General features: G+C 41.5%; 3 protein-coding genes across 5 annotated transcripts; 1 reads left to right on the top strand and 2 right to left on the bottom strand.

Annotated features, from left to right (window-relative positions):
* Positions 1–4,024: 4,024 nt before the first annotated feature.
* pigr (polymeric immunoglobulin receptor) lies at positions 4,025–10,375 on the top strand. The gene is made up of 8 exons (XM_062403954.1): positions 4,025–4,150; positions 4,768–5,112; positions 5,238–5,319; positions 5,892–6,118; positions 7,493–7,586; positions 8,603–8,694; positions 8,844–8,893; positions 9,008–10,375. Exons 1-8 carry the CDS (start codon positions 4,102–4,104, stop codon positions 9,089–9,091), a joined length of 1,023 nt encoding a protein of 340 aa, XP_062259938.1. The 5' UTR covers positions 4,025–4,101; the 3' UTR covers positions 9,092–10,375.
* Positions 10,376–24,577: 14,202 nt separating this feature from the next.
* lrrc24 (leucine rich repeat containing 24) lies at positions 24,578–29,056 on the bottom strand. The gene is made up of 4 exons (XM_062404780.1): positions 28,870–29,056; positions 27,754–28,032; positions 26,885–27,053; positions 24,578–26,571 (listed from the first exon to the last, which is right to left on the bottom strand). The coding sequence occupies exons 1-4, from the start codon at positions 29,029–29,031 to the stop codon at positions 25,325–25,327; spliced, it is 1,857 nt and encodes a 618-aa protein (XP_062260764.1). The 5' UTR covers positions 29,032–29,056; the 3' UTR covers positions 24,578–25,324.
* A 25,288-nt stretch (positions 29,057–54,344) lies between these two features.
* On the bottom strand, positions 54,345–113,834 carry slc6a9 (solute carrier family 6 member 9). Of its 3 annotated transcripts, none has more exons than XM_062404182.1 (14): positions 113,674–113,834; positions 112,128–112,424; positions 77,592–77,748; positions 73,979–74,110; positions 73,418–73,694; positions 69,987–70,119; positions 69,135–69,269; positions 68,931–69,034; positions 65,493–65,730; positions 64,688–64,822; positions 64,510–64,609; positions 62,360–62,460; positions 61,298–61,468; positions 54,345–59,840 (listed from the first exon to the last, which is right to left on the bottom strand). In XM_062404182.1, exons 2-14 carry the CDS (start codon positions 112,155–112,157, stop codon positions 59,580–59,582), a joined length of 1,974 nt encoding a protein of 657 aa, XP_062260166.1. In that variant the 5' UTR covers positions 112,158–112,424; positions 113,674–113,834; the 3' UTR covers positions 54,345–59,579. The 3 variants fall into 3 exon arrangements, with proteins under 3 accessions (XP_062260166.1, XP_062260167.1, XP_062260165.1); XM_062404183.1 differs by having other exon boundaries at positions 112,128–112,419; XM_062404181.1 differs by lacking the exons at positions 112,128–112,424; positions 113,674–113,834 and adding an exon at positions 96,532–96,849.
* Positions 113,835–122,313: the final 8,479 nt, after the last annotated feature.

The following is a 122,313-nucleotide window of genomic DNA, read 5'->3' as shown; positions in this document are numbered from 1 at the left end:
CCTTTGTTATGCTCTGTTGTTATATTACAGCCTCATTTATACAACAGCTTTGTCCTATCACTGTTGGGGAAGCTAGGAGTTTACATGAAGATCTGCTTATTGCAAACAACTAAATATGAAACATCAACCTGTCTACAAAAAATTGTAAATGGACTCGACCCAGTAGCTAGACAAGTACAATTTTGTAAGTAGTTTATTAGAATTGTATGCATGTGTGTCATAACATATTTTGTGCCTTTATGAAATAAAAACCATATAGTGACCCGAGAACACTAATAACAAATGGTAAGAGACTGTATTATACTGACCACTCAGTGCTTCACAGTACAAGTCAAATTCACACATTTATACAGCACTGAGTCAAACTATTCACACACCCACTTGTCCATGAAGATAAGAAGAGCTGGGGATCAAACCTTTCTACCCCCAAATTGAGTGAATGTTATTGTCAATTCAAGAGGACTATTGGGCCTTGGCAGAGTTTTATTTTCTGTTGGGTAGGTTGACCTTTAACAAAGCGCTACATTTTATTTGTTGACAATATATTTTGTAACCTTTTTTTTATCCAGCACTGTTAATCACTAAATCTTTCAAATAAATATAACATGGTTTAAACATGTAAACAAGCTGAAATACAAACTAGCATAAAAGATCAGGGGTGTCAAAAGACAGGGGAAATTCAGTGTAACTAACTTTAGGGCCCCTTCAGGGGGGGGGGGGAGGGGGGTTGTTTCAGTAGTTTTGTCTGTGTAACCCTTCTGACTAACAGACAAACAAACAGACAAAAAAAACCTTACAGAAGGGCTACATCTGAACTAGCTACTAAGTTAAATTGCTGCTTGCAAGTTAATGTATCAATGGCATGATCCACTAATATAAGAAAATAGGCTGATCTCTACACGATTATCTTAATATTTGATGCACCATATCTAATACATAACTGTCTGTTTTACGGTTCTATTTCCTGTGTCACTTTCTATACCTTGGAGAACTCTTTCTGAACTTACAGACTGCACTGTTTCTTATGCTGAAGATGACAGTTCAATGCTTCGTCAAAATATTGGGAGCAGACACCTTCCAATTGCGCAGCACGCCCAAAAGAACATTACCTTGCAGAGGAATGAGAGGATCCGCCTCTCAGATGGACTCAAACACATTACTGCTCAATTGCTTTAAAACTAAAGGCGTTACCATCGCTCGCTTACATTTGTCACTGAATGCTCTGACCCGGGGGTTCGTTTTAGCGAGTTTGCTCTGACGGATCTGAGGACCAGTTTCAACTGGATATGAAACCGTTTCGCATGCGGAGATGAAAAATAGTCCGAATCGAGCTGGCGGCCCACGTTTCTGCTGGAAAGGTCAGAGCTAAAATCTCTTCCTCTGCTGATTTATTAGCAGTTAAAGAGGTGGTCTATCTACCAGGCTCTACACACATTAAAGAGATGACATTAGCCCCAGTCCTTTTGAAAAAGGATAGCTTAAAGTTGTAGGACAGCTGATTCTGGGATTCTGTGAGTCGTATAAGACTTAAAAGAATCTTAAAGATTTTCAAAGAGAAGTTTGAGCTCTCTACAAAGAATTCAATAACATTTTGAACATTTATGCGACTCATTAATGTCTTGTGAGTGGTTATTATATTGCTATACATTTTGAATATTGTATTATATTTTATCTTGTGGTTGGCTAAGGTGCTGCACAGTCAAGCTCATTTAAAGAACTCTTCGCTAGGGCCTGTTCTAAACCTGCTGGTTTGGAAAGGGCTGTTTGCTAAACCTATGTAAATGCCAGTTGCAGGTTTCTTTCTGAAACTGTAAAAGTAATTGACCTGCTTCAAATAAAGACAGGACTGCTGGACTCAATCCGCAGAACCCTGAAGCTGCAGCACTACTTCTGTACAAAAAGCTGTTCTCCGGTTTAGTTAAAGTTCAGTGGAGCTCGGCTCAGTGCACAGAAATGGAAATTGTTTGGAAAAATTGGGAACGTGCCTGTTGTCACGATCAGAAACATTATTTACGTTGATGAGTCCCAGTCTCCACAATGAAAGACCACTTTAGTCATTCTGGTGTCCAAATCCCACCAGATTCAACACTACACTTCCCTGGGCCCTTAACAACTGTGTCAAGTGTGAAGCTGATAAGATGAACGGTTCCTAAGACATTTGTTCCACAATGAGAAAGTAACTGAATCCATCACGTAATGGCAGTGTAAAAGAAACTATAACATTGTGATTTGAAAGGTTTGTGTGCATACAAGTATTGAGTACCATAAAATTAGAAATACAGTAGTACATGAGTAAATGTAGTTTCTTTCACTGCTCACAATTAGATTGTGATGTTTTTTTCTAGCTCTCGTCTACTGGAAGGAAAATGTCTTTAACTAACATTAATTCTGAGTAATGGCAGATTAGGAAAAATACAGGTATTAATTTCCACCAAACTGTCGATAGAGAGTCATTTCTTTCTTGTCTACGCTTGTTTCCTCTGTGAGACAAGGGGGAAAATGTGACTGTCTATTTATTATCTTTGTTATTATGATCCCTCAATTGACCGAAAATGAAATCTATCCATACACATGTGTCAACTTGTCTTTCACAAAACTGGAATGTGTTGTGAAAGTTGAGTTTCGTTTCTGAGATCAGCCTGAACCGTCACGTAAGTTCAGTTTCATTTCTGGGTTGTGCCCACATTTTTCCAGGAAACTGACGACCACAAAACGGCTTTGTAGACCCATTAAAAAGCAAGGGACTTCTGGGACATCCTTGACATCCTTCACAGAGCAAATTGAGAGGCTTGGAATAATTGTTTGTTAATTCGCTGGCTGTGGGGGCTGTGTGTAGAAGCTTAATCCAACAAATGAAGACTGGACCAAATCCAATATGTTCAGGCATCAAAATCAAATAACCTCATTGTAGCCTGCCAAATGAATTATCTGCGTCCATGGGGGGAAGGCGCTCAGGATTTGGTTCCTCGGGAGAATATAGGCTAGGAAAAAGATGGCAAGCACTAAGATCATAAAAACAGAAGTTATAAATGATGTTTAACCTTGGAGGAATTGTCTGACATTTTGGGGAAGGACTCCTTATGTGCTGCTTCTATGAGAGTCAGACAGGAAGATGGTGAAAATTGCTTTACAGAAGATGCTTGAAAGCAATTAGTTTAGCATAGCATTTGTATACTTTACATCTTGTTTCTTTAGTATTTACAAAAACCTATATGAGACATAGACTATATGTAAAAATGGACGACAAGTCTCCATTTCCTCCCACTATCCAGACATGAAGACAAAATATCCTGGATACAAATGCTGCCACCTTGTGCCGATAGGTCCTAATCGAAGCTGTGCGATAGCGATCAGGAGACGGAAACATGAACACTTGAACAAACAGCAGGGTGATATGAACCACTGTAAAGGACCGAAACCATCTTTGAGTACAATTTATCACATGTATATTTGACATTTTAGGATTAATGAGGCAGGTTTTATGACCTCTACTGCAGCCAGCCACCAGGGGGCAATAAAGACGCTTTGGCTTCACTTTGAGGAGGCACTCACATCTGTGATGAGAAGTGGTTTTCGCCCATAAACGTGTCAGGTGTTGATCTATAGTGGTGCTGGTGGGTTACCCTTGGAAAGAGCCCGGCTAACTGTTTCCCCTTGACTCCAGCCTTTATGCTAACCAGCTGCTGGCTGTAGCTTCATAGTTACTTAACAGATATGAGCAGTATCCATTCTCTGATAAGTTTTGCCAAGACAGCAAATATGTCCATTTTCAAATTGTGATAGAAGGTCAAATAAATCTGGAGTATCTGGAGGTTTGTGCATCTGAAAAAGTAAACAAATCCTGTTGGGATGTAGAAGAATATATAGGACATCAGCATATAGGTCAACATTTTTCATGCATTTTTGTTGCACTAAATTCAGTTTAATTATTATCCTGACAGCATCCCCGCCTTTTAAACCTAACTGGCAACTACATGGTTAATATCTAGACCATCTGGATCCAACTAACGCCCACGTGACCAATAGGAAGTTGTCAGTGCGGAGGCTGTGTTTACAAAAGGGGAGAACTGATTTGGGGAAACCTCACACTGTGTCTGAAACATGCTGCAACTCTTCACACTCACTGTCAGCCTATTACCATGGATCTCAGGTAATTACTATGACTGCTGTCATGATTCTAGTAGTGGCTCAATAATCATTTGCAGCTTATTTTTGTCTGCTGGTAACTGATGAAAAAGATTTTTAAAGGAGGATTAATGTCTATTCAGCCGCCACCTCACTTTATTTTGTGCTTTTGGCAAATCCTAGTCCGACAAGGCAACATATGTTTCCTAAGCTTCACTTCTCTTTAAAGTTGTATTCATCATCTTTATTTATCATTTGTTAGTGCCGAAGTAGAAGAGGTTTTAAAGTTGCTGTTTGCTGCAAGAGCCAGTTTTTTTTTCAATCTTCCGAGCTTCGGTTTTGTTTGCCCCAAAGCTAAACTATGTTTGATGTTTATTTTGTCGAGTCTTCAAAAGCCTCTTCTATTTGTCCCCAAAAATTCTGTATTAAAGAGGGATAATCCCATTTTGGAATAAGAAGTATGGTGAGGGAACTTGAAAGTAGGAAGTGATTTGTTCCATTGGAAAGTGAAACCGTAGATTCTGTACTAAACACTGCTCAAGGCCAATTTCACTGTTCCCCAGTCACAGATAAGAAACACTGAGCGACTGTTCCGATGTTCAAGCTTGTGGTCAGTGTTCAATCATCTCCACTCTCCTTCAGCCCTCCTCTGTGGGGTTACTACAGCAGAAGAGTTCGAAGTCCTGGAGGGTCGATCGCTCACAGTCCCGTGCCATTACGAGCCTCAGTATGCCAGCTACGTGAAATACTGGTGTAAGGGGAGCATGAGGGATTTCTGCACCAGCTTAGCTCGAACAGATGACCCCCGTGCCATCAACCCTGCTGTGGATAAAGTGAGCATTTTCGACGACCCGGTCCAGCTGGTGTTCACGGTGACCATGAACGACCTGAAGGAGCAGGACTCTGGGTGGTACATCTGCGGCGTGGAAATAGGTGGTATATGGAGCCGAGATGCTGCCACATACCCTTACATCAAGGTGGTTCATGGTGAGTGGTGGTGATATTCTGAACTCATAAATCAATATTTATCCCCGGGAAAAAAAACAACATGTACTTCAGATGGTTGGATTACAAATGCAGGCTATTGATGTGAGTTGATCTTTTTCTTGCAGGTATGTCAGTAGTGAACAACATTCTGACAGGAGAGGAAGGGAGCAGTGTTTCAGTTGAATGCCTCTACAGCGAGAGATACAGGTGTTTGATTTTCCCATTCATGTCAAGTTTAGTTTAGTTTAGTCAGATTTATGGATGTTTTGCCCATATATAATGATGTAAATATTAAATGAAACTACATTGAATAAATTTCAAAACTTAAGTTAAATTGCCTCCTAAAGTACAAGTTAACATGGCAACTTGAAAAGGCAAATTGTGTGAATTAAGTTTGTCATCTTAACTTGAAAATGTTTGTTGAGGGATTAAATGTTAGTGTTGTGTGTCAGAGAAAGCAAGGTTTCATGAATGGACGATGTAACATAGTTGTTTTAATTCAGAGTATGTAGTTCAAACAATGAATGATCATGAAACACGTTTATTTCTTCTGAATCAAATCAAAAATCATCCTTAAGTTGAGTCTACATGTGTTTTCAAGTCAGTAATTGAACATAGCTCTTTAGGTTGAACAACCTTGAGCCTTTTTACAGTGCATCTGCAAGGACAATTTACAATCGAAACTCATCAAACATGGTTATTTGTTAGAAATCTTCAATCCAAGTCAGACGCTGATGGACAGTCTGTCCCCCCTGTCTGCTGTGTCTGTTTGCCAACAGAGAGAGTGAGAAGAAGTGGTGTCGGAGTGGAGACTGGAGCTCCTGTCTGGGGACGGGTTCTGAAGGGAGCTACGAAGATACTTCAGTGGCCATCAGCGATGACAGAACTAGAGCTTTCACTGTTACCTTAAAGAATCTGCAGATGAGAGACATTGGCTGGTACTGGTGTTCATCAGGATACCAGAAGATAGCTGTGCAGGTGCTGGTAACACCACGACCCACGACAAGTAGGTTGACATGTTTCACATTAAATCTTTGCATTTGTTGGCAATCTAGACCAGTGTTTTTTCTTAACCATTAACAGTCGTGATCCAACAGTATAATCAGTATAATAACAGTTTCATTTTTCCCCCCATCGCTCAATTCAGAGGATGGGTTGGGTGTCTGGTGCCACTGCGCCGTGAGTGTGTAATGCAGCCCCTGCTAGATTCAATGGAGAAGCCGATACGTGTTTCTCCGTAGTCAGTCAATCAATTAATCTATCTATAAAATTGTGTTTCTACAGCCCAAATTCATGCATCACATTCAACAAGAGTGAAGAAAAACTACCCGAAAAACCTTTAAACAGCGAGAAAAATGGAGAGGCCGGCAGAGACAATTGAATGTTCAAAAAATGTCAAATCTAAAACATGTAATTTTATTTTGAAAATATTCTATTATTTTCTTCTTCACAACCATCTGGGAATTTTCTCGCGACCCCTCAAAGGGGATGGGACCCCCAGGTTGAGAATCAAGTTGCACAAGACAGGATTGTTATCAAAAGCATTTTATATATTTGACTGAATTCAAAAGTGAACTTCACTTTTGTCGAATTTTTCACCCATTTCTTTCTTATAATAATGGTAGTAGCCCTGCACAGTTTATTTGAGTGGAAGAATACATTATAGGCCTACAATGCTCAAGTAGAGTCTTCTTGGGGGGGCAGTGTCTTTTGAGAAGGAGACCATATAAAGAAATCAGTGACAGGCTGACATCAGCTTGTCACATCAAAGCAGTCTGACGCCTGAGCTTTTGTCTCACAGCGATTACATTTACACACATTCACCTCATTTTTTGAAATTTTTGCCACGTTTAATCTGAAATCGGACAGTTCACCATTATAACAGAAACTTATGAAACACATTGATCCTTGCTGCTTTAAAAACACTGTCTATCAAAGCCCAAATCTCACGATCAAAGCTGTCACTGTGATATTGCAGTGTGGGAAACATCTGCTGAGCCTATAGGGAATAGAAACCAGACAAATCAGCGAACTGTGAGTTATTTACGTTGGGATCTGACTCGCTTCTTGAAATTCCAAAATGTCCCTGAGCTCTTTTCAAACCAGGGCATTGTAGATAAGAAAGGAGGCACAATTGTCTGACTTATGGCCTTTTCCCTCCATGTCAATTTTCAAGCTGCTGAAATGACAAATAGCCACGCCCAGCGTTCACGATCAATATGTGTTTCTGACATACCACTGAGGCTCTCAGGTCTCTTGCTGTATTGATTATTACAAGTCACATATCAAGGATATTGATGGCAGAGCTCTGTGTGTACTGCTGCTACCTGTGACTGTACATCATTTTTCAGCTTTTTGTATAATATCTTTATCCCCGCAGCGACATCTGTAACACTCCCACAAACAGCGTGTCAGTCTGATGACCTCCTGCCTCCACCCAGATCCATCTCCAAGGACTCCTGGAACGGTCAAGGGTAAGAGTCAAGCACTTCTTTACGATTCCACTTCCCCCACATTGAATATTTACACACTGCATTTACACATAAATTGCCACTCCTTTACCATGCCTCCTGTATTTGATGGGACGCTGCTCACGCTGTTAACCATTATGGAAGGTTCTCCTTGCCAGCAGGATGGAGTTCACCCAAGTTCAGCTCCGCCAAGCACAGATAATGATCGTACTGCTCTTGCGGAGTAATCCGTCATCATCTCGGCCATAGTGGAACAATGTCAGGACGGTTAAAGTATCAACCGGAAATGCTCTTAGTGGACTGGCTGTAAAGATCACTACGGCTGTGTCCCAAATCACCCTCTCGCTCACCTTCCCCTACTCACTGTATGGACTTTTACAATGAGGACTGTAAAGTGACCTCAATGGCAAAATTATAAAATGCTTTCGGAAACTAACTGGCGCAATTTCTCTTCGCTGGTTGTCACAGGATTACACATCAGCCAGTGCAAAACCCCATAATACATTTTTTTATTTTTAATTAACACTTTGTGTTGACCATGTTTAAATGTAGAAATAAACTTATTAGCTGCAGTTTGTGCTGTCATGTGCTGCTCGGCTCTTATTAGATATTTTACCACCACAATCTTGTGCAGCTCATTAAAAAAACTATCTATTGTCATCAGAAATATTAGGGATCCTCATGTCTTTATCCGCATGATAGCTCTGATGTTTTTTGAAAAGAATAAAAAGGAGTAGAATCACGGGAGAGAGAGACGGTTCAGACGCGCTCCCTCCTCTCGTCTCTCTGGCTTTTTTTCCTCCTGTCAATGCTGTGAGCACAATGCATGAAAGTGAATATTGCTCGGTTGGTGACCATTGGTTGTGCACTTCTTTTCATGATGCATTGTGGGATACGATGAGTCCACATAGTGTCCTATAGAGGGTATAAATAAATGCACCTAACATGCAGACCACACTCCTAAATTGCAAATTCCCTATATAGTGATGAATGAGTGATTTCAGTTGTTTGTGTTTTAGTTTTGTCCTGAAGTCTTTGCTGGTTTGTTCCTGTCTGATGGTGCTTGTGGTGGGTTTGCCCCTATTGGCAAGAAAGATGTGGAAACTTCACAGTAAGGCAACTTCTCATTTCTTTGCATATTATAAATCGAGGCGGAATCCTTTTTTGGGCTATAAAATATTGTTAATGCATTAAATATACCTGAGTAAGTATATTTGCATCGTTATTTGTGGCTTAAAGATGCTCACTGTGTGTTTCCAGAGCAGGATCCTGTGCTGAGACAAGCTAAAGGGATGAAAGCGAGGCATAATGTAAGCCTCCATTAGAAGATCTGTCATCACTCTATTTCACACGGTTTGAAAACGCTATTATCAAGGATCTGCTCTGGTGATTATAGCGCTCATTTTTCTTTTCTTCTCCCACAGGAGTATTCAAGGGATGTAGGTGACCTGCTTGATACTTCTGTCATTTACCATAACAAGGATTCCCAGGAGGTTTTTATGCACTGAGCTTGTCTGTACTCATGGAGTCTGTGAAGTGTATATTCTTTCTCTGGTAACTGAATGTAATTTGTTATTTCACTGCAGGAACACATGCTTTATTTGTATATTACCTAAAGCAGCATATTGAAAGACAATTCTGACGTTTTCTACAAACTACTTTCTTTACACAATTGGTATAGTGTGGACATCTTAGCATATATACATATTTTTTTTTCAGACCTACACTAAAATGTAGATAATATCCTGAAACGCTGGAAAAGGCCGGATGAGCTCATTTGCAAACAGAGCAGAAGAAGTTTCTAAAATGAAAAAAACAAAAAACAAAAAGGAAACAAATATCTCAGGATTAAAAAGCGGTATCATACATAATGAAGACATCAACGAAGAAGTTAAAGGTGTATGATTTAGGTGAAAGGGATCTATTGGTAGACATTGGATATACGATAATGCCATTGACGTTTTTTCTTGTGTGTTTCAATTCTGCAAATGTTTTCCTTACCCTAAAATGAGCTTTATATATTTAAATACTTTATAGTTATATCGGCTGGAGGTCCTCTCGACGTAGGCAGATTTTTTTTACAGTAGCCCAGTGTAGACAAACTAAACACCTTTTGAGTTTTTATGTTATTTGAAGGCTACCACAGGTTCTCTTTCATGTTTGGAAGGGGAGGGTGAGGTGGAAGATATTCAGCTGCAACATGCAACTTCACCACTAGATGTCACTTAATTCTACACACTGAACCTTTAAGATTTTGGTGACAGCGGTGTTGATGTGCTGTAAACAAAAACATGTGATCTCTGCAGCAGAATTAGTATGCCCTGCCTCTACCTGCTGCAACCCCCCCCCCCCCCTCACCTGAATGCCTGTACTGATTTGCTGTTCATGTGTGAATGATAAACTCCAGAGAAGGTCTGGACTCAATTCTGCGGACATTCTCAGGAGTTAATGTCTGAAGATGGCTTATCTCTAATTTAACATCTATTTTCTATTGTATGGCTGTGTGGTCTCCACTTTAACTTTGGCCATAACTACCACTAAAGTCACTGATATTATTTTTGTTGTTGAGTTTGAGTAGTTTCGCAGCCAAGGGGGATTTCTCCACTATTAAATACTAACACTTCAATTTAAAGCTCTGTAATTTCCTATTATATTCAATGGAAAGAACTTGGTGCAAGTGGGAATTGTTCATGTTGTTACTTAATTTGAAGAAGAAATTCTTCTGGACAGATGTTTAATGAAAGAGGGTTGAATGTTGAATTGGTGTAAAGTGAATAAAATAATTAACGAGTCTAAGTTGTCTTTACTTGAATATATGAGTTTATTACAACAGAGAAGATTCTTGGTTCAACATGAATGTGAACAGTCAAACCAAAGACCTTGAAGTACCATAGAAACATTTCATATATATAAATATATATATATATATATATATATATATATATGAAATGTTATCTTCTTAAGAAAAGAGACTGACTCAAGGTTCATCTTGCAATGCCAGAGACAAGACGGCCACTCTTAGCAGAAAACATAAAGAACCCTATTGCATTCCTGCCTCTAGACATCTGTTTCAGGCATGCTATTAGTCATCCATTATATTAAAAAGGTATTAAAACATGTATTTAGGCCTTTACAAGTGAGCAACTTTTATAGTTTCGGATCAAGGTAGATTTTTCCGAAGTATCACTTCAGACACGTACATATCTAAGCAATCAGAATATGTATTGTTGACAATGCCACATTTCACCACACTAGAATTAGTAGAGGAAGAACAATGGCCTCCTCTGTGTAGTCATATTTGAAGTTTATTTGTTGATATATTTAATGTATCAACAAATACTTTTAAAGTTATTTTTGTCTTTAAAAGCATGTGATGTAGTCGACTTGAGGCTAGCGTCAAGAGATAGGTGAAAAAAACATCCTGATACGTGCCTGTGACACAGTTCAAGCTCCTGAACGAAGTTCTCCTCTCTTTATACAAATTGTGTGTACCAAGGTACTTCATCTTATTTTGTTTTTATTGAGTTAAAAGACCAGAACATTATTGCTTCATGTAAATTTCCTTTCCAGAGGCCAAACTTTCTTCTGTCCCAATTTATTTGCTAAATCGCATCTCATTTGATGTGAATAGTCTGGTATGTCACAGTTTGCCACCAACATATTTGCAATTTCATGCGTCAAGGTTTTTTCTCTCCACATTAGCAAAAGTGCTTTCTCTCGTAGGAACAGTTTTGTTTTTCTATAATTTTAGGGTCTCAACCTGAAAACTTGCAAAGTGCCTTGAAATATGCATCTTTTAAAGTGGCACTGTACAAATATAACTAAATTGAATTGATGGCAAAGGCCTTAGTCACAAATTACCTAACAGCCTGGTGTAAAAAGTGTTTTGCTTGAAATGTTGGTCACCTGAGGGCAACAAAAAACAACGACATAGTATCACCTTTTAGTTTCACAGTAATTGTAAGATAACCACCTATACAGCAGATGTGAAGCAACATTAGCATATTCAATAGCGGTGATGACTGGACTACAGGGTAATAGAGCCTGACTTGAGAAAAACTAAATCTGGAGGTGCTTTTTTTATTATTCGCACATGAAAAATAAAGTACAAATCTTGAGAATAGATAGAAATTTCCAGATAAAGTAAAGCTTTCAAGATCCATAGACAATCACTAGCAAATGTGTCTATGACTTATGTAGATTCACTTTTAGTAGCAAGGACATGCTTCCTGTTTTAGCACTTAAAAACAGTTTGGTCCTTGATCAGTATTAGGACGTAGAAGAGGTTGTGGCTCCTCACAGTTTCTGTTCTAAAAGAGAAGCCATCTCACAAAGCTGTCAATCACTCCAACTCTAAGTGGAATAGACAGAGTTTATTTTACACTGGACATTTCAACTTTAAAGATATCTACCTCTCATTTAGTTTGTCTTTATTCTCAAGATTTCATCTTTATTCATGACAATTTTCAGTCTACATTTATCTGTTGAGGGAAATTTCTGTTGCTAAATGGTTGATTATGTTTTACGGGCTAGTTGCTAAATTGAATGTAGAGCTGGGGAAACATAAAAGCTCAGAGATAAGTAATTTCTCTTTCAGGGAACATTACTTGGAATATTTTACATTAAAATAATTGAATTTAAAGTCAAGTCCGCTGAAACTATAATTCATCAATAACCCTAATATGTGACATGATCACAAGACTTTCTGGCCTTTTTTGAGTGTTTACTCATCCAGGCTAAACTAAACTCCCGACCACAGCCCTGACAAGTTCACACATCTAAGAATTCTAGTTATTAATTACATCAGCGGTTAACACCAAGCATGATGATCAAGAAACAATGAAACCCTTACATTATTAGACAGCTTCTTCAAACTGTTGAAGAGAACTAAGTCCAGGGTGACTGAATAGTCGTCATGACCGTAAACAGTACATCATCAGTTTTTGTTTCCACAAATTACAGTTTATGTCCTGACAAAAATGAAATGGCTAATTAATGTTTCTGCTCGGATACAGTCTGCTTGACAGTAAAGTAGTTTGGGCGAATGCTGATGACATGAGCGCGGCGATGAGATCTTATTATGAGATTGAAACAGAAGTGAGCAAATAAATAAAGTGAATGCATTAGAAGAGGCTCACAAATTAACTGAAGGAAACAGCTTTACATTTCATGCTTGGACTGTCCGTTGTTGCATGGATCCTCAGAGGATGTGTAAGATTTGTAGACTGAACAGTAATGAGAATACCAAAGCAGCTGTTTAACCAACCAGAGCTTGGAATGCTTAGTCGTATCCGTGACTGAAATGAAAGAGCAGTTTGTTTTATTATGGGACAAAGAAGAATGCAAATTCAGAAGAAAATATCTTCAAATATTAATAGATCATTAATTGCTCAGTGTCTGTTGGCTGAGAACCATGTTTCAAGTATTTTTGTGGCTGTGAATTCTGGTATCTATAGTGTATATAAGACATGTTGAGCTTTTATTAAAGGGTTTCTCTCTATATAAGGCCATTAACATGATATTTAATGGGAAGAAGATGAGGTTATTGTGCAGTGGCTCAGATCTCCACAGAGTCACAAGCAGAAGTCACCAACAACCCTGAACTGCGCATCTGTGAGCCAAACCGACTGTGCTCAGTGAAAAAGGGGAACACAAAGAATTGTCCTCGCTTTTCAAGACCCTTTATCATCTGGTCAGTGCGGCTGCTGCTGCTGCTGCTGGCGTTAAGGAAATGACGAGTTCACCATTTTTTATTTGATATTGGCTTTGAATCACCACAATTGTTCTTTGAAACCACAGTAAGCTGTTCTGCATTGTCAGGTGCTTACTGCCAATGAAATGAACTATGCTATCTTTATAAATGTTTTCATAACTCTAATCTGGGCAGACTTCCTCTCTGTACAAATGAGAGACGGTGGTGGCTGTGGCTCGGTAGATAGAGTGGGTTGTCTGGAGTTCGATCCTCAGCTCCTCTGGTATGCATTCCAAGTGTCCTTGGGCAGGACCCTGAACTCTTGTGCAGTGTAGGAATGGTGTGTGATGAAAAAAAATGCTCTGTATAGTAGCGCTTGTTAACACATTATATTATATTATATTATACTGCATTACATTTCATATTGCAATCTGACACTGTTCACTGTTTTGCATTTCACTTTTTACATCTTATCTTTTATGTATTTTTATTTAGATATGTTTATGTCTAAATAAATGTTACTTTGTATAAATATTAGAAAAAGTGAGTTAATAAGAATTAAATAGTGAGTAAATATATACTGTTTTTTTTATTGCTTTTCTTATGTGTTTTGTATTTATTTTGTTTTTATGTTTCTGTGTTCATTGTATGCACCAATTACCAGAGCAAATTCCTGGTAGGTGTAAACCTACTTGGCAATAAATTCTTTCTGATTCTCTGATTCTGATTCTGATTCTCTGATTCTCTGTGTGAATGTTTCAGTTGTTGATAATACTAAATCGCTAGATAAACACAGTCCAAGACTGTTCTACTCTGTGCAGTTATCTAATCTGCAAAAGAAGTTTAACTTGAGAAATATATATCTAAAAGAAATGAAGACTGTTTTAAATGCCACCGTAAGTTGCTCCTTTGTATGTGTTCTTAACTTACATTAACCTTATTTTAGCACTGTAGCATCAGTCTTAAGTATTGTTTAATACTTAATTGTGTCTGCTGCTTTTCCCAGTGCAGTCTTACATATATAGTTATAGCTCTCTTTACAATTAAGTGAGGGCAATATGGGTTCCAGTCACACACTACATCATTCAGCACCTGCATATGAAGTCTTTCAAAATGTCCTATTGCATTCTTTCATCAATTCAATTTTATTTGTATTGCGCCCGATCACAATATATACATGATTTCTAAGCACTTTACGTATAAGGTCAAGATGTTAAATCATAGAGAAACCTAACAATGAGCAATCACCTTGGTGAATGTGCAGAGAAAAAAAATCATTTCAAGTAGAAGAACCAGACTCAACGTGGGCGGCCATCTGCCTCGAATGGTTGGGGTGAGCAGAGAAACATGGGGAGGAGAGGAAAGATGGGTGGAGAATAGGGGAGAGAGGAAGGATTGATTGGGAGAGGGGGAGGAGAGGGAAAGAGCGTTAACAGTAATTTTCTTCATTATCTTTTGTCACCTTAAAAATAGAAAACAAATGATAATTTATACATGTTTTATATTGGTAAATATATGTAGTTTTTACCAGTGTTTTATGGAGAAGGTTGAATAAAGGTGACATGACCAGATAATTTCAAGAAAGCCTATAAAAATTACTAGAAGGTTGCATACAAGGATTTGATTAAGAAAGTTTCCCCCCTAATTTCCCTTTTTAAAGAATATTTGGAATATATTTTATTCAGCTTTCCTCTCTTTGGCCCTCTGGTGTTAGTTGAGCTCCCCCATTGTCTTGTGTGTCACAGGTCGTTAATCCTAATGCGTTTCAAGCGGAATCAGTTTAGCCACTAGATGGAGGTCAACCCTATGTGAAATACGTCCTTTCCGTTATGTACTGCTGGTGTGTGCTTCACTTCATGCACAAAATATATATTCCTTCCATCCTGGTCAGACCATACAAATATTCTGTTTTTAAAAAAGTGAAAAAAAAGCAGGAGGCAGTTGCTAGTCACCACGGAGCTCCACAGAGACAAACGCAGAATTTAGACATCCCAGGATTGTTCGTCTATTTTCGCTCAGTTTGAAAAACATTCCAACTCCTGCTTCTACGTGCATTCACACAAACCCCGGAGTCTTGCCATTTATGGGCAGTGACAATCAATACATTTGTACTCACCTTGTACGCAGCTGCTGCAGATAATAAGGCATCACGGAGGCCTGGGCTGAAGGATGAGCGACTCCTCTATGCCCCAGGTCCATCGCTCTGAAGGCCAAGCCTGGCTCATGCAGAGACCCCATTAAATACTTCACTACTCTTGTTCCTCCAGACCTGATTTGACTGGAGCATCAGGATGCTGCTTAATGAAAACAACAATGTTACGGACCACAGGAAACAAGAGAGGCTGAGATCTGTTGCTATTCAGAGGATGGTGCAGTCTGTCCACAAACTAGTATAAAGCCTTTACCGTAGCAGTATTACTGAATTACCTGAAACAACAAACTGCATATTATAAACACTGGTGCACTGCCCGTTCTAAACATGCACGTGTACTTGGCCTGTGGTAATGTAGAGATACTTCAGAATTACTCCTCATCATTTGTGAGCCCACCTTAAACAGATTTACAGTATACTCACTTTTTAATGTTTGTACGTCGTGTGCAGAGCCTTTTAAATGTGTTCATACATTGCATGTTGGCCATTTCCGAAGTCTGCTAAGCAACCAACACAAAGTACAGCAGTTTTGAATGTGATGCCCATAAGATAAATATTGCTCGACATATGCTTTCGACGTCTGAGCTGCCTCGTTAATGAATTGTTATTTCTCCTAGTGATTCTCACTTCAAATCAAACCTACTATATTAACTGTACTTCTTCATATCCTTTCATTTTTAAATCTATGTACATGAACATTAAACATTCTTACATTGTAATATAATATTTGCCTTGAAATGTAAAGGCTTCCATGGAAGATGGACATGCATCATAGTTTTGTGTTCCCAGTGTTCAGACTTTCATACCGAATTAAAGGGTTATATCCATAATCATATCTATTTTTCTTACAGCTATGAGCAGACAGAAGAGAACCTTGAGACAGAGATAAGTGGCTTCATAGAGGACCAATAAAACTGAAGACACTGGCGACTGTCTGAAAAGGACAAGTACGTTGTTGATCCATGGCCAGAGGAGCGATGAATAAAAGCATCTTCTGATCTTAAGCTCCAATCTGCAGGAGGACATGGTTTCACAGGGCCTTTCAAATCTGTTTCAAATGGAATGATGAAGGCTTGGTTGAGGGTAAAGATGGTGGTTTTCATGAAAAAATCTGTTCTCATATAAGAATTGTGAGCTGCGTAGAAATTACTGCTTTGTTAAAATGATGAGACATTCAGCCTCGTGTTCAAAATGATAACCACTCTGTTAGCGTGTAGGAACAAACAACAGTGCTGATGTGGTTACAGTTCATTGACCCATCCTATCAAAACTGATTCTAGAGCACATAAACTTAAGAACAAGAGTTTTTACACAAAAGCACATGTTGGTGATTAAAGTCATTATTTTAGGTCCCATGTCATTTTAGAGGAGGGATATCAGAGTTGATGTGTGCTGGTAGACCCAAAATTCAAAAGCAAAATTATCAAAAAGGATCATTTAATTCAGGAAAGAGTCAAAAAACTAAATATTTTTTAGAAACACTTGGAAGTTCGAACAAGAAGACACTGGAAACATGACAGTGATGACTGAATGATAACGACAAGCACAGAGACTTATCCACACAGGGGAGGTTGATTGAACACAGGTGAAACAGCTGCAGACAATCACAAGGGAAGGAAACAGGACAAAGGCAGGAGCTAAAGCTACAGGCACACAATGGGCCAAATTTCAAAATAAAATAGGAAACACACAACGCAGTATGAACACAAATCTAAACACAAGGAAACACAGCAGGTAACGGTCCAACCAAAGACCTCCAAACTCTTTCTCAGAGCTCAGAGCTTGGAGTCATGATAAGACCTATTATCTCAGCCTCTTATCTGTGTTTAAATGAGGAATGTGGAGCATGTTGTTGAGTTTTACTTAAGTAAAAATACTAAATCTTTTAGCACGTCAGCTCCAAAAAACTCACAAGTATCAGGACTTTGAAAAGATTGAACGAGAAACTGAGTCTATTCCAAAGGATGAACCTCAAGAATTGGAGTAAATTGTCTCTTTTGTGGAAGAGGAAATTGAAATGGCTTGTTGTGTAAGACTACTATGATTTTATCTTCAAAGGGGTTTCGTAGTTTCTGGATATATATGTTATTTAGTCCTCATTAAATTGCTACTTTATTCTTATATATTACAATATCATTCTCTAACTCTTTTTTTATTTAGCCCTACTACTTTGTTTGGATGGAACGTAGAAAAAAACTGGCAGTTAAAGAGGACTTAAGATTAATCCCTGATGGATACCACAGAACACCCTGCAAATGCTAAACTTGTTAACAGGACATGACAAAAAAACACTTAAAGAGACTCAGTGGTAACACTCAGTGGTAATGTACAATCTTTTAGAAGGATGTCAAGATGTTCTCAGCCGCTCATGCCATTAAAAACAGAGAGTTTGCATTTTCAAATGAGGAAGTTTTAATGTCACTTTAATTGGAAATATTTCACTTTTGTCACTAGCATTGTTAGAGTAAAGGGTAACACTCAATATTTGTTCAGTCTTTAAATGTCATAACTATTTCTAAAATTCACAGACGTCTGATTATTGGAGGAGGGTTCATGTTAAAGCTACGATTGTATATATGTTATATATATAATTATAATAGACATTCAATTTAGGCTCTTCTGACATATACTTCAGTTTGAGCGGGATTTCTTTAATAGTAGCAGAATAATTGTCTCGCTATTGAAACAGTCATGGAAAATGCCAGAGGAAAACATACTCTTTTAAACATTTACTGATGGGGCCACGTCAGGGTTCAGCTCCTTCCACACTGAGGATTGTGATTTTAAATGTCACTGCAAGGAGCCGCATTCCTGCAATGTGGTCCAACTGGGTCAAGAAGCATTTCGGTCTCATCATCTGCAGAAAAGGTTCACTGATAACAATGGGCACTGAACATGAACAGAAGCCTGGTGCGTTTGTCACTACATATCTCTAGATTCTCAGAAAAGGAGAAAGCTTTAGGCGTATTTCTTTTTCTAGCAGACATACGATATACAAGTAGAAATGCAAATGTTTGGATAAAATGGAAAACATTTTCAAATGAGTTGTTGTCTCTCACAGTGTTTTTGGAAGACACCTTGAAATCTGAAAACTATAACACTAGTGCACAGCTGTCTTCCATATTCAGATACAGAAGTGTTTACCCTTGAAAGTATCCTTGAATGAGAGCAATCAATTATCTGTTAAGCCTATCATTGCACTTTATAAATATTAAAGATCGTAATTTTTTTCTCTAGGCCACAGAATATGACATTGACAATTTGATACAATTACCATCAAGGCCCTAACTGATCATTTTAGATTTCAATTTTTTTTTAAATTTACATTAATCCTTGATGTAAGTTATTGCATATAAAACAAATACTCCTGTCCTGCTAACATACAATATTTATAAAAATATACAATGTGAATTGTTATCTATTTTACAAACTTACCTTACAATATCATTACCTTACAACTCTTCAATAAATTAATATCTAGTTAACAATGACTTAATGGGACAATTCTTGTGCTTTTAAACTGTAGTTCTCTAAAAATCTAAGAGAATAAAGGTGGATTCTTGTAAGCTGCTCGGCTGTTTGTATGACTCCATCAACAACCCATGCAAGAGACCAAATGCTGAAAAAATAAGAATCGCACACAGGGATCAATATCTATTTCATGCTTCCATGGCACCATTGACACTGTGCAATTTAATGCTGTTTTTTTACCTACTCTGAGTGCATAAGGGAATATTCAGTTGAGTTTAGCAATTTAGAGGCTGATGATGCCTCCAAAGTATGGGTTTAATGTCACATTCAAAAGAAGAACAAAAACACAGAGTAATTTTAAGTGCTGACTTATCATGAGTCCAGCCCGGGCGCAGCAGGGGCCTAATGTTTTCTGGGTCAGTGCAATTTCTGTTCTGCTCCTATTTCCCTTTCTTGCTACAGCAATACAGTGAAGCACTCTGTTGTATCATTATAGAACATTCAATTGTACTACGTATATTATTTGAGGTTGATCTACCTCCTTCTGTTTTGCATTAGGGATAGGACAACATTTATAATCTTGTACTAACAAGACTGCAAGTCCATACTTTGGTGTAGCCTTTCTAGCTAAATAGCTAAACGCTAATGTCAGCGTGCTAACGTGCTTTGATGACCTTCAGATTTTTTGAGAGGATCCTAAGAGGCATTTCTCTTAGAACCAGCTGGTGCAAGAGGAAAAGTCAGGGTGTCACAGAAAATCGAACCAGATTGCCCTTCGTACGACACATGGGTTCTTTTGAATTTGTTGAGCCAAAAGATTTAGTATTTTAGTATGAACTGCACAGTAAGGTTGTCATTGTATCTGGGTTTGTCTCTATATGCATTACCACTTTACAGAACCCAGCACCAACCCTTACTGAAAATATTGTTGTTTTATGTCCGATTGTTGTTTTATATCCAATGCACCAACCACACCAAGGCAATTTCCTGTATATGTAAATATACTTGGCAATTAAAAGAATTCTGATTCTGATTCTGGTTCCAACACTGTTTTAAATCTTTAAAACATTTTACTCCCAAATTATTACGAGAGCCTACATATCAAATTAATTGTATGTAATTGGGTGGGCCATCTCAACAACTGGAATGGATGTACAATGGTTTATTACATGAAGACTTTTTTTATATGCAAGGCTTGCTGCTGCTGTCTTGTCCATTTTTTCTGATTTTAATGCAAATCCCTCTATTGAAGGATTACATGATACTTTGCAAAAAGGGACCATTCTTGTAGTCTTATCAAACTTTTTCAAATTACATTAGAAGCAGATGAACTCAGAAATGTCAGTGATCAATCATGAAGGCAAAATAGGCAATTCAAAATGAGTAGAGGAAGAGGAAATCAGCGGCACTGTTCAGTGTTCATCTGCTCTGTACTTAGCAGTGAAGTGCTGACGAGGTTTACAAAATCATGCAGACGCTGACATGTGACTTTCACCTGCTGAGGGACGATGGGGAGGAGCAGCCAGCGGGACGGTGAAGGATACAGGACACATGCTGCACATTACATCTATGTCTTAACAACACACACAGGTTTCACAAATACTATGTCAACAGTCTACTGATTATAATGCTGTCGGGTAGGAAACAATATAACTGCATCCAATTTCAGGCTTCAACCCCACATCCAATATTTGACATATACTGCGCAATTGTTACCAGGTTTTTTTCTTTCTGACAAACCAACACAGCCCCGTTAACTAAACTCATCCCGTTTATCATCACCACCTGTCAGGTCCTACGTGTTCATTTGAAATGATTGTGGCTTGATACCATCTTACAGTGCCAGAGACGGTGAATCAGGCAAATGGATAGTGACAATTCAGGATCCACATGGAAAGGTGAGCCAGCAGTTTACCCTCACCGCTGTGCAGAGTTTTGAAAAAGATTGATTGGGACTGCAGATGAGAAACCAGCAGCAACATTAAGGTGAGTGCATCGTCTACCATCAGCGGTGTAACGGCTGTGTATTCTCCACAAGGTAATTTCCCTGTCGAGTTGGAAGCTGAGCATCAATCAAAGTGAAGAAGGTCAGAAGGGCGAAGTTGACAAAGAAATGCTAATGCCTAAAAACTGCATTAATGGTTTCCAACAGTGTATACTGAGCAGTATTGTTGGGGTTAGCCAGTATTTGTTCTGGTTTTCCTGATGGCAACTCTCACCATGGTTGAGAGCTGGAAGGTTGAAAATCGCAGCAACTTAGTTAGCAAGCAACATGTCCAGTAAGAGTCATTTCCCAACGGACATTATTCACAATGTTTTTGGTTTCTTATTATTCGTCCTTTGTATGTATCACATATAACATTATTACAGACCTAAATACACAAGTTTGCTAGCACAGTTGAATTATTTTATTATTTTATTAGTAATGACTGGAAATGCTTGATAATGTTACCTTCTTTGTTTGTTTATATACACATTTAAGCTAAATCTCTTCTGTTCTGCATGTGGTTTCTTTAATGCTGTTTAATATTATAAGTTTTGTTTTGCTACAGCTTAGAAACAGTATCCGTATACTTCCACAACATATTTTCTCCGGATTCAACCAGTGAGGGTTGGCTCTTCTCACTCCTCCAAAATCGCCTGCTTCTCCTCTTACAGGTGGTACAATTGTGTTATTGAACACGCATTGCATTGTTAAATTCAGAAAAATATGTTTTTGCTCTCACTTCCAAACAATCTTTTCCTCAGGTGACCAATTACTTTGGAAGGACTCAGAGCCATTAGAAGAGAAAGCACAACCGAGGAGGATGGAAATGCTCTGCAGATGTCAGCAAGACACGCAGTTCAGCATGATTCATTGACGTCTTTTCTCTCTCTCCACGGGGCTCTGCCAGCCCTGTAGGCTTTCTGAGAGGGAGAAAAGAACAAGGTGCTCCTATCGGCTGTCTGTTTGACAGACTCATTGTTAGCTTAAAAAATATTTTTTTTTTGACTTGAAACGGCTTTTAGTCCTGTAATGCAGGGTGAGCAATTGCATGCCGATCATTCATGCCTTTGTGGATGAAACTCTACATTTAAGGGAAACTGTACATTTTAATGGGGATTATAATGACCCAGCTCCTTGAGAAACATATTATTACTGTGAGACTATACCACAAAAAGATGTTGATTGCTGTTTCCTTGTCTTTCTTTTTCTACACTTTCTGCAGCTGCACTTATTCCATTCATTTGCTTTCTGCCCTGGAATACATTTGATATTTATTACACTTTTTAATATGAATGGATACCTTGAAGAGCCTAATATGATTTCAACACCCCTCAGCATAGCATCATAGCTCCAAAAATAAAATGTCGAGGACCGGTCTTTGCACAAAGCAAGAGCCATTGAACATTAGACTGAATTTTGTACAAGCCTGTCTTTTATGAATAGCCAGTGAAGAGGCCAGGTAGAAATGCATGAATTATTCAGTCTCAGATATTTTATATTTGACCTCATACAAAAATTCATTCCCTTGTATCGAACCAAGTTCAAAGAGAGATGACAACAGATCCTGGAAAGAAAGAAGGTGAGTAGATACAGAGCACCATCAGTATGAAAACATCAGCTCTCATTCTTTGCTGCGTCCTCACATATTGATCGATGGGGCTACAGCCTGCCTTTGGGTTTAAAAATGGAAATCTGATAAAAAACACCTTGCAGTAAAAAACTCTACAGTGCTGCTGACTTTGTGTTACATTTCCTTGCTTCTTATTTCTTCTTATTCTTAGTTCACATTCTTATATTGACGACACTTCTTGCCTGTCACTGAATTGTTTTAAAACCCAAGAGCAAAAGAGTAATATCCCTGACAAGCCTTTAAAATCTATTCTGATTTCAGAAACAGCTCATGAAATGTGGTTTCCAGATTCTTTTTGCATCCTACAATGGTTGGATAATTGACAGTAAAGAACTCATAAAGAGCGTATTTTCGAAAAGGTTAGAATATGCTGCGTTTTATCTGCTATCATAAGTATTACTTTTGCATAATGGCTGGCAGTTTTGTAGGTCTCTAATCGACAGCTCATTCCCGAAGGTCTACTGGTGGAGATCTTGTGAAACTAATTTGTAGTGGAGAGGAGGTGCACACTTTGTAACCCAAACAATTTGTTCACACTAGGCATAGATTAAATGATATACGAGTTGGACAAAACACATCCATAAATGAGAGCCAAGCTTTCAGTCTCAACAAACCTTGTGCATTTGGAGTTACCATGTTTGGATCTACAGCAGGATTGTCGTACCATCCTCTCTGTCGTGTTTCTGTCTTTTTGTCTCCCTGCTGGGAGAGGAAGAAGCGACGTCTGCTTCACCAAAATCCAATGAGGATATGACAACAATTGTAAAAGCAGGGCTGCGCTGGACATGTAATGAGATAGCCTGAGAGTTCTGTCACAGTAGGCACAAAAGAAATCGATTGCCTCATGGGACAACTGGAATAAGAATGTTTCGCATTTCATTGTGTGAGAACGTCTGCATTTTCCATCTTCAGCTGTGATAAGGAGGTGTTGTGATGGGCTGCGAACAGTGCTGTGTGGTTTTTTTTTTCCTACTGTTTGTGAAAATGTTCTACTTTTGTCCCTGGTATTAGCTCAGCTGTCAGTGCAGAGGCTGCAGTTGTTGACTCTGCACACAATGTCATCTGAGATTTTCATAAAGTTTTCATAATCGCAAACAGAAAAACATCTCTCCAAATTGTCACTCCCCAGGAAGCGGGCTCAATTTGTATTCATGCTGTCTGTGTTGCTATGAATTGCAGGGGTATATATATGTTTAGATATTCAACCAAAATAGGGACAGTAAATATTCCATTCTTTTCTGGTGTACCACCAGGGGCGGATCAAGGCACAGGGCCAGGGGGTCACTGGCCCCCACTGAAATCTGATTACTTCAGGCAATAAATATGACATTTGTTAATTGTCTAACCATATTCAATTATGAGTTGCTTGCTCCAAGCTACAAAGCCAACATGAAACTGGTACTGATTTAAATGTGCACATTACTGAAGTTTTGCATGGATGTTGAACATCTAATTGGCCCCCCTGTGTAGATTTAGTGCCCTTGATGAGCTATAATTGAGAATTCTATTGGCGCCACTGTTTAACACAACTATCATACCAATTTACTGCAATAATTATGAATCAAATATTAAAACGTGATGGGGAACTGTTCCTCATTTCTAATCCTAATTAAATTGTACAATCAAACCACAATAAAACTGAAATAGGAGAAATTCAAGAAAGAATGTTGATTTGCTTTTGAGTAAGAATCAATACAGTTCTTGGTCTTGGTTTGAAGTGTAGATTATTTTATGTTTCAAAACTGATTTCAAAAGTACTCTCCTACCTTAGTCCACCAGGAGCTCTGAAAGCTCACCCGAGAGCACAATTGCACAGAAGCAGCAGAGAGTAACAATAAAGACTTTGTGAACCATGACCCTCTCAGAGACTGACTTCTAAGCATCGACTGAAACCCACTGCTACATCTCATGAGTTGAAGAGAAAGGAAAGAAAAAACTTTTAGAGCACAGTTTGATTAAGCTCAACGAAACAGCTCTGTGAAAGCAGCCATTTGACCTTGTAAGAAATCAAACGTTGAATCTTTTAAAATACATTTTTATTATGTAGAAACCAAAAGACCGATCCTGCAATAATTACACAAATGTAAATGGTCGTTACAAACTGATGCTAATGCAGTTCATTCCACCAGCGATTCCAGTTCAGACAATGGGCATGTTATTTCCTAGTGTTTGGACAAATAGGTAGAAAAAAAGATGAAACGTTAACATCAAGGAAAACAATGCTACGGTAAAAACAAAATGTTTAAAAAAGACCTGCAGCTGCATTCCAAATGAACCTCGTTAAACGAATCCACCCACCGTCGCCCGCTAACTCATATGAATAATGACTATGCAGTTTCAGTAAGATTCATTTAGGTCAAATTCTAATTGGCAACAGGGTCCACCAAACAACAACTGCACTTCACAGTGAAAATTTGCTCTATTATCATATTTACACAGAACACACACAGAACACACAAAGCCTAAAATAAATCATAAATACAAAATATGAAAGGCTGTTTTGAATCCGTAACCATTTCTGATAAGGTTAGCTACCTAAATGTATCTCTAAAGGGTTGATGTGGAGACAGAAAGGGATTATTCAGTTGTTATGTTTCCACAGTTCATCACTCTCATCTTAATTTTGTACAATCCGTGAGATGAGGATCTCTGAGAGGCTCATTGTGATCTAGTTTTCCCCAAGCAACCACTAACTGACCCTCTCCCCTCTGTTGAAGACCACATAGCAATTACTTCACAATATTTCCTTCATTGTCTTTAATTAAGTCCAACAACGTATTGTTTTGTGTAAGAACACAATCACAACCCCTTAGCAGTGAATCTCGTAGGCAACCTGTGATCCGAAGAGGAGACTCTGGCTGAGGAAGAGCTCCTCCGGGTCCGTTGTCAGGGGCCCCTCGCCTCCGTCTGCTGGGTGTCTGCGAAGCCCCATTCCTCCTGATCTGGTAAGTGTTTGCACCATTTCGTGATCCAGCAGCGCCTCCTTCATCCCTTTCTGCTGAACATACCCGCTCATCATGGGACACCTGGATGAAGTGGACCCCAAAACGGGCTTGGCTCGGTTGAGGACGTACATCTCATGGCCATGGTCATCGCGGTACTCCTCCAGCTGGGCAAAGGTTGTGGGTCCGTCAGAGTAGTCGTTCACGTAAAGGATGCTCTCCTCCTTACTCGTACAGTAGGAACCCCCTTCCTCTTTCTGAAACTGCTGGTGGCGAGTGTAGATCATAATCAGGAGGAGAACAGCAGTGAGTGCCAGCAGGGAGATGCCGATCGCAATGGCGGTTTGTGTGGCAGGGCCCAAAGCGCTAAAATCCATGCTGTCCTGCTCATACAGCGGCTCTTGACTCACATCCAGAACATCTGGTTGATAGAAGGAATTAGACGAAGAGGAAACAAAGGAGTGTGAGTTCAAACGAGGCCAGAACTGGGTGGAATATGAAGAAGAGGACATGTTGACAGCTAAGTGAAAGGTAACTCTGGCTACACCACCTGGGTTCCAGGCCTCACATTCATAGCGTCCAGCATGAGATACAGTCACATTGCTGAGAAACAACATGCCACTGCCCATGTCCGGGTCAAAGCTGTCCCTCTCTCCACCCTCCTCAGTTCCACGCACAAGTCCCTGGATCCCACCAACACCTCCCACCTTAATCCCTCCACCACTGGGAAGGGCAGTTACCACTCCTCCAGCTCCAGGCCTGAAGAGCTCACCGTTGGGTCCCAGCTCTTGAACCAGTCCTCGAGGGGATAACTGGGCCTTGCCATGGGACGCTTTCTTCCAGGTCACCTGAGGCTGAGGGTATCCTGAGGCCTGGCAGGAGACTCTGAGACTCTCCCCTAGTCGCACAGTCAGATGACTAGGTTCCAGCTGAACCACAGGGGGGATGCAAACCAGGCTGTTGGGAGCCACCTCCACCAGGCTGAGGTGGGAGAGGCGAGGTGGTTCCGAACACATGAGCTGACGCTGCTCAGCAGAGCTCAGCAGTCGCTGACCGTCTTCGCTGATCCACGTCCTTAGCCAACCAAGAGCGCAATCACAGCGCCAAGGATTCTCTGGAGGAGAAGAATGGAGTCAAACAAGGGAAGACAGTTTTTGCAATATAATCTTTAGAAATGTTTCAGAGGGGCTTTTCTTTCTCATTCAAGGACTACTTTTGGGTGAAAGTTATTGAAAAGTAAAAGAAAAGTGTGAGTGCAGGTAATTTTCCTGGAAATCAGTCTGTGTGCTGTGTGAGAAATTCAGTGCTCTGACAGTCTTGGGCACTGTCAGTTCTTCAGAATTGTGGTGTGGAAGCATTAAATTCAATCTTAGAGGATTATGCCATGTTACTATAAGACATAATGTGCTGCAGGAATTCCGTCCTACCTGTGACACGCAGCACCTGCAGGCTGACAAGCGGTTTGAGGGACGATGCTCCCAGGGTGCGGAGGTGATTTCTGCTGAGGTCCAGCAGAGCCAGAGATGACAAGCCAGACAGGGCTTGCTCTGCCAGCAGCTCAATGCTGTTTTCCTGCAGGTGGAGTTCCTGCAGACGCTGCAGATAGTAGCAAGATACAGCAGCAGAGGAGGGAAAATGTAAAAGATACAAGTTAAAGAGGAGAAATAGAAATGTCAAATATGAAGAGAGGAGTGACTCAATTCCTCCCAACTCAGTCCAGCGTTTTCATGACATTGCAGTGGCGATCGCAATTACACACTTCTGTAGACCACATTTAATTGGAAATGACAGATACAAGAAGTGGAGTCTCGTGGTGAGTTAGTACATCCAGCTGCTGCTGCAGCTCAAGGCCAGAGGAAGACAGAGGGTAAGAAGAGAAAGATACAGAAAGTTAGATGTAACCAGCTTTAAATTGATTTTTTTTACCTATTGATAACCGACCAACCGCAGGCTATTATTACCTCTCGAGATGGTCAGACTCGTGGGCGTACCACAGAATGTACTGTTGACACAATGTTGACCCCACCCCCCCTTTGGAAACACTGCAGTCTGTACTGTAGGGATTAGTCAGACATGCTGTCATGAATTGGATTTACAGTCGCAGACGTCATGCTATATAATCCACAAAAAGCCGTCCCATATTGGAATTGCTTTGGCTTTTCTCACAAAATCTAAGCTTTTTTTTCGCTTTACCAAAAGGATTAGGGTTAAGATGTTGAAATGCTTAACCCAAAAATGTGCATTAATTCTTGCCATCCGGTCCTCTGTCCCTTTATCTCAGTTCTCATGCACCAACCTGCAGTCCCCTGAAGGTTTGGTCCTGGACTCGAGTGATCTGGTTGCCTGCAAGGTAGAGGATCCGGAGGTGCTCCAGACCCCTGAACATGTCAGGGGTGACCAGGTGGATGAGGTTACCGTTGAGGGCCAGCTCCAGAAGCTGCCCCTGGCTAAGAAAGGCTCCGGGCTCAAGTGCTGAGATGCTGTTGTTCTGGAGGTACAGGTAATGGAGGCTGCCGAGACGAGTTAGGTCCTGAAGACGGATCTGCACTATCGCGTTGTCCTGGAGGAAGATGGTCTTCAGGGGAGGGATGGGGAATTAAATTAGAGGCGCAGTCACCAATTGAATGCATTAGGGAAACGGAGGAAAGGATGTGATGTTTGTTTTATGGAAGGAGGTGAACGTGGCTGTGTGGTTATCAGAGGTAGAAAAATGCATTAACTATCAGCAACATTAGCAGCAATAAACTCTGTGCATGTGCTGGGCTGATGGTGGTTATGATGGCACTGAAAAATGTATCTGTGCAGCATATTCCTCTTCTGTGGTTCTGTCATCTTGCCAAATCATGCAGAAACAGCCTGTCAACTTCTCCAAACCAAAATGTTTTATTTTTAAATTGGAGCTACCTAAGAATTGATTTCGGTCTTTTGTCCACAACGAAAAGCTGTGTCCTGATCACTAAAGTGCATTCACTGGTGATGTTTTCAAAGAAGCGCAAACTGGCCATCAGGTAAAGTATGATGGAAGAGATAGACCTACTGAATGAGGTTAATGGAGCAATTTATGCGGTACATGCTACCCATTAATATTCATAAGCTGCAGTAATGTTGGGGGGCCTGTACCCAAGAGGAAAAGACGGTGTGATGTTGAACATCTTCTCAACGGATGATCATAGGGATGTGCGAGAGTCATTTTCTGAGCAAGAATAAATAATTACACAGCCGACGGCACAGCTCCTCCCTCAGGCTTACATCAAAGAGGGTCACGGCGAATTGATTAAACACAAAAAATTTAGGCTAATAAGAGCAGATCAAAGAGGAAGTCAACTGATACAAAAATCACTGATGTGAAGGGAGCTGGGGGTCAGCTGCAGTGCACTGACAGCCAGTGCTCATTGTCGATCGGCCAACTGACCTCTGTGAACGAAGGGACGCCCTGCGGGATTTCTTTGATCCCCAGAGATCCACACTCCACTGTGAGGCTGTAGCAGCGACAGCCGGGGGGGCACGCCATACACGCTTGAGGGACGAGGGCGAGTACGAGCAGGATAAGTCTGGGGGACCACAGGGGGGCCATCGTGGCTTCGCGGCAGACCGCCACAGACCAAAACCTGAGGAGAGAAGGTAGAGGCGGAGATGAAAAGTGAGCATCAATGACTCATCACAGTTTCAACAACCGACCGTCTCTCTCTGTGGTAATATGTGTCATCATCAAAGCCGAGATTGACAGTTGCTGCAAATATGTTGTATATGCAGATGATTGTGGAATGGCATGGGAGGATTGACAAAAAAGAAAAAAGGAACGTAAGAGTAACTGCTCATCCCTGCCTGTTTTCCATTCAGCTGTGTCTATTCAGTGGAATTGCAGCAGCTTCTATTATGGGCTTCAATTAATTAAAGATGTGATAAAAGATGCGCAGGTTGCCTCAAGGAGCTCTCTCTTGTCTCGTTAATGCATGCAAAAACACACACACTCTATTTCTGTCTCTGTCTTTGTCTTACAAAGGCACACACACACACACACACACACACACACACACAGGGACACAAACACACACGGCAAAGAGACACAGACTCTGTTTTGACCCCCGTAATCTCAGAAACCACATTTACCTCCACAAATCTCAAGTGGTAACCCGCCCTAATCCTTCTGATACAAATGCATCAGCGTTGGCTGCTTGCTGCACCTCACAGCAATATAAAACCATCACCGAGCAACTCAGCCGTGAACTTTTTTTCTTCTTAATTGCCGGAAGGGATTTATTGTTCTGCTTGACTGTCTACATCAAAGCGATCACAGACCAACACACAGTCCAACACCTTCTAGCGGTGCAGTGTTCACAGTAGTTGAGGGGCAGCAGATCACATGAAGAAACCGCAGGGCTTGAGAAACAATCCATGTTGAAATGTCACTGGGAGCTTGTCATTCTGCATCAGTAACAGCAGGTAGATGCACTGCTCTCTGCTGAGCCCCCTGCCTCGTTTTAGAGAATCCTCATCCTGCAGAGAAGCAGGCGTCTCATCGATCCAATCAAGAGTCTCACATTGTTAAAAAACATTCATGCACACCCCAGCCATGTCTCCACGTCCCATTAAGGTTGTCTGACTGGTGAAATTTGTAGTTTGCTTAAGACTGAGGAATCACCCAGACAGATAATTGATAGCATTTACATCAGGCTCCGAATGATTCGGAGATCATCTAGTTTATTAATTATGAGAATGCACACGGATCTCATTACAGCTCTGTGATGAAAGGTTCCATGCCTGAAATAAACTGTGACTGATAAATATTCAGTTCGCAGGATGTTTGAACTGCTCTGTCAGATTAATATCAAGTGTGCCTCATTTGTAGTGCTGTAATCCGGGGACTGTATTCACAAACATTTTGCGAGTACTCTCAGAAAGCTCCCGATTTATAGCCTCAACATTTCTAGCAAGGAGTTTTAGTTTTGGAGAGATTTAGTTCTCGAAGAAATTATAGTGAGGAGGTGTGGTTGAAAATTGTTGATATGAAGTATATGATAATAACCATAGGGGTATGAAATAACTAGACTCCCTATAATGACAACGTGAAATAAATAGACAGTTTTATATGGTGGCCCAGAGAGCTCAATGTACCACAGCCTAACTTAACACATTCAAATAGACACAACACATTCAAATGCAGAAAGCAATGCAACAACACATGCACAACAAATAGAACATATGCTACAAATACAGCACAGCCAAATACGATCACGGCTGGAACAAGCTTGTTGTGGTTTGTGACTGATGAAGTTATTAGTTGAAGTTGGCGATCACTCAGTGTTGTTGGAAAATTAGGTAAATGCTTATTTTTACATTGTGATCACATGTTTCAGATATCTTTGCAATTGAGTTTAATCTCATGTTAATTCTTAGTCTGCCATTCAAGTAATCTGATAAAATTCACAAAATCTATAGCTAGCTTAGTTTTTTTCTGATTAACTGATTTCTGCTCTGTGCTTCCTATTATTCATCTGTTCACCTTGGTGGCCCGCCATCTTCTAATTTGTTGTGCCGCAGTCACAATGAAGCAAAATGTATTTTACCCTTCTCATATTATAAGAGATCTCTAGCTTCTGCTACTTGCTCGCTTGCACTGTTGCGCTAACACGAGCTAGCACATCTCATAGTCTAGCGGCAGTTTAGGCGTGCAATGAAGTTCTTTATCTTATGTGAGAAACTCATCATTCATTCCTTAGTCTGTGTACCTGTCACTCAGAATACTTGAATCTACGTGCACGCAGCCGTAGATTGAATTTAATCTATGGGAAACGCAGACCACAATAGAGACACAATGATCCTACCATGCCAGTAATTTTCAGTTCTTCATCTACATCATATTAACAGGGGAAAATGGCTCTGCTTCCTCAATTTCTGTGATTGCTGGCCAGTCTACACCACTAGCGGGCATTGGTCAGCATGTAAATCTACCATATAACCAGTTCACAAACAAACAGCGATGGGAGCAAGTGAAGCAATCAGAAAACCTGTGTGGGCGAACGAGGTATGTTCACTATTAGCTCAGAGGCAGACAAGGGGGAATAGGGCGCACTGTATAAACGCCCTACCCTCTGATTGTGTGCACCTAGGTCGTCTCTCTCTCCTCCCTCCACTCTCTCTCTCCCCCTTACTCTCCTTCCCGACCCGACCCGTGGAGGCATGTGGCCTGGACTGCTGAAGGTGTCTTTGTGTAGAAAGAGTTTTATTTCCCCTCCACTGTTGCCAGGTACTTGCTCACCACAATATTCACAGGTCTCTGTAAAATGTTTCGAGATAACATGTGTTGTGGTTTGGTGCTATACAACGGAAATTGAATTGCTCTGAATTGGATGTGTTGCAGTCTCAAAGCGTGGGGGGGGGGGGGGGGGGGGGGGGGCAGGACATACACTGGGTTCTCCACTTACAAGTAAGTGCCACACCACTTATCACAACTGCTTAAAAAGATAATCTGCTAAAGTAATCTAATAACAGCATTTTCTTTACTCCCAAACTGTTTTTCCACCCAAAGGGCTAGGAGGCTCGGCAAATAACTTTCATGCTCACCAGGATCGAGCCTTACTTAAAGTTTCGTCATCCGTATCAACTCTTTGTACTAAGAATCAAGTAGACCAGTAATTTAATGACTAACTGCAAAAGCACAAGGTCCAGTATTTCCGAGGTCGAGAAGTCATTCTGTGTGCATCCACAAGGCATTGAACTGGATTTTGATATAGGATAGTTCATTTAGAGCACATTTATGGGGATATATTCAGCTAGATTAATACAATGTGACCTACATGGGCCATTCAATTTTCTTCTCTTAGCAAAAAAAACCACAGAGACACTTATTAACAAGAGCGCTGCCAGTTCCGCTTTAGAGTTCTCCAAACAAGCGTGGACAGAAATTATGTATTTCTATTGTTGAAGAGAGAAAGCACATAAATTGAATTAGGAATAAGGCCTTGGTCTGTCATTGAGTTTTTGTCACTTCAACAGTGTGATGACTTTTAAATAGCTTTGGCTTACTTGAAACGTGTCGGGAGGGAAGCGGAGAGGAGCAGCACACAGGATGCATGGCCCGACGTTTGTTATTAGAATATAAGCTCGACATCAATGCAAATGAGGAAACAGCTTGCCACGCTTTCAGTGTGATAAGGCAGAGGCGAGGACAACCTATGGGGTTATAGGGTCCGCAAACAAATAAAGGACAAAAATGAAAAAATACAGCCGGGCGGAGGTTTCTTTAAAAAATGCTTTTGACTACAGCTCGTCTTACAGTGCACTGTATGGTCTACTGTTTCAGATCCAGTTTGATTCTCATCTTTAATCGTGCTGATGCAGGATTCCAGGGGTAAGGGGTCAATTTGTTCATTTCAGTCCCCGTAATCCTTTATGGAACATGCGTAATCTGCACAATCAGATGCTTGTTAGCTAAGCCGCTGTCGGAGCTGTCCACGTTTTCATGAAGGGGGGAGCTGCTTTGTTTGCCATTCAAAAACGAGGTCAGCTGTATATCTCTACCGACAGTTTGTGAAAATGTGTAAACAGGATGATTGGAGCCTAATGTTGTTTACATTATTTAACCGACGAGTGGTAAAGGAGAGCGGCTGCAGAGACCTGCTGGGGCAGATGTCACTCAGCACATGTCAAAGGAAATCTAATAAACTGCACATCACACACAACCTGTCCAGCATCGTTTACCCTCCATCTGCCTCTGCAAACATCACTCCAGACTCGCTTGGAGTCTGTTTATTTGCGCATTTTGTCAATTAGAATGGTCTCTTTATTGTTGACACCGTGCTTTGTTTTCACACCCTAAGCAAATCCTCCACTGCTGAGCAATCACAGCCTGGCTGGCCAAACATTCCCGGCGCAGAGCATCCACCGAATAGAGCTGCAGTGATTTTCTCTTATCGTTCCCGAGGAGGGTGAGTAGGTGCATCAGACAGCCAGGGTGCTGCGGGCGGAGGCAAAGTTCATGTCCCTGAGCTGCCATCGGTGCAGGTCAGCCCCTGTCGTTGTTATGGTAACACTAGTGATGAGGGAAGGTCTGATCGCGGGGCCCGAAGGCCAAGTTCAGATCCTGTGAGGCGGTGTTAGGCAAACAGCTCCACTGAAATAGAGGCTGTCATTTCCCAGGGAAAATTGCTCATAGGGACTTGAGCTATGTGATGGCCCAGAGGTAAATCATAAATTCTCCTTCAATCCAACTCTCCCTTTCTCCCGCTTGAACCTTTTCCTCTCCCCTCTTCTCTGTTTATTTTTACCCTCCTGCTCCTTTCACAGTTTCTCTGAAAGCTTCCATCATTTTCCCATTCCCCATCCCTGACCTCTTTCTTTTCTCATCTCTCGTCCTTCTGCTTTGACGGACAGGTGCTAAATCATTTGTTTAAGAGCATCCTTTTGTCCTGAGGCCAAGGCACTGAGAGAAGACCAGGGCAAGAACCCAAGAGCAACACACTGACTTTGAGCGATAGTCTCGGCCATGCTCACTAAAGCCCGCTCACACACTCGTAGACATGCAGCGCACGCCTACAGAGTAGAACTAGCCACCAAAAATCAGTAACACAACACTTTGACTGGCTGACGCACACACAAGAAAACACACATGTGCTTATGCTCCTGCACATCCTGCTTACAGCCGGCAGCCATCATCATTCATGGACACAGACCAAGTTAGATACGAGCGGGGAGCTACGTGCACACAAACACACACACACAAACACACGTACAGGCATTTTTGTGTCAGCAGCAAAGGAAGCGCTGCTCGCTTAACAAGCCACCATTGATTTCTTTATTTTTTCCACCACTATTGTGTCCAGCTGGGCTCCGCAGCCATTGATTTTCACTGTGAAAACAGATGTTCACGGGAGGGTGGGATTACATTTGTGAATGTCTGTGTTGAGGAGAAGTAAATGAGTACATGTTGCCTATTGCTGAGTTACTTTGTGTGTCTGTATGTGTTGGTGTGTGCGTGTAGAAGAGCTAGAACAGAATCAGGCTTGGAGCAGCAGCAGCAGCAGCAGACTGCCACTTCTCCCCGCTGAGCTTTTACACTAAAACCCTCAGACGATCGCCCCGTACGTGGACAAACTGGATAAATCTTTGCCTTTTAATAGTTTAAATCACAAACTGCTGTGACGGCTCTGCCTGCCATGTAAACTTTTGCTGGTAATCTAGGCTGGCCAGCGGGGAAAAGCTCAAACATGTTTTGGGTGTCGAGACGGGGATTCAAATCAACCCAGAACCCAGATTTCGTTTTGGTTCATGTGAAGCTCAGTCACACTGATTCCCCTGGGCACAGCGATCAGAAGCTCTTCTTTACATTCATTTATTGCCTGCCCTGCTTCAACAAGTTGTGCCAGTGTTGGAAATGGTGATACTCAATTTGAGCTGTCGCTGATAATTTGGAACTAAAAGCACAATGGCAGTTGTACGAATGTATAATCAATAACCATTTACAACGCCATATTTACTTTTATGTGCTAACTGTCGAGGATGGGTGATTCTAACGTCCCATAATCATCCCTCAGAGCTTTATAAGAGATTTTAAACCTCTTCTAACCTCTTGGTTTTCCTGTGCTTTCTGCATGACTAAACAGAAGTGTAAATAATGTATGACTTCAACACATCTTTATGCATTATGCAGAGGGAAAGCATTGATTTTAGAGATGGATATAATTATGTAATTATACAGATGAACTACATCTAAAACAAATCAGTCTTTGGAATAATTTGTTATCATGTGACCTTAATTAAAGGTGGCACAATTTATGAAATTGCTGCCAGTTTGTTTGGTAATGGCCTGATTACAATGAGGCCGTGTCAGAACAGTCTCAAGTAGTTTTTTGCCCCTGCTTTTTGTTGTTATAGCTTGTATAGCTCGTCGTGATGGATGTTGTGAGGAGCTGTTCATTTGGGTTCCACTTCTACAAGACACTTTATATGCTGTAATTAATACCTTTATAAATGTATAAATATATAGATCAGTTATAACCCATTACTAAAAAACAAGTTTTGGGCTGCTAGGGTTGTAAAAATGAATGATTTCTAATTTATTTATGTTTAACTGTACTAATACCAAATGGCTAGGATATATTTATACATGTATATATACAAAGAAAATAATAAACTGACAAAAGAGAATGTGCTTTTATATCTAATTATATCTTATCTCCATATCTGATCTCAAATGGATAATTAAATGATTCCTAAACTATTATTAAACAGCTCAAGCCCAACTATTACTGGACTTTTCAGGCTAATACCAATATCAATATTATCTTATTTTAGATAGTCATTCGCTGGCCAATTATTTCTAATTAATATTTTTGACAAAAACCCACAAATGCATTGTGACAAATGGTTCTGAGAGGGATGAAGAAACCTCTCAGCATCTGGCTAGACGGTCGATGCGATAGTGTCACTATCCTCTAAGATTTCTCTGCTGACATGACATTTTACTGTTTGCTGACAAGAGCACAATATCATTGAATGTCTGCAATAAAAAGATGTCTATATCAAATAACTACAACTAATAAACCTGTTTACATGTGCGTTATTAGAAACTAGAGGTCAAAATTGTAACCCAACATATTTGAGGATTGTTGAAGCCAAAAGCAGAACCAGTCATGCCTGTGGTCGCCTTCAGTCGTACTAAAGACCTGATTTATATATCAGCCATTGTATCTTTCTTCACACAACTTATAACATGAGTAAAACGTCTGATAAAACTCCCTTTATGTTGTTTTCTGTGACGAGTGCAAACATCCTGGGAAGGATCTTTTTCAGCTGAGATATAATGTTGACACTGCTCTCTGATATGAAATGCTGTCACTGTTTATTTGGTTATTTTGTATTCTTTCTAGTCATTCATCAGTTGACATATATATGTACACTAATACTGATATACAGTGTATTGGTTTATATATATATATTCAACTGTCTGGCTCCGTTTATAAGTAATCCTCTCTGCAGCATTAACAATCTGCAGTAACCCCAGCTATGAAAGAAATAATCTGACATTTTAGGAAATGTGGAGTAGAATTTAAAGTGGCTTTTATTGCCTTCATTACCTTAAGGCAGGTAATAAAAAGACATTCTGTCATATACGTACTAAGCTGCCCTAACAAGCTGCTGGCTGTATAGATTCATGCTTATTACACGGGTATGAGATCCCTGGGGTTTAATCAAATACATGTGTATTTTCCAAAATGTCAATCAAACCAATAACACCAACTGGGTCTGTCCTTATATCTGTCTGTGTCTTTATTAAATATGCCAGCGACACTTTCACATATTGTGTCGCCTTTTGAAACATAACTGCTCTTTTTCTGCTCTTCACATTTCAAATAAATGTGTGTCGACATCACCTTCCTGACTCTGACTCTGTATCCTTCCATCGCAATTTCTTTTGTTGCCTCTTTGCAAATGCCAATTTTCTTCAGTGTCTTCCCTTCACAGACACATGCACACTGCCCATTCTAATTGTCAAGGTTGGCTGACGTAATCGATCAGAGCAATTTTATTCACAGTAGCTTCTTCTGACAGGCTGCAGAATTTATGAGTCACGGGATAATGTCGGAGCAGAAAGGAGTGGTTTGATTTTTTTATATTTCTTTTGGGCCATTTTCATCAGCCTAGTGGCAACCCCCTTCTCTCTGCCCATGCTCATATGCCACTGACTGAGGGGAGGGGGAGACTGAAGTAATGAAGGAAGCAAAAAGGGACACACACACACAGACACACAAATATATACACACACCCAACATAACCTAACCTTACCCTAAACCTAAGTCTTTACCTTAAAATGCCTTAATTTTTAGGGACTGCTTTTGGTCCTCATAATGTGACTGTGTCAACATATTTGGGTCCCATCAACATCAATAATACCTGCACCACACACATGCACACACGCAGGGATTCACACACAGGTATCCTTATCGTGGCCTTTACATTGCCTTCAATTCATTGTGGACAGCCTAACAAAAACCGTATCCCTTATCATGACTCGATCATGCCTCACCCTAACCTTGACCAAACCCCAATTCACATCTTGACCAGTATCTGAGAAATTAAGTTTTGCCTCATAAGGACCAGGCTTTGGTCGAGTGTGCTGGTCCTGGCACGGTCAGTGCAGCTGGCCCTAAAGGTCCCCAAGAGCTAACTCAAAGCAGGACACACACACACACACACACACACACACACACACACACATCGATTTCCTGGCTGCATGCTCTGACCTTAAGAATATTTGACTGATTCTTCAATTTACAATTTCATAGTTTAAGTTGAATTGACTTGTATTTTTATCCCCAGTCCCCATAACGTCTGTGTATTAATATATTCAAATCCACATGACATGAGTAATAACTAGAACACATTCCAATCACATTTGACTGCTGCTCAGTACAGTTTTGTTTCCCAGTGCAGTGGATGGCTGAGCTCAGGCAGTTTGGATGATGGATGAAAAGGAATCACATCCTCCTCCATTGAGAAGCAGAACAGTCCGTTCCATTTCCGTGTTCTCCGCAGTTCTGTCAAAAAGTATATCCACATGAATGGGTTTTGTATTTGATTCTGTTTTGTTTTAAGCTGCTGCGTTCTTGTGTTTCCGCAAATGTTTCGGTTGAGTGAATCTGAATTGTAAATATGACTCCTTTTTATTGCCGCTCAGTGGAAAGTATTACTCAAGAAGCAATCACAATGTGTGGGAGCGTGTGTTTGTGTGTACGCCCCAAAAATGAAATGAAAACGATGCTTCGATAACGATTGCTTATCACGCCACAATATTGCATTCCAGTGATATTGGTTGTGCGCCAGTGTCTGCACTCAGAGTCACTGCATGTTCATAAATTATGCCATGGAAGTGACAGCATCTGCTGCCTGCAATTGACGGATGTCATGTGTATGTCAAATTGCACTCTGGCATGTAGCCTATATTGTTATCTGTGCAGTCTGGCATATAGACCGGAATTAATGGAACTAAAAGTCATCATCTTTTTTGTCTTCTCCCCCCCCCCCCCCCCCCCCCCATTCATTTCTTATTTCAGCCGATCTTTGCCATCTGCCTGTGTCGCTCTCAGGTCGGCTGGTATACAATTACAGCCAAGAGAGATTTCACCGTGTCTTGCAGACTCCGGCTAATGAAGAATTTAAAAGATCTCTGCAGGTGCAAGAAGTCAACTTGTCCGCATGGATGTGTCCACGGCAGACAGATAGACCCTGACCCTCGGAGCTAAACAATCAAGGTCCTATCCGGGGCCCCGCTGTTTGGCTGCACGCTGCAGCATGTGCTGAATAACAATTAACCTGAGGAACATGCATTAAATCTCATTAGCAAAGAGAGTGTGGTGCTCAGAAGTCAGAATGGGGAAACATGACGGTCCTGCTGCAGCAGCAGACAGTGTTTCCCTGTGAGCTCGCACTGACCTGAGCACACTACATTCTTCTTGGCATCTCCTCTAGTGTCACTGTAATGCTCCTGCCAGATTCCCTATGAGGCGTGTGCTGTGTCCAGCAGTAATCTTATTATCGGCCTATTTCATTTTTTCCCCCATCACAACAGCATCACTTTAATGTTCCCATGTGATTGGAATATACAGTGGCCCTGCGGAGAAATGGGTCTTATCAGATCACGATGGCTGTTTTGGTGCTGCAACATGATGGAACAAAATCCCAAGTCTTAAATCTCTGCTTTGACCTCTTTACTATTTGTTTTCTTTTAATCAATCACACTGTGAAATAAAGAAAACAATGACCATTTCATAATTCTCATTATAAATTTCCCACAGGATCCATAAAATATCTATCTATCTATCTATCTATCTATCTATCTATCTATCTATCTATCTATCTATCTATCTATCTATCTATCTATCTATCTATCTATCTATCTATCTATCTATCTAACTAAAGGAGATTCATATTCATTAGGAACACAGAGTCTGAAACAACATTTTTCACATCCAGCTTTTTGCTCAAGGTTTGTTGATTTAACATTATGGAGGCTGTTTCTGAATCACTGCTGAATTGCATATGTCACATATTAATCTTACTGACACTTTAGGGCTAGTGTTTTAGGTTCACTTAAAGCAGTCCAATACAACGGCCCCATCGTATCTATTGTACCAAAGCTGGTAATGTTCAGTTTTGAGTTACACTGTTAGTCTACATTTTATTATATGTATAATTTAGATAATCATTTATCAAAATGTTGTCATTACTATTTATGTACAAACAAAATAAAGTTGTATTATATTGTACATGTGTGCCTGATATATATATATATATATACACGTATATGTAGCTGTATAGACCAATAGTTTAAAAAAAAAAATCTCAGTCAGCAATCCCTTCCAAGCCAAAAAATAATCCATTGACCCCTCATATATATGTCCCTTGGGTTAATATCATATCATATCATATCATGATAAGTTTAATGGAGGGATCTGGACTTCACAGACTCCCTGGCAGTGTGCCCCCATTAGAGAACACACATGTATTGTATTCGCTATATTTTTACATTTGGGAGATTAGCTAATGAGTGATTTGCAATGTGATGTTTTATGAAGTTGAATTGCATTGTATTAGCTATAATTCCATGTTCCATCTATATTCATTAGGGGAAAATGATATATAACACAGTAATACTTTAAATGAGGTCTACTTACTGTTTTTACATATTTTGCTACGACATAATTTAACACGTAACAGCATCGAATACAACATTTAGATCTTCAATGTGGTGTCTGGTGTCTTTGGGTGTCAAAATAAAAGCATTTAATTGTACTTAAATCCAGAGATAATTCCATAAACAAAATATGATTTGTTTCACCCCCACTCTCCTGAGGTAGCCGCTGCACTGCAGACACATTTAGACAACAGACCATGAAACAGCAATATTACCCGTTTTCTTGAGGACTGAACATAAAATAATAACAAATATGATCCTTGATAATAAACAAACTCTGTTACTATCCCACACAGGCGCACACACACTGTCCCCCTCCACATCACACAGGCTGAGACCTACCGTTGGGCTTGATGTTGGCAGCAGTCTCCTCACTTGTGAGACAAAAAAAAAACAAAAAACAAGTCAATCAATAAAAGTGAAAAGATGCAGCCCACTTGAGAACAGTGCGGACAGCAGCCAGGTCATTGTTGTTCTCTGTGACTGACTCTACTGTCCACAGGCTCAGCTCGTCCATCGGAAAACTGCTCACATCTGCCGGAGCCACACGTCCGCAGCGGAGATGCTCGATTTATACTCTTCTGTTGATTTGGCTTTTTTTTCCTCCGTTGGTCTGATTTTATTTCTTTCCGTTATATTCCAACAGTGACACTCCTGCAATTATCCCTGCGAGAAGTGGCTCCCTCCCCCTTTGTGCCTCTCTCTGTGTCTGAAGAGCGAGAGAGCGAGAGAGACAGAGGGACAGAGAGGAGAGAGAGAGATAGAGGCAGAGAGTGAGAGAGAGAGTCAGCTCTCTTTCCTCCTGTTCTCTCACTTCCACATCAGGCACTGGGCGGTCTCAGTGTCATCGTTGCCTGGCACCGGTTCTCACACACTTCACTTTATAAAAGTGCGGGATCATTTCCCCCCGCGGCCAAAAAACGCACCGGGAGAAGCGAGTGTGACTTTTATTGTGAAACAGCACCATTCCCCGTGATGTCAGCACCACGGACAGCGGCCTTTTATTCTGAAAGACTAACGAGGGTAGGTGGAGGGAGGGAGGGAGGGAGAGCGGGGGTGAGGGTGGGGATTTGTGGGAGGGGGCATCTCTTCTCTTATTTACATTTTAAACTGTGCAAGCAGTGAAAGAGATTAACGTGCACATGGGATCACATGCATGTTCATATTCATATTGGCAGAAAATATAAAGAGAAAGACAATATGAAGGGAAATGTCCAACATAAAATAAGAAAAAGGTGAAAATGCTAAAAAAGTACATTTTATATTAGTTTATATTAATGGATAAACAAAATGTAAATAATATAGGTGCCAGAGAACAGGAAACAAAAAAAAAGACAATTGTTTTTGTTTAACTGGACCCAGAAGTACACACATGAGTGGAAAAAACAAGGGATGGTGATGGCTGAAGCAGGGGGCAGATGAGTGAAGGGTCAGAACGGGCGGACGAGTGAAGAGTCAGAACGGGCAGATGAGTGAAGGGTCAGAACAGGCAGACGACTGAAGAGTCAGAACGGGCAGATGAGTGAAGAGTCAGAACAGGCAGACGAGTGAAGAGTCAGAACGGGCAGATGAGTGAAGAGTCAGAACAGGCAGACGACTGAAGAGTCAGAACGGGCAGATGAGTGAAGAGTCACAACAGGCAGATGAGTGAAGAGTCAGAACAGGCAGACGAGTGAAGAGTCAGAACGCACCAAACTCTGCATTCCATTTCCCATAAACACTAAAAAATACTAAAGCCAAGTGTGAAATCGATTAGATGAATGATTTGCGAGATTAATGTTCCATGTAAACAGACAGACCCACTGACAATTGTGGAATTAGTGGGTAGATTTGTAACTGAGCAAGCAGTGAGATAAACACATACATTTGCAATCACACGTATACAAGTAAATCATTTACAGAAAATACAAAGAAAAATACTTGATCAGATTTATGAGAAAAAAGCTTTACCATCCTTTTTAAGGCAGCTAAATGTAATATCATAAAGTAAAAGGCAAAACTGTAGTTAACTATTAAAAAATGTAACTTCTTTCCACAATTGTAATGTAAATTAACAGTCTCAGAATTCAAGTCACAGAAAGAGAACCTACATCAATGTCACTCTTTAACTTATGTGAGAAAATTGACAGGGTAAAATCTATAGATCAACTTAAAAAATACTTCTTTCACTCTATCAGTTTTTTTTGTTATAGACTCAAAAAGATGCCATATGCAGAAAATTATGAGCTAATTTTTGAGTTAATGCATTCATAGAGGGAAACAAAGGGCATCTGCTCACTGTGCCTCTGACAGAGTGAAGCCTGCATGTTTCCTGCAGTCGGCAGGAATAAGACTCAGGGAAAAAAAAAAACAGCGGGAGGATCGAGTTGAAAAAGTGCCATTTGTGTCTGGCCAAGGGCAAGTGAATTGAAGCTGCAGCCGCGGCCTCTTCAATATCCTACAAAAAGCATATTGCTCATAGCAGGCGGCAACAATTCATTACTGGCTGTGGAGGAAAAAGGTTGAATTGAAGCCAAGGTTGTTTTTCAGCTCTAAAAGAGACTGTTATAATGTCATAAAGCTTCATTTTGGTTGGGTCTTAATTTCATTTGTCTGAGACAGTCGTCACTTATTATTCATACACTTCTCTACTTAACTAACATTCCAAGTCTTTTAAATGCTTTTAACTCCATCCGGTGATCCCAGCATTGATACAAAACCTCAATGTAAGTGGATGGTACATCTAAGAAAGTCTTAATACACGTCGTAGATCTATTCTCAAGAAGGCGTTTTAGGTTGTAGAGGAGGAGGAGTCAGCTAACCTCCAGGGAGCAATGTATCTTAATATACAGTCTATACTTTTAGCTTTTAGCTATTTTGACTGAATAGACCTCTGCTCACTCGCTAGTTCGCAACTGCAAGGGCACTGTTCAAAGTGTGGATCAATTTGTTGAGTTGCAATCACATGCCCTCCGTCAACCGCTGAGGGAAGGGACACCCTGTAGTTCAAGTAGCCCAAACCTACTGGTGCACAGTCGCCTGTGAGCATATGTAACCACTCTGAGGAAGACATGATCACTAATCAGACACCGCAGTGGTTCCAACTGCGCTGTGCCACATTCAGCTTGATTAAGGGCTGTGTGTGTGTGTGAGAGAGTAGATGCACGCTGATGCATATCTACGCGTTAGAAGGTTCCCATCCCTGCATGAGCAGCTACATTACTTTGTATCTTAATTGTGTCTTTGTGCGAGTTTAAGCCTGGATTGTAACGATCTCTTTCTACCCCCCCTGCCAGGCCAGAAAAAGCCTCCTTTGACCCACAACAGGAGAGTTAACACTCTTATGTTTCTTAGAGCATTTGGCTCCTTCCACCGTCTTTCCTCTCTTCCCTCTGCCCTCAACTCTCCCATCTCAGCTCACAGGAGAAGCAACAAATGTTAAATCACAAGACTAAGGCTATTTGTATGCATGCCTGGTCCAATCCACATTTTATTTGCACCTAAATTGGTCCATAAACTTAGCTAACAAGTTGTGTTTTCCAGCCATAAAAAACTAACCCCACCTTATTAAACAGCCGTCAAGCGGGACGGGTGGGTTTATAATGTCACGGTTGCCAGTTTAAATCCCGAGATCTGCAGGGAAATCAGTCCTCGACGCCCACTCACTCCCTACACTGTGCAACTGTCGAAGTGCACTTGGACTAGTCACAGTTTCATTAGCGCTGCTCTGTGACCAACGTTAGAAGTCTGAGGTTTACTGGGTTGCTTCCAGATTTGCGTGTGTGTGTGTGTGTGTGTGTGATCTTCATACCTTTGCAAATAGTCCCACAGGGATTGGTTGTAATTAGGGATGTTCTCTTTTTCGAGTTGCCTGGTAAATGAAAACACCTCTACATCAAAGAGGGAGCATGTCGGAGGCTGCCATGTTGAGGAGACTCTAATTTTAAAAATGATGAATCCTTGTTGCCACTTGGTCTCTTCGTTGCCCAGAATTTTTTCTCGTATGTTAAAGAGATGTAACGTGAACGTTGCAGATTTTCCACCTGTTTTTTATTGTTGCAATATCCACAGTGTAAGAAGATAAGCAATGTTTAGTTTGACGCCGTATAGTCTGGACAGAGATATATTAGATCTTTTGTTGCCAAACGTCGGCCATAATAGGATTTTCGCATCCCTTGTGCTTTTGCTAGCTCCTTGTTGTTGAGTTTTTTTTTTTTACCATCTTCACATATTACCAAATATGCCACTGTATATTATGTTTATTGTATATTACACTACGTCTGTACAGGAGAATAGTGCCTATTTCAGCAGTGGCAAGACATAAGGACAATGTGACAGCAATTCTAGTCATTCATAGATGTTCTGTTGGAATGGGTGACAGTAGAGGAAGATACACTGGGATGCTGTGGGATCTTCAGACTTTGGGGGGACAGTTGCTCACGCTACTGTGTTAGTGTTTGTATATTGTTTCACCTTGATGCATCAAAAACCTTCTGCATAAGACATCAGCTGCTGCCTGAGTTCTCCTTTCACCAGCTTCCAGGAAACTTCCATGATATCTGTCTTTGTGTTACTACAACATGAACTTCTGCATTATTTTCTTTGCAGTCGGATTTAGAAGAGGGCAAAATCAAAACACCCTGATTAGCTGCCATTAGACATCAATATACTTCACTAGAAACCGATGATAGGTCACTGATTTCATCTTTAGGTCACTGCACTTGAGAGGCGGTGGTCTAGTGGCAGAAACTTGGACTATGGGCAGAGAAGGTCTCTGGTTCGTCTCTGGTTCAACTCCACGGAGAGACAACAAAAGACAAACCTGGATTGATCTGTCTAAAAATCCAAGAGAATTATCCCTACCCTGTCTAGTGCCCCTGAGCAAGGCACCTTACTCCCCCAACATCTGCTCCCCGAGCGCCGTCCATGGTCGCTCACTGCTCTGTGTGTCCTGCACCAGATGGGTCAAAAGCAGAGGTTAAATGTCCCTACCTGCATGAGTGTGCCTTTGCATGTCTGTGTTTGGGATTTATAAATGCATCTTAATCTTAATCAATAAAAGGCTTGTGACTAAAACCTTGGGTTAACAAGCAGATGTTAACTACTAACTTCTTCTTACTCCTACGAGCGGGATATGGACCCCGTCTGTGCTGCTAGTATTTCTGCTGCCTTTTGGGGGGAAATTACTGTCCCTTTTTTATGTTCTCCCTGTCATTGCACCAAGTTTTATTCGTAGGCCATCCTCGCAGCAGTGAATTACTTTAGTTTAGGTGAAAAAGCAGAGGAGCAAGAAAAACTCCTTTCCATCGTGAGGAACATAACTGTGACTGAATCATCCGTCTCCTTGTTACATAAAATGACACGTTTGAGCCATTTTTTTAAATGGCCTGCAGAGATAAACTTTGACAACTTGATTCACACTGGGACACACAGATGGAGATGGAGCGATACAGAATCAACCCAATTACCAGCAGGGCATTATAATTCCCATTTACATATTTTACGGCGCAATATAAATGAGTGCGATTTCCATATAAATGTGAGGTGAAAAAAAAACAAAAAAGGTGAGGGAATCGCAGTTCTGTCTGTGATGTGGTCTACATGGGTTGGAATCAATAACAAAGGCAGATGCTGGGGGAGATAACAGCAATTCAAAGCAAAACCTAAGAACACACACAAACACACACACACACACACACACACACACACACACACACACAATGTAAGGAGATGATCTCCCAATGAAATGCATGCAGGACATCAAAGCTTTACAAATGGCCAGCAAAACAACAGTTGTTATGCGACAGGCAGACATTTGTTCCACTAATCACTGAGCGGATTGTCAAATACAGCTAAATGGAGGCTTATGGTATGAGGCCCTGTTACTGCTAACACACAAACACACACATAAATACCAACACAATATCCCTTGCCTTGGTCCTTACACCTTGACAGCTGTCAGTGATTTTGACATGTGAGATCTTTGAATAAAGGGATTAGCACTGATCTGAGGAGGAGGCGTGTTCCGAGCAGATATTTCAGAAGGCGTGCGTACACATCAAGTAAACAGCGAGTTATAAAAGAAGACTCGCACATAAAAGGGTTTGGTTCATTTCAATGATAAAAAGGATATATTTCGTCATTTAGTTGGGATCTAACCACTTGGATTTTTTTGTGTGCCAGTTGTGTTTGTTATGTTTGTGGCTGCTCACAGCAATGAAAGAGGATGCTTAAATAATTCAGCTACAACATGTCTTTGCAGACACGACGACCTGGTTGATTTAGATAATGCATTGACCTCATTGTCAACACTTTCCACTGGGACACGAGAGAAAGTGTGAACAGTGTTGACAGCATGTTCTATGATTCAGATGTGGATCCGCTGGAAAGAATTATTCTGGCGAACTTTGATACACTGCTCGATAATTGTACACCAACAAGAGAAAACATTTTTGTCTATAGACTGTTTAAGCAGTGTTTGTAATGAATCCACAGATGATCAATACTCGGTCATTCATATTCAGTAACACAATTCTTTCAAGTTCTTCTTTTTGTACAATGTGAAAATATATATTTCTTTATTTCTACTTTCTATATCCTTGGCAACTCCAGTGAAAGGTGATAACGGATCTTCTTCACGGCCACTGCAGGCAGCAGAAACAGCTTGAAAGCTCCACATTGACACATCATCACCTTTTAAACTGACTCTCGGTTTTTCTCTATTATTAGTCTCTACCAGCTCCTGGGAGAAATATCTGTCTTTTTCAGCCACTAAATACTCCACTGTATTCTCACCATGCAGCCAGCCGCTAACTGTCTCCTCCACTCATTACAACTGCCTGCCTGCTGAAGCTGAAAAGATCCTTTAAGAGCAGCGAGAGGGAACCAGCACTGTAGCGTTCCAGGTTAGACGGATAAACAATGAGCTGAAACTCTTCGTAAAGTTCAGCGAAGGTGAGCGGAGCTGTAGACTTAGGGGATAATTCTAACTTTTCTCTCTCTCTCTCTGGATGTACTGTATATGTTTGGGCAACTAAAATTAACTTGGTTTAGGTGAAAAAGATCATTACAGGAAATAAAAAAGGAAACATTGCAGCTATGACGACGAATTAGCCTCTGGGGGCAATGGACAAAATGTTGGGACCTCAGGTGTAGACAGCATTTATCTAATCTAAGACTCTTCGGTGTCTTCAGTTCACCGCACATTGTTTACAGTCTGACTCACTTCTGTTAACGACTGTTTCTCCACGCAAAACACAAAAAGTAGTTTAGGTCCAGACGACATGTTAGCCAATCTATATTAACAGCTATTTGCATATAACTGCAGATAAATTAAAAAGCCCATAGCCGATGCATTTCCTGCAGGCAACCAATGCCTGCTCCAGTGTGATTGGTCAATCAGAAGGATTCCAATCACAAAATCTTATCCCTCACCTACAGATTCTGTGTATTTAAAAATCTGTTTATAGAGATTAGTGGGAGACACGCTTCACTGTTCACTGAAATCAGTTGGCCTCCCTTAGGCCTACTTTTACGCCCTGTCTGCTTTATTAGCTTTATTAAATGTATAAATTATATGGAACATTTACCAGTGGCTGTGGCTCAGTTGGGAGAGCGATGCGTCCACTACACACACAGTCAGTGGTTTGATACCTGCTTCCCCCAGGCTGTATTGTGTCCTTGGGCAGGATACCGAACCCTACATCCCCTCTGATGGCTGTGTGAATAGTGTGTGTTTGTAAAAAAAGTGCTGCGTATAAAGGTGCTGCATGAACGTATGTGTGAAAAGGTGAATGTGACTCGTACAAGGAGCTTTGAGTGGTCGATAAGACTGGGAAAGCTTTAAAGAAACAGTCAGTTTGCCATCACAAAATCTCCAAATCTCGAAGTGACTCAGTGGGAGTGAAAACATGTTTTTATGATGTGTTGAACTGATCCTTTGATATTGCGTTTGTGCTTTTATTTATTCATCTGGACACGTTAGCGGAGCCCAAACACACACGGGGCACATAACAAGGTGCTAAGAATCAGGGCAGAGGTGTCTCCCTCCACCTGGTGATCCCCTGATGTCTTTTCATCAGTGATTTTTCTCAGGAAGTCCATTACTATTGCAGGCGGGCACCGCGCTCCTGCAACACAATCAATACTCTTCCATTAAGGTGATGAACGGTCGGTTTCCCCAACCTTCTGCAGTCAAGACAAATTCTCAGCATCCACTCATCCAAGTCAGTCAATGTGGGCATGACAGCAGTACACCCGGGGAACGTGAAGGGTAAAGAGAGTGACTGACCGCGAGGGTCCGAGCAACACCTCCGTCCCTACAAATGGTCCATCGCCATAGTAATGCATGCCGTCCTTCTCTTTACCCGCAATCTACTCAAGCACTGATGCTCATTTGTCAAATGTAGCCCGAGGGATGGGTTTTTATCCAACAGCTCTCCGAGGGTAAGTTCTTATCTTCTTATCTTCAAACCCTATTTGAAAAGATGAGTGTTTCCTTGAAAGGGACAACAGATATGATGAGTATGAGTATTTTTGTGAAGGAATCCGATAATAACACATATATAACTCTGTAAGAATCGATATGGGAAAAAATTAATGAAAAAAAACTTCAAACACAAGACTATTTATGTTGAAAAAAAAAGGTGTTTTGTGGACGGTGAAGACACAGTATTTTAGTTTTTGTTATGTTGGAGGGATTGTGGGATTATGGGAGATTTGCCTCAGGAGTCAGGCTTGGTAAGAAAAGGTACTTAAAGTTTTGTTATAGACTTTGTGACCTGATGGATATAAATTAGGATGAATGCAGAACAGTTTTATGATCAGAGTAGAGAGGTCATATTATTTGCTTGAGAATGTTATTGACAATTAAGTTAAAAATGATTATGTGTGGAATGAATAAAAAGTAGTAAAAATAAAGAAAGTCTGTTTTTTTGTACTCTCATATCTTCATATGAATCAATGTGATTCTGGTTCAGAGGTGGATTTCATCCTGTTCAGCACACTGATATCTGGGCACCTCTGGAAATCCTAGACTTACTGCAGCACCCACAAGAAACATAGTTCCGCCTCAATGTTCTCAGGAAACATTATGAGCTGACAAAAACACTGTTCATTCATTTACAGAGGAAGTGCAAAGTCACCCCTCGGGAAACAAGAATTAGTGTACTAATTTCTATGGAGATGGACATGTCGTGAAAACCCCGGCAAAGGGTGCGCCAGGTTAATTTAATAAAGCCTGCGTTGCTAGCCGGCTCCAGAGACTATTTTCCTCCAATTTAACCGCTGACACGTTCTGCTATCTTTTGTAAATCTGGAGAGAATAGCAGAGTGGCAGAGCAATTACCGGGTGAGTGACAGGCTTTCAGTTGAGCTAAGGCAACAAAGCCAAATCTGCATAATGATCAACAAGGTTCAAATCTGCCTGTGAAAGGGAAAGAATGATACAGGTAGTGGTGAGAGACGACACTGATATTTACATTATGTCAGTGAGCCAATCAAAGAGGTCTTATTACTTCACTTTACATTGTTGCTACCATTATATATTTGGGTTGGGCTCTGTTATAAAGTACATCACATTAAAAAGGGGACATTTATATCGAAACTCATTAACGCTTCCTCCGCAGGTCATGGAGAGAGTCGATAAACTGGTGGAAATGGATCTATGATGTCATTTGTAAAGTCTGAGAAAAAAAGCATCCGGTGACATCACTCGAGTCATCCTGGTTTGGGATTTCAGGCCCACGTTACAAACTGAGAATAGCGTCTTTGAAAGACGGGAGTGTTGACAATGCAGGGGAGGACGGTCTTGACAAACATGCTATGGGGTAGCATTATGGGATGTGCAGCACCCAGGGGTTTTACTTTTCAGGACTCAAGTTTGGGACTAAGGCCTGGTTCACAACTCTTAACCTATCTTAAAAAACATTGGTGACCACAGACATAGTGATGGATTTGAAATTATATAATGATCGTCAGAAAGCACACACTAGATGATTTGTGTGAAACGTTTTTCACGTTTCCTGTTTGATATTTACGTTTTGAGATCGGGAGCCTCTGACTCAATCGTAGCATTTACATTATTTTGTAAATCCCTCACACCCCTCCCCCCGTGATCGTTGGAAGAGGCCAATCGGGTCCAAAATCATCCAGATTTTCATCTAGAGTGCAGCAGCTCTAAAAGAGAGATGCAACATGTATTTCAATAACTGATCAATCACTCACGACTCTGTCAAGTTTAGCAGTTATCAAGTTAAGCACGAGAGTTCTTATATTTGCTCAGTTGAGAGTAGTGGGAGGCAGAACATTTTAAAATGTCAGTGGGATGTCAGGGGATTACCAATGTCATCAGGATTCCTCCTCTGGGCACCGCAGATGTCTGTTCAAAAATAACACATTTCAGGTTGATCCCGAGGATCAACGGCCTGATTGACTTTGCCACTGGCGAGGCTCAAAACGTCCATCTCATGTTTCCAGAGCCTAACCTTACCAGTTGAAATTACTTTGCCTTTTCTTTCAAAGACATATCATGTGTAATTATTCCACTTTATCTTATGGGATTCAGATGTGTATCTGGGGATTTGTGTTTTGCATAATATTGTTTGATTTTTATAATGTATTGCAATCATGGGTTATTTTCTTGTTTGTATGGGATGAAGTGTTTTGATCATGAGTCTCTTGTACAGTACTTTGGATGATATGCACTGTATAATATACATGAATTATTCATAGATACTATTTTACTCTACTGCAGGTTGCCTTGTGATAATTAGCTTATACAGCTAACTCTGGCTCATTTATTTGTCAGTTGACTAATGAGCGCTGTCCCTATCAAATAAGTGAACAAATGAAGAAGATGAAGAAGATACAAAAAAAAAAAATAAGAAGATCAAGAAGATAGAAGATACATTTGTTGGTCCCACACACACATGCACACACACACCACATGCAAAATGGGGGAAAATTTGTCCTCTGCCTTTGACCCATCTGGTGTAAACAGGAGGACACACAGAGCAGTGGGCATCCATGCACGGCGCCCGGGGAGCAGGTGTTGGGGGGGTATAGGGCCTTGCTCAGGGGCACTTAGACAGTGGTATGGGGTAGGCATTTAGAAAGTGGGGAACAGTTCCAGGTATTGTCCATCCAGGTATGTTTTTTTGTTGTTGTTGTCACTCCGTTGAGGCGAACCAGAGACCACCGTCGGATTTTCTGCCTAAAGTCCAACTTTCTGCCACTAGTCCACCGCCTATGAAACCGCCAAATGATATCCGCTCATTGTGTCAAGATGGCTGATTTTTTTTTACTGTAAATTTGTCTTGTGCATGTTTTACTCAGAGTTAATCAAAGAAGTGTCAGCACTTTAATGTCTCCTGAACGTGAGCCAGAGCCTGTGATGATAAACCTGCCCACTGTGTTAAATATTACATTGCGCTTATTGATACGGAACAAAACACGCTGATAAAAGATGAGCCGACATCAGGATGAAGGATCGCTCGGTAAATGCATTCATCTCTGGCCTGAGTCTGATGATCTGAATAACAATAACAAGCTACTCTCACTCTCTCACTAGCCCCACTAACTGTGATGCAGCGGAGGACCGGCAGCTTGCTGGCTGTGACCCTGAGTGGTGGCTGTGTTTCGGTTGAGGTGAGGACAAAGGGCAGCATCCCAGAAGTGGAGTCACCTTTCAAACAAAATGCAACAGTGGTCCCACAAGCAGAAAACTAGCTTTCTGCCAAAAAAGAAAAGAAGGGTGACTTCAATCTAGGAAATGTCCTTCAGCCACCCTGATCCACCGGCTGCACCACTCCACTGCACTGGGCACAGGGAAGTATGGGAAGGATACGAGGATTACAAACCACAGTTACAGCTCCACGAATATCATCTGTGTTATTGTCTGAAAAGTGATTCCTAATCCCTCGTTCTCAGGGTGATTCTCTGTGCAACTCCCCCGAACAGGATTGTCCGAGTGATAAAGCCGAACTGACTTATGTAACTCTACCAAACACACTAATGAGAATGACAAGTGCTTTGTACGTGGCATTAACACTTAACAAGCCATCGACATATACCTGTGTTCATTACAGAGCTTCATCCTGGAACGCCGGAGTACCCATGATGGATGTTGCGGCCTAGTAATAAAATGGCTTGGCTGGAGAAGAAGAGCCTGTGGAATAGACCGGTGGTGTTCATAGCCACAGTCGTCCTGCCCTCTTCTGATTCCTTCCCCTGATCTTTTCTGGTCGCTTCAACATCACATGAAACCTGCTGGGCAGAGTCACGCGTGAACAACTTAATTACATCTGACACATCTGGGGCTGGACTAATTTTCATTTTCAAAAAAGGTCCAACGAGACATATGTCACATAAGACTTTAGTGATAGAGCATGTAGGTAATTCAGGACCTCCAACACTTTTGTATTGTGAGCTGCAATGGGAGCAGTAAACTGTATTGGTATTAACACGCCTCTTACTATAGAGGGGAATTGGGAACAAGGTTCAATATCAACTATTGTCCACTGAGAACATAACGTGTGATGGAAAAACATTGCAAAGCAATCACTGGATATTTTTGTTTCCTTTTTGCTGCTACCTCCCATTGTACAGATGCCCTTCATATATAGTAGTGTTTATATTTACAGCCATGCTGCCCTCTGCTGACTCAACATGCTAATGTAATCATTGCATCAGCGCTCACAGACCTCATCTGAATCTTCATCATGCAGCCAGGACAGACACGAGGAGGCACCATCACAAAGCCTCTGGGTTGATCCTTTCTAGTTATATGTGGATTTGTGTTGTTTTGTATATAAAACTGTAACTTGTTGCCATTGTGATCATTCCAATGGATATATTGTTTAAAAAAAAAGATTGTTTGAATTTCTGAACACAAGTTTTTGGGAAATTTTTTCCAAGAAAGTTAAAAGAATTCATTGCTCAAAACAAAGGGATTACTTTTTTTGTTTTTTTGTTTTAAAATGAGCGACGTGATGGATTATTTTCATCTGTTGTAAAACAGATTGTTTAATCAGATATTGGAATAGTATTATGTATTTATGTACAACACGTTTTGCTCATATTACGTTCTCTACATTATTTGTAAAAACTGTTTGTTTTTATTTAAAAATAACTGTCTCTCTACCACCACCTTGTGGGGCTGAACAAAACTGCTGCTGCTCTGCTTAGTGTGGGTGGACTTTCACATCTGCAATGTGTTTATGTCCCCCACAGATTAAATCTATTCTAAACTGTTCAAAAACTATACCTTGAACTAAAAAGTAGATCAATTGCATTAAACTAATGGTGAACCAATCTAGCTGTTAGAGGCTGTAAAAAATCTGCATGAAATTCTAGGAAGTATAATCTACTAAAATCTCAAATAATGATGAATGAATTTATTCATTTATGCAACATTTATTTGGTCGTCTTCTATATTAGTAATGTCAGTTTTTCAGGAGTGTGTTTGTATTTAACTTGTATGTATCAACACCCTGACTGAAGACTTTCAGCCTGGATGTGCTCTTTAGAAGCATTTTGATATGTTAAAAGGCTTTTTATTAAACTTGGAGGAACAGGTTTTCCTTTCCAGAGACTGCTTCACTTTAAAGTGATAAGATGCAACTGTTGATGAACAGTGGAAGCCCGAGGCCAGGGGAGGAAATTACAGGTTAATGTCAACGTTCACTTCATTTCCGCAGACTCTCCTGTGTGAGTCGTGTAAGGACATAATCATTAGATTACCTTTCATTATGGCGAGTGAACAGAAACCACAAGTAGTAAACAAGGAATGCTTATTTACTGAATTACTTCAGCTTCTAATATGCAAGAAGAGGATTGAGTTTTTTCTTCTTTGTGACTTTTATCACATGAACCCCAATATCACAAAAAAACTAAAAGACAACACAGAGCCAGAAACTGTAAAATCAGTAATAATTGTCTTGCTCTAGAATGTACAATGGTTCATGCAATCCAACTAACTTGAAGAGGTTAAAATGATAATATATGTTTTCAATAGGTTATTAGGAAAAACACTGACAACACTGCGAACACTGAAATTTGTATAATGACATTTTTTTGTCATTGTTTCAGATGAACAGGGAAATATATAGTATGATATCATAAAGTAGGCACTCAAAGGGGAATCAAGGTATGAGATAAGGTATAAATCTAAAAGGTATAAAACAATCGTCTCACAACACAAGGAGGCTGCAGCAGGCTGATCTTTAAAATAGATTTTATTTACCATTTTGTAATTCAACAGTTTTACGATATACAGCTGACAGGACTAAGACATTTTCAATGGATTTTGGCCCTAAAGGTTGAAGAACAGGAAGAACAGACGTGGTTAGATAGATAGACAGATAGATATGATAGAAGGTACCAGAAGAGTTGTGTTCTCTTTTTCTCACTTGTGCTTTTCTTTCTCCTCTCCTCCCAGAAAAAATTACATTGGCATAGCAACAACACAGCATGTCCGTCCACTGACACTTTTACCTGGTTCTTTCACCCACACCACTGAAAGAAGACATGTATCATATACCTGCTTTTTTCAACAGAATGAAAATGTGAATAATTGTTGTAATTATACGTTTCTTTTCTTGTTGCTTAAAAAAAGAAAATACTTCCTTAAAGTGCTGAGATTATTATTATATGAGCAGTGGTAAGAACTTCAAGAGGTAACATTCTGTAATAGAAACAAGGTAAACTTTTTTAGTGCAGTGGAGAAGGTGTGCAAAGGTGGTGCAGACTTTCATGTTGGGTTATGTTGTTCGGTGATAGTGAGCGAATGGATCAAATTTTAACATCTTCAGGTGTGTAGTCTTTTCTTTTAAGGGGCCAAATGAGTCCGGTATTATTGTTTTGGTAGCTTGACACTATAATCAGTGGTTCACTTTCCCAATAGATCAATTTAAAATAGCAACACGACCCTCGTCTGATACACATAACTTGTTAAAATGTCTACATAAAACAATATCAAGCTCTGGTATTATGCATCAGAGCTGTACAAGAGTGACAACGTGACTTCATGGGTCCTGATACTGATTCAGTCTTGGTTGCAGAGTAATTTTGGTGTTTTGATTTTGCGCATTTTCCAACATTTTCTAACAACTACACAGAAATAAAAGCCAAACTGTTCATTTTAAGGGCCACAGGCTATGTAAAGGTAAGCAGCAATGTGCGACTGGTGGCACTGCACTGTGTAAAATAATTCATTTGAGTACATGTAACAGTGTTGTTGAAAAAAAAAAGAATAGAAGCATCGTTATGTAGCTGCAGCCGCCGTCTACACCAGAGCTCACAGTAAAAACAACCATTCTTCTGTAGTTCAAGTTTCGATCCAAAGCTTTTTGTTTGGCAATGCTTTGAGTATCAGCTGGCTTCATTTGAATTTTTTCTTCTACGAATACAACTTCAAAAACAAAACAAAAAAGTAGTGTCATCAAATATGGGTAAACAATGATTAAAATCCAAAGATAAAACATGTAGTTTCTTTCTCTTCTTTTAGTACAAAAATGTTTTTCTCTCTTTAAAGATAAGACTGTAGATTATTAGCAGAGTAGGACATGGCTAGTTCTGATAGATTAGAGGTACACCAACATCAATAGTGACACTACACGCCTGCTCTACGCGCAGGCTCAGCAGTAAGAGCTAATCCACTACACACAGATTTCACAATACACCTGACTTCGTCTACGTCACGCTACGAGAAAAATGACAAATCAAAAACGGAAAAAAATGAAACAGTGCCCACCCGCCCCCAGAAAAACACATATCCATCCCCCATAACAAAAGTAAAGGTAAGACACGCACACGAACACACAGTCCAATTATATGTTGTTTTTACATTACTGTACAAAGGGAGGGAGAGATGTGGGGGCCAGCAGAGATGGAGAGGGTCGGGATATATTGAGATGGTTAACACGGCTGCCTAGCCTCACTTACTACAGCATGACCACACGAAACAGGCACAAACAGGAAACGGACTGAACTACAGGCTGTCCCAGCAGGATGAGGAGTTCATGTTCACCTTTTTCCAGCTTCCAAGAGCCAACTTTGAATTTCTGATGCCGTCTTCAGAAGAAGCAACCCAATGTATTTAGATTAGCTGACGTTGGTATTATTGTCTTAAAGATAGGGTTGGTAATCCTGGAAAAGCTATATGCAACCCACCCCCTTCCATCAGCGCTCTTGTCAATGCTACACCCCCAAAGCACAGGAATGTACACTTACTCGCTGGACCTCGCTAACCATCGTCACTGGTTTAGCAGTGTACGTTTCTCTCTAGCCGCTCTGGTTTGTGATGGGTACACACAGGCAGGTACAGTACTACTCTATAGTGACAGGCCAGTACGCCAGTCAAGGATTTCCTTTAGTCGTGTTTATCACAGTCCTGCAAGGGCTGCAGACACCGGCGATCGGGACATGGAGGGGATTTCAACAAATATGATCAAAAGTTTCAGAAACAATTTACCAACCTGACCTTTAATAGAGCACCTGGTTTCACTGTATTTCTAATACAAAATAAACACTATTTCAACACACGTCAAGTGTGGTGTGAATACTTATTGGATGAGTCAGAACCTGACAGTTAAAACCGATGACGAACTATACAGACCAAGGCTACGATTCTCCATCTACTGGATTAGACACAATCTGAGAAACCTTCCTGAACAAAGGCCTGATGAAAACCTGGTAGAGGTTTGTGCTTGTTTTCAGAATGCCCACTGTGTTCGTCAGGCTTTGTGTTTATGTGCTTAACATCAACGTCTTCCTCTGCACAGGTTTTTTCTCTAATACTCTGAGACAATTGTCCCTTTTATGGACGTTTTGTGCTTGACTACGCCTTTGCTGGGACCAGTTGCCTGGCAACCAGCTGTATTTTCTTTTCGTGCGATTTAAAAAAAACATGAACTGAGGCCATCACTCACTATTTACTACATAGTCCACTGTATAGTGAGTTTGCCAATGTGTAGTTTATATTTATAATGATTTAAAACCTATATAATGCACTGATTGTACAATTGATATACCATAATGCATTGCACTCCCATTAACTGTAAAATAAACTTTTAACATGTATTAAAGGAATTTTCAATTTGCCATATTATTGTTTTTGATGCACGTCATAAGCCTGTGATATTGATATGAGTACAAGCAAAGAGAAAATGTGCAGAGTAGTGTATAGTCCTCTTCATAGAGGTGTCAGTGGGGGGTCGTGGATTTTGAACACAACCAAGACATATCATGTGCATGTGTTAGAGGTGCTTTGCCCGTTTCCAGTCTTCATGCTACGCTAAGCTAACCGGCTTTTGGCTCCAGCTATGCGAGTGGTATCGATCTCCTCATATTGCTCTCAGGAAGATGGCAAACAAGCGTAGACTGTTCGAAAACTCTTCCTTCAAGTCTCCCTACATATAAATATGCTGCATATTTAGTACTGATGCATTCCCAAGAACCCCAATCCCCCCTTGTCAAGCGAACTGCCCCTCACTACCACCTGAGCAGGTGTTCAACAGGTAAAATGAGGATGAAACATGTGGCACCAGATGCATATCACCAACAAGCTGTCCAGATGAGAAAGATATATTTACTCCACCTGATACCAACATAAACCTCGGTCATCCCACCACTATAACTTTCATCCAATCACCCCCTCCCTCCCCAACAAACACCACGACAAATCAATTCACAGATGAGGAATGGTAAACATGGTTAATTATGATTCTGTTGTTTCTTTCTTTTTTTGTACAAAATAAACATATGCTGTCTTTATAATTATTTACTAAGTTACTTTACAATAACGAGAGGTAAAAAGGAGAAGTCTACCGAGAGAACGATACTACATGAGCTAGATTTTAAACTACAATAATTTCAGCGATGATCTTTATTCTACGTTCTTCTGGAAACCAGCTGCGTCTCACTGCCTCCTCCATTAGTCGCAGCACAGCTTGGCTCAGAGCGTTTAAAAACAAGTGTCCGTAAAATACATTAAAGGTTCCACTGACGGTAAGAGGCTGACACCAGATCAGTCTCTGGGAACATATGTTACCAAAAACATGTGAATGGACTCAGGTAACATGTAGGTAATGTTTTTGGTAACATGCCTGAATGGGGGCAGATTGCTACGACCCACGGGAGACACACACTCCAACACACCTAGGATTCCTCTCACCGGCTACCTCGTCCAGCCCGAGTTCCTCCGTCACAGGCCACATCCCAAGATGCATTTCATCCAAAAAAGGAATGCCTGGAAGACTTCAAGATGAGATGGCACTTCTCGATTTAGAGTTGCATCCATCTATTTTGTGTATGTGTGTGTTGGGATTTTCAGACAGCGAGGTGTTTCTTAAAAGGCCACCTTAGTGGAGACATGGTTTCCAAAGGTGAGGAGCGACTACAAACCATTAAGTTTAACTTCGCGTGGACCCTGAGAAATGGCCATGGGATCCCTTCTGACAAAAAACTTGGAACAAATATGCTCCGTGTACGTTTGTGTGTGTCTGTGTGTGTGTGTGTATGTCTGTGTGTGTTGTGAGTCACAATACAGTTGAAGTTCACTGACGTTTCTCTGAGTTCTCAACCTTTAAGCAGCTTTAGTAAAAAGATAAAGTTAAAAATGGAGGAAATTTTCACGGACTAACAGCCCTAAGTGTCAGTCGCTAAGAAGGAGCAGCATAAAAAAAAAAGAGGCTTAGTCTCAAGCAGAGTTCAACTATGGCTGAGGTCACTGTGTGCTGTAAAATGTACAATAGTGTGAGAGTGTGTGAACGAGTGTTTCCGTCTCTTTGCTGGTCATGAAGTTGAGACTGCTTCCATCCCTCAGCATCATCACACTATAAATGGCCAGTGCAGGCACAGTTCACTCTCCTTCTCTACGTTACAGCACCACGACAAGGTCTCAAGCCGCCAAATCCCCGCCGCTCGAACGTCACGATCCCCGAAAAACAGACCTGACTAACTGAATAAAGGAGAACTGTGTGTGTCTCTATGTTGCTGCATGCACACGACAATCACATGCAGCGTCACAATCTACTGTAACTCCAATTGCATATGCAGGTGACATATACAAGGGAGAAAGGAGAAACAAACTGCATTATCAATTTTTGTCGGACAAATTAACACACAAACAAACGACGCACGCACACACACCCTAAACTCACACTTACACAAACACTAATCTTTTGGATGATGACCCAATTTTTTCTTCCTTTCATTTTTTTGTTCTTCGCTTATCTCGAGACGACACACAGATAGAGAAGAGGTTAGGATTGAAATAATAAGCCTTTACAATATGTAAAGGTCTCCAGCGAATCGGATCTCCCCCACAGAGGACTGTGGGAAAGTGGGGTGAGGTTGGAGGAGAAGGAAGGACAAATGGAGGAAGAGAAGGAGGAGATGGATGGGGCGCCGACAGAGTCGGGGGAGGGGGGAGAAGGGGGGGAGAAGGCCGTCTATACACTGGGGTTCGGGTTGTTCTGTGTGTTGGTGGAGCCGTTGCTCCCCTGAATGGTGAGACTGATGTCATCTCTCCTCTCCGTCTCCTCCTCCTTCTCCTTCAACTCCTCTTTCTGCTCCTCCTTCAGCTCTTCCTTCTCCTTGAGGGGACAGGAATCCACGGCGTCTTCAGAGGCCATGGGAGCGTAGTGGCCTGTCCGGTGCTTCTGCAGGGCGGGGCCCCAAGATGGATCACATCGGCACGCGAACTTCAACCGCTGAGACAGAGAGACGAAGAGGAACATGTCATTTGGAGAAGCTTGAAGAGAAACTTTGGGGAGTCATTAAGAAGTACAGTGTTCAGGATATAACATCAGATAACACCAAAAACAGTCGACAATGTCAATAGATGCGTTCATTAACTGACATTTCATCGGCTTTATCTTTCACTCCTCATGCTACAGTAGTTTGTCTTATTTCAGCCTTTGGGTTTGTCAACAGGACTTTTAACCCGAGACCATTTTTTCGATTGCTTTCAACAACTAGAGTGTCACCTTGCCTTGCATAGTCCCGTGGGAAATCTTAATTGGGCATGGGACACAAGCTAAGGCTTGATCACCTTTTAGCTGGCCACCTTTGATGAGAGTGTTTAGTGATTTAGGGCCGAAACACCCACTGATTCGAAGGCACACTACTGAGGATGTGTCCCAAAATTGACATCTTAACCCAGTCTAAGAAATACACCTCCCATGCCACTCTGTCAACATCACGGCAAATCATGTGAGAGCATACCATCTATTGGCACAATGGACAGTTTTAACATCTCGTCCCGTGTTTTATGATTCTGATTCACCATGTAGCACATACTTCCTCCAAGACCCAATAGTCCCTCATTGATATCTGTTCCATAAATATGCCAGATTTTTATTCATCAACACCCCCCCCTCTCCAAGCTGTTTCAGGATTTTTTGGTGTGCAATCCTGCCAAGGGACAAATTAAGAAAACCTTGGTGGAGGTAACACCACTCCAAATTGTTCCTCACACTCATACGTCTTTTACACCAAAATTAGCAGGTGGGGCTCTACACGTATTTACAAAATGTCGGTATACCGGATAGAAAAGAGGCGTTTGACGGAGGTTCGTTTAGATGGTGAATAACACCAGAGTCCTGAAGGTGATTGTAGGATAAAAAGAGCTGGATAGAAACCAGAGGATCTGTGACCTTTGTGATAACAACTCTCTGGGAGATGAATATCAGATTTAGTTTGAATGAAAGCATTATCAATTACAGAGAAAAGTGTCTGCCAGAGTTTGATCCAAACCACCCGCGTATGTTTAAAAGAGTTCAAATCACACAAACCAAAGGTTATTTCATAATTTTTGGAGGAAAGTCCTTGCTTTGTATAAGTAACACCTGTTCAGCCTTGCTGTGCGCCATTGTTTTATTTGTGCTCCGAGCCATGTGATCATGGATATAAAGATTTTAATAAATAAATCAGTAAAATCTGGACTCTACACTTTGTTCATGCATATTTGAGTATATGTATTTATATACAGAATATACTATATAGTTGGATTTAAATTCATAGACATATCTGTGTAGCCATCATGCTGCTTGCATTACTTGACAGCATATTGTCCAGCTACTCATCAGTCAAAGGATTGAAATGTTTATCAAAGTGAGGACTGCTCAGGCAACTCTCTGATTGGACATTGAGTGGAAGGGGGCGGTACCTCTCTGAAGGTGGCTCCTGGGGACCTGGAGATCTTGTAGAGGGCGTAGACGGGAATGCAGATCACCGAGGACATAGCCATGCAGAAGCCAATAGCCAGGGACCAGCCGGGGTACTCGTAGTTGTTGTAGGTGATGGGTTTGTACTGAATCACTGTGAAGATCAGGATGAACTACAAGGGGCAGAGGACAGAGAGAGAGAGAGAGAGACTGAGCAGAGTAGACGGTGATGAATTCAAAGCATCTTGCAAAATACGTGAACATTTATATTGATCATCTCAACAGTTTTTGGCAAATGCATACAAATATCAATAAAGATAGCGACAATTCAGCATGTGGCCCCATCCTATTCACAGTTTGTGTAAAAAATGTATGTTGTTGCTCCTCTCAAAGTAAAAAAGTTCCTGTACAACTGACGATGTTTGGACGAACTTTAGTATATACAGGTCAAATAACAGCAGCCAGCAGCACATTACATGCTTGCTTTTATTTACAAGTAGCAGATAAATATAAATATAAATCCTGAGTCTCGCCAGCAGCAGCTTGGTCACAGTTCTAGCAGCGGCCCTGGAGAGCAGGGCATTAATCTGTGTGCTGAAATGAAAGAGAGAACAAAAGTGCCTGAAGTCTGACCAGTAATCCACAACAATGAATTTCTTGGTTTGCCCAGCAGCTTAGTGGACTAATGCGCCTGCTTGGGAAATACCATTGATAGCGGCTGCATGTGTCCATTTCCCACTCAGAAAGATTTGCTTTTAGAGGTTTATATTGGAAACAAGGCCAAACAGCAGCCAAACAGATTAGTGGTGATGGCAGCTGAAATATAGGCCACGTCCTGAACAATGTGTCAGCAACTCAGCGAAAGTTTAGAACCTCGCACTCCTTTAAAACCAGTGCATGGTGTCTGTCCTGCAACTACGTCCCAATCTAGGGCACGATGTAGCTTTATGTGTCTGAAACAGTGAGAATCACATGTTCCATCAACGTGACTGTGGACCCAGATCAGAGAGTGCGTTCGATGTGTGTGTGTGTTTGTTTGTGTGTGTGTGTGTGTGTTGACATACAGAGATGATCAGGGGGGAGACGAATCTCCAGCAGACCCTGAAGAAGAGAGGAGGAGGGAAACCCAGCATCATTTCAACATCTCTGAAATAGTTCCTGTGACCTGCGGCGAAAAACAAAAAACATGGTCATCCACCTATATCCATAGTGAACATAAATTAAGTGCTGATTTTACACTTTAATAATGATCTTCAATACAAACACATAGTATGTGATTGAAGGAAAGAGTCGGGAAAGTGTGTGTATGGTCTGTAGTATTCTTTTAACACTACCATCAGTTTTTCGAAAAAATTGTTTGATGGAATTGCGTAAACAACGATTCTACGGTCACATCCCCTCAGCGCTTTACTATATCACACATGAATTTATAATCTGCATAATGGCTCATTAGGAAGGTCTTGTCAGTCATCAGCTGCAGTCACAGTGAGCAGGCTGGTCTGTTACGTCTGTAGCTCACAAAATGAACTACTATAGGAGGGACTGTGAAAAAGAAGGGAAGATTATAAGTTTAAAATAACTTTAAATTAGGGGTGTGAAAATATTAAAATTTTTAATCAAATTAATCACAGGTTTCTATGGATTAATCATGGTTAATCACATTACCGATTTTCTCTGTATATTTTTGTGAAAACAAATTTTATGACAAAAGACGGATATATACATTTAACATGTTTTCTTTTTATATTCATAAATAAACAAATCAATGGTGCTGCAACTCAGCAGTTCTTTATCAGTTCTCTTTGCTATTCCATATGGAACATTAATATAATCTTCATCCTAAACAGAATTCTGGCTTCTCAGCCATTGTTTGGTTGAATAAAACTTTTTTCTTTTCTTTTTAAATCAAACAGAAATTATTTGAGCTTCTTAGCTATTCTTTTTACAGGATGGTTGACATTTTTTATATTTTTTGTCAAACAACCATTAACCACACCATGACACAATCTAATGCCTCTCAAGGTTGTCTTAGCTTGTCGTTCTTTAGCCAGATGGTGAGGATAACTAACTGGTCCACATTCTATGACAGTAAAGCTGACCGCTTCTTCTGCCCAATGTGTCCTGCGAGTGAAGCTGGTTTGGCGCATTCCACTTGAACGCCCCTCGCCGACCAACGCATGCTTCGCGTTGCGGTGGTACTTTAGGCGGGTATTACTACTGTGAAACGATAACGTCTTCCCACAGAGTGTACCTATCACCTTGGTTTTATTGAATGTTCAATCTTTGTTTTTTTGGAACACGATCTTCCCGTCCAGAAGGTTCTCAGGTTTATCAGAATTATCCATGTTGTTTGATTGTTTGAATAGCAGCTGCCGTCTGACTGCATTAGAGCGGCGACTAGTGCAGAGTGGGCGGAATTGTGGGTTTATTGGAAGGTCTTTCTGCGCATGCGTTAAATGCATTAAAAAAAGAATTAATCCTGTAATTTAATCATAACTCGTTAACGCATTATTTTTCTCAGCTCTACTTTAAATACATATAAGATGTGTATTTTCAAAGATAAAAGTAGCTCATGATATCAGTCAGAAAATTCTAGGTACAAAAGGAAAAGGAGACGCAAGTAAGAAGAAAGAAGGTTTCTGTCTAATCTTGCATACTGAATACATGTCCTTAGGCCTCTAGGAATCAGTACATCTGCCTTGGCACAAGGAATGTGGGTGTATAATGGTGAGTTAACTTGCAGAATTCATGTACTGACGAAGTGTCGGAGAATTTCATTCTTGCTCGACTAAGACACACTGACATTTACTGCTGATGTTCTGACAGCTGATTCTATTTCCCTGTTTGGGGTCATCATGTCAAGGTATGAACCCCTATCCACAGAGATAAGAGAGTTAAAAACTACTGGGCCTCAAGTGTATTAAGTTGTTTTTTTTCGAAGAATGTGAGAATGTTTTTGTTATTTAAAACACAAAACCAGTGGAAGATCTAGCATTTTTCTAAATTAGGGGCCATAGAGGGTCCACAATTTACATAGAGGGGCCAATCATTTATCGAATAAACATGCATTGTCATATTTATAGTCATTAAGTGAGTAGTATTTTCAATTCAGGGGCCAATCAGATTTCAGCTTGGGCCAGTGCCCCCCAGATCCACCCCCAGATCTGCCCCTGCACACAACAAAACCCTACACTCAGTCTGTTTCCCTCCTCACCATAAATATACATGACACAGATGCACATGATGCAGGAGATGATGACCAGAGAGAAACTGGCAGCGTAGTTATCCATCAGTAGCAGCCAGTAGATTCCTGCCTGCACACAGAAAACAAGAGTTAAAGGTGCAGCTCTATGAAATGAACACGAGCTGGATTCGGTGTGAGTGGGACTTACCTGTGTCGTTAGTGGCACTCCCAGTAAGAATCCAACTATGGCCACTGACAGCGTGACCACAGTCTTGTTCCTCATGATCCAGTCAGTGCCGATCTCATCGACGATGGCCGTCACCAGGGTCTCCAGCAAACAGAACTGAGAGAACAGGGGTGAGAAATGTATGGTTTAACGTGAGAGCTCAAAATTCCTCTTTACATGCCATAAAAGAATATTTAGATTTGAGGTATTGCTTTTCTGTGAAATCAACCTAGACTCACTCATTACAGAGATGATGCTGATAACATTATTGAGGGATGAGGATCTTAATCTTAAAAAAGCTACTATTCTGCAAGTGTCATCTGAGGATATTCACTTTGTAACATTCAAAAATAAACTTTTGTAGCATGACCAAGAGCAAATATGTTAAAACACCTTCTGACTATGAAGGCCCACTGAGACACAGGTTGCGTTCGGGAAAGGCTAAATCATTTTACTATTCCTTGACCCTAAAGGAAAATGTCACAGGGTTAAGTTAGGACAGGAGAAAAGTGCTGAGAAAATCCCACTCATCTTACACTCTGCGCTTTAAAAAAAACAACAACTTTATTTTCAAATAAAGATACGGATTAAATGTAGAGTAGTATATGCTGTAATCTGTGCTCTGAAAGTTATAATAAAGTCTCCAAACTAGAATGACTCGTCCTAAGAGAAGATGTTTTCAGTTCATACAGAGACAACATTTAACCATCACTTACTCACAGGAAATAACAACAAATCCGATTTCATAAAAAATTATAATAAAACAAACTGAAATGAAATAGCTCACCTGAGTCCCCAGTCCCAGGAGGATGAGCATGAAGAAGAAGAGCAGCGACCAGAGCGGTGAGATGGGGAGCAGAGTGAGGGCTTCTGGGTAGGCCACAAAGGCCAGGCCTGGGCCATGGTCAGCCACCTCGGACACGGGCACGTTCAGGTGGTGCGCCATGAAGCCCAGGATGGAGAAAATGACAAAGCCGGCGTACACACTGGTGGCACAGTTGGTTATGCTGATGATGATGCTGTCTCTGTGTGTGGCAAAGAGACAAAGAAACGTGGTGAGTGGTTATCATACGTCCTCAAAACACAGTGGGTTGTGTTTATAACAGGCGAGAGTATTAGGTCCAGACATAAGAAACACATGAGAAGAGGAGAATTCTTTCTTTCTTGCATTACCTGAATAAAGTGAAAATGTCAAGGAAAAAGTAGAACCATCGAATTAAATCAGCTCTGGTTTAGTTACATATTGAGAATAAAGTTAGCATGTCAAGAATAATGTTGAACCTTTAAGAAATAATCAAACTGCTAACATTTGACATGTTTTGCATCTTCATAAAAATTAGTTGAACAAAGTAACTGGTCTTTAAATAGCACTTTTCCTGATGATCACTCAAAGCTCTTTACAGTAGTTTTGAAAGTCACACACACACACACACATTCATACAGTGCATATGTTATTGTAAATAATTGTTAATGAGGAGATTATATGAAATGTCAGTTGTCTGATTCATAAAACAGCAGCAGTAATGAGAGCAGCTCCCTCCTACAGAAAACTGTCTAGAAAATCAATTTTTTATTTGACGACCAAAGTCGAAGATGTTTGATATCTTGCATTGTGAAAATCCATGAAATATTCCTTTAAAAGGCGACTAATCTACCCAAGGTCTGTAAAGTGCCAGATAACTGCTGTGATATGTGTAGAAAGCAGAAAAATGGAACAAAAAGCTTTTTCATTTTCAATAGCGATGCAGCATTTTGCTATAAACACCTTCTATACTTTTCTTTTGAATGTGTTGTCCTTGCTCTGGGCTGCACCTGTTTCAGCGGGAGGATGTGTTTAGAGCACCTCTGATCTTCACTCTGTCTCTACCTCTCACTTGGACTTTGTTCACATCTAACAGGGGACCCATGCGGCCAGGGCCGGTCTTTCCTTCAGGCGACATAGGCGGTTGCCTAGGGCGCCATTCGGAGGGGGGCGCCAAAAACTGCGCAGAGCAAAAAATAAAATAAAATAAAAAAGGCAGAGTTTTTGGCGCCCCCTTCTCTATGTGGTATGGCCAAAAATATTGTATTTAATTACTCTGACAGTAATTTAAGTAGTTTCATTAGAGAAATCAGTAAATGACAGCAGCACTCAGGTGGAACGTTTGGCACGGGACCAGTTGCACCCCGTACTGTCAGATGCAGTCTGGATGAGGACCTGAATGCTCCGTGTCGTTCCTGCTGCTGCTTCCATCCTGTATTCTACAGGGTAGTAGTGGGTGAGTGTCACCTACGTTAGCTCCTAGAGCCTTGCTTGATCACCACGGGTGTCATTGAGACGTGTTGACTGGTAAAACTTAGAAACTCCGCTGGGCAGTGAGGAGAGACACTCGCGCACTAGGTGGGCGGGGCTACATTCGCCTCTATAGGTGTTTAATTTACCTGCACGTCGTCTTGCAGGCGGGTCGCGATAGTATATTGTTTACTTTACAGTGTGTAGTTCAGCTCCGACACACACAGACTCTGTAATTCATGTATTGTTATTGTGCCTTATAAAGACCAGTTATAAGGTAATGTTCAATAGGTCTATATTGTAAATGTTTATATTTCTTTATGAGTGATGATGTATATTAAGATGTTTGGAGGAAAGAGACACCATAATAATTGAATGTATGTTATATGCACTTAAAAATGCAGTTACACTCAAAGAAATGCTTGTACTTGAAATTGTGTTTAATTTGAATAAGATGCAGTCTTGATGTGAAACTGAATGCTCCGTGTCGTTACTGCTGCTGCATTCATGTTGTATTCTACAGATATACTTTAATTAGATTAATTTTAAAAAAATTGATCTAACATTAGGTTAAAATGAGACAAAAATTGAGGTACGAACCTCCTTGGTGTTGTCAGAACATGCTAGCACATTGAGGCTTATGGTTAGAGTGTGTGTGTCCAAGCAACTTTGACGAAGAAAGAAATCATTTTGTAATAAGTTTTCGTGGGGGGGGGGGGGGGGGGGGCAGGAGTGAAGCTTGCCTAGAGCGCCAAATGTGCTAGGGCCGGCCCTGCATGCGGCAACGCTTGTTTCGTCTCCTCATATTTCCCATCAGACCTGATCACGGAGGACAACTCTGATAACATTGCTGTCCGTCCCCCTGCACGCTCCCCTTCCCCCGTTCCCTGACCCCTGACGTGCACTTCTGCATATGCACCGACTGGTGGTGTTGCAGGAGCGCACAGAGCGAGTCCTCGGGGACGGAGCTGTGGAGCCCACGAGCTGATTTGGCCGCTGTGCAGCTGTGGGCGCTGATAGCTAAAACCCCAAGCCGCGGGCAGAGGAACAAATTATATCTGCAACCCCCACCCCCTGAACAGCCTCCCTCACTCTGTCAGCATGATGTGTGGACGAGCTCAGGAGAGTGAGTGACAACTCCTCGTCTCCTTATCTACTCCCTTTCCCCCCTTTACTCTGTCTCAACCCTCTCCTTGGCTTCCTGTCCTTTCAGTGCGACCAGCCCCTTAACACGCGTCCACATATATACTATCTCTGTCCCTCCTCCTGTCCCACCTTATCTCACCTTCTCCCTCCATGTCTCTTCTCCTTTCAGACCTGTAGCCTTTAGGTTGGCTCCTGAGTATTTTATCCTTCTCGGGTCACTTTCTCCATCAGCCCTGACTCATGGACGGGGGGGGCATACAGCCAGCACACCTTTCAACAACCTGTCTCCTTCTCTCCGCATGTCTTTTCAGTCGAGCTTCTAGTCGATTCTCAATATTGGTAATTCTATCCCTTTGCCTCCTCCTGACTCACCTCACCTCCGACGCCTCCTCACTAACCACATCTAGTCTCTATGATTAGTGGAAATAATGAGATGCCGGTCTGTTGCTGAGACACTGCTTCTCAACAGAGCCTGATGCAAAATGAGCTCAGTCGTATTTGCACAGGCGACAGCAGCCAAACACTGGCACACTAAATCGGACCACCAGAATTTTAATGCTGAGTTTTAGTTTGAGTGAGACACTGTAGAAATCTCCAGATGCCTTTCAAAATCTAAAATCTAAAACATTTAATATTTGTAGGAATTTAACGGATAGCCGTTTCCACTCTTTACGGAACTTATAAGCTAAGTTGGCTAACACATTAATGCACCATAGAAACACGAGACTGACATCGATCTTCTCATCTAACTCTGCAAGAAAGCAAATAGGTATTTCCAAAGACGCTGTTCAATAAGTCTGTACCAACCTGAAGCAGTTGTTGTGGAACTTGTTGTATGAAGCCATGGTAATGAGCCCACCCCAGGCACAGCCCAGAGAGTAGAAGATCTGTGAGGCAGCATCTCCCCACACCTGCGAAACAAACCCACACACAGTCAAAGGCAGTGCAAAGTTAGAGAAAGAGCAGTTTCTACTTACAGTTGATTAATCCCCATGTCTGTGTGAGTGTTACCTTTGCGTCAAGAACCTTGTGCCACTGCGGAGTCAGGTAGTACTTGATGCCGTTGATGGCTCCATCCAGGGTGATGCCACGGATGAACAGGATGGTCAAAACCAAATAGGGGAATGTGGCTGTGAAGTAAACCACCTGGATACGCACACAAACACAGACAGCCCCAAGACAAGGTGGTGAAGTCAATTGGAATTTGTGGTTTCCACAACAACAAAATACCAAAGGGACAACATAGTTATAAATGTCCATATATACATATGTGTGTATGTGTGTGTGTGGGGGGGAGATCTGAAATCACTTTGTGCCAGGGGGACTGGGGACATATAATGTTTCAGGCATGGGTGACTAAATGAATGTCCCCATGGGTCAAAACTACCTTTTTAGGACAAAGACTTGTTTTTTGGGTTCAAGGGACACTTGGGTTAACGTGATCACTATAAACCGAATCTGCATGTTCACGTGAAGAATATTCAGGTGAGGGAAACTTCATATGTAGATAGTTGTTTATAGAGAAGTGTTGTCTGGACCTAAAACTCCTACAAAAAGTATAACTGTTTGTGTTTTGTGTGGAGAAACACTCAAGTTGTTTGACAAAAGGAACAAATCGGATAACATTCAACAGCAAACACATTCGATATCTACACCGGACGCTGAGAAATATTGTCCGATGCCCCAAGAGGCCAATTCGTTGACAGACAGTAGCCAATGGGCACCGAGGTTTGGGTTCAGGTAAGGCATTAAATCATGACGGAAAATGTGGGGTAAGGGGCTAGGTTTGCCTCACAGGGATAGTGTGTGTTTGTGTGTGTGTGTGTGTGTGTGCAGGTGTTTGTGTGTGTGTGAGAAGCTGACCTTTCCAGAGGATTTAACACCCTTGATGAGACACAGAAAGACGACAAACCAGGACACAGCCAGACAGCCCAGGATGGGGAGACGGACCTCTCCAAAGGTTCCAATACCATCAGAGATGTCCAACACATAGTGTCTGAGAGACAGAAACATATATTATTAGATATTATAGACAATATAGATATTTAAATAATTTGTATTAACAAGGCTTACTTTTTCCATTTCAGCGAGAGGGAAATTTGAAGAAAACAATCGCCTAAAAAGAAGTCTAGCTTTACACTTTTCACTCCACTCAGCGTCGCAAACATTTCATTCTCCGGCAGAAACATGTAATACTTCAAGGATGGCCTCCGGGCCTTGGAATTTTCATTACTGGCAACAACTCTGCCTTTTCCCCTGATATTTGTCTTAGCTTGAGGCAATAAAAGTTTTGCAGGTGGTGCAGGAGCGACCAAACACATTCAGTGTAAAGTTATTCAACGGCTTTTATGTGGCCTGTGTTGCTATGAAAAACTGACTTCTGGAAAGTGACCCTGAAAAACATTATACGTTATATGCATGCCGTGAGGATAATTACTTAACCGCCTACACATCTTTATATCTGCCTCAGCTATTTTTCCTCGAAATGTTTTTGCAACGTCAGTGCAAACACAATAATAATTGAATATATCATTGTCAAAAATGTGTGTAATTGTAAAAGCTCTACTCATTTTATAGGAGTTTTCAGCTTCAATACTTTGTGGCGCATCCTTTAGCTTTTATTACTTCTAACAAACATCTAAGGGCCCGCAGACAGATTCCAGTAAATGGGGACGTAATATGGGAAACCTCCTGCCTGTCGCTGCACATCGCTCAAAAGCTGCTGCGCTTTCAGTCGAATCTAGTTCAAATATTGAAATGCTTTCTGCAAACAAGGGTCTGTTTGAGGTAAGATTATCTGCAGGGTCTGTTTTGACCTGGGTTTCGTAGGAAAGGCCGACAGGACAGTCCAATGAGGTTAGTTGCATAACTTGGGAAAAACTAAATGCACACTCAATACTATAAACTATGAAGATGATGTTTTTTGGCATTTAATTTCCTCACATTTTGGTTTTGGGAGTTCACTTTTATGCAAATATACACATTTGTCATTTTTGTTCATGAAGGTCAGATTATGTTGTTTTTGTCTGAGTTTACTAATGTGTCCGATTAGATTCCCTCACAGACAGAGCCCAGACAGTACGAGTCAGAAAAAACACCTCTGAGACCATCATCCTGAACACTGGGGCCCCTCAGGTATGTGTTCTGAGCCCTCTGTTGTTCACCTTGATCACCCACAACTGTCGTGCCAAGAACAATTTGAACCACATCATCAAGTTCGCAGATGACACAACAGTGGTGGGCTTCATCAGCATCGACGACGACACATCCTACAGAGAGGAAGTGAATCAACTTCAGGGTTCATACACATTTTGACCAATGGATTTCCATGACTTTTCCATGACTTTAAACCAAATTTCCATGACCGAACATTTTGTGAAATCTCGATGTATTTGCGAAAAAGTGACAATGTAGTATTCAAACTAACAATGAGAATTCCAAGGCATACAGTATACCTTAAATTACACAAACCCAAGTATGCCTGCTTATATTTTAGCATATTTCTTTGAAAGCATATGAATTATTTAAAACTCAGCGTAAATGAACTAGGGATGGGCATTCGATTAAATTGTCTTAATCGATTGCTTGGAGAATTAACGATTGATTTTCCATTAATCATTAATATTTTCATATTAAAATTCACTATTTTTAGGCTATATTAAAATGCAGTGAAAATAGAAAAAATCTAAGTGTGTTTCCTAATTGAGATCTTTATTGGAAGATGAACAACTCTTGTGGCAGTTAAACGGGATCCGTTCACTGGTAACACTTGAAAATATGCGCTGCTGTACTCTAAACTAAGCCACGTTAAATGTTAAGCTAGCTGAATTTGACTGTTCTCCCCCTCTCAGTCAAGTTATTATCACGCCCTAACTCCCAGAACCCCTCACACAGACCCGGGTCTGTCCGGGTTCCCCTCCACGTGGACTGACGGTCCGTGTGCGGACATGAAGCCGAGCAGCGAAGGTTATCTCCGGGCTTCTTTCTCCAACTGCTAACATCCTTGCTTTGCTGCGTTCAAGGCAACTCGGATATTCCTACGTCCTGCCACATAGCGAACATGCAATAGTTTTCATCCATGAAAAAATAATGTCATCCACGAAACTCATCGTCTATTAATTATGCCCATCCCTAAAATGAACAACATGAAAATATTAATATAACAAATTTCCATGACTTTTCAAAAACTTTTTGGAGATTATATTTTTCCATGACTTTTCTAGGCCTGGAAAAACACATTTTAAAATTCCATGGCTTTTCCAGGTTTTCCATGACCATACGAACCCTGCAACTCGTTGTCTGGTGTGACACTAACCTGTCACTGAATGTCAACAAGATGAAGGAGATCACTGTTGACTTCAGGAGGAAGCACACATTACATACTCCACTTAAGATTCATGGCAATGCTGTGGAATCAATGAGAAGCACCTTTCTTCCTGGGGATGCACCTCACGGATGACCTGACATGGACTACAAGCACCTCTTCCCTTGTCAAGAGGGCACAACAGCTTCACTTCACTTTCACTCACAACTTTCTACATAGGCACTATAGAGAGCATCCTGACCAGCAGCCTCTCAGTCTGGTTTGACAGCTGCTACGGCTCGGATCAGAAGTCCCTCCAGAGAGTGGTGAGGACGGCAGAGAAAATCCTCAGAATCCCCCTCCCACTTATATAGGATCCACACCAGACAAGCTGCTTTAGCAGAGCCACCAAGACAGTCAGAGACTCAACCCAACCCGACCACGGACTGTTCCACCTTATGCCCCCTCTGGCAAACTCTACAGCAGCATGCGGCGCAAGACTGACAGACTCGCCAAGAGCTGTTGGCCACAGGACATAAGACTCCACAGTTCCCTATAACAATACGAATATGCTGGTCTGATGATTGTTAATCTGCCTACACACACACACAAGCAGAGACATATATTCAGCTCCCATAAACTCATATCTTCCAAAATGCTGCTCTATTTTTTGGTGCAACAATTTAATGTTTCACCACTCGAGCACCGGATTGAGTATCTCACCAGTGTCAAGTTTACATTACTGTTACAAGTTAACTTGACTTTTGACTGTTTCTCTGTGCAAACGCGTTCTGCTGTGCACTTCTTGTATTTTCTGAACGACAATAAAGTTCACTTTCAGACCTGAACTTAGTGCTTACCATTTGTGATCGGTGCACCCAGGAAGGATTTTAATACCAGGTCTGACTGAGGTCCCTAACAAAGACAACTAATATATATTGCCTCAGTGTTCTAATATGTCACAATGTCCTTTAGTACAGTCAGCACTTACTTCCAGTACTCCTCACTGGGGCTTGTCCTCTTGGTGCGGTTGACCACCTCGGTCACCCCCGCCACCAGGCTGGTGGTGGCATTGACCAGGCTGCTGTTGAGCGGGAGCCCATTGCCTAGCACCCCGCTGCAGTCCGGCGTGTTCCAGGGGTTGTTGCAGTAGGTCCATGGCAGCAGGTTGGTCATAGACATGAAAAAGTAGTAAAATGCAATGCAGATGACCACGTTGTAATAGATTCCGATGTATGTGGACACCACCATCATGCCGTAACCGACACCTGCAGGGAAAAGAAGAAGGGAGGAGAGAAAAATGGAGGAACATTACTTCTATTCAAGGTGACATCAAAACAAGCAGCTGGATATGGATCTGATAATAGAACCTCTCACCTTTAACTTAACCTTCTTATGATGGACATGATCAGTTAACAGAAATCAGCAGAATTAAGTGCCACACACACACACACACACACACACCCACACCCACACCCACACCCACCCACACACACACACACACACACACACACCAGCCTTAACTTATCCTCTGCCATCAATCAACACTAACCTTTGAACATGGGGCTGATCTTCCAGACTCCCAGACATCCCTGGCTGGCGAACTGACCGAAGGACAGCTCGAGGAAGAAGAGAGGAATGCCGCAGAACACCAGCATGATGAAGTACGGCAGCATGAAGGCACCTGGGTGGCGGAAATGACAGGACAAAACCTCAGTCACTCTCTTATTGTGAGAAGCTGCTCATAATAAACTAAGCTTCTAAAGCTGCATAATGTGAGTGTGTCATTAAGGTTGATGTGTGGGCATTTCCTGTGATTCCACACATCAACCGAGCAGGTATAAACGATGCCATTTATCTCGTGCTGTTGTTGCAGGGATAATAACTGGTCTATAGGCAGATGAGAGTTACAGGTAGCAGGAAAAGAGGAACTAAAGATTTGCACACTAACTCCATGATACATTGGTAAAATCACATGTAGGCAAGACAATATCCAACTAGAAATCTGTAAAATATGTGCAGTACATATAATAATCATTGTACAGAACACAAGAATCAGGATTACACAAAAACTACTGGACAGACTTAAATGTAACTTGGTGTAAAGGCAGGCGCATGCTTCTGCAACTGCGTCTGTGGCTTTTCACGCAGGTGTGTCGAAGGACTCGTTTTCCTTCATGCTTCTCCAATCGTGCGTGTGTTGCATTGCAATTCACCGCCAGAACACTAGGCGGAGTAATGTTTTTTGTTGAAGACGGACTTCTTTGTTTGTGGCAGTCGTTGTCAACTGTTTATTTACATCGCCACTGCGGCGCCTCATAGCCTTTATCTGGCAGACAAATCCGCCAGTCAGTGACGGGTTATACAAGTGGTCAAACTTCCGGATCTTTTCTACCAAACGGTCTTTTATTTGGTCCATATTCGTTCTTCTAAATCTTTCGTTGTTTATGTGGCATGAAACCGGAAATGCGACTCTGGAGAGGATTTAGTTAGCAGACCAATCACAGCCTTGCTGGCTGCGTGAGGCTTGCGGAACATTCCCATATAGTTAAAAAAATTGGGCGACGCACGTAAGCACCTAAGAAGAGATACATAAGCATGTAAGGGGCCCGGAAGGGCTCTTGCGCTTGCGGGCCCGTGAAAACGCAGAAGCATGCGCCGGCCTTAAGGATGTGGTACGGGTCAGGTTAATCCCATTCAAAAGTTTTTCAGAATTTTCACTGATTCCTTTGGGAATAAGAAAGAAGAAAATTAATGGATCTTGATGATCCTGATTTCCACAGAAAGTAATAACACTCAATTAAAACCTGTAGCACGTCATCTAGCCTGTCATCGGGGTACTTAAAAAAAAACCTCATCTGTCACAGTAACGTCCCCTGAGTGAGCAGGGAGGTCACTAAATGTGCAGCTGAATCTGTTCACTGGTGCAGAAACTCTCTGGTGATTCAGACTGGACCAGAAACCAGACATTCATCTATAGGGAATGTCTGTAGTGTGTGTGTGTGTGTGTGTGTGTGTGTGTGTGTGTGTTTGTGCATGCTTTTTTTTTTTGTTTGTATGTATGCGAACTAGGTCATCACAACCAGCTGACATTGTACAATATCAGAACCTTATCACTGTGTGTATGGGTGTGTGTGGGTGGTAAAGATCAGCTCTCCTGATCCTTCATAACACCTGTAGCTGTGTGTGAGTTCACTTGCAGCCCACAGTCCTTGTGAGGGACTGCAGGTCAGCCCAATGCGAACACCAATCTAAATATCTGCAGCATTAACCCAGGTGAGAGAGATGTCAAAGACGGGTCTGACTCATCGACTGAGATAACCTTGCTCCTCTAAGTGATCCTAAGTCATAGAATTCAATCCGGAGCTTTTCGGATGCACTTGACGTGGGAACAGAAAGACTCAGCAGCAGAGCACGAACACAGTCTCGCCTCATCGTGTTCTTTTGCCTCGACAACACAGCGAAAGCAGCACAACAGCAGCTGGATCCGTTCTCTGCTCTCAGACACATTTTGACAGCATTCACAGCCCAATAAACAATAATGCCGTTTCACTAAACGTCCTGCCGAACACGCGGCTCTGGATGTACAAAGCCTGAGATTTTATGTGGCTGGTGCAGACAGCTGCAGTGAGTGCACTTCCGATGAATTATGGCTGACACATCTGGCCTGTCTGAAGAGGTTTTATTTTATATCACAAAAGTACACATTAAGACTCAATTAGGAGGATTGTGCCGGTAACTGTCTATATACAGCAACACACATATCCCTGCTGTATGCATGTATGAATAAATCAAAACCATATACTAACATTTACAAAGAAACTGATGATTTGATTGTGGTTACCTCGAAGGTTAAGAAGGTTATGTTTTAAAAGCAAAAGCTACTGAACTAACTTGATGGAAGGTGGGAGTAAGGACCAGGGAGGAAGCCATGAACCTTTAGAGCAGATTCGTTAAAGGGGGTGGGTACAGGACTTTCTTTCAACTTACTCCAACATTGCAAGATAGAGTGCTCTTCGATTTAGCTAGCAGTAGGAGTCAGTAGTAGTGTGTAAAGAAGCTAGAACTCGTTCACAATTTAGTAATTCATTTATTAGTAGTTGGTGCAAAACAGGAGAACTATTGTAACTGTGCACCATGTCCTACAGTGCATATTCTAACAATACATTCTATGGACTTGTTTTTACAAACTGGTTCGGGTGAGAGACATTTTAAGTCAACTATATTCATCAGTACTTTATATTTGATGCCTATAATATTGCTTAATGGGGCTTTTAAGTGTAACTTAAATTTCTGGCTGAAGTACCTCCTATATAATATATAAATATATATTTGTTTTTATATATATATATATATATATAAAAAGACGAATAGTTCCGGCTTTTGCTTCGATCCGTTCTGCTTATGCTCAAACTGTGCGCTTGCATAATTTGACGCTTGGACAGATTTCGATCACTGCAGCGTCATCTCTTCTCCTAGGACTCATGCGACTTCTATGCATGTGTTAAATGTCGAAACCAGTCTGTACAAATTGCCCAACTAACGGATTGCCATGTTGACATATGAAGATTGTCTCGTCCTCGTTATGGGTGTGTAAGCCGAGTGTGCAAATAAAGCTGTGGAGGGCAGAGGTGCACGAATCTGGTTAAATCACCTAGACGGGACACAAAGAAGTAAAGCTCACACATCCACAACGAGGACGGGACTATTTCACTTTAACACTACACCTGGCCTGATTGTGTTATTTTCACAAGCCGGTTGCACAACAAATCAAACAAAATGGAGATAAGAAAATCCAAGAGCAGAGGGAAACCTGACAGCACAGGAGCAGTGTAAGAAGAGCGAGGAGAAGAGCTGCAGCTGTGATGCAAGAAATGTCCAAGCAACAAAATATCTGCGTGCACAGTTTAACCACAAGAAGAGCAAATCCAAGCACAAGCCGGACTCGAGTTTGAGTGCAGGGTTTTGAGTGTAACATTACGTACACATCTTTCCCTGCTCCTCAGTGGATTTGCTTTATAAAGTGTCAAGAATCCATCTCCTTTTTTGTTTCATGTTCCCTTTATGCAAGTTGTAAGTTTGTATATGTGTACTTGCCAGCAAGAATATATCAAATCGGTAACAGCCCGAGAGAAATGAGCAAAGCTCTAGTAGGAAACACATACCGCCTCCATTTCTGTAGCAGAGATATGGAAACCTCCAGACGTTGCCCAGGCCCACAGCATAGCCCACGCTGGTGAGGACAAACTCAATCTGGTTGCCCCAGTTGCCTCTCCGGAGGTTTTCATCCTTCTTCCCTGGCTCGCCAGGAACTGCTCCGTTCTGCAACAAAGACAGGGAGGGAGAGAGAGAGTGACAGGGGTGAGTTCAGGTGGCATGGAGGCGAGTGTGTTCCTGAGATAGCGCTGCAGCAGCAGAAGGTCCAGCTACTATAAGCAGGTTTAAACACAACCTCATTAACAAGCGAAAAATCAGAGACGGATGTTGCGCTGGAGTCGAGTCTCTTAAGAGGCCTCATTTATCGTGATTATAAATATAGTAAAGAAAACAACGGTGAATATTAAAACCTCTTTGGGGGCCGCATGTGGAGTTGAATTATTCATGTGCCATTGCTCGCACTCAGTTATTGAATATTCTCGTTAAAATACTATCTCCTCCACCCAAAGTCTAACATAAGGTGGGCGCGCTGGAGCAGACGCGATGTAAAGTGAAATCAGCGCCTTAAGAACAGCCCATAAGCATTTGGTCTTGTCGTCCTGATTTGCAGCCTCTCCTCTCCTCTGCTGCCTCCATCACTCCATCTGCTGGCATCAGATGGTCCCTCTCCCCTGACCTCCTCCATAACCTCAGCTGTGTCCGACCGTCTGTCTGTGTGTGTGTGTGTGTGTGTGTGATTGAGTGTGTGTGGGTGTGTTTGTGGGTGCACATGAAGGCACTCGTGCTCTTGCAGAAAACCAAATAGTGCTAATTTCAGATCATTTGTTCGCTCTTTTTGTAAAATGTGACTTCTAGCATTTGGAGTGTAAATAAAGATCAATTCATTAATGACTCAATTAAGTAATGATCTTAGCTTTTTTTGTTAATATAAAAATTCAGAAGAGCTCAATTTGAAAGAATAAAAAAATGTAATGTTGTAATCTGTAATTTTTTGAACTTTGATTGTAATTTTAATTAAGGTGATTTTCTGCAGAATTGTTGAGGTGTTGGTGTGTATCTTTAGTAAAGGGGGGGGGGGGGGCTAGCCTCCAAAACCCTCGGAATTCTCACATAGAGCCATCCAGAGAATTTCCGGCGTTTTGTATTAAAATATGACGATAAATGGTCTGAAAAAAATAAAACGGTATTAGTTCATATAATATTCAAAATAATATAAAATATGCAAAATATTCAGTTGCACAGATGATCTCACTCTTGCAAAAGGAGCCTAAATTCTTAACTTCACTTAGATTTCTATATCGTAAATGTTTTTGCCAGGGGAATTTTGTTGGAGATATTGAAAGGTCTGTTGAAAGATTTGTTTGAAAATGTACAGATCTCAGGCTGGTTTGTGTGAGTCTATGGCGTCTAAGCCCATGCAGGCTGGCCAGAGTTGTGATTGACACAATCATACAAACTTCAGTCGTGCAGCCCGTGTTATCTGTGTGTAGCAGAGTCTGCGTTTCTGGAGCTCGTCGAATGAATGGCCTCATATTTTCTGAGAGAAAAGCTTTCAATCTGACAAGAAAAGTAAATACTGGTCATAAATACACACTTTTCCAGGGAGACGATAAAAGAGCGTTTCTGTTGAGAAAAATAAAGAAATCTGTAGCTACATGCATGTACTAAAAGAACATTTTGTGTGCATAGGTTGTTACAAAAAGTTTACATATTATTTATATTTATATATTAGTATATAACCCACACAGACACACACATCTCCCGAATGAACGCACTACTTCCGACCCAGAGTGAGACATCTTGTTCATCAGCCAAAAAAAACAGCAACAAACACAACTAAGAACCACATCCACATTTTGCCCCAACAGTGCCGTAGTTCAACTCTGAGGCAGAGCCAAGCCTGACTAAAGCGAGTGAGAGAAAAATAATTTGGATAGCAAAACAGCAACAACCACAAAAAACAAACAGCCGCCATATTTCCCCCCCAAAGGTTCATAGTTTGCCTCTGAGTCCGACTGTGCTCTCATGTTTGGGGGGGGGGGGGCTTTCTCTTGCATCCTTGACCGAGGCTGCGGGTGGGACGGAGGCGGAGGTCAGCACACACACGTGTTGCTGGCGAGGAGTTGCTCAAAGTCACAGCAGTGCACGAGGAGAGGCCCCCGGCCGCGGGCCTGCTGCCCCAGCGGGCCACACATTATGGCGTCATCGCCTGGAGTTGACTTTGGAACAGTTCAGGGAAACAAACGGCACGCAGCTGTGTGGTTTCTCGCCACCTCTGCATCTTGTACATAGGACTCCCCCATCAGCAGCCAGCTGTGAGCCTCTAAAAGATACACACACACACTCAAATAACTCAACCTGATTTTTTTTTTCTCATTTGCCAGAAATAATATTCATATCTACATATATCCATAGATATATAGTAATCAAGATAAAACACTTGAGAAACTACATAAGGAGCAAAAAAATCTTCCCTCCTCTATTTTCCCCTTTCTTTACTTAATCGTCTTAATCATTTCACAGCCACAATAAGAATATAAAACATTTTCAGATCTCAACACAGTCTCAAAATCCATAGGTAACAATGTCTTTGTACACTGATAAATAAATTTGTCCTGTAGTCATACCCATTTCTCCAGTGACAACGGCCTCAGACAGAGGCAGCGAAGCGATCACATGTCACTTCTCTTGTAACTTGAAAAGCATTTGTTGTGATACTCTTCATATTCAAGAATTATCACAGAGAATGTGACAATGAGAGGTTGAAGAGATCTATTAGCTTTTTTGGGATGGTTTGGGGATCGTGATCCACGAGTCGGAGCAGATCGGCCGTGTTGAGGCCATCTATTGGCTGAACCGTCGAGGGCAGATGTCCAAAGTTTGAGTTCTTCATGACCTCCCTCCCTTCTTTCACTGACCTCAATGTCTGCCTCTCTCTGCCCAGGTGTTGCAGCCTGTGGCGTTGGCTCCTGTGAGCCCCCTGGTCAGTGAGTCAGACACCGACACTCCTCTCTCTCCATATCCCTTCATTCCTCTGTCACGTGCTGCTCTGGGACCATCTGGGTTTTACATAAGACCACACATGTCTTACCCCCTCCGTCTCTCTCCATCTATTCGCTTTGCAACTTTCCTCTCTTTTCAAGGTCTCTCTCGAGTGAGAGCGCTGACTTGGCTGAAACTGATGTCTCTGGGCTGCTGCTGCTTTAAAAAGGAGGACGCCTATTAGACACATTGATTTTGGTGACAAATCTGTGAGTTAAGGACTTACTAACGTGAGATAGTGTTAAACAGTGATTTAAAAGTAGCCTTCTGCTTACATGAAGCTCCTGTCACTACAAATTTCCTAACTTTCCGCATACCTCCAGTCCAACAGTTCCCTTACATTCATCAGGCTGCACTGAATTATAGAGAAAATATAATAACAATAAACCTAATTTATAAAGCACTTTTTCCTAACCATGTCAAAAAGTGCTTTGCAGTGAGGCGTTAAATCAAAATAGCAGAGACCAGACAAGGCAAAAGACAACACGGTCATTGGCCACATAAGCACTAAGGCAGTAAAAAGGACTAAAACTTAATAAATAAAAACTGCATCAATATAAGCAAATCAAATATTCCAAAAAGAGAAAAGAAAGAAAATCATTTCGAGAAGCTAGAGACGTAGTCTGTCTGAGTTTGGACTCAGATATCAGTCTCAATTATTTTCTGGGAAATTGGTGAAAACGTCCAAAAACGCCCCATCTGCCAGGTTGCAGTGTCAAGATGAGTTATAGGAAATACCAACATTTTATGTTGCAGACTAATTTTTCTTATCCAATCTTTAAAAGCTCTGTGTGATGTTCATTAGTGGCGGCTCCCCTATCACAGATCTGTTGGTTTAGTACCATTACGCCAGATAGACAGCATCCCAAAATTCACAGTCGATAGCATGAGATCGACAGCCATATTCTCCACAGCTCTTTACTGCTGCTGCAGTGTCCATGTCAACTGAAATGGCCCCACTGGGATGGAAGTGTCAGTCTCTGCTTTCCAATGACAATAAGGTTTAAACTCTTAGGCGAGTGTGTCTTGAGGTCTCCGTTCAAATTTTGTGTTACGGACAGTCAAGCCTCAGGTTTCAGGATTAGGCGTCCAAATTTACTGATAGCAAATAAACATTTTTTTATAAAAGAATTGGGTCAATTAATTTCATCACAAAATAAACCTAAAGGATGGTGCACAGGCATTTAGTTTGTTTGTAAGCAAGATAACAAACAGGTTTTCGTGAAACTTGATTAAGGGATGGGACATGAGCCAAGGAAGAATCCTTGTAAATTAGTGCAGATACAGGAAAAAGCACAGATCTCAATGGGTTTTTTATATGAAAAAAATACCATCACAAAGGCCCAACAGGCACGTTATAAAACCACAATAAAATTCACTTTATCTTTATTTGGATCAGCACCAACTTGTACAGTACACAACCACAAACATCAGTCTCCTAAACATGTCTGATTTCTTTATAGTTTTTGCATTATCTTTCTTGCATACAAACCAACCAATATTTCCTTGGCAGAGGTAAATGTCATCTAAATCAAACTTATTTTCACTAATGAGTCTCATTTATATATTTTGGGCCAGTTGCTAGATTCACCACAAACACTACAACATGTTCTTATTGGCAGTAGCCCAGTGACAAATCTCAAATCATAATCTCACAGGTCTGTCAAACACGCAGACGACTCAAACCCTCCTCTGTGCAAAGCTCGTCTCGAAAAGGCTGCCAGCTCAGTGACGACAATGAGAATATGTTGTGCAGGCTCCGACTTAGTGACATAAGGTGGGATCAATGCAATTTACCCTGAGGCACGTCACTCTGCAAAAGACCCACAGGGGGAATGTGACGGGGAAAAATGCTGAAGCGTTTGTAGACGGCGGGGATGAATGTCACTCGCCAACAGGCACAGGACTTTTGAAGTCATGAATGTGGAGAGGTGTGGAAGTGGAAGAAGACATAGATTCAAAAACATAAACATTTTTAGCTCCTGAAAATGTGAAGAGAGGTATGGTCAGGGGGCCTATGGCAGCTGATCTGATTGGCACTGTGGAAAAGCTAAAAGGTATTGATTAAACAGCTTAAAAACTTGGGTAAAAGCAACACATTGATAGGTGAAGCTAACAGTACAGTTTGATAAAAAAGGAAAAAGTTGGTTTATGAATAAAATAGAGAAAGAGTAAGGAAGATATAATGGATAAATACAAGGCGGGATCCAGGGGGGGCACCAGCCCAGGCTGAAATCTGATTGGCCCCTAAAGTGCCTCTGTTTTGTCAGTAGCCGTTTAATTAAATAGACTAGTTATTTACTAACAATACTTATAATAAATATGACAATATATAATTGGCCCCCCTGAGTTAATTGGGGCCCTTTTAAGGCCCCTGATTTGGAAATATCTAAGATGTTTCACTGGTATAGTCACGTGACCTAGTAATTGACTGTCTGATATTGTAGTCGTAAAGCTCTGTCAGAATGTGTTATTGGTGTCAATCACTAACGTGTGATTTTGGAAAATTACATTTTTTTTAGATAAATACATTTGATTGTAAAGAAAAGAAAATGTTCAATGCTCTGTCCCCCTCGTGTTTCCTCTCGACCCTGCTGCCTCCTGTCAGAGTCCAAAGAGAGGACTTCAGCATTGTAGACAAACACACACTCACTCACACACTGCACGTACAGTTCATCTCCACACACACAGGACTGTTTTGACAGACGAGTATGGACTGTTCAAATGACAGACGAGTACGGACTGTTCAAAAGACATCTGCTGACAGCTGCAGCCATGTCTGTAAGAGATACTGGAGTGTAGCAAGAACTACTCACTTACTTTTGGCTGGTTACCTCACATGTGCGCACAAACACACACACATACATAAACGCACGCACCGTACACACTATTCCTCTTCTTTCCTTCGATGATGATATTTGGACTAACTAAGTTTGGACACTATAAAAACAAAAAACTATATTTGCCTGAGAGAATCTGTGTATTTCAAAATACTTCTCCCACTTTGAAGGCTTATTAAATTATCTTCTCTTGATTTAAAAGTTGTATCACAAGTGTCCCAACAATTGCTGTAACTACTGTTAGAGGACAGTCGGTACATTTCTGCAAAGGCCTTCTTCAGGTTAAAGTTAAATGAGATGGTGAACACAGACTGTGTCATTTCCTGTCTGAGTGAATATCCTTTAGCGACACCTCCTACTGAGCGATGGCCTTTTACTGACAGATCACGGGCGGAGCTGTGTCAGGCTGCACACGTCTCCCTACAGGACGGTTTGAGTTGCGCTTTTAAACAAACATTTTATGAACATTGGGTGGAAATTTACAGTGACTGTAAGTGTGTCTGCAAGGATCTCACATACGTGCAATGAGACAGAAAAACAACTTATTATATATGACTATATATGACTTTAAGGTAGTGATATTTTTATAGACAAGGAATTTCTCTATATATATATCTCCCACTCACACGCTGATCTCATTTCACATGTCTATGGTGTCTCAGATTTCCTCTGGAGAGAAGGTGTCTTAATGCTTGCACATATATGCATTCAAAAAAAATCTTGTTTGCCCGACTATTTTATACCGATTCTGTATATGAACAAACAATGAAAAAAATTAGGTTTTTACTCCTAGATTTGGATCACCGATTTACCTTGTTTCTCTATTTTTGTTCTACTGTATGTATTCAGCCTATACACATTTGTTTATCTTTGAGGTTTTTAAAATTGTATTCTTTTTTTTAATTTAAATTAGTTTATTTTAAATGCCTATTCACAAGTACGATAAGGTACCTGCTATTTACATTTTTTTATCTGTTCATGTACATTATCAAATTACTGACTCTACAGTATACGCTACTGTGTGAATAACTATAAAATATATTTTAAAAAGTAATAATACAAGTTTTGATATTGTGTTTGATAGGTTTTTGACTTTAGATAATTTAGTTTTAGATTACAGACCAATTTTCTGAGGTTCACCTTTGCAGTCATTACTAGGTTAAGAACTGTTTTTCAATTACATTTAAAATTACTTTTTTACTTCTCCTATAATTATACACAAACATACAAAAGTGTACTGGTATGTAGCAAAAGAGTAATGAGCTCCAAAATAGCGTGCACCTTCAGAGGAGGGTGGTTGGATGGGGATAAAAGAGACTGAAATCACACCTGATCCAAAACATGCATAGTTACAAGAGTGTGTCCTCAAACTGATGATGTTGTGTAACGTGCCACCTCATGACATTATTCATTTTCATAAAATAGGCTTTAATGTGGCATGTTCACAAGGCAGAACAGGACTCCAAGGGTCCAAACTGTCTCTGCTAATTACTCAGTAAACTGGTGTGTGATGTTGAACTGGGGAACTAATCAATGTGTATGGATCTAAGGTCCTGTTCAAAAATAATAGTAATCTTTATTTAAAAATTCATTCTTGACTGGTGACACTAGTGCAGATATGATGCTATATTTAGTATATGGGCGGGAATAGAGAAGCCACTGGGCGTTTGGCGTCATCTGTATTTGAATCATCTATACACTACAAAGTTGCCCTTTAATGCAGTCAGGGGCTCATTTGCACTGCAGCTCCAGCCCATATTGCATTTTAGGAGGTACGTAGCTGTAGCGCTTTGGAAAAGGTGAGTTTACTTGATGTCTGTTCTTGTATTGAATCATTCAAAGGCATGGCTGCCCTCCTGACAATAAGCAACACATAGCAGAGGAGGTGCTGTGTGAAACATGTCAGAATCTGATGATACTGTGAGGAAATAGCTGTCCAGTATTTCACATCAGCAGGAGTTTTCCATGACATTCTTCTATACTCTTCATGAGAGCAAGGTGTCTTCAGCAGCAGGGACTCTCTGACAGGAAGAATTTTTAATAATAGAAACAACTTTAACCAATAGTGCAAATTGGGGATGGAAACATGTTTCACAATCCTGTGAGACAAGCAAAAACAACTTTACTTTTAGAAGAGGCTGCCCAAGCAGCGGTTATTTAAAGTGGCACACGTAATCTCCCCTCGCTCCACCCACACACAGTTTAGTAAACATGTCTGTGACTGAATCCACTAGGCTATTATCAGACAAAAAGCCCACCGGATCCCCCCAAAAACAGGCGGCTCAAAGCTCTCATTATGAGCGGGCTGTGAGGTGAGAGTAATAGGCCTTAAGACAGCGTAGACCGTGGCTTCTCAACCTGCTACCACTGGGGCCACATACCAAAAGATCCCTTTGGGCAGGGGCTGAATAAATCCCTGTCCACGGCTGATTAATTGAAACCAATGGATGGGGTGTCAGGAGGAGGAGAGAGGAGGAGGAGGAAGAGGAGGAGGAGGAGAGAAAGTGGAGCCCTGTCAGATGAAGGGTGGGATAGATGGCCGCCCAGAAGCTCGGGGTCAATTTCAGGTTACATCACTTCATACATTGAGAAAGTTGCCCGGCATGTCAAGCATCCACTTCACACTCGATACTACGAGGCATCTAGTGCTGACATACTACACTTTCAGGAGCACTTGTTGCTCCGGCTGCTGGTTGAGATGACACATCCACATGATGCAATTGAGCATGTGAATACAACAGATGCAACAATTTGAAAAACAAACAAACTAAAAGACTACAACTATGGTAAAAAAGATGCCATACACGTGGAAGACACCCACGGAGAGGTCAAGAGAGTTTTTGGTGATAAGACCCGACGCCGGTGTCGATGTGCTGTAAACAAAAACACGTGACCTTCACAGCGGAATTCCTACGTCCTGCCTGCTGCACCACCCCTCACCTGAACATTTCAAACGACTTAAGTATTCACAATAATGCCCTAAACTCTCCGGTTTTAAACACTGTTGAACCTGTAACGATATAGATGCGACACACTACTGAATCACTTTGTCCGAAGCATGCTGAACTACTCATCTCATGAAAAAAAATCCAAATTGAAGCGTCTGGTCCACAGCTACATTAAATTCATATATAATTTGGTATTTCAGTCACATCACTAACATCATTAAAAACGGTGTCATCCAGCTCCTTACCTGCACATGATTCTCCATGGTGATGCAGAAGCTTGATACTTAAAAGTTCCAAACCTACAAGGCTGGAATCTTCAAATGCCTTCCCTGGGGGAAGGGGAAAGGGGTCCGGCTGTATGGGTGTCTTTGTAAGAAAGAAAAAAGGTGGGGGGCAGGGCTGAGGAGTGAAGGGAGGGAGGGTGTTGATGGGGCAAAGGGCAGGGGTCTGCGATTGATATCCCAAATCAGCAGGAATTGGAACTTTGCTGCACCGACAAAGAAAGATAGAAAAGAAAGATAGGAGAGTGCGAATGTAAATGTTCAAATGGGGACTGACATGTTCATATGTTCATTTATAGATGATCCTACTTGCATGTGGGCAGGTGCTACAATCAAAGAGCAATTTGAGAAAGATTGCCTGAGATTAACACCATGATGATTCCACAATAGTTCACTCAATTTTCAGTCCCATGTGCCAGCTACATGAAAGATCCATGTTCATACCAGGTATTTGGTTTATTTTGGGATCTGCAATGGACCAATGTGCTCTGACAGTCTCTTTTACTGTCCATTGTCTGCGAGTGCAGGATGACAGCACCGCGTTAAAGCATGAAGATAAGCTCCAGATCCAATTCAGGAAGAGGCTGTTTTCTAATGAAACAAAGGGATTACATGAGCCCAGCTGAACGACAGTGATGGGAAGTAGAGGCAGCAAACGAAAGCTCTGCAAGGGAATGGCGGAGGGGCGGAAAGGGAGGAAGAGAAGAAGAGTGGCAGTGATGGCTGATGTGTTCAGGCAGGTCGAGCTGGAGCCGCTGCAGCCGTGTGCACCCACCCATCCCCACCCACACTCCTCCACCCCTCCGCCCTCTCTCGCTTGTTCACTCATTTGCTTAACAAGTTCATTTGTGCGTGGGCTTACATCGGGGTATGGCTGTCAAGTGATGCGCGAGACTGGCCTGCGGAACTGTTGGCCCTCGCAAGCTGTTCACCTGCATCCCTCTCAGCCCTGCCCACCCTCCCACTCTCTAATTCACTCTCACACACACGAGCATGCATGTCTGTTGTACGGGTAAATGGTTTGTAAATTCTAGTTCAAGCCGCAATATTTCAAAGATATCAGCTGCAGTACTGATACTGAAATAGTTTGAGGGTTTGTTTTGCTGGTTGCAGAGCAGAATAACCGTTTAATGCCAACTGATTAACTTAAAGTTTGAGATTCAATTATGTCATGATCAAGAAAAATTTGACAAAAATGTAATAATTGAAGCTCAAATTTGACAATTTAAAAACTTTTGGTGATTTATTTGAAGGTAGACTAAAGGTATTTGGGTTTTGGATTTTTGCTCTAACCCTGACCCACAGCTCCATATTCCTATATTATTTTCTCTTCCTCTCTTGCTAATACAAACATACATACGACTCCATCATCAGTCTCTCTCCATCTGACTTGTCTTCCCCTCATTGTTCCAGCCTTCTTCCCCTAAGGCAGAGTTGACAAACCTCACTGCTGCTTCAACCGAAGTGTGCAAACCCACAAGCAGCCTCAACGAGCATTATCCGCCCTTTTCCTCTGGTTCTTCCCGGCTCAGACAGCGAGCTGCCTCCACAAGCCTCATCATCAACTCTTTTCTCCACTGCTTTTTGCTTCCCACAAATCCGTGACAAAGCTGAAGAATAAGCCTCATCAGCCTTTTTCTCCTCACCCCGTTTTCAAAGTTGCTGACTATTCCTTCTGCTGCTTGCAGGTTAGAGCACTGTATCATGTTTGATTACTGGAGATAACAGGCTGTAACAAAGCATTACTAACAGCCTTCAACAATGATCTCCAACTCAAACAGATGTTGTGATCAGAGCTTGGTCGGGTTCTGAATTAATCCTAGTAGCGTACACTGAATTTTAAGCATGTGCTGGAATGAATGAAATTCAAAAATTGAGTTCAAGTCAACTATTCCTACTAATTAGCTGCAATATGGTAACACAACCTCAGAGCTTGTGTGGACACGTACAATTGAAGGACATGATGCCATGTTAATCAGTGAGGTAAGATGGTATTGAAGAGCAAATTGCAGTTGTTATGTTACAATATAATGCTTTAAAGTCTGAAAACCAAAAGAAGACTCCTCAGAGAAAATATGAGCCCATATTTTCGTCTTAGCATTTTCCGTCTTAGCATTCACATGCACTCTGTTGTGTAGACAATGTGATATAACCAGCAGGCATCAATGTAAATTAGGATGTGGACACATACAGTAGAGGACGTAGTAAGACTGTACATGACCAGGATTCTCCAGACTGAAAAAAAGCAAAATCCTCAGATTCTCCCTGATATTTAGTTCTGACGAAATCTGCGTTAGACAGACCGAGAAACACACAGAGAGACATTTTCCTGCGTCTTCTCTGGTCTTCAGTTAGTTTTTGCAAAGCTTTCCCCTCGGAGATGCAAACCTCAGGATGTAGCATGATGGCTAACTCCAGTTTATGCCAACTAGCCCCAAACTTGAATATTTTCACCACCATGTTTCAGTGTCACTTTGTTACAGTCTTTCCTGTTCATCTGCTCTATCAGAATCAGAATCAGAATTCTTTTTATTGCCATGTATATTTGCATATACAGGAAATTGCCTTGGTGTGGTTGGTGCACTTTACAAACAACAAATTAAAAACAAAAAAACAACAATAGCGAAATAGGACTCTATCCAGTCATTGCCCAATACACGTTTCCCTTCAGTTCACATTTAGTCTGCCTCGTCATTCTTTTAAAACAATCCAAACTCAGTTTCAGAAAGGATGATCACTATCAGTCAGAAAGACAAAGTAGCCTCGACTGTGGCCCAGTTAGATGACCCTGCACAGTCAGGTCATTACAGTCCAAAGCCTAAGCTCATATCAGTTGCCTAGGTTGAATGATATCTATCCCATGCTGCCAACCTGGCCCGCACTAGCCTGCATTTTAAGTGGCATGCCAAGAAGAGTGAAGTCACAACCATGGCACAGTCATTCTAAGTTGGTGACAAAAAATTCCAAGAATTCAACTAAATGTAGAACTGCAAAAGTGTGGTACAGTGAAAATCGAAAAGGCTTCAGGCTTAATGCGGTTTCCCTATGCCACTAATGGCAATTCACCTTTGCAAAGACCCCCACATATTTAAGTCGGGGGTGTTGTAGCCTGAAGAAGGTAACTGTAGCTGGGGTAACCTTAGTGTCACTGAGTCAACACTCTAAATAGCCATGGAGTGTGGGGTGAAAGAGCAGCTGCTTTTCCTACTGACCGCTGTGCAATTGGGTTAAAGGGATATATGACTAAGCTATAATTTTTGGTGTTTCATCACTGTTGTTATGAGTGCTTCATGAATCCCCGCCAGTTCTTATCAGGCAAGACAGTGAAGACAACAAATAACACAGATAACCAGAGACGATCAAGGACTGTGGATTGAGTAGAGTTCCGATTTGAGCTTGGCCGTGTTGCGATAGGATCCCAGCAGCCATGATACCTGTCAACATGTTGACTCTCCGAGCCAGGATACTGCCAGGCATTCTTTGAACTCACTTCATTTGTTCCCAACAAAACGCCAACACCGCTGACAAGTTTTGTTCTGCATAGTTAGTTGTCCTACAATATGACGACAGACCAACAGACACATAAACATCTGCTTACGTACTGACGGGCCATATTGGCCATGATGAGACAAAAACACAAACGCATGAGTGGAAAACAATGCTATCCCGTGTCTGCTTATAAAAGTTGACTCCAATCGATACAATAAGGGAACAGGCTGACCTTGTGATAAGGGCAATACCAAGGTGTTGGACCACCTGAAGTTCTGAACCCTTTAACCCCAGTCAGAGACAGACGCATCTCTCCCGTCTGGCCACCAGCAGTTGTCTGAATCTCTGTCATTTTTAGCGCCCCCATGGTGAGAGGAACTTTCTGAGGTAACGACCCTGCAGTTTCTCATTTCACTTAAGTTATTTTTGCTGCTTTGAGCTTCTCTCAGTAGCTTGTTTTCCACACATAGTGATCATCACAAATACTTTGAGCATTTAACTCTATGTACTTTCATTAAAACCACACTTTTAAAATATCTTTAAAAAAAGATTAAGTACAGAAGCTTTTAGCATTAAGCTACACATAGATGTACAACACAGGTTTCTGGAGCGTTTCAGAAGATAAGCCTCACGGCAAGAAGGTTCCCTGTTCGAATCCCAGCCAGGGTTCATTCTGTGTGGCGTTTGCTCCTTTGGAGCCCTCCACCTAGGGCTGCTCGATTAAGGAAAAAATCATGATCACGATTATTTTGGACAATATCGAAATCACGATTATTCAAACGATTATTAATATGTGCCCTTATTCTGAAGTCTATGCTTTATTCTTTAAATGACTGGAGCGTGCGCAATACAGTGAATCACTTCCGGTTCAGGTAAACACCAGTGACGGCTGCGTGTCTTATTCCTCCGTGCTTGTTTTTCAAACATAGTGATAGCGGGTCCGATCTAGTCGGTCTGAACAGCCAGGATGCTCGAACTTTTTCGATATAATCAGTCTTTCCACCTATTTCAGATTATGTGCCAAGCTAATAGACTGCTAGCTGTTGCCATAGAACAGGGCTATTCAATTACAAAGTCAGTTGGGCCAGGTTTTCAAACCAAGACATTTCGCTTGGCCAGACATTTTCTTCACAACTGACAGGCAAATCAAAAACTGCATTGAAAATGTATTGCTGTATGGAGAGCAGTCTGCAGGGGGGACTTACAAGGGGCATTTCAGAAATAAACATTCAATCCCAGAGGACAATGTAGTTGCATGTGTGGGTACAATTTTGCATTAATTTGGCAATTATCTCAATAGCAATGGCAAGCTATTCCCAGTTTGCTCCAGCTCTGATTTGTGCCTCAGACAAACCTGCTCACCAAAGAAAGTAGAGGATTGTGGGTCAGTCATAGTATTTCGAGCCATTCCAAACATATAGTCACAAAGATTGAGGATTTCCAGTAACTATAACAAAATGGTCATATAGGATTCGTTTGGGGAAAATATTAGCAAATGCTACAAACAGTAGTTTGTCACACTTGGCTTGCATATCCTTTCACATTTATATTCTCAGCAGGTCAGTAACATTTCCCTCCACTCCTTCACCCCTCCCTTATGCTGCCCACCTCTCCTGTCAGCAAGCTATAGTCTGCTGGTCAGCTTCTCATCCACCCCTCCTGTCAGCCATCATCCGCCATTAATGCCTCTAATTTATCCACCAAACTTCGCAAATATCTTTCCACACAACCACGAGTGTATGCTCAGTTTGCGGTTTTGGTTTGGTACAACTGTGTGCTTCTGCAAGGCAGCTGTGAGCCCGCAAGCTTGACTTAGTGAAGTCAGAGGGAGACTAAAGGTTAGAGCCACCACAGGGAGATGGACAAGGGGCGTGCGCGCACGCGCACGCGCACACGCACACGCACACACACACACACACACACACACACACACACACACACACACACACACACACACACAATTCCTGACTCTCTTTTCCACGTGTCTGTCCCCTTGCTTGCTGAGCCTTGGTGCAGTGAGTAAACAAAGCTACTTTGCACTTCCGCTCCATAAACTGCAACACCTGCCCCCAGATGGGCAGAGTTTGTGTGCGAGTGTGTGTGTGTGTGTGTGTGTGTGTGTGGGCCCCTGCTGGCTCCCTACGCTAAATGTAATGTACTGAACTGCATATTGGCAGCTGTCATAACCTTATATATGACATCCATAGACAGCCAATACCAAGTCATGACACATCCCTGATAACATGTATATTTAATATCCACGCAGTGTGCAATTACAATTTAGACTGCTAAACAGGCACTGAAGTGACAGCCTGCAGGGATAAAAATGTCTACATACATTCATATTAGAGACAGAAAAAGAAAAGGTAGGTGTTTAAACTCAGCGGGACCCTGGCTGAATGGATGCACACTGCACTGGAAGAATTTGTACTTTTCTACACAACAGGCTCCATTAGCTTCTTGGCCCGGCACCCTTTGATCCAGAAAATATACAACAAAGCAATAATCTGGGTCAGTCCGTTAACGCGAGTCATTTTCTCTGAGTTGCTAAACAAGTAGTGATCAGTTAAGATGGAATATTCTTAAAAAAGCATTTGACAGTTTAAAACTCATAATACTCAAATAACTGCTTGAAAATGATAAAATCCGGTATAATTTCTACAAGAACTCAAAGCAATGAAAGAGCAATCAGAGCTGCTGTCTGGCCATGGAAATGGGATCTGATCTGATCGTTCCTTTGGGATTGTCGAAGCCAATCACCAGTGCTCAGTTTGCAATTATCAGACCAATATGAACGCTTTATTACAGCAATAATTGGTCAAGCATGTCTTGAAATCACACATGACCCCAGACTATTGTCACAACACGGAGAGGTCGGTCTGCCACTGAGAGGAGAGACGTGACCCATGTAATGACCGAGGAAAATGAATTAGGAAAAGGAAGAAGTTTCTGTGGATTAGTGACAGATCATGGAAATGTTTATGAGGAGCTGCTAATGTAAGCAAGAGTCTACAGGCCGCCAACGTATTCAGGTTTATTCAAATCAAAATGTTTGTATTTTAAGTGTATTGCTCCTGTATTAGTACCATTAACCAGTGGATCAATTATTGTCATTAATGTAAACCCCCCAAAAAGTTATTGCTCCTCACTTTTAACTTGAGGTCGAACGGTCAGTGACCTCAAGGCCATCTTGAAAATAAACTATATTAAAAAGCTGTTTCAGTAAATCACATTGTAAATGAAAAAAAAAAAACCGGGGGAAAATCTAAATTGGAAATGTTACTTTAAATTAGTTTGACAATGAACGTTATAGCAATATTTTCTAAAACAGACTCATCTGTCTATAATATGATGTTTGTTTTTAATCAGTATTATATTGGCACCTTTCTTATTTTCTCTATTTTTGACAAACCTTTCTTCAAACTTTCACACTCTTTTCCTTGTTTCTACAGTGTGCAAATGTCCCTGGTGTGTCATGTGTCCCCAGTTTCCCTCTCTCAGTGTTGGAGTGTGGCAGTGTGTCTTGCTGCTATATATGTGGTATGACCCTCCATTCATCATTTTGGTCAAGGAACATGGCTTGGTTTTTGGAACTTTGCATGTTTCTGTTTCTCTGTGCCTGCAGCATCATTCTTGTTTGCCAGTCCTGTGCTGAGCCTCATCCAGCTCCCTGGTTCACCTGTCCTGGATCCTGTTCACCCTTTGACCTGGCATTTCCATCCTGCTCTGCTGCCCGTCTCATTCTCCTGCCATCCAGCCCTCAGCATCAAACCAAACTTTCTGAAGTCCACAACAAAATTATCTTCTTTATCAAAGAGTTATGGCTATTCGAGGACAGGGTTTTAATTTAACTTTTTACAGGTTAGAATTAAATTTTTTGGCAGCAGCTATTTGTTAGTTTTTACCAAGGGGATGGTCCTGATATTAGTGTGTTTGTGTGTGTGTGTGTGCACTGACGCAAAGTAACGGAAGAATACAACAATGTGAGTGTGAGGTACCATACCCCGGCAGTAGGGAACTGTATGCCTGCTGAGTGACTCACGCACAGTGAAGAGGTTTCTATAAATGTTACGCTGAATCCTGCCTTCCTGCTGAAGACAGGAAAATCTTTACGAATGGCCACCAACGCAGGTAGGCTATTTCCTGGTGCTGCTGTTGATCAATCTGACTGTGAGAGTCAGTGGTTTTGTGCGGGGGAGAGAGAGGGGGAGTGAGGCAAAGAGAGCTTTCTTCCTGTTCTTTTCGAATATATACTGTGAATCCCTTGATTTAGTATGCAGTGTTAACTTTATCATGCTCACCTGCACACAAATTCTCAAACCGCACATGAAGCACTTTGCAAGATGAGGGGCTGACTGGGAGGGGATGGCAGAGTTGACTGGTTGTTTAAGGATTTTTTTTGTCAATTTGGTTTAAAGTGGGCAGCATCGCCCTTATTTATCGCCAAATCACCTACTGGTGAGGTTTTAAGTTATGGTTCGGGTCGGGATTAAGCATTTAGATGAGATGGTGACAGTTTGAGTAAGTGAATAGGGAATGCATGTTGTCAATAAGTGTCCTTGCAAAAATCGAAAATACAAGAATAGTGTGTGCGTGTGTGTGTATGTGTTTGTGTGTTGGAATGAGGAGAGCTTTCGAGCGCCTAGCGTTATCAGCTCAGTCTGCACCTGAGTCAAGCCACAGTAATCAGCCTGAAACTGTACCAACCTACAGGGATTTCTGCTGAACCTCCTGCTTACCACTCCATTACCACTGAGGAAAAACTGGGAGAAAACAAGCAAGGAACAGCGGCAAAACTGTGGATTCAAGGCACATGTTTTTTTGCATTTAAATCTCTAAGTGAACAAATATCGACAATACCACGCCTGGCACAATGATTAACAATTGACTTAATATGTTTTTGTTACATTGGGTTTGCCAGCCCTTGAGACTATAGATAAATAACATCCCATCATGAAGATGTTACAATGTTTCTTGGCAGGAAAGACACTGAATGACCTCAGTTTGAAATGATGTTAACCTGTTAAGATGCTTAGTCCTGTCAGTCAAGGTTTTGGGAGAAATGTTTTAATGTAACAAACCTAAAACATCCAGAATGAGAGGATTACCATGTGCACCGTTGTAGAGCCCACACACACACACCGTTGTAGAGAGCACACACACACACACACACAATGTAAGCAATCTGAGCAGGTGTTGTTGCATTTGTGAAACCAAAAATCTAATGTTTGTGCATATGCTTGCAGGTTTGTGTGTGTGCATTTTGGGCATTTGCCAACAGAACTATAGCAAGCTGACTCAGCCCCAACAGCAGCAATCAGAAACAGGAGACAAGGACTTGGCTAACAACGTAAGCCGGCAGCAAGGTCGGATGCACACACACACACACACACACACACACACACACACACACACACACACACACACACACACACACACACACACACACACACACACACACACACACACACACACACACACACACACACACACACACACACACACACACACACACACACACACACACACACACACACACACACACACACACACACACACACAGTAACAAACACACTTCAGCTGCTATAATGAAAGTAGTTGTTATATCTTATCTTAAACAAATTCTATGATTTTATTGTCTCAAAGTAATCTGACAGTAAAATAACGAAAGCTGAGCCAAGGATTATTTGCCAAAGTGTGCGATTAAAGTAGCTTGTTGAAGGTGGGGGAGTTGGGGCTTGGGGGGCATAAATATCTGCCTTTTCTGGACACTACCGCTTTTCTCCTCTGTCACTCTCTTTCACACACACGGCGGACCAGCCCACTTCCTTACCAACCCCATCTCTCACAGGGCTGCCCGGACTTCCCACTGCAATTACTTATAAAAACTTTTCAGGGCCGCCACACGTGGTCAGGTTTTTAAAGAGCTGCGTCCCCCTCCTCACGTGGTGCGGGGGGTATTGAGTCGTCACAGACCCCCTTGAATGATCACTGAAAAATAAGGCGGCGTAGACAATAGCTCGTCTTGATGAATTCAATTCTTTCAGGACCCTGTACCGTTGTCCAGGCAGCTCCGGGCAAAACAATCGTTGCTTTGATAGTCCAAGAAACACACACTCACAGTTGCTCTTAGAAACTCCCTCTAACTACTTCCGAATTTGGATCTAAAGATGATATACATCAGACCGGAACTTGGGGCACAGCTCTTTTTTTTCTTCCTAGTCCTCTAGCAAGATCCCATTCCTAGAGTCAGTGGGAGGCACAACCAAGCACGCTGGCCTCGGATACAAGTTAACAAGAAAATGAAACAAACAAAAACAGAAAAACAACATGACAGCTTGAACTGACCTGGTCTGCTGTGGAAGCCGCAATGGTGTTCGACTCAGACATGATTTGATGCTGTGACCCAGTGGTGCTTCTCTGCTGGCCACTGTGGGCTCCTTCATTCACACCTTGCCTTTCAGTTCCGAAGCGAAGGAGGGGGGAGAAAACACAGTATACCCTCCCTTTTGCCCTGGCTTGATTAATGCCTGAATTACTTTCACCTCATTTCATCTGATGGAGTTCTGCTTCCTCTCCGCCTCTCTTGCTCATTCGGCATGGTAGCCCACTCTCTCTCTCCCCACTCTCTCTCTCCCCCTCCCATCCTTCTGTGATTCCAGCTCTGCCTCCCCTCCATCCCTCCCTCCTTTGCGCCCTTACTTTTTTACTCAACCCTCCCTCTTTCTCTCCTCTCACTCTTTTACTTTCTCTTATTTGCCCCTTTTTCTGTCGAATTTTAGGAATATGCACCCTTCCTCCTCCTTCTCCTCTGTCGTCCGCCTCCCCTCTTTTCTCCCCAGCTCCCACCATCTCCCAAAAAAGACACAGGAAAGATCCACAGTCTTTTCCCTCTACCTCCACAATGAATGGCTCGTTGTCACTCCAGCACCTAGGCTGAATACAGAGCGAGCAAGCAGGGAGAGAGGAGGACCGATGGTGGTGGCGGAGGGGATAGGGGGGGTGTTGAACTTTTACTTTAGCTGGCCTGAGTAAAATGGGGGGAGGTCTGGTGCACCCGTGGGCTCCAGCCAAGCTCTCTCTCTCTCTCCCTCACTCATTCTCCCAACAGATTAAAGTGAGGGAACAAAAAAAGTGAGGAGCCCACAAGTGAGGAGCCTGCACGCCTTCCACTGGACTGGCCTGTACGATCCCCCTCCCTCCTCATCCCCCCTCCACACCTCTCTGTCTCTCTTCCGTTTGTTTTCAGAGGCAGCTGCCGCAACTCTGCAGACCACCAACAACTTCCCTTTCAGCGGCACTTGACTCTTCCAAATCCTCGTCCGTCTCTACATCCTGACATTGCCAATGCCCCCCCCTCCCCCCCTGCCATGTAACACAGAGGCCGACCGAGCCAGAACCCTCCTCCTTCCACGACATGTTCAACCCTAACCCTAACCCTTTCAAATTCAATCGCTTCCCTCCTGAGCCCCTGTTTTGTTGCATGCATTGTTGTCCCTGTTTACCACCATATGGCTAATGGTTATCCACAACAAAGAGCCCGAGGTGAAAGCGAGGAAGTGAGCACACAATGAGGAAAGGTAGTGCATCCACAACAGGGGCGCGATGGCGACTTCAATAAATACATCACTGAAGCGGCAGGAACAACACACCGTCTTTCAGCGTGTCACTCAGCGTCACCTTCTCATGACTGGATCTTGGTGCGAGACGTGTCAAACGTGGACAGGCAATTGGCGCTCAGCCTAATGGGTGTTTGATAGCCGGGGACAATGGCCATTGCCGCTTGAGTGGAGGCCTTCAAGTTATGTTTAACACAAGATGATCAACGCAGACAGGATGCCATTCATTTGTCTATCAATTCAGAGGGTTAGAATCTCACAGGGGATCCAATAAAGGAATCATTACCATATATCCGCCCTATTCAGGGTGCTCATAGGAAGTAGTGAGGGCAATGAAAACAAGTGCTCTCAGCAAATAGTCCTGCATTTACACATTGAGAACAAACTGATTATTGTTGAGGGGGAACTAATGCACATAGGCAGCTACTTGTTATTCATTCTGTAGAGCCGTTGATTACTCTTATGATATTACATGAGCTAATTTATCATGATGATATTTGGGAAGATGTTTGTTTAGTTACCTAATATTAGTTACAATACCAGGGTGTAGTGCAGCTATGATATTATTTTAACTGCATTGCCCTGCAGCCTAGAGGGTAGCTTTTAAATGACGCAACATTTATGGGCATGAAATTTCATTTTTTCCCACTAAATAGCACCGTAGCTCGACTTCTTTCTTTTTATATTTATTCCCACTGCAATTACTTATAAAAACTTTTCAGGGCCGCCACACGTGGTCAGGTGTGTTGTTTAATTTTCTGCCCATATTCCAAGTTTTTGTGCAACTAGTCCACCGCCTCTTAACAATACTCTGCTCCATTCTGTCAAGCTCCTACACCCAACAGCCACATGCTGAAGCTAAACATTTGCCCCATCACAAACAACCAATCCTTTGACAACCAAATACATTTATTTTCTGGTGTAAATAAAAAATTGTCCATAAAGACTCATGGTTTATTGGTTGTATTACTGTACTTTTTACATTTGGCTAGGTTAACTGAGTAGTGTGTTGTGAAGCTTGCTACTTTGTATAACCTAAAAGTTTAGCATTGCTGTAACTCCCATAGAAAATTAGCTTCTTTTGTCACCAGCTACAATTTAAAAGTATCTTCCTCAACACTGGATTTAATTGAATCTACATGTGGCCTCTGTAGCTATAATGTAGACTGTAGTTAATAGATGATTTGATCTGACCTGACCTGACCAGAGCTCATCATGTCCCAAAGACAACTTTTGAGAAATAATCGTAATTTTAAGCTGCAAGTTCCTGCAATTGGGGAAGATATCGGGCTAGGATTATGTTTAAACATAAAAAAACTGAATTCCTCTCAGGTTGGGGATGGCTACTTTTCTCTATGGCTCAATCAGCTTTTTTACTCTGAAATCTAGCATCTCATCAGTACTATGGCAACTACGCAGTTACCATGTTAAGAAATGTGATTGGTCAGTTCAGCCTGAGGGTGTCTCCCTAAAAAACTTCTGATGCTAATTGTGAGGACAAAATCATGGAAGATTAAAAGGGAAAAAAAGGCTCAGTAATCCTCTCGTTTACAAAAAACACATTTTGTGATCTAGTGAAGCCATTTCACTAAATTTTTCTCTACAGAAAAGAAAATGAAACATGTTGACATGATGACTTTTGCTGTAATGGTAAGGAAATAGCTTAGTTTATTCTATTTTGTGTGAGGTGGGACTGGGTGTACGACCCAGTGCTCTGGTGCCTAGGTGGTACGTTTCGCCCACAGCAGCTATAGCAGGAGCTCAATTCGCCCATTGACAATATTCCTTACTAAAAGGTAGGAAAAGGGTTTTCAATATGGGTGCACTATGAATCTGTGCAGCAGACAGTACACTTCCAGCTAAACACAACACATGTGGGGCACGCTATTTGTGAGTCCTCTACTGCAGGGACCCACTTACTGCAGGTTAAGACCTTCGGTTCAACAGCAACACAAAACCAACAACAATTTTAAAGAAATGCTTCTTTTGGAAAAGCACGATGTGCTCTGTGTGAGTGTTTTCAGATTTAAACCCATGCTTACAGGTCACTGCAGTCAGCAGGTGGTGGTGGGAGTTCATGCTGTGGCTTTTTTGTGACCACAAATTGTCATACACCTACACATACAAACGTGCAGCAAGAGATCATCTATTTTAGAGTTCCAACAAAGACTAGAATAATTCACAACCTTCTACCACTGTGTGTGTTTGTGTGTGCGTGTGCCAGTGTGTGTGTTTGTGCTAGAGAAATAAACTATGGTAGATCATTAGTTCCTTCACAGGGATCCAGACACCTCTTACCAGCTCTGCCTCAGATGGGTCTGTTAGGGGGTTTAACAAGTGCCACACACACACACACACACACTCTCAGTATGGAAGGGGACATTAAATATGCTTTAAAAGCTTGTTGGGGCTGCAGCAGGCTGTTTGTTGAGGGAGGACGGATTTGTATCGTTAACTAATTGCGCTATTATGTGAGGTCATTTAGCTCCAATTAGAGAAGCACAGATGCTGCTGCTGATAACAACACCAACTTGTTAAAATTTCACTTGCTTTTTTGTGTAGGCACTTAGCCTGTGAGAGACAATATAAACGTGCACTCTGAGGATGTTTACTGAATATTCAACAGCAGAGAAGCCTGAAGATGTTCCCGATTCCAAGAGCCTGAACTGTTCCTGAGAGCACCTCCACCAACACTTGCATGCCAGTACGTCTTTGCACTGTCCGGGCGGTCCTTAAAGTACTGAGGGACTCAAATGAATTGTGTATTTATGTCTGAAGGCTTTCTTCTTAACAGGCCTCAGGGACTGGCTGGATTTGTTCAGGCTGGGTTTACAGCTAATAAGAACAACCGCTTCTGGATTAACAAAGAACACATCTATATGAGATCACAGCTCCTTTCACACTTAGTCTGTGTTGTTTATGATAAGAAGCGTGCTTTAAAAAAAAACTTAATCTGATAATGGTCTTTTGGCAAAACTAACTAAACAAGGACAAACATGTGAAGTAACAGTTTTTTTAGCTTTATTATAAACTATTATTAATTCTCTATTTAACGTTAGACAGAGAAGTCAGTGTTTGACTGTTAAGGAGGAACATATTGTTTTTTTTTTAAAGTAGAGTGACTTGTGGTCCTGCTCAGCGTACTCCAACTGTGAGGTCCCCTATTGATCAGTAATCTAACCTAATCAGTAAAAATGAGGAATGACACTAGCCAGCAAACCTAAGCTGATTAGATAGATAATCATGATGCTGAAACAGGAGTCTTCTTAGGTTTTTCCAATACTTGACATTGATTGGCTAGTACACGGGCGTGCATCTCACGTCGACGTGTTACCAATTCAGCTAGTGTAGTTTCTATTTTCAAATTGCAAAGAGTAGTCTTTGAATGGAGAAAATTAATGAACCAATTCATTCTGTGAATAACGTTGCCACTGTAATATCATTATGATGTTACTACCAGCAAAATGATCTTCCTCGTTATTCAAACATTTAATTGTTGGAGGTGAAGACTCTAAGCAACCCTGCGAGCCGCGCCACTTACTGTTTCATGCTCTCAACTTCCTGCAATTGGTCCCGAAAGTCTGAACTATACACAAAATGTTTTCACACTGCAAATGACCACAATGACCTCTGTCTAATAGACTAAATTTAGGTCTATTGGTTAAGACCTATACACCTGTTCTTTGGGGCTACTATGGGCAGCACTTTTCCTATGAGGGGCATGTAGGGGGTCTGTATCTTGCCCAAGGACACCTCGGCATGCTGATGGGGAAATGCTTGTGTGATCACCATTTTATGTCCCCCCCCAGTGTAAAGACCAGCAGTGAGGAGGGCGGGCAGAGATCTCCTCTCTCCACACGGCTTTTCTGTTAATTTCCAAAGACACGCCAACATCCATTACATGAGAGCCTGAGGCCGAACACATGCAGATCTCAGATTCCGTCGCTCGACATACATGGGAAACAACACATGATGACTTTCACGACGTTCAAACGAAAAGTGAGCGATAAAAGACGGACAGGAAAAAAAAAAGCTTCCTTTTCCAATTTCATTTTAAGCTTGCACTCTGACAAACCAATATCCCCAGTGATGGCCGGGACAAATACGCGGTAATTTGAAGATTAATGCAGCTTAAGTCTCACATTTCCTCACTCGTCCTATTAACTAGACGTTTAAATCGAGCAGGTAATAAAAAGGTTCCTGCGGCATGTGGGAGACGCGAGGTTTCAGCCACACACCCCAGACGAGGGGGCAGATAAGGTGAGATGAGAAACTTTGAACACAAATGTTGAACGTTTGCATTCTGACATGTTGGTTTAACAACACTGTTAACAGCTGTTCGATTCAATACAATGATTTACTCTTTATACACATTCTTTGAAAGTGTGTCACTATATCATCAATAGCATCAACACTGACAGCCACATGGCTACTGATGCCAGAGCCTGTTTTTATGTAGCTCTGGTTAAAACGAATAAGATGATTACACATTACAGTCAGATTCAAGCAAACACAATCACACATTATCTGCCACCCACCTATACTCTAGCACAGCGATATTCAAAATTGATGCATTGATCGAATACTAGTGAATAAGTCCTTATCTTGATGTGAGGACAATCTTTATTATATATTAACATTGCATTTGTCTAGCTCCATTTCAAATGCACTACATTTAGGTGTTTCATTTAAGCAACATAGACTGTAGATAATGATGGACGACATTACTGCTCCCCAGAAGTGGAGCCAAATTGTCTTGACTGCCCCTTGTGGATGGCTGCAGTATATATTATTAAACCTGCTTCCTCTATGTCCGTGGATAAGACATGGCCCACACTACAAACTAAATTGTTTTCCCTAAGATTGTTCTAAAATTAGTTTTTCATTTAACCAGGAAGTTTAGTTTTAATTTGATGGTATAAAAGTGGGGTCAAACATGATGATAGACAGCTGAGATTGATTTGTGATTGGATGAGCATTTGTATTACCTGAATACTCTGTTTAACCCTCCCCAAATCACTACAGCACAGACTCTGGCTCCAAATGACGTCTTCGGTGCAAAATAGTAACATTCTTACCAAGGATATTTGGGCTTCATTTCTGGAAAGTGGAAAGAAGTGGAGACGCATTTTCCATCTTTATATAAAGGCTATGGTAAGCAATCAGCAAAAGCACAGATTAGTCATTTTCAGTCTGCACTTAACATCATGCATCTTGCACTACAATAAGAAAAATACTTCCTGGGTCACAGCTAGCGAGCCTGTAGAGAGCCCACACTTTAAGCTTCACAAAACATACACGGTGGAGCTCTGACAGCATAAAGAATATTATTTTGGTGTCTTTTGGACCGTGGAGGAGATTTGGGGTATTTTTGGAGTGGCTGACTCCACAAACACAGCAGAGCATGCAGCAGGTTCAAGGGCTGGCAGAGGAAAGTAAGGAGAAAAAGTGACAGGAAGATTTAAATAAACAGACACAAAGACATAAGTCAGAGGAAGAAAATTATCTCCTTTCTTTTGAATTATTTTCATTTCATCTCCTCCCTCGTGTTTTTCTCCCCGTTTTTCAAAGCACTATCTGTCTAAATTCAAATATCACTGCATCCTTGTGATATATATATATCTCCCAGGCCTTTCTTGTATGGGCAGAGACAGTTTCTGATCCAAAAGGCCAATGAAAAACAATTCATTTTTAGTGAAACATTGCAAAACTTCCTTGTGCACAATGTTGTTTTCACAGACTGAAGCGAAGTAGGACTGTTAGGTGGTCTGCTTTAAGGCCAGTTTTGTTCAATTGCCGCCCATGCAGTACAACCTAAATGCAATGTTTTTCCTGATATTACCAAACCAGTTTAAACTATATGACTAGTTAGACAAATCATTGGATTTTGAAACTCAAGCCCACTTTGACGGAACACATACATACATACACATTCAACCACCAGTGCCTCACACATGAAAACATAGACACGAGACAAAAAGATTAAACTCAAAAGCAGAGGTCAAGCAAACAGCAATATAATCCCAAAACATTCAAATCAGTGATTATTGGATTAACTAGAGAAAAAAAGGAGAGAAAACTAAACTCAACTTAATATTAGTATTTTTTTCTTTTCTGAGAAAAAAGAAAACGATAGGGCACCAGCCTTGGCAGTGGTGTTGTAATGACATTGATTCTTTTTTTTAAGATTCAGTCCCTTAAGTCTGATGAAGGCAAACTAACCAAAACATGTAGGAAAACGCAAGATGTCATGGAAGCTGTTTCAGGTGAATGGACTTGGAACCTATAGTTGTCTTAAACATCACCTTATAAAAAAGGTTGCATTGCTGGAGCCCCTATGATTTATAATTTTCACTCACGCCATCCACACAAATCTGAAATTATGTCTCGACAGGGAATTTTTAATCTATAAGAGCTTACAAACTTAATGTACACACTGATTTAGGCTTTGACTGAGCACATAGACTGTTACACTTTAACAGATATATTAAGTTGCCTGCCTCAGCCTGACTTCTTGTCTTTTAATATCCATGGATCAACCTGCTCTCACACTGAAAGGCTATTCTCACAATGTCGTGTCTGGGCTCAGCAGATCCCCCTCGATCTATATATCTGTCCCTTACAGCAATTAGGTTAATATCACTTCACCTCTCGTTAGCTTAGCAGGCCTATGATGAGACGTCTTACTGTGAGAAGGGCCTCCAAACTGAAGGAAGCATCAATAAGCCAGACTGCCTCTTCCCTCCTGAGTGCATCATATGAGGAAAAACTGAGAGGTAGAGAAGTCGAGAGAAGATAAGGGATAAGAGAAGTGAAGGGAAGGCCTGATGGAATAAAGTGAAGGAAAGAGCAGCGAGGAGATACATGTAACTTCACTGCGTTGATGGTTCACAATGGGACATGCACCGCAGCAGCCATATAGCAGAAGAAAAAGGAAAGAGACACAGAAAGCTCCGTTTTGCATCAGCAGGTCGGCTTTGTCAGGAGCAGCAATGGAAGAAAATGCGTTGTAGCACAGTTAGGAGGGGAAATCACCCATTTTTATTCAGTCCGAAACAGCAAGTTCGTTAATTGGACGAGGGGAAAAGAGAAACTGTGTCAGAGTGAAGAAACAGGAAGAAGACATCAGCAGCAGAGAGCATACAAACAGGAGCAGAAATGGGCCGATGAATCTGCAAAAGGATGGAAGGGAGACGGGGAAACAAGGTTCAAACGAGTGAGGGATGTTTGTCCGACAGTCCGGCTGACCCGAGGTGCCCGGGACCTGAACTGGCCACGCTGGACACCCAGGGAAGAAAGACAAATGATGAAGAGGTAGAAAAAAGAGGGAACAGAGAGACATTTCCAACGCTTGGTTTAACCTGAAGTTTCCACGATAATTTCGCTTTCCCATCCCCCCGACCCCTCATCCCTCACTGCTTTGGCTGGGAGGGCCCCAGCTGTTCGGTCTGTATAAATAGCGTGAGGCTTCGGCTCGGACCCCCGGGGAGAACGAGGCTCATCGGAGAGAAGGCATGGGAACAAATCGGGCCGGAAAAAGCACACAACATACACATTTTGAAAAACATATGGGACCATTGCTGGGGATGAAAGGGGGGAACATGTGACTGAAGTTGGCCTCACGTGGCAGAAGTCACTGTTGCGCTTGAAATGTGGCGAGAGAGAGAAAGAGCGGAAAACAGAGGGACACAAATTATGACTTCATCTTTCACTAAGAAAAGGTGCCAGCGTCTAACATACATGAATGATGATGAATTACTACTTGTGTAGCATCAACATAAAAAAAAGGTTAATCTATCCATCGCTGCACCAAGACGCAGGAACTTATACACAACATTTATGCTCAAGGTTAGATACGTATGCGGATAAAGAGGGAGCCTTCTGTCCGTACACTGCGTTTATTATGTCTGTAGGTGTACACATTTTTCTGAAAGCCTACAGACAAGGACAAATCAGACAAAATGAAGCAGTACAACTAGAAAGAAGTGAGACGAAAATAGAAGTTGAGGAAGACCTGTGAGTCAAGGCACAGGGGGACAAACAGTTACTGCAGAAAAGCAGTGAGGAGATTGGACTGGAGTTGAAAGTGAGCTTGAAACGCACATCTTTTTGAAGTCAAGAATAAAACTCGAAACTCAAATTTCAACCAGGACCAGGTGGTTAGATTAAACTAACGTCTACAATTCCATGAAAACCAGACCAACATCCATCTGCCCATTAAAGATCATGTGACGTAATCCTACCTAGCTATTAATTAGTGTGTCTTTAGTGTGTCATTTGTGACATTTGTGTGTTTGTCAACCTTTTTTTCTAAACGTTACATTCATGTCAGACACCAAAGTGCGATGGGTCGCTTTCTCCTCTACTGGTTGAAGTGGGAGCAGGATGTTCAAGAGCAAAAGCTCCTTTCAGAGGAGCTCTTCTATAGACGATGTCAGCATCTGCTTGAAAAGACCCAAGTGACACAATCAGACTGAATACTGCAGGGATCCAGCAACTTGTTCACAAGTCTCAAGTTATCAGAGACATATTAATGAATGAAATAAAAACTGAAGTTATCTGAAGATAATGAATCATTTTTTACTAAGATACTTAAAAAAAATGTACCTTTACAATTAACTCAGCTGTTAATGTCCACTGTGCCTTTCAAATTAATAACCAATCTATCTATGAATGGAGAAATGTCTTTATAGCTGTCTATAGTAATTAAGGAAGCACTGCTGTCATGGTATGAGTAAGTTACACTTTGTCTCATCTACTGTTATTTTAATGTGGTGTATTGTCTTTTTCTTTAAACAGCCATGTATGAGTGACAAAATTACTCAAATTCATGTAAAACTAACATTGTTATAGTCTGTAAACTGTTTATAATATTTTCCAGGCTTCTTGAAATGAAACAAATCCATGTTACAACAGATCAAATTAATCCACACTCACCTGTTAATTCATTAGGTACGCTTAAACTAATTCAGTTTAATAAAACACAGTATTGGTGTGGAAAGTAGATAAGATGATAACGTGAAATATAGTGTGTTTTCAAATGTCTATGTGTGCGCTATGGTTTGACGAAAAAGGTCTGAAAACGGTGCTTTAGTCTTTCAGCATTGTTTTGATTCTTCTGTTTAAATCTTATCGCTCTGATCATGAATCATCCATCATCCTGCCCAAGTTGTAAACCAACAGGCTGCTGAGCATTTAAAGCAGCAAATGAGGAGGGTTAGAGTCAGATAAGAGTGAACCATTAACTTGAAAGAGAAAGACAAAATAGGTTTTAAAGACAAACTAATGGCTTTAGCACTTTTTAATGTTTATCTGAACATCCATCATCATTTGAGGCTGAGCCTCCTCCCAGTGCTCATTGACAATCAAGCTGTGAGGATAAACATCATCATACCTAATATTTGATCTCTTAGGAGACAACTGCTGCTCTTCCTTGATAAATATTACTTTGTTTCTGTTCCTCCATCGGCCCAGACTTTTTTCTTTTTTTTTTAAACAGCCATCATAAAATCAAACGCATGAAAACAGGAACTGCTACATACAGATGTCATGTCTGAAAGGGGCTGGAAGGGGAGGAGACAACGGGGAGAGGAGGGAAAGTGATAAATATCACAGGGGCGGTGTGTGACCGAGCAGGAGAGGGCTGTCCGGCCCCTGAGAAAGGCAGACCTCCCCTCGTCCCAGGCTTATAGCTGCCATTCAACACTCACACACACATACATACAGAGCCAGGGAGCAGGTTGGGTTCAAGCGCAACAAATTACCTAAATATGGTTCTGAAAAGGCCTTTGAAAAGAGTTCAATTGGAAACCTTTGAAAATGATAATAATACTAAAAGAAACCGCAGGAGATTTAAGGGCTCCGTTGTGCGGATACAATGTCAGAGCCCTGTCCATAATTTCACCGACTTCAGAGGACAAGGGAGGAAGAGTGTGAAGTCCCCTTTTTCTAACTAGCCTGTCTTTTTCTTGTGGAGCTGGAGGGAGGGAGACCCATTAAAGCAGAAAAAGAGGGGGGAGAGGAAGAAAATCTGAAAAACGAAATTTTCAGCCCGAGTGGTTTTTCCAAATGAAATCTTAAAAAGGTTCAAAACACAATGGGGTCCTTTTTCCCTCCCTCTCTGTACTGTGTATGTGTGTGTGTTTGTCAGCGTACACGGGGGGTTGGTTGGTGGTGGGTTACCTTTTAAAGAGTGCCCAGCAGTGGACGTGTTTGGCATTTGTGGCCCTTGTCCCTCAATTATACGTTCGCCACAGTAGCTGCCGTTAAACTGACGGTGGGCACTGCCTGTGGCCCGAACGGCTGCGTGTATTCCCCCCCCCGCCCCCCCGCCTTCCTTTCCATTCAGCCAGTCAGTCGAAGGGTGAAATCAGGAACAGAAATCATGTCTGACTCTTCTCCCCCCACCTGCCCTCACGGCTCTTCCCCCGGCGCTCGGTTCACATCTGTTTGTTGGCCCCTTGCCCCAGAGGCAGTCAACACGGTTGCTGAGCACCGCTGTTATAAGTACACTGGCTGACTGGCAACTCAATGTGCTTCGTACACGAGGACAAAAATGACGGTCAAGTTTCATCTGTAATAATAACAACTGCACTCAAATCATGACGACTCATAGCTTTGGAGGGCGCGATTAACAAAAAGGAATATTGAGAAATGCTCACAGAGATGCTTTTTGAGTGTGATGACAGGGTGAGCGACAAAAAAAAACATAAAATCCTGAGTGAGTCCAAAATCTGCTGCTGGACCACTATTTGGCCTGCACAGCTTTATCACAGTTAAAGGGTAAAAGTCACAGTCTGGCAGCTTTAAGTCTCGAAACAGATTGTGTATCCATTATTTCATTATTTACAAAAGGAGCAAAAGAGAGAGAATATTTCTCTTGAATCTACATTAGTGCATCAAACAGTTCTGACTTATCTATCTGCGAGGACTGTAAAGATGTGTAATATGTTCATGTGCTATAGTATTCTATAATGTGTGTATCTTATGTGTACGAACATCAGTTTTGTGTCAGTGTTTGTATGTGTGAGTTTTCTGACCTTGGGGAGGTTGTGGCTGTGGGTTCCACTATTTCTTTCCATTTAATTTCCACTTCACAGCCAACAGCACACATTAGCCCCACAACCTTTGGGAAATGCCACACACGTAGGCGCGCGCCCCCCCCCACACACACTCAAGGGGTACAAATGGAGCTAACACAGCATACTTGAGTATCAGAGCTGATCCAGAAACATTCTCATTAAATGGCTTCAGCTAAAATAAAATTTCAAATTCTTCACTGAACTATGTGTTTAAGTCACCTTAGCCTGAAGCAGAGCTACAGTGTGCATTAGTGGTTTGTTATTTTACAAACATCTGTACCAGCATTTCATAACCGCAACATCTTATATCCAATTAAAAATATTGGGTTAATAATATCCAACACTGTCAATGAAAACGTTCTGCCAGTGTCGAACTTTGATGATGCGCAAGTCTGAGGTGACCCCTCCCTCCAATTGGCCTTAAGAGTGATGGAGGGGCACCAGTGGTCAGCACAGCCAGACACATGAATTCAGCACTAGGTGGACAAATGAGCGAAACCTGGGCCAATCTCCTCCCCCTCCTCTCACATCCCACATCCATACATCCAGAGAGCAGACATTTTTAAGACAACAAGTGGAAAAAGAAGTTACTAAGGAGTAGGAACAAAGCAACGGCTATCGGTGAAAGCCCTTGCCAGGGCACCATCTGCTCATCCGCTCGGTGGAAGTGGCGGCTTCCAGGGCGGTCAAAGACAACGCTGGAAGATTAAGGGGAAGGGGGCTCTCCTTTGAACACTGAACCAGCGAGGAAACTACGTTTGGACGTGAAAGGACCCCGGCAGAAGGCGACCAGCCGAGCCAAGCTGTAGCAGGAAGCGGGCGCCTTGTGTATCATGAGATTTACAGTGACGTGTCCATCCACCAACCAACCATCTGGGCCAACATAAATACATTCAAACAGACGGTAAAGAAAAGGCAGCGACTCACAAAAGAACATGTTGGGAAAGGGCAAACTTCACTCACAAAGCAAACGTAAGGATAAGGAGATTGTTTGTGAAATTAAAAAGAAATAAAAAGACCAACAAACTAGTTCCAGAAAAGTCTGTCAGTCTGTCTGTCTTTAGGAATGTATCTACAAAGTACAAGCCCCCATGTTCGATTTGTTGCTTCAATGCGTTATACCAAGCTAGCAGATTTATAGAGCCTGACTTTTAAGAGTTGTGCACTTGGATCTGAAGATTGTGTCGATTGCGTTGGGGATCAAAGTATGAAAAAAAAAAAAATTGTTTGTATTTTCTTTTGATGAAAAAGAACTTGATTATAACATCAGTGCAAATAAAAAACTGGTTAACTAATCTGGTTGATACAGGTCACTTTTAAGGTTCAGAAGGCAATCTGCAACAAGCAAGTACACAACCGATTCCAGACAGACTGGTTTCGATAAGACACTGCACTCCTTTTTTATAAATTCGCCATTCATTTATGAATGTGAAAAGATTGGAGAGGAAGAAATAGGTAGAAAATAACTGAAGAAGAGGAGGCAGCCTGCGATGGGAGTGCGAGGACGAAGAATCTGTCCATAAATCTCACACACATACTTTCTTTCATTCTTTGTTGACGTCTGAGTGACTGACATCACCGCTTCTACCACTGCTGAGAACAACAGGCCCAGCCATTAGAAGGGACCAATCACAAGAGGCGAGCAGTGTGCAAGTGTGCGTGAGTGGTTGTTGTTTTCTGAGCTGTTTCTATATGGTGGTGATGAAAAAAAACAAATTGCAAATCTTTGTCTCTAAAGGTCTTCCTACTGTGAGGGAAGGTGCTTTCAGATACAAAGACCCTTGTGAATACACGGAGTCACATTCAAATACTTGATACTGGAACTATGATAGCTCAGCTGCCTCCTTGCTCCTTGTGTGTGATGGAAACTTTTACAACTTTTGCAAAAAAATAGCAATATAAACCGGTTTCTCTAAGTTTAGTTAACACTACTAGGTCTAATTGCCCAGTATTAATTGGACCACAAAGTTCTTGGTATTTGACAGATCGTTGATGTAGATTATCGCCTCCTACTGGCCAAACAGGTCATGAGGAGGGTCTTGATGATTATTTCTTAAAACAGCGGGGGAAATATCTGCAGATAAGTAGGCAAAGTCTCAAATTCTAATGTAGTCACGTAGCTCAAAACTCTAACGCACAAACACACACACACAAAAAGCTCTGAAAACCACGTTCAAATGTGAGAGGAGAGAGAGGGCGAGACTGATAACACACCCCTCCTAATCAGTCACACACACACACACCTGAAGTTCAGGCAGCGCTCAGGCATTTTATCTCGGATATGCATCTCGAAAGGACACAGCGGAGAATAAAATGTCATCTGGGAGGAAAGTGAAGCTTCAAATGTGCGAGAATGTCAGAGGAGAGTTGGAGCTCGGAGTTTGTGTTTATCACCGTCTCAAGACGGACTGAAGGGGAGCGGGGGGAGAGAGGGCAGGAGGGGTTGTGGAAGGGGGGTAAGTGACCTGACTGCCAATGATGCCAAACCTCTATTTAAAGCTTCAATAACTGTTGGAGGCCTGACACTGACACGTTTACCTCGTGGCCCGGTTTCTTATCAGCAGCCAAGTGAACATGTTAACTGAGATCAGCTTATTGGACAGTGTGAGTGGCAAGTTGCTTTGGATAAAAGAAAGATGAAGAATTGGTTTGACTTTTTAGGGGACAACGTTTCGTTGATGATTCATGCTCCACGGGCACATGGTGAACAGCAGGTGAAGGCAGCTCCGTCTAAAAAAAAAAACATTAACCTCAGCGGCAAAAAAACACTGAAAACATTTTAACTGTTAGTGGAGCTGCAAAAATCAGATCGCTGGAGGGTGTGGCTGGAAAGTTCCCTTGAATAAAGTTTAGGGGGTTTTTTTGGACAATGTTTAGTAGATGATTCATGCCTTGTGTTGCCGTGGTGAGGACAGCTCTGTCAACTAAATGCTTGTTATTTCTACGATTGTTTGCCTTGTGTAACAGCAGCTTAGATTAAGTGTTGATAGAATGGGAAAGCTGAGTGCAAAATCCTTTTAAAAAGAGGACAGTGCATAAAATAAGAAAATAAAAGCCTGTTAGATGAAACCACCTGGTTTCTTGAGCTCAAACTGGGGAAAAGGTGAGAGAGAGTGATGGTGGCCCGGAATCTGAGTCCATCCAGTGGACCTTGTGTTTATTCACTTGTACGCGTGTGTTACAGGTGATTGCACAAGAGTGTAATAGTGTGCATGTGTGCGTTTGTTCACTGAACAAAACTCACCCGGATCCCAGCTAACTGCTTCTCCTCCATCCTTCAGGACCAAGTGTGCAAAGACCCCTGCCTCTCTGCTGCGGTCTCTCTCTCTCTCCCTCTCTCTCTCTCTCTCTCTCCGGGATGCCCTCTCGCTGTCACAGTTTTCAGAGGTAGTTGAGGTTCGCTCTAGTGTCTTCACCCCGTCGTGTTGCTCCCTCTGTCTCGGTCCCCCCTCTCGCCTCTTCTGCGTTGTCTCGCCGAGTGTCGCTGGAGTGGCGTCGCCGCTTTGTGTTAATTCTGCTCTAATCCAGAAACTTTTCTATGCTGTGAAAAGGACATGTGACAGGCGGAGAGAGGGGTGGAGGGAGGAGAGGAGTGGGGGGAAGAGGGTGGGGGGGGGGAGAATGGGGGAAAGGCAGCACTTTTTAGTTACTCGTCCCCTTGGCCACATTCTAAACAATTCCTCCGGTCTTTGTACTTGACCTGCTTTTGAGGTGAAAAATAATAATACAAAATCAGCAAGTTGTGTGTATGTGTGTGGTTGTGTTTGTGTGTGTGTGTGTTCAATAAAACTATGAGCTGCAGATAAAACTTGAAAAAGGAGCCTGAAAGCAAAAAGATGCAGGGAATGTTTTTTGAAAAAACATGTAGTTACAGATTTGCATTTTGCGGCAAAGCAGCTGCCATAACAAAGTGCCCTTTTGTGCAGAGAGATTAACTGTTAGGGGAACGTTTAGACTGCCCATTGACTACTGCTGTATGAAAGCCAAACTGGGAAAAGAGCACTCAGCCTGGATTTAGAAGACACTGGCAGAAAATGCTTCTGTTTCTGAAATGCTCATGTTGGCTTCATATATTCAGACTTGGACTGGAGTTATTGTTCGGTACTGGTAAATATTTAACATGCGAGTAAAAATTAGATGTTTTTTCAAATACATTGAATGTGCAATGGAATTTAACTAAATAATTTCTGAAGATGAAACAAGGCTACAACTAATGCCATTTTTCTAGTAACCAATACTTTGCACGTTATTTTCTCAATTAAACTATTAGGCTTTTGGTCTACAAAACCTTAAAAGATAGTGAAAATGCCATGTGTCTTGGTGGTGACGCTGAGATTATCAATGTGCAGTGATGTCAAAAAAGCAAAACACTGGCACTGTGGGACAAGACAAAGTTTGGGGTACAACCAATGAATCAATCATCAAAATAGTTACTGATTCATCGAATGTGACCTAAAAACTTTGCATATCACAGTCCTGTAAGTGTGAGTCAAATCCAACAACACCCGAACGTCTCCCTCCACCGGACTCCCTCACTGCCTCGCTGAATGGAAATCCTAGACAGTGCACTAAAAGCCTCCCAGCAAAAGGACGGAGAAAGTGGCCCAATATAGCCACCATTCAAAGTTACGCACAAACACACACACACATGCACACACTCCCCGCTCTCTAATATGTACAGGAGTCTACAGGGACATAGAATTGCTTGGATGTCCATCCTACACAGCATGCTGTACAATGACAAAAAAAAGTTGACAATTAAAAATAGAGCCAGTTAAACTGAACTTTACCTTCCAGGATATCTTTGAACAAAAGAAAAAAACAGGAAGGCAAAAAAACTGCTTCTACGTCCGGACCAGCTCAGCAGTGAGAAACTAACCGGTGTGGAGAGTGAAGTCAATAATCAGGTCCCAGTGCACTTGCTCCATCCCACTGGTTGACTCTAACGTAAGTACACAAGGCGAGATGTGAGCCAAGCCTATTGGACAACCCCAGGAGGAGTGGCAGTGAGAGGTTAGATCAAACTCATGTGTTGGCTCAAAAAAAGGATGTTCCCAGACCTCAACTATCAACTTCCAGGTAGAGGTCTTATAAAGTAAATAATAAGTAGTGATTTCGACATTGGAGGGCTCTTGTTTGCATGACTCAAAGGAAAATACTCTGCCTTTGGGCCAAATGGATTGCTTATCTATTTGGAGACCAGTGTGAAATGTTTTCACAAGTTTCAGCTTCTGAAACGCCAGCTTCCTTTTGTAAACATATGTTTGATTTAGTGTTTTCTTTAAATGTTAAATCAAATGATTAATTGATAAATTAAGACAAAATAAAGTGTATGATTTTCTGCCATATTTGAACAACAAAAACTAACAATTTTAATAATGGTACAAAAAAAGAAAAGTGGCCCTGCCCATACGGCAGTGTACTCAAAAAGACAGGCTCAGGAGGTGAATCAGCTTTGCAGGTTTCTGCTGTGGCTCGTTCAGGCATGAGTGACGGTGCTGTGCTTTGGAAATTTCAAAGCGTTCTCCTTTTCCTCAGTATAAAGAGAGAGGGCCACAGATGGAGCACACGTACACACACAAATGTCCTGACCCCACAGCAATCAGCCGAGGATGAGGGGAAGCATGAGGGGCAGAACAAAATGTGCTTACAAAGCCTTGATTTTCATCAAAATGCAGTAACTGTGTTTGCACTGTGTTTGCACTGCCCATTGCCAGAGTAACCTACAACACAGTACTGGGGTAAAAGTGCACTACTGGGGCCCAGTTAACCCCCTCACTGCTCCCACTCAATGTTGAACAAAAACAATTATTTGATACTGGCCTCAGACCTTCTATTAGGCAACTGGATTACACAAATTACTGAATTAAGAAAAAGTTATGTAACGCTAAAATAACGCAGGTCCTCACCTCACAGTAGATTTAATACTCTGCTTCAAGATAATGAAGAAGAGCATTAAAGTTGTATTATCTTAGTTGATAATAATGATACATTGTATTTTTCTGCACCTTTCATAGCCCTTAAGGTCACCTTACAAGGCAGAGATAAAAACATAACCCAAAAAACAATGAATCAAAAAGATCAATGCAGTGAAGAAAACATTATGTAGGTTGGCCAAATGGAGAGAGAGGCTCGCTGTTGCAGATGTCTGGTGGGAGGGAATTCCAGAGGTGGGGAGCAGAGCGGCTGAAGGCTCTTGATCCCACGCCAGTCAAGCGGGCAGGTGGTACAGCGAGGTGGACGGAAGACGTAGACCTGAGAGAGCAGGAGTTCGGAAAAGGTATAGAGGAGCGAGATTATGGATGGCCTTAATAGGTGAGGATCAGAATCTGAAAAAAAATGCGGTATTTGACAAGGAGCCATTGAAGCTGCTGAAGGACAGGAGTGATGTGATTAATGGAGGGGGTTCTGGAAAAGTTCTGGACTAGTTTATGAAGGAAGAATGCGGACACATTATTGATGCGAGCTTGGAAATGATGGTGTGCTCCTAAGGATTACACCCCCATTCTTAACTTGAGGGGAAGGAGAAACTAAAGAATTATCAATGATTAAGGAATAACTGTCTGTTGAGGAGGATTTGATGCCAATACGGTTGCTGTAAATCCCAAACACATTTCAACTCTGTTAAAACACAGTGAAAGTGGCCACTTTGCTCAATTGCTAATTGGCCTGGATCATAGACTGTACACAAAGATGACCAACTAGACTCCCCTCCAAAAGTGAAGCCAAAGCGCCATCGCCCTCAGTATAGGTCATAAATCCCACCTCCTCCGATTTAATGGATCAATGGTCTCTTTCATTTTAAGGTAGTTCTCAGCACACTGGTGTATGTTAACATGTTCCTTTTCTTGTAAGATTGGTTTTAATTAGGTATCTGATGCTAAAAAAATCTGTATGAACTGACGCCTGATTGGTAGAGAGTACGTATTAACGCGAAGTCTTCGGTGCTTCATCCCCCGAATGCTGTTACACTGACTCTGGCAAATGCACGAAATGGAGGAAATATCCGGGGTATTTGAGCTTCATTTCTTTATAGTGAAAGTGAGACCCTGTCTCTCTTGGCATACAGCCTTTAGTCTGGACATTGCCTTTATTTAGTCAAAGATTTATTTGCAACTCCCTATCTTCTCCTGGGTAATACCTGCGTCAGATGGTGGTAAACATAATAAAGTGACAAATGTTTTGTATATGCAAATCTCTAAATGGCTCTGGGCAAATAAAAGCATAATAATTGGAAACTTTGTGGCATGTTGTAGACTGTGTCTCAGCTAACTGCTAAACTCATCAACGGTGTGATGAGATTTTCATAGAGCTGCTTCTGAAGTGTAACTAAGCCTTTTTAATTATGTGAGTCAGACTGGGATGAAGCAATTGAGGCATACTCAATAAAAAAACACTTTCAGGGACAGTTTTCTTAATCAATGACAAAATGCTGTAACTAAATGAAATAATAAATAAATGCTTTAATAGTGGTTGGTACTGAAAATGTACTGTTGTCCTCAGTTGGCCGGTTGGCAGACTGAAAAATGTCCACTCCAGAATGGATTGCGCTGAAATTGGGTAGATTATTGTACTCCCGACAATGAATCCTAATGACTTTACCAAAGTACTGATTTCTCATCAAGCACCATCAGCAGGTTGGTTTATTTTGCTCCGAGTAAGATGTTTCAACACCTCGGAGATGGATCACCTTGAAATTTCATTTACACCTTCCCTTCAGGATGAGCTGTGAAACCTATGATGATTTGTCAAGTACTTTGAGAAAACACCTACAAAACTAACCTACGATATCCATCAGCTGTTAGTTAGCATTCCAATGAAAGCGCCCCTAGGCATCCAAGCACAGAAAGCTGCTACCCTGGCTCTAGCCATTCAGACCTAGTATTAACATCTGTCCTGTCCCTTCACAAGTGGACAGCTCAAACTACAAGTAAGAGCATATCCAAGACACATGCAGGATTCATTTGAGATCTGATCACACGGATCACATTCGGAGGTGAGGACACATTCCTTTAGCTGTGTTAACTCTCTCTCTCTCTTAGTCACACCAACACACAGATGCGCCCAACTGCATTGACCATATAGAGCAGGGGAAGTGAGATCCGTATAACTGAACAGCTTTAAGTTTGTCAGATTGCATTTGAATGCATCTCCACATGCATCTCAAGCGACCACTTCGGATCTCTCGGGACAGATGTTCATACCAGGTCTCAATGTTGGACATCAGATGTCTTAAAAGCTTCAGAGACCCCCTCTCCCTACACCGTGGTGGGTTAGGGTGGTCTGCAACAGTTTGACAGTCACACACACCTGTCATGACAGGCCAGCTGTTTGGAAATGAGAAAGTACACCACTGTTTGGTCTTTACCGTCAAGCTTTGGTTTTTCATTCTTGACACAATTATTTTCTGGTGTCTTTTTATGTACACAACTTAGTGCAGCACTATCAATGTCTTCCAGGAGTGACTGTCAGCGCTCGCTTGCTCGTGTGCATCTAGCTGGGCATTGTGCACTGCCTGGCTCTCACTTGGCGAGTTTCACAAAAGAAAGTATACGTCCTATCTACCGGTGGGCCAGTTTTTAATCGCTGGTTGGAAGTGAACAAATAACCTATGAGAAGAAATTCATGGTTGACTCATTAATTACTTTCCTGTCCTCACAAGTTCTTCTCTGTAATGTCCTCAACATCTACACTGTGACCTAGGGAAGACCCTTGCCCTGGTCTGACATGGCGCCCTTGGTTCCAGACAAAAAAGCATCTGTTATTGAAGTCTGTCATTACGGTGCCTCATATTGTTGGGTGTGGAAAGCAGTTGTGTCCGTTATCAGTAGCGCAAATATGCAGCAGTGTGATTGGGATGGCACACGCTCTGTTTTGTCATGATAGACAGCCCCTTTTCTCCGCAGTGCACAGATATTGTAAATACTCCTAAAAATTGTGATGGTACTCAAAAGCAGTGACAACTATGCTTAAGCCTTTGTTCAGCACCCTGTAAATATAGGCAGAAAACCATGCATCCATCACTGTGGACTGCTGAGAAAATAGGAAATTCTTACAATAGCGCTATGGCATTGGGAATGAGAAGATATGGGATTTTAATATGAAGTGCACAAATCATGATTTTTTTAATTAGTGGCATTCAAATGATTTTGGCTGCTGTGGTTGAGGAGTTGGAAAGGGAGTAGAGTGTAGCAAAAACACAGACAAAAACAAAAATACCAGTAGTGGACTCTTTCTAAACCCTGTTCCCATACAAAAGAGCTCAAATCACCGTGCCCAAGAGCAGAGCAAACCTTTTCAAAACGTAGTCAATGAACAGCCGCTGCTACAACACAAACACCCACAAGCAAGGGGTCAAGCTCTCTTATCTTTTTTCAATGGAGACCTTGGTCCTGAAATGACTCCGGAGACAAAAGCAATCAAACACAAATGGAGCAAAACATAGAGGATCGCCTTGGGGAATAATAAGACATCACTCCAATAAGGATGATCAATCTATTCAGGGTCTGTCAATGAAGCCAAAATTAGACTACACAAAAACAGATGCAGAGACCTTACACAACTCTTAGTATACTTCCTAGCTTGCTCCACTAGGAGGACAGAGTCACAGCTCCTGTGCCGTAGTGACCGTGCAGACAAATTCGAGGGTACATGTGTATCTGCACAGAGCCTCACGTAACTAAAATGGATGCTGGCCTACTCACAGATGTGCAAAGTATAACACTAGCTTAAAAGGGGAAAGATTTCTCTATTATTTTACTCCTAGGAGTTTATCTGTGTCTACCTTTGCGAATCTGTGTCTACCCCTAGAAAGGTTTATCCTGGTTGGTGCAACACATGCCTTAGAGTCAAGAGCTCATCAGTTTGCTTGAATGTGTAACTTTGTGCTAATGAGTACAGATACATGCATATAATCAGTGTGTGATCAGAAGGACAAAAACGTCAGTTAACAGTAACAGTATGCAAGTAAACACGGTGCTACTTCAGCCTCGACAGGTCCCCTCACTGGGCTCGAACTTCGCTGCAGGTTTTTTGATATTGACCATGATTTAATCTATACCCGCAAATCAAGCTTTTATAATGAGGGAAATCCCTGCAAATTTACACAGATATTTTATAATGTTCAGCCAATGTATGCACATGGTTGACAAGGGTGGGAAATACTGCAGGACAGGTATGAACGGCTGCATCAGACGGGTTTCAATAACAATGTAAATTACAAATGTGGACTGCTGGCTTTACACCAGATGCCGAAGCGCCGCGCAGCTCCATTCTCAAGCGCCCAGCCGCTCACCTCGGACCGGCATTTCTCCACGCCGGTCAGCCCGCGATTCACCGCTTGTTGTTGTATGTAACCCGTTCAATGTAGGGGTTTGGGGGTAAATTATGATGGTCCTCATAGCCATCCCCCACCACTCTCTTTCTCTCTATGTCTGTCTGCTTGTGTGCTTGTAGTGGGGGGGCAGATAGGGAAATTTCAGTTTTCAGTTACAAGGTGTTTTTTTGGAGAGAAATACTGAATAAATGCATCATGTTTTCAACATCAAAAGTAATCATATGAATAATGTTAAGATTGTCCAAAATAATCGTGATTATGAATTTTTCCATAATCGAGCAGCCCTAACTTGTGGTAGCCTTCAGTTGTCATAAAAGCTCAAAAGATGTTTAGTTTCTTCACTTTGAACTATTGTAAAAAACATATAAAACAACAAATATAAAGTATTTAAATATAAGGTCCCTTTCTAGGGTAAACAAAACAACAATTCGTACAATTTAGGTGAAACAGATTAGTGAAAACATCAATAGACCCCTTATACCTAAATCATAGAAATTGACCCTTTCTAAGCTACAGCTTTTGAAGAGGAACACCACTAAAAGCAGGCAACTCATTGCATATTCAAGGTACATAAAACAAGGGTTACGGTTTGAATTCAGATAAAAATGTTCAGGAACAATGAAGTTGAAGATGGAAGAGCAGACACAGGCTTTGAAGATGTGAAGCAACAAAATAATTGTTTGGATGGTGCTGCTGTAATGACAGGAAACCACAACCAAGGTGTTATTGGAACTTACATCCACTTGGTTGATAAAACATGACTACAAATAATTGATAATGTTGCTCGTTTTCTGCTGAATGAGTCAATAGACTTATTAAAGTGATAATATGTCAGTGTACACCTTATTTAAAGCCAAAATGAAAAATATTTTTTTTATGAAGGTTTAAGGACAGGGATCATACGTTTGTCTGTATAGTTTAACTATATTATATCAGGTATTTTTGCTTGACCTGGAAAACTCATGATTTAATGACAACACTGAGAAAGAAACCAACAATATATATAAGGTTTGGTGCCTTCATTACCAACATAACAGAGATTAATCATATTATTATATGTGCTTTTTCTATTAGGACATGTCAAAATATTGTGAATGAGAAGGACCTTTGCTGAGGAGCAGGGATGCTGTACTTAGCATGTGCTGATCTGCCCACTGTCCAAACACTAGCATTTTCTCACACACATATGTAATCATGAATAAGTGAGAATAATTACTGAAACTTAGAAAATAGAAGGACCATACTTGATTTGAACAAACAGAAAAATTTGGACTTTACCTCTTGCAAGGACCCGAAAAAGAACACAAAGTTTTCACATTTAACAAATAAGATATTTAACAGGTTTGTATAATATCATGTCATGGTGTTGTGCTTTGTCTCATATGCAGAGGGAGGGTGTGAGGTCAGGTTAGTTTACCACCCACATCAGATTCCAAAAAACTTGTGTTAAAAACACACCTGATGATCATAACTGAAACATCTTAGAGATGCTGACACTGCCGTGCTCACCAAAACAATATAAAAATAGATCTGCTTAATTATGTTATAGGGCCCCCTGGTGGTCATTTCTAAATAACCATCTTCCTATCTCCCCCTCTCTTCACAATGAGATTAAACATTATAGCAACATAAATATGCAGAGAACTCTGACCTCCTCCATCTCTTTCATGATTCTCAAACCATTCATTTAATCTCTCCTAACACTGCGTTCCTCCTTTTTGGCCATAATCCAGGGGTCAGCAACCTTTTTGACATTTAGTGCCAATGTGAAATGTTCATGTTAATTAGCGTGCCTTATCAACATTTTGTTCACATTAAGTTTTTATTATTGAACCACATTAATATTTCCAACAGACATGTCATCTTATTCCATCCATATTGGCTATATATAGAACAACACTTTAAAGAACCACGTTTATCTCATTATGATTGCAATGATAAGTTTCTCATTAACCCGACCAGCCACACTCATATTCAGAATTGTGAATGGTCGCTTCAGTCGCATGGTTTTTGGCAGTGGCATAGACTTTGAGAGAGTTGGATTTCTTCCTATACCTGGACACTGCCCGTTCGATTGATTCTCCCTTGTCTGCCTGATCTTTGAAACTTCTTTCATGCTTTGTATCAAAGTGGCTCTGTATTTGTGAGTCATTCCGGCCTTGAAGGTCCAGGAGATTCAATGACATTGTGTCCGGGGGGATCTTTTTTTCTTATAGTGATTTTAATATTATTCTTAAAAAAGGACCATTAAATGGACTATGCTACTAATGGATCATAGATTATAGTGATTTAATGATTCTGTACAGGGTTTGTACTTTTCTCACAGTTATAAACTGTAAGCTGCAAGCCTCTCACTTTTCCGTTCAGCAGGGAAAGGCATTCCCTAGCAAAATAATGTTCATAGGCAAGATCAACAACAAATACAGATAAATGACACCCCTTTGATCTTGGCTGTGTCATAGCCTTTAACTTAGATATATTATAATACAAGTAAGAAAAGAGTCATTGCAGGCATAACATTTAGCCTATAACTATGACTGTATTACTATTATATTAGGACTTTATTCTTAGTAATCTTTAACTTTTCCTTTTGTAATATAATGAAATAATAATATAACATCTTTATTCTTGTAATCTAAATTTAAAACTTCTTTTCTCATAATATTACAACTTCATTTTTCGTAATATTATGAATTTATTCTCGAAACCTCACGTCTTTCTTTTCCAACAGTCCATTGTAAAAATGCAACGTGGAAACATGATAGTAATGAAGCTATTATAAACCACACACAGATTTCAGTTTATGACTTTAACCAAATGTATTTGTTGTTTTACCTTAAATCTGCATTCATTAGTTTGTAGAAACAAGTTGTAAACACAAGATTAATATAAAACCAACTTCAAAATTTGGTTTACTGATGTAACCAATCAATTTCCACATAAGATGACTAAGCCGTGGGCTATAGAAGTCCCTGTCCCTTTTCCAAGACTATGTCACCAGTGTATAAGAAAAGCAGACAGAGAACTCTATGGATGGAAGAAAGACAGGCTCTCCTGTGTGTGGATAAGGATAAAATGGAAAGGGGGATGGTGT

This window comes from Platichthys flesus, chromosome 14, assembly GCF_949316205.1.
Source record: "Platichthys flesus chromosome 14, fPlaFle2.1, whole genome shotgun sequence".
NCBI classification, from domain to species: domain Eukaryota; kingdom Metazoa; phylum Chordata; class Actinopteri; order Pleuronectiformes; family Pleuronectidae; genus Platichthys; species Platichthys flesus.
The sequence above is the reverse complement of the archived record's forward strand: the minus strand, read 5'-3'. Positions and strand labels throughout refer to the sequence as shown.

Excerpts from the sequence above, each read along its gene's own strand:
- pigr (XM_062403954.1), top strand. The coding sequence starts at position 4,102 with ATGCTGCAACTCTTCACACTCACTGTCAGCCTATTACCATGGATCTCA. Across the intron at positions 4,151-4,767 it reads CCTATTACCATGGATCTCAG|CCCTCCTCTGTGGGGTTACT; the intron begins GTAATTACTATG and ends ACTCTCCTTCAG. Across the intron at positions 8,894-9,007 it reads GGATGAAAGCGAGGCATAAT|GAGTATTCAAGGGATGTAGG; the intron begins GTAAGCCTCCAT and ends CTTCTCCCACAG.
- lrrc24 (XM_062404780.1), bottom strand. The coding sequence starts at position 29,031 with ATGGCCCCCCTGTGGTCCCCCAGACTTATCCTGCTCGTACTCGCCCTC. Across the intron at positions 28,033-28,869 it reads GCGTCCCTTCGTTCACAGAG|ACCATCTTCCTCCAGGACAA; the intron begins GTCAGTTGGCCG and ends CCTCCCCTGAAG. Across the intron at positions 27,054-27,753 it reads AAACCTTCAGGGGACTGCAG|CGTCTGCAGGAACTCCACCT; the intron begins GTTGGTGCATGA and ends TACTATCTGCAG.
- slc6a9 (XM_062404181.1), bottom strand. The coding sequence starts at position 96,573 with ATGTCTGAGTCGAACACCATTGCGGCTTCCACAGCAGACCAG. Across the intron at positions 74,111-77,591 it reads CTGCTACAGAAATGGAGGCG|GTGCCTTCATGCTGCCGTAC; the intron begins GTATGTGTTTCC and ends TCCGCCACCCAG. Across the intron at positions 69,270-69,986 it reads GTGTTAAATCCTCTGGAAAG|GTGGTTTACTTCACAGCCAC; the intron begins GTCAGCTTCTCA and ends GTGCGTATCCAG.